At 37.5% G+C, this 144,179-nt stretch overlaps 3 protein-coding genes, 1 non-coding gene and 1 pseudogene across 8 annotated transcripts in view; 2 read left to right on the forward strand and 3 right to left on the reverse strand.

Annotated features, from left to right (window-relative positions):
• Positions 1–5,883, reverse strand: part of ATP13A4 (ATPase 13A4) — a 117,383-nt gene extending 111,500 nt beyond the window's left edge. Inside the window, exon 1 of one of the 2 annotated variants that reach the window (XM_019723162.3) lies at positions 5,568–5,883. In XM_019723162.3, coding sequence (XP_019578721.3) covers positions 5,568–5,630 — 63 coding nt within the window. In that variant the 5' untranslated portion in view covers positions 5,631–5,883. The remainder of the gene's footprint in view (positions 1–5,567) is intronic. The other variant, XM_019723170.3, reaches the window with a different exon arrangement.
• LOC109442922 (large ribosomal subunit protein eL34 pseudogene) lies at positions 939–1,294 on the reverse strand (annotated as a pseudogene).
• A 31,621-nt stretch (positions 5,884–37,504) lies between the features above and the next one.
• Positions 37,505–118,259, forward strand: OPA1 (OPA1 mitochondrial dynamin like GTPase). 4 transcript variants are annotated; one of them, XM_019723200.3, is made up of 31 exons: positions 37,509–37,727; positions 44,417–44,735; positions 45,390–45,486; positions 47,230–47,337; positions 47,847–47,900; positions 48,575–48,642; positions 57,339–57,449; positions 62,163–62,216; positions 65,033–65,137; positions 67,303–67,389; positions 68,197–68,310; positions 71,606–71,686; positions 71,814–71,888; positions 72,186–72,257; positions 72,341–72,440; positions 72,781–72,911; positions 75,522–75,594; positions 75,693–75,765; positions 76,700–76,815; positions 77,657–77,721; positions 78,523–78,599; positions 83,244–83,409; positions 85,445–85,597; positions 87,087–87,195; positions 87,703–87,782; positions 91,152–91,292; positions 93,132–93,248; positions 94,563–94,656; positions 95,156–95,266; positions 115,982–116,053; positions 118,128–118,259. In XM_019723200.3, exons 1-30 carry the CDS (start codon positions 37,696–37,698, stop codon positions 116,044–116,046), a joined length of 3,048 nt encoding a protein of 1,015 aa, XP_019578759.2. In that variant the 5' UTR covers positions 37,509–37,695; the 3' UTR covers positions 116,047–116,053; positions 118,128–118,259. The 4 variants fall into 4 exon arrangements, with proteins under 4 accessions (XP_019578765.2, XP_019578759.2, XP_019578773.2 ...); XM_019723206.3 differs by lacking the exon at positions 47,847–47,900 and having other exon boundaries at positions 37,505–37,727; XM_019723214.3 differs by lacking the exon at positions 57,339–57,449.
• Positions 67,785–67,858, forward strand: TRNAI-AAU (transfer RNA isoleucine (anticodon AAU)). The gene has a single exon. It is a non-coding gene; the product is annotated as a tRNA-Ile (tRNA).
• A 22,002-nt stretch (positions 118,260–140,261) lies between the features above and the next one.
• Positions 140,262–140,747, reverse strand: LOC148754788 (large ribosomal subunit protein eL22). Its single transcript, XM_088793703.1, has one exon. The coding sequence runs from the start codon at positions 140,723–140,725 to the stop codon at positions 140,339–140,341; it is 387 nt and encodes a 128-aa protein (XP_088649829.1). The 5' UTR covers positions 140,726–140,747; the 3' UTR covers positions 140,262–140,338.
• Positions 140,748–144,179: the final 3,432 nt, after the last annotated feature.

Consider the following 144,179-nt stretch of genomic DNA (forward strand, 5'->3'; position numbering starts at 1 on the left):
AGGAGCTAACGTTCAGAACATTGATAATGTCCAACATTGGCAAGCATGGTACAGAAAGCAAGGATTCCCAAAAGAGATTGCTCATCAGAGTATACATTAGTACAACCACAATCTTAAGGAGGGCAAATTGGCATTACGTATCAATCAACATTTTAAATGCACATCCCCTTTGAAGCAGCAATGCCATTTCTAGGACTTTATCCTAAGGAAATAATCTAGCAAATAGGTAAAAACATAGAAGGTGCCAAAAAAAATGTATACACATTTTAAGAAAGGAAAAAACTGTATTGAAACTGTATTAAAATTACTCTGATGGTAACCACTTTGAGCACCTCTTGTAACTGCCGAAGTCAAATGTGATTTGTATTCATCTTTTGTTATGGGAGCTATATATGTGTGTGTATATATATATTTTTGTTTTGTTTTGTTTTAAGGAGGGCGCAGCTCACAGTGGCCCATGCGGGGATCGAACTGGCAACCTTGGTGTTATTAGCACCACGTTCTAACCAACTGAGCTAACCGACCACCCCTGTTATGGGATATATTGAGTGTTACAATTTTGACACAGGTTTTTCCTTTCTTAAAATGTATATACATTTTTTGGTACTCTCTGTACATGTACAAAGTTGTCCATCACAACTAAAAAATTTAGAAATAAATTAACATGAAAGATTTGCTTAATATAGCACAGTTCATTCAAACACCATTCAAACATTAAAATGGTTATGTAGAGCTATAATTATCCAAAGGTAAATATGTCCATGATAGGTGTAATGGAAAGGCCAGCTTAATAAAAAAGGTATTGATGAAATGACTATTTTTTGTTAAAAAATACACATTTGTTACTATACTTGTACATTTTTTAAAGACTAGATTGTGATTGATTTTCTTTTTTTGCCTTTTAATTGTTTTTATTACACAAACAAAGCTTCATTTTTTTATTTAGCTTTCTGACTCTGTGCTTCTGCCTTCAACACTTTCACAACGATTTTCTGCTCCTCGGTAAGGAAAGCACGCTTGATCCTGTAACGGACACATTTAGCACACATGGATCCACCATAGGCCCTGCTGACGTGTTTTCCCATTTTAGACCAGCTCATCAGAACTTTATGTCTCACAGCATGAACTCTGTGAAGTCAGCCTGGGCACACACCACATGCAGATTTTGGTGCTTTCCCAACTTTCTTGGTATACAGGTAAACAAGGTTCTATTACCAGGGGTTTGGGACAGCCTCATATTGTTAGAAGCTGTATTGTAGGACAGCCTCCGATGGTATGTCAAATGCGGGCCCATCCTGAATGCCTGCAGACACTGTCCCCGGAAGAGCTGTGATTGATTTTATTTGTTTTGGCATGATGCATAGAACAAGTAAATGGAGGCTATCCAAATACAATATCCTTATTGTACTTGGATGTGTATAGGGGGTGGGAGAGGTAAGTCTTGAAGAAATAATATGTTCGGTGGTATGCTGGTAAATATTTAACAACCAGCCTTCAGGTGGGCTGGGTGGAAGTCCTGTGTGGCTTTACCAATTTCTATGGCAAATACTCCCAACATTATTCATTTAAAGCTACTAATATGATGCCACTAAATGTGGAGTTGGAACGAGATGTACAGTAGCACATCGTTACATAGTGTTTCCATGATACATACACAACAGACATAAATAATTACAAGAGTATAGATAATATTAAAATGTAGTAAAATAATTAGAAAGTAATAAGTTTTGTGCATGCATTTTGTGTAAGTCTGAAAGGAGAGTCACCAATATAATATTAATCATATCTGTGTGGAAACTTCATGAATCATAGTTACTTTATTCTTAGACTTTTGTATGTCATTTTAATATTTTTACAGTAAACATGTTACCTTTATAACCAGAAAAAATAATTCAAGGGTTTTTTTCTTATTTGTTAAAAACTAAGAAAGAAAAAAAAAATCAGGCAACATCACTTTTAATACAAGTCTCGCTGGCACAAAACACTTTTCCAAAAGGAGTCTGATTCTCTAGGGTATCACTAAGGATAGTGACTAGCAATGTTTGAATCGATTCCACCAGATAGCTTTGTTCAATCATGGTATAAGGAAATGAGCATTCAGTGTTTCTAAGGTCTTTCAAAATATAAATATGCAACACCAGAATTCAAAGGCCCTCTGATACTCTCAGTTTACAAATATGGAAACTGAGTCCTAAGACAGGTAAGTAGTTTCCCAAAGTAAGCACTGCAAAGCAGGAAAAAAGGGTGACTCAGCTCCCTTCCACTTATAAATGGTCTCCATAGCTTGTGATTAAAGTATATATTCCCCAGTTGTCATTATTTCATGAGAAGAGATACTTCCTAATTTTAGGAAGTAGCATTCATTAGATTGGCTAATTGCTGAAACCCTGACTCCTACATCTTTGTTTAGGTAATTGCAGCTCCAGAATTTTATACTTGTCGAAACACTCCCACAGAGATTAACTCTGTTCATCCTCATAAGAGCCCTGTGAGACAGGTAGGGTAAGAAGGACCCTATTTTACAGATAGGAAAACTGAGGCTAGAGCAGGCAAGTGGCTCACCCAAGGCTAATGAGAGCCAGGTGTCTGTTTTGGTCATGGTGCTGTTTGGGAGTCAGTGTCCTCTTTGTGGCATTTTTGGAGTCCTCTGGGTGAGCCCTTTTTTAAGGTTAATTTCTCCCCTTTCCTTCCTTGTCCTTTTAACAAATTCTTTCTTCCATTTTTCCTGTCTCATTTTGCGCTTAAGAATATTACTTTCAAATCACCTAGAGTTGCTCTTTGGTTTCTGTTTCTTTTATTCTAGAATGAAAGTTAGTCCCAAACATCTTTAGGCCTGGAAATATTCCTGTTCTTCTCTATTTGGCATGAAGGCTAAACCTTAGAATGCTCTTTTCTCTTGAAATTTGAAGTCATGTCTATCATCAGAGGAATGACTTCTGCAAAGGTCCAGTGTATATTATAAAGCAAGAAACTAAATACTTTGGTATGACACATTTCTAGACAATCTTGGCTTTCTAAAAGGGCTAACACTGAAGCCCAAGGAAACAGGCTTACTCAGACAATACAAATCATATATAATGGAACAGATCCTGGGGAATCTAAGATCATATGTTCTTCTAAGCTTTGCTTATTTAAGGGAGGAAGTGTGTTCTCCTGTTAAGAGTATATGGTAATGGATGGGTGCTGGACTTGATGGGGAATCACTTCATAAGTTGTATGGATGCCTGGCCACTGTGCTCTACACCTAAAACTAATATAAAATAGTATTAAATGTCAACTATAATTAAAATAGATAAATAGATATAGATATAGATAGATAGATAGTCACGGGATGTAAAGTACAGCATAGGGAATATAATCAATAGTATTGTAATAGCTATCGATGATGTCACATGGGTAGTAGACTTGTTGCGGTTAACACTTTGTGAGGGGTGTAAATGTCTAATCATTATGTTGTTTTGTACACCTGAAACTTATAATAATAATAATAATAATAATGGTAAAAAGTACAATGTTTGCAGGAAGACCTGAAAAAGGTATGAATGAGCTATGTTCAGGTCCAGAGACAAAAAAAACTACCAATTTAAACTAACCTGTGTGGTGCCTCAGATCCTGGACCTACACAACCTTACACAATCAAATTCTCAGTGCATCAGTTTCCTCATAAAGTAAAAATCCTAACACCTCAAAGAGTGTAGTGAAAACTAAATTAGCTAGTAGCCAAGAAAATATTTTGTAAACTAAAAATTACTAGGAACATGCATGGAATACATTTAAGATATCTTGATAATTTTTGAAGTTTACTGCTCTGTAAGGGGCATGGAGTAGTTAAGTTCAAAAGGGACAGTGTCTGATAAAGCAATAGGCAGGTGGCCAGGTTTCTCCAGGCGGAACAGGATGGACAGCTCAACAGAGCATACTAGTTGCTGCACCTTCACTGAGACTATTGGCCAAGTGACTCCTCTCCAGAAAACATAGTGTCCCTTTCCATATCAAAAGTTCTCTCCTAATTGGACTTTCAGCTGCATACAGAACAAAATCAACACCATGATGCATTGGGCGGTGCTATTATGAAGATGAATATTAACAAAATTCCTTCGCTAGAATGTGTAGACTGCAGAAGGGATAGCAGTTTCCCTAGAACTAAGATTGTGTATTTGCAAGTAGACTCTTAATGACTCTTGAATGACAAATTGTCGAAGAGCAAACATGAGTGCACGGGAAAAGAGTGGGTGTGTTTTGATCTCATAATTTGAGGGAGGATTAAAAAAAAAAAATTAGTGGGAAGGAGACCCTACCTTCTGGTGAAGAGTATTCAAGATAAGGATCAAATTTTCAATTTAATATACAAAGTCATGGAATATTCACTCTCTAAAGAAAACACTTTGGAAAAATAAAGAGAGTCAAAGGTCATGGTGAGGTTTGTGTAAGGTCTAAAGACAATTGTCATTTGGTGGTCAAATCTGAAAAAAGTAAGGAGATATTACGAAAACCACATAAATTTGGGTGCCTTTTATTTCCTTATAATTTCTTCAGCTTTGATAGTAGAATGGATCTACATTTAAAGGTTCAAAAAAATGTTGTTGCTATAGGAACAGGTAAGAAGATTAGACTTGAAAGACCAGTTTAGGAACAAAGAATTTAATAGTCAGGGCTGAAGCAATTAACCAAAAAAACATTTTAAATAAATGTCTTTTGGGTTTGTTATTTACATATTAATTCCAAGAAGATAAAATGCTAATATAGAATGAGAGCATCACATTTTAACATTTTAATTACACCATTATGGACCCCAAAGACTATAATTAGCAGAAAGGCTTTATTAAACAGAAGTAACACATTTCTAACTCTGTCTTGATTACATTGTAATTGAGAAATACAGCTTTAAATCTAGCAAGAGCATTAAGAATTGTCTTTGATTTTCCTACAGTTCCCCAGATGGGAACACATCTAAAATAAAAGAGACAGTAAACTACAGAAAGTTTTCTGTAACTTATCTCTACATCTAGGGAACTACAGGTGAAATTCTAGAAGTAAACAGAAATGAGTGTAGGCTGATAACTGTTAATATTTTATGCCTCCCCTGTCCGACAGTCTTTGTGAACACAGATATGTGAGAAGAGAAGGTCAAAGACGCAGCTGTACTCCTAGTTCCCATTGATGTTCCGCTCCTTCCTGTCAGGGAATACTCTGCTCCTCCCTTTAGGGTTTTCCTGAAATTATTAGAAGTTTTGAACAGAACTTGCTACGCTGGTAAGGCTCAAACATGCACCATAAAGTGGCATTGTACTTCCCTCCCTTTCTGTTTTCTTTAACAAGAAAACCTTCTTGATAAAATGAATACAATATTTTCAGTCTAGCATATTTCTGCTGTCAGAGGCTACCTTTATGGGACAGAGAGATTGCCTGGATATTACCTTTTCTCACATAATACCAGAGTCCAACTGCGGAGGAGAGAGAGAGAGAGAGAGAGAGAGAGAGAGAGAGAGAGAGAGAGAGAGAGAGAGAGCTAGAGTTAGAGGCTGGGAAACAGGAATGAGAGGAGAGGAATGTGGTTAGAATCTTACCATCTCATTTTCTTCTCCTTCATTGAGCAAAGCATGCTGGCTCTTCTCAAAGTGGTCCCCCATGAAAAAGTGATCCCGCTCCTCCTCCCTGACCTTCCCAGAGCAGACGCTTTCAGGACGAACTTGCTGAGCCTCTGCCGTCGTCAGCTGAATGAAAGAGTTAATGATCCTCCAGGTAAAAACTCCTCGAGCACACACCTTCCTTCAGTAAATGACACTGAGAAACTGAACTCCTCCCACAAGTCACCCTCAGCTGAGAGCACTTTGCCTGCTCCTTAGTACTGCCTTCTCTCAGAGCAGCTGTCCCAAAGGAGGTGGCTCCCATGCCGATCTTTTTTGTGCCCAACTTACAGGGAAAGAACTCACTGCCTGCCAGTGTCTGCCACAGCATAAGACATCTGACTACAAATCCAACGGGACAATGCAGAGTTGGCAGGACCCTTCCGAGGAACGGGGCAGACTCAAGAACTCCCAGGTCACTGCTTTATTCACAGAGGCTAAGAAATTGGGGTTGGGGTGAAGTTAACATAGCTGCAGATTTTATGCGATGAATGAAAGCCCCAACCCATCAGCTTTTAATAGTATCCTCATTCATTTTACTTACAAAGTGTACAAGTTATGACTAATCCTCTTCAAAAGGCATTTGTAATAACATTTCTTTGTGTATGCAAAAAGCATCCTACTTAATGAGTGTGTGGGAAGAAGTTTACTTTTGTGAAAGACATCTAGAGAAAGAACAAAAGTGTAATGAAACTATTTTAGGTAATATCCTTTCACTAAAATATTGGTGGTTAAACTCTTAAGGGGGGTCTAGAAATAAAATATCCAAGTGTCTGCTTGGCAACACTCATTTTTTAACTTATTCACAAATTCATTTAATAATTCATTTAATTCACAAATTCATTATTTGAGCACAGAGAATACATACGATAGAGACTCCAGAAGGTCTGACAATTAAGTTTGTGAACTTGTTGCAACATGTTGCTAACCATTTTTATTTTTTTTTATTTTTTAATTCTAAAGATTGCCTTTAATTTTCACTCCAGTACTCATAATGCCCGCTTTCTTGTTATCTTTGCAAACAGTTGTTTGAGATATAATGCTGCATTAGACCCAGTCCACAGGGTATCTTGCCCAGTTTTAATATTCCAAAGGTTTGAGGATAAGGTGTGCAGGTCAGTTCCTCTGGGATGGCAGCTGACTCCATTTTAAAGTGGTTCCATTTATACTGTTTCTCTTTTCTTTCTTTTTTTAATTAATTTCAGGTGTACAAAACAATGTAATAGTTAGATATTTATCATTTATATCCCTCACACAGTGATAACCCCCCTCCCCCATCCACTACCCCTCTGACATCACATATAGCCATTACATTTCCACTGTCTCTATTCCTAATGCTGTACTCCACTTCTTGCAACTATATATATATATGAAATTGTAGTTGACATTCATTATTGTTCAGCTTCAGCTTCAGGTGTACAGTGCAGTGATCAGGCATCTACATCATCCCTGAGGTGGTCTCCCTAACGAGACAAGTGTCCATCGGATACCCTACAAAATCTTTACAACATTATTGTAAACATTCCCCAAATTGATTTTCGTATCCCAGTGGCAATCTTGTGGTTATCGACTGTGCTTTCTAATCCCCTCACCTTCCCCTTTATCCCCACAGCCCCCTCCCATCTAGCAAGCCTCAGTTTTTCCTCTATGTCTCTGAGACTGTTTCTGATTAGTTCATTCATTTATTCTTTTCTTTAGATTCCACATATAAGTGAGATCATATGGTATTTGTCTTTCTCTGTCTGACTTATTTCTTTTAACATAATGTTCTCTAGGTCCATCCTTATTGTTGCGAATGGTAAGATTTCATTCTTTTTGGCTGCGTAATACTCCATTGTATACATATACCACAATTTCTTAATCCAGTCGTCTACTGATGGGCATTTCGGTTGTTTCCATGTCTTGGCTATTGTATATATAGTGCTGCAATAAACATAGGAGTGCATAAAGATTTTTGAATTAGAGCTTTGGATTTCTCCAGATAGATACCTAGGAGTGGAATTGGTGGGTCATAAGGTAGATCCATTTTCAGATTTTTGAGATACCTCCATACTGTTTTCCAAAGTGGCTGCACCAATCTGCAATCCCTCCAACAGTGCACAAGTGTTCACTTTTCTCCACATCCTCGCCAGCACTTGTTGTTTGTTGATTTATTAATGATAGTCATTTTGACTGGGGTGAGGTGGTATCTCATTGTGTTGTTAACCTTTTTTAATATCAGAGAGATTATTCATTATGAATTTGTACCAACTGGACAAACAGTTAACCAAGTTTACTATTTGGAGGTGCTGAAAAGACTGCATGAAAATGTTAGCCGACCAGAACTTTTGGCCAACAATTCGTGGCTCTTGCATCACGACAATGCACCAGCTCACACGGCACTGTCTGTGAGGGAGTTTTTAGCCAGCAAACAAATAACTGTATTGGAACACCCTCCCTACTCTCCTGATCTGGCCCCCAATGACTTCTTTCTTTACCTGAAGATAAAGGGAATATTGAAAGGAAGTCATTTTGAAGACATTCAGGACATGAAGGGTAATACGAGGACAGCTCTGATGGCCATTCCAGAAAAAGAGTTCCAAAATTGCTCTGGAGGGTGGACGAGGCACTGGCATCAGTGCATAGCTTCCCAAGGGGAGTACTTCGAAGGTGACCGTAGTGACATTCAGCAATGAGGTATGCAGTACTTTTTCAAGGATGAATTCGCAAACTTATTTGTCATACCATGTATATAAATCAAATCATATTTGCTACCCTCAGACTGATGTAGTAATTCAAACATGCAAACAAATATGATAGAAGGTTGTTAGTTATTATGAAAGCTAGAAAGGTTTTGTAACCACATTTTTTTGTGTATGCAAAAAAACATCGACTTAATGTGTATGTAGACTTAAGTTAACTTTTGTGAAAACATGTAGAAAAAGAACAAAGGTATAATCAAACTATTTTGTGTAGTCTCCTCTCGTTAAAATATTGGTGGTTAAACTCTTAAGGAGGTCTAGAAATAAAATATTCTTCCAACAGCCCTGTAAAATGACGAGTCCTATTTTATGTATGAGCAATCTTTGCAGCCCTACACAAAATCCCTAAACTCAGGATTTGCAGTGATTACAAATCCATGCTCCTTTCAATACGGTCATCTGCCACATAAGGACATTTCAGTCAAGACAGACCACATAGATGACAGTGGTTCCAATAAGATTATGATGGAATTGAAATTTTTCTATTGCCTACTAATGTCATAGACATCACTGCCATTGTAATGTCATAGCTCAACCGATTACTCACGTTTGTGGTGAGTCTGGTGTAAACAAACCAACTATGTTGCCAGTTGTATAAAAGTACAGCATGTGAAATTATGTACAGTACATAATACTTGATAATAACAAATGACTGGATACTGGTTTATGTATTTATTATACTATACATTTTATCATTATTTTAGAGTATAGTCTTTCTACTTAAAAAAAAGTTTTGCTGTAAAACAGTATGCCATGTTATACTGGCATCTTGTGTTTACCATGTCTCTTAATTGTAAGATTTTCTCTTGTACTTGATTTATTCTCCCCATTGTTAAGTGGCATATGACTGTATGACAGATGCAATGTGATTTTGCTTATATGTGGAAAATGAAGAACAATATAAACAAATAAAACAGAAACAAACTCATAGATACAGAAAACATTTTGATGGTTGCCAGATGGGAGGGGGTTTGATGGTGTAGGTGAAAAAAGGAGAAGGGATTGAGAAGTACAAATTGGTTGGTAAAAAGTAGTTATGGGGATGTGAAGTATAGCATAAGGAATATAGTCAATAATATTGTAGTAACTATGTATGGTGTCAGATGGGTACTAGATTTGTTAGGATGATAGATGGGAGGGGGTTGGGGGGCCAGGGTAAAAAAGGTCAAAGGATTAAGAAGTACAAATTGGTAGTTACAAAATAGTCATGGGGATGTAAAGTAAAGCATAGGGAATATAGTCAATAACATGGTAATAACTATGTATAGTGCCAGGTGGGTACTAGACTAGTCAGGGGGGTCACTTCTTAAATTATATAAATGTCTAACCACTATGCTGTACACCTGAAATTAATATAAAATAATATTGAATGTCAACTGTAATTGTAAAATTAAAAAGGGTGAGAGGGAAGGTGAAGGAATAAGAGGTCCAAATTTCCAGGTATAAAACAAGTAAGTCATGGGGATGTAATACAAAAAAGAAAGGACGAAAGGAAAGAAGGAAGGGAGGGAGGAAGGAAGGAAGGGAGGAAGGAAGGAAGGAAGGAAGGAAGGAAGGAAGGAAGGAAGGAAGGAAGGAAGGAAAGAAAGAAAGAAAGAAAGAAAGAAAGAAAGAAAGAAAGAAAGAAAGAAAGAAAGAAAGAAAGAAAGAAAGACTCAAAACCAGATGCACAGCTTAAGATGTGAGACAAAGGTCCTCCCTGTAGCTTTACGCTCTCCACCTCTCCATTTACTACTCCTTCTTCCCAGAAGACGTACGTCCTTATTCTTCACTTTCTCTTTCTTTCTCTTCATCTATTTTCCTCAAGCCTGACCCAACTAAGAATCACAGTTGAAAAATACATATGTGTCATTTTCAAATCCAAACATCATATGATGGGAGAATATTTCATTTTTGTTTCATACTGTCTCAGGCTAATGTGTCAAGTTATTAAACCAGTCACAAGCCTCAGCAATCATCCCTGAGAACTGCGAGGCACATATTCCGGTTGCAGAAATGCTGACGATGTGGAAGCACTTTGATTTGACTGAGCTACTAATCAAAACTTGCAATTTTGAAAATTTTCTTTGGGAATTAAAATTCCGTATCCTAGCACTCCCATCGCTATACAAATGGGTTAAAAATCATTTTAAATCAACTTGCATTTATGAATGAAATAAAAAATTATGTTGTCAAGTACCTCTGCTCCTGCCCATACACACATTCAACTTTTAAAATGACCGATTTCTCATTAACGCAATCTTTTCTCTAATTGAAAATTTGAGGTAATTTAGAAATGGGCTAATTTAAAATTTTGCTTTTCTACACCTTATAGAAGAAAATTAATAGAGTAAACACAATTTCAAGAGTAATTTTTACTTGAGTATTGTAATATATTTTGAATGTATAAACTATATTAACTTTTGGAGGGAATATATGCCTATGGAAACATTTCAATGCTGAGATGACTCAGGGCCACATTGTTTGGCTCAGATTGTTGCTGACCATTCTTATATATTCCTTAAAGCAGGAACTCTTCTAAAATACGTGCTCACCTAGGTCCAGGTCCTATTTGAAAGTAATAAAATTGTATTCTTATTTAAATATTTTATTATTAGGGTAGTTTATTAATTCTAATCAGTCATGGTCATAATCAGTCTGTTTTATTATAATTTTATGTTTATTTTATCTTTTAAAGTATAAATTAATTTTTTCCCTATGAAATTCCTGAAAACAAAATTTTATTTCACCAGTGTCAGTTAAAACAAAGAGAGATTGACATGCAAAGCTCCCAATGGAGGCAAACAAGAGACTGAGGCTTTATAAAGTTTAAGTAGAACTTAAAGAAATTATGCAACAGCAAAAATGTTTTTAATAGTATTTCCTTTTTCTTATAACAATTAGATGATTGTTAGATGATACAGTCAAATGAATAAAGTAAAAAGTGAATTCTCCTACTCAGAGATAGTCACTGTTATATTATGCTGGGATTTTTGGGGGGGTTTTTTTGGTCTATGCATCCATGGATAATATCGGACTCAGGTTGCATATAAAAATTTGCTTTTTGTTTTTCATCTAATATTCAATTACCTTTTTCATATTATTAAACATTCCTGAAATTTTTGATATTTCATGAATACATAATATTCCATCACATTGAATTTATTCAATTTGCAATATGCTGCACTAAATTTTTGTATGTGCATATTTTGAATATAGCCAAGATTATTCCCTTAGCAACAACTTCTAGAGATGGAATAAAGACGGTGATAATAAAAGTATCTGCCTTCTAGAGCTGATGACACGAAAATGGGATGAGTTAAAGAACTTAGAACAGTGTTTGGTACACGGCAAGCATCCAGTGAATGTTAGGTGTGATTATTGTAATATATTTTTCTTGATAAATATTAACAAATAGTCTTTCAGACTATTTGTTAATAAACATGTCACCAAGTACTTTAATAGTAATTGAAAATATTGGAACCACAACACCAGGCTTTGTGAATGGCATTTGGGGTAAGATTTGAGATCTTGGCCAAAGGGAATGAAAAAATTAGCAATAGCAATAGCCCTCCCAAAGAGTGGGCTCAAGGGGTGAGAGATACCGTGGAAAGGAATGGTGAGGCAAATGTTCCTCTCAGATCTAATGGAAGTGTGGCCAGGGCTAATGTTGGGATAATGCATGTATTTACATGTATGGGGTGTGTGTGTGTGTGTGTGTGTGTGTGTGTGTGTGTGTGTGTGTGTGATTGTGGGTATAAAGAGAAAGGGATGCAAGGCTCTTGTGATGTTTCCCTGGGGCTGGAAGCCCCAGCAGATCAGGGGTACACAGCCAGAAGGAGTTGCAGGTTATTGAGGACAGAATACAAGTTGAGCGTGTCACCAGTGCTTGAGGAAGGAAGCAGATGAGTTGCTGTCCAAATACATGGAATGTTCAGTTGTGTAGAAGGTATAAGCTGGGGACCATATGTTCTATCATAGAAGCAAAGAAAAGTCTGAAGATCCAAAATTAAGGATAATTACTGAGGTAGTTAAATCTCAGTAAGTGAAACTGGAATTTAGGGCAATAGCAAAAAAGTAGGTTAAAAGAGCAAAGGCAGGTGCAATGCCTCCAGAGACCCATGGTCTAAAATGCATCTGTGTTACCTAGGGGGGAAGGAAGCATTTGACTTGCTCCTTTCAGCAACCACACAGGTTTGTGAGTGGAGGACTCAGGCACTCTCTTCTATCTGTTACCTTACATGATGCTCGCTCATGACAGTCTCATGACCTGCTTTTCATGGAGCACTTAACTGTGCTGAGCAATACTAAGCACTTTCCCATGTCACAGGATGGTGCCAATACCATGTTTCCCCGAAAATAAGACCGAGCCAGACCAGCAGCTCTAATGCGTCTTTCGGAGTAAAAATTAATATAAGACCCAGTCTTATTTTAATATTACATAAGACTGGGTCTTATATAATATTCTATACTATACTATACTATACTATACTATACTATACTACCAGGTCTTATATTAATTTTTGCTCCAAAAGATGCATTAGAGCTGATGGTCTGGCTAGGTCTTATTCTCGGGGAAACATGGTAATATTCATTTCATGGTACAGATGAGGAAACTGAGGCTTAGAGCAGTCAAGTGGCTTGGTCAAGATCACATAGCTGGGGAGCAAGAGACAGAACGTGAATGTGTTTTCCACCTCCTATTTCCACCATTTAACAGTGGTTCGTATACAAGCTCCTAGTAGCTGCCAGACGCCAGCAGAGAATGCTGACTGGTGAAGGTGCCCTGTGCAGGGGCACTGGAAGGGAGGAGGAGAGGAAAGCTGAGGCACCTCAGAGTGGACTTCTGGATTGGAATCTGACCAGCCTATCTCTGAAAGTTCTTCCAATGCCAAGGTGATCTGGCTCTGTGTTTCTCTCATTTAAAAAAGCTGGGGTTGCCCACCTTAGACAGTGGGGCTGGCAGAGGTTGGCTCTCATTCTCTTCTCTCCAGGACCCTCTGATGACCTTTCAAAGGCCCCTGGAAACTCAGGACTCCAAAACTGCCCTCCTAGGCCTGGTACCCTTATATTAATATTAAACTATCCCTTTCAATATTCAGGACTTCACAGAAGTCAGAGTATCCCATAATAACAGCAAATGTTTGGCACATGTTGACTCTGTGCTAAGCACATTACCATACATCATCTCACCTGGCTACATATAACTCCAAGAGATTTATTAGAGGTAAAGTGATTTGTGCTAGTCATACTGGTATTAAGTGGCAAGCAGTAGTTGGAGCCCAAGCTATCGGTCATTAAGCCTCATACTCTTTTTTACTGTGTTGAAGTATAGTTGAATTACAATAAGCTGAACATACATAAAGTATCAGATGAACACCAGTGAAACCATCACCACAATCAAGAGGATTGAAGTCCTTGCTCTTAGTCACTAGGCAGACATTTCCACATGTGAATCCCAGTTCTTCCCTCAGTGTCATTAGATCAGTGTCAACCCCAGCCTGCTACATGACAAGCAGCCAGATAGTTGAAGATGACCAACCTGTGCTTCCTAAACTTCCTATTCTCAAGATAAGTTCCTTCATGAGTGCCTGCAAAGGCCTTTCATAAGACATAGCTGGATTTCTCTTATCAGCTTAGTAACCCTCCCGTAATGATTTTGCCCAGGCAATTGGATATTTGGAGAATTCTCCAATCTGCCAAAAACCATGCAGCTTTTACCACAAGGCACGCAGGCTGGAACCAAGCCTGCAGGTGGCAGCCAACAATACCCATAGCCCAGGTCGGCAGGCAGGCCAGGGTTGGGAGGCGTGGGAGTTTGCAGGGCCTGTTCTGAACGTTCTAGTCCTAAAAGGCTGGCACCCTTCAAGTAAACAATCAATTTGCATGTGTGCTTAATTTAGAAAGACTAATAAAAATATTTTGGGGTATTTTTTCAATTTTATATTTTTTTAGGGAAGAAAAAAAATCCCAAGTACTATTATCTTCAACTTCTACTACTAATTTTTCCTTTAAAAAATATTCTTATAAATTGTCTGTCACTAGGCTGGGCATGTATATATTATCTTACTTATCCTTGCAGTGATCCCATAGAATTTCAGTCTCTTCTCCCTCCCAAAATATCATTGATTGATCCACTTGAGAGTCTTCTTCCCTCTTGTCCAACATCTTACATGCTGATGAAAGAGAAAATTCACGTAAATCATCCCCAAGTGGACATTCAGAAGGATGGTAAACAGGGAGGCCCAATAGCCAGCCCAGCTTTGCCTCCCTCTCCATCTCCAGCAGGGACTATTTTTTTTTTCCTACCGGGGAGCTCAGCCCTCTTCCTGGGTCATCCCAGGCCTGTGGCAGAGGTCCTGAATCCAGCCCCTTGCTCTCCACTGGTCAACACCAAGTCTCACTCCCCGCCAGTCTGACCGGACACTGTGCCCTAATTCTGTTCATTGGACGCCTACGTCATTCCCAAGAATAAGATCCCCTGTGGGTACTACTGTTTCCAGGTTCCTGTCTGGCAGCCGGCCTCGAGCCTCAGATCCTTCCTAGGAGTAAAGACCAGCCATTCTCTTGCCAGGCTCCTACCCTGATTTGGTACACTGCTCCAGGTTCAGCATCTCTGGTTGGGCTTGGCCACCAGAGGACAGACTCTTGGAGTCAGCTTCCTGTCTGGATTTCCAACTATCACCTGCCCACTGGTCCTCACTGCTGGACTCTGCTTGCTGAAAATGTTTCCATTTCTGTCTTATGGCCTCCCTCCCTTTCCTCCCGGGCCAACTGCTCTCCTGAGCTGTAAGCAAAGATTGCCGTATGCTTCAATTGCCTGCTAGATTGGACTTCCTTTGTCAGCACCTGCAATTTCATCAGTTCCCAAGAGGAGATATTTACTTCACTAGGTGTGTCCAATGCCATGTCTCAAGCCCTCTCTATTCTGCCTAAGTAATTGAATATGCCTTACAACTGTGTGATATGGCCATAGCTTTACACAATTGCTGGGTTCTGGAAACATCCTATTTAAATCAAACTTTCCAAATGGAATCTTGTTTTAAATATTCTAGAGAGAAAATTTCAAAGAATCCTTTTCTGACCCGTTTACAAAAAGTGGGGAGCGATGTGATGCTGTGTGATGTATATTATATAAGACTTAAGTCCTCGATTTGAGTCCCACCTCTCACAGACTGTGATCTTGAAGTAATTGTTATGCAGTCTTCCTGGAACTGAAAAACAATGAGGGTAATTCAGGAATTTTTAAAGCCTAGTCTAGTTGTAATAGTTTGTAATTATTAATAGTTACACCTTAATATGTATTGTTTCCTATACTCAAATTTTCAGGTTAAAAGTTCTCAACATTAAGCACACTGGCATGGGGTTTCTGCCTGGGGATTTGCTCTTTTGTTTGTTTGTTTTTGTTTTTATAGACTGTCTTTAATGACCTGGAATTGTTATAATAGGTGACAACTAAGGTAAGCCTCACAGAAGGGGAGCTGCCTTATTTCCAGGGAGGAGCTTTTTATTTTGGAAAGAACAGAAATCAAGGAAGGCTCTTCTGAATGTGGACAAATGGGCCACCCAAGCCACCTTAAAAAAAGGTCAGAACCCACTGCCAAGCAGGGATTGTTGAAAGCAATGCTTCTGAGATGTAGAGACAACGTTAGCAAGCTCTTTTCTTTGGTAATTAATGGGGAAGCTCTGTATCTTTGTATTAGGCCCTTCAATCAAAGGGTTGCTATATGTTTTACAAACACTAATTCAATTAAATTTCACATCAGTACCTTGAGGTATTCCTCTTTGGGATACCACATCTTTGCTTACCCCAGTATCACCCACAGATTAGACATTAGGATAGATTAGAATAATTAATAATAATAGTAAAACCTTGAGTTCAGATAAAGTGTAACTCCAGATCTCAAGCATTTAACAAATATCATATTTGGGTAATGAGGATTGGAGAGAAAGCTTGAGGGAGGTTATTGCCAATGATGACGAGGCATTTATTTCAGGTTCGCCTCCATGCCAAGGGTACATTACCTTGAACAGCTCACTGTGATCCCTTTGTGACTCAGTTTCTACAGTTCTGAAGTTACTTCACAGAGACATTGCAAGGAATAATGTTTGTAATATGCTGTGAAGTTATCAGATGGAAGGTGGAAATAAGTACATGTTGAAACATTATTATGGCTCATCTTCACACCTTCCAAATGGGTTAGGCAAACGAAGCAGCAATCCTCAAAGTCCTGGCAGAAACCAGACCTGCAATTATGAGTATTTCCATTTAACAGCAGCAGACAAGCAGCAGACACGCTCGTGGGGTAAACAAAAAAGAGCTAAAATACCAAATCAGCGAAGAAATAGCAAATTATTTATTTGCTTCTCTTTTTGTGCCCATATTCTTTTCTTATTTGAATTGGAGTATTTAAAAGGAAATGAGTGCAGCGACAGAATCAGGAAATGGCTGAAGTAGCTTTTCCTCTCAGGTATTCCTTTCAATTTTGTTATTCATCTATGTATAATTCATAGTCTCACGTGCAAGTCCTCCTCTGCGCCTTTGCTTCCAGTCTCCTTTGTCAATGTCTTCCTTATCCATCTCCATTTATCTAGGCCAGCAGGGAACTCCCTCCCTGAACTCTCTCTGCCCCTTGTTTGTAATTAGCACATCTTTGAGAATTTATGTTTTGGTGTTGATCTTGCTTCCTAATAGATTTAACTCTTCCAGGAAATGTTTTATTAATCTCTATCCTTTACCTAGTACAGGTCATGCATGCTGAAGTCAGTTAAATAAATGTTAAATGAATTAATGGAATCTGTCAGCAAAATGTCAAGATTTGAATTCAGACCACATGAAATCCACACCTGCTATTCTCACCACACCGTATCACACCCTGTGAGGCACGTGGAGTACAGGATAGAAATATCAAACAGACAAAACCAAGGGAAGGAGAGACTGATTTAAAGAATAGACTTTCAACTCCTTTGGGTAGAAACCAAGAAAGGCGATCGCTGGATCATATGGTAAGATGTCTAATTTTGTAAGAAACTGTTAAACTGTCTTCCAAAGTGGCCATTTTCCCACCAGCAATGAATGAGAATTCCTGTTACTCCACATTCTTGTCTGTATTTGGTGTTGTCATTGCTCTGGATTTTGGCCATTTAAATAGGTGTGTAGTAGTAGCTCATTGTTGTTTTAATTTTCATTTCCCAATGACATAACCAAAAGAGTTGAAAACATGTCCACACATAAACCTGCACATGAATGTTTATAGCAGCTTTATTCATAATTGCCAGAACCTGGAAGCCAAGATGTCCTTATGTAGGTGAATTGATAAATAATGTGGTCCATCCAGACAATGGAATATTGTTCAGCTCTAAAAAGAAATGAGCTACCAAGGCACAAAAAGACATGGAGGGAACTTAAATGTATATCGCTGAGCAAAAGAAATTAATCTGAAAAGGCAACATACTGCATGACTCCAACTATTTGAATTCTGGAAAAAGCAAATGTATGGAAACAGTAAAAGAATTAGTGGTTACCAGGGGTTAGGAGAGAGGTAGGGATGAATTTGAGGGAGCAGAGAGAATTTTTAGGGCAGTGAAACTACTCTGTAGGATACTATAATTGTGGATACATGTCGTTATACATTTGTCAAAACTTGTAGAATGTATAACACCAAGAGTGAACCGTAATGTAAATTATGTGTCAATGTAGGTTTATAGACACAAATATACCATTCCGCTCAGGTATGTTGATAATGGGGGAGGATGTGCGTGTGCACTTTTTTTATGTTCTTTTCAAGTGTTTTATGAGACTAATTGTGCTATTCAAGTTTGGCTTAAATGTTGTTATGGCACAACCAGATTTGTTTAATGAGATAAGTTTGTGTGCAGTCTTCTCTGTAACTCAATCCATTACACGTGCATCTTAACCCCATAATGGTACACGAATTGTAAAATGTATTCAGGAAGTTTGTGTGCAGTCTTTCCTGTAACTCAATCAATTATACACTTATCTTAACCCGGTAGTGATGCGTGAATTGCAAAATGTATTCAGGAAGTTTGTGTGCAGTCTTTCCTGTAACTCAATCAATTATACACTTATCTTAACCCGGTAGTGATGCGTGAATTGCAAAATGTATTCAGGAACCCAGCCAGAAGGAAAATGCAAGTATTGTCAATTTTGAACAATAGAATGACACCCTTCTCTCTTATCTGCATGTGGGCGCTGATAAAGTTTTACCACTTAACATTGTCACTCTTCTCAACCCCTATCTGTTGAGATAAAGTTTGAAATCTTCTTGTTTTACTTTTTCTCTGCTAAATATTTAACTGACTGCCTGCTAAAGCTCTAAAATGTTAGCTTACGTTTTTTGAGGTACAATTTTTTATTCATATATACTTCACATTCATAAAGTTCACCCTTTTAAAAGTATACAATTCAGTGAGTTCTAGTATATTCACAAAGTTGTGTAGCCATAACCACGATCTAATTCCAGAACATTTTCATCTGCCTACAAAGAAATCCCATACTCCTTGTATTTTGTTCTTGTGATAAAATATTAACTTCATTTTTTATTTGTTTGGTTAAATTATGCTAGTAATTGTTGGAAATTTAAAGAATTTATACTATAAATTCTTTATTATATATTTATAATATATATAAGAATAATATATATAAGAATTTATATATATTTATACTATTTATATTATATATGTGTGTATGAGTATATCTATAGTAATTAATATTACAGTAGCTTACTATTTTTTATGTTTATCTTACTTATACTTTTCCATTTGCTCAAAATTTTATATACACACGCACTTCAGTCTTGGTCTTGGTAGGGGGTTGGGGATGTCAGAGCTGACAGTTGTACGTGACGTAAAGAAGAGCGAGTGGACAAAGTGAAGGTAAAAATAACTCTCCTTTATTTAACATATACTGTGTCCCAGGCGCTATTTCTCACATAATAGTTTTAAGAGGTATGTTATGTTATCATCGTCTTTTTTTTACATGTGAACATGTATATTACTGAGTGAAAGAAATTAATCTGTGAAGTTTATGAAAGTTACTATCCCAAGGCAGCATAACTAGTAAAGCCCAAATTTGACCCCAGCCCCTACAGCTTCCTGTTAAGTTGAATGTTTAGTTTAATTATACCAACAGCACTTGATCAGTGCTGTACAATATGCTTTCACAATTCCTCATTCAATTCTTCTGATTACCAGATGAAAAGAGCCAGCTCCCATAAGTTAAATGATCACACAGCTCAACCAGCACTAATGAACAGCAGAAATCCAGGGTTTTTTTCCAGGACAATCGTGGATGCATGTTCCTCTACACCACACTGGGACTTCTCACAGTTATCTTAGACTTCTGTTCCAACTCTCATAATAACTAACCACCTCCTATCATATTTATTTGCATATTTGAATCCCTACATCAGTCTGAGGGTAGCCAATATGGCTTGATTTATACATGTAGTCTCTGTGCTAAATAATGTGTATGGAATGAATGTATGGATATGGATAACCCAAAGTATAAAATAACTACCCAAGAGTCCACACTGATATAAACACAGGATAGAATAAATAAGTTATTCTACCACAGTCACTTGACTATTTTATCGCTAAACCTCCTTAAGCCTTTAACCACCAATATTTTAGTGAAAGACCACATGAAATAATGTTATTATACCTTTGTTTTATCTCTACATGTTTTTCACAAAAGGAAATTTAATTCCACACCATATTAAGTAGAATGCTTTTGGCATACACAAAGAAATGTGATTACAAATACCTTTTGAAGAGGGTTAGTCGTAATTTGTATTTGTAAGCAACATGAATGAGGATATTATTAAAAGGTAATTCATTGGGGCTTTTATTAACCAAATAAAATCTGCAGTCTGACGCCAGGCTCTCCAACTATCTGGGGGAACTTGTGCAAGGCCGCAAAGATTGCCCAACTATAAAATAGGACTAATCATTTTAAGGGACAGTTGGAAGAATAAAAGGTGTACAAAATGTATACATAAGTGAACATAAGCCTAAGCCCACCATTCTCCAATAGAAGAAACCGGGGCTCCTTGGCGGGGGGGGGGGGGGGGGGGGGGGGGGGGGGGGGGAGGGAGGGGGTGGAATGGCTGAGTCCAGGACCTGGGCAGCCTCTTTTTGTGCCAGAGAGTAAGAAAGTGATCCAAAAAATCAAAACAAGAAGAACAACTATGGGGGAGAGGGGAGGGTAAATCAAAAGGGCACTGCACTAAATGAAAGAGCCCCCAATGACGAAAGCTAAAACAATTAGAGTAACAAAATTTTACAATTGGATCTGGATTATAACCCAAAGGATAAAGTAACTATCCATGAGTCCACACTGATGTAAAGAAAGGATAGGGTAAATAAATGAATGGGAAAGAAGAGACAAGTATCCTATGCAAAAGAATCTAAATAATTGATGTAGTTACTGTTCCCTCAAGGAGGTTTACATGGCTCCCCACCCTTTAAGTGTGAACTATTTATAGAGACTTCTTTCCAAAGAGTACAGTATGCGAAGTGGGAAAAAAGAGTAATTTTGCAACGGAGAAACAAAAACTATCTTCAGCCAGTTGATCAGTGATAAGTAGTGTTGACAATATGTACCTTTAATATGATGAGATGAGAAGGGCACTTTACCTCTGTGGTGTTCCTCCCCAAAACTCATAACTCCAGTCTAACAATGAGAAAAACATCAGACAAATCCCAATAGAGGGACATTCTACAAAATACCTGACCAGTACTCCTCAAAATGCTCAAGGTCGTGAAAAACAACAAGGGAACTTTGAGAAACTGTCACAGGCAATAGGAGCCTAAGAAGACGTGACAACTAAATATAATGTGGTATTCTTGAACAAATAAAGAGCACTCCGTGAAAATTAAGATTGTCTGAATAAATTATAGACTTTAGTCAATAGCAATTTATCAATATTAGTTCATTAGTTGCGATTAATGTACTATGCTAATGCCAGATGTCAGCAATAGGGGAAACTTGGTTTGGGGCATATGGGAACGCTACTATTTTCACCATTTTTCTGTAAATCTAAAACAATTTTAAAATAAAATAAAAAAGTTCATTCTTTCCAGAGCAGTGTGAATACAATGTGTTTGTTACAATAATTGGGAACTGCCTATTTTATATTTATAGAATCCCCGCCTTTGTTTATCACGTTGTTAAAATGATTAAAGCCAGCTTGATGGCAACGTCAGGATTTAGATCTAGATTGATGGTATAAACTGGCCTGGGCTTTACAAAAACCAACCAACTAACCAACAAACGAACCAACCTACCTTGGTTTAGTGTGATAACTCTGCCCCCTAGTGGTCTAGTATTTAATATACATTTAGTAGCAAAAGATACCCTTCATGCGCCAGTCACTTTGGATGTTTCAAAATCTGGACAAGAGCCAAGATGCACTTGAAGCCTCTGATCTGCTGGGATCATACCCCACTTTGTTGATATACACAGAACTTTACCCTTCTGAGTGGTCTCTCAAGAAAGACACATCCATGTGAGGGAATCGGCTTGTGGGAGCGTAAACAGCATGGTGATGCAAGAGGGCTGTTTGACAATATAAATGAGAAGCCTTAAAAATATTTATACACCTTCACCCAGTAATTTCATCTTTGGAATTGTTTCCCATAAAATAATGCAAGTTACAGAAAAAGATTTAAAATGTAAAAAAAAAAAAAAATGTTTGGGGTGGCCAGTTGCTCAGTTGGTTGGAGTGCGGTGCTAATAACACCAAGGTTGTGGGTTTCAATCCCCACATGGGCCACCATGAGCTGCGACCTCTTTTAAAAAAAAAAAACAAAAAAAACAGAAAACTAAATTGAAATATACATTAACCAGAGTTAAAGCAAAATTTAAAAAAAAATGTTACAGGTAACAGTGAAAAATTAGAAACAAAGTAAATGCTTAATAATCAGGAAATTGTAGAAGGAAGGAGGAAAGGAAGGAATGGAGGAAATGAAGGGTAGGGAGGAAGGAAGGAAGAAAGGAAGAGAGGGAGAGAGGGAGGAAGGAGAAGGAAAACTATATCTATATAATGGGCTATTATGCAGTCAATACAGGCATGCCTGAGAATATTTAATGGCATGATTAAACTGTTCCTAATATAATGTTTAGTGAAACTCTATAAGCAGTGTGATCAATACTTTGGGAAATAACATAGATGACCATTTACAGTTGATTGTGAACAACATGGGTTTGAACTGTGCAGGTCCATTTATACACAGATTGTTTTTCAATCAACAATCTGAAAAACTCGTAGACAAACCACATAGCCTAAAATAGACATCACAAATTCACAGTATCAATAAATGCAATATAGTATTATAAATGTATTTTCTCTTCCTTATGATTTTCTTACTAACGTTTCTTTCTCTAGCTTATTTTATTGTCAGAATACAGTACGTAATACATATAACATACAAAATATGTGTTAATTGACTGCTTATGTTATTGGTAAGGCTTCCAGTCAACAGTAGGCTAGTAATAGTTAAGTTTTGGTGGAGCCAAACTTATACATAGATTTTTGAATGTGCACAAGATTGGCTCCGTTAACCCTTGCGTTGTTCAAGGGTCAACTGTGTACACATACACACATAGAAAATGATACATATTCCTTAAGTCACCATGTGCAGAAAATGTAATTTTTTTTTATATCTCAACTTGATTTTTGTTTTAATCTGTCATTTTGCCTAGTGGCAGGAAACGAATCCAGTCAACTATGAGGTAGCTCAGTCACCCCCAGGTATTCCCAAGTACTCTCTGTTTAAATAGTGGAGGAAGGATTTCTCCCTTCTCTCTTCCTTCCATTAGATTGGCATCTATGTTTGAAACCGGAGGCCAAACAAGTCCAGGGGCTTGTGCTGCCTGAGCCGCTCAGCCAATAGATTGACACAGGAGTTGAGTCATAGAATAAGGGTTTATTATCAGAGCACCGGTAGCCTGAGAAGGTCAGAAAAACTACCTTAACATTCTCAGACCAGCTTGGGGTTTTTAAGGGAAAATCTGGGAGTTCCTCCCGAGGCTACATGATAGTTTTGGGGGCCTGCATGGAGTCTTCCCTCTGGCCACATGATTCTCTGATGGAGTCAGGAACCCAGGAACAATGATGGGAGTAGCTTGGTAGACCATTGTGATCCATAAGCTTAAGCGTATTAACCATAAATTTCGGGTAATTTTCTAAAATAGGGAACTGGGTGTGACAGGGGACTTTCTGAGCTCAAGCTACAGGGGGTTGATCTACTGTTAAGCTATAGGTAGGTCAAGGAAAGGTGAGGCCAGAGACGCGGAGAGGCCTCTCCTATGGGGATGCCAGCTGGGCCCTGTTTCATGTTCACTGGATGTGGGTGTCACCGAGTGAGGAAAGACTTGTCTTTCCCCATCCTTTGTCCTTCACTGGCATAGCTGAAGTCATCACTTGCATTGGCATCTCTGGGCATTTGCATTTCCTCTGCTTGCCCACACCACAGGTTTTATATCAACCTTCTCTCAGTCCTTCCCCACCACCTTTGGAGCCAGTGAAACTGTAGGGCACATTCTCAAGCCTCCCGGGCCACAGGCATCGTGGGCTGCGGTCTCCAGCTAGACTTGCCCTGCCTTGCCCATTTCTTCTCCACTACCACCATGATGTGCTAACACAAGGGACTTCTCTGTTCATATCACCGCCCCCTCAGATTTCCCCAGGAATCAGGACCTCTGCTTGAGGGCCTCGCAGCTCTGGGACGTCTATCATTTCACAAGGTATGGAAGTATCTCTGAAACCCACACCAGCACCAAACCCAATCACATCAAATCTCTCCTCCCTCAGCTGTGAAACTGTTGTTAAGTCCAAGGTAGGACAATTGACTCTTACATCGTTCATTTTTCCAAAGTCTATTATTTATAAAATAAAATTTAGCTTTTGTACACAAAAGTCAGACTTTGAGACTCAGAAATCCTTTTTCTCTACGTAATGTTTCTTCTGGAAATTTCTAATCTATTTAGAAAACTTAAGTGCTGGTAGTTGTCTCATTTCTTGGTGCTCAGGACTGGCAGCTTCCACTTCTTGTCACATGGAACCTCTCTCTCGGAGTCCTGAGCCACCCCATAAAAAGTGAACTAGTCTAAATACAGCCCCCTGTGAGAAGCCCAAGCTAACCATGTGGATTCACCATTTGAAGAGAGATATGATGAAGTAGCTATTGTTTTAAGCCACTCAGTTTTGGGTAGTTGTTAAAGGTGCAATAGATAGTGAGAACAGCTTCCTCCACTTAAAAGGGGGTTAATACTACTGCAACTCTATGGGAGGAGTTGTAGTGAGAATTGCAACAAGAATAAATTTTAATTATCTTCATAATAGGTTCCAGAATTGCTATGGAGGAGCTGAGCTTTTTGTTTAGGAAAATACTTGAATACACTAATTAGGAGTGAAAGGGGATACCCTAAGGGGATGAGTTGACAGAGAAATATAAAGGTATAAGGAAACCACTTTGAATTGAAATGGAAAGGAATTTGGAGGTAGGGAAGAGCAGAGAACAGAGAAGTAAACAGAAATAAAGAGAAGTGGAGGAGGGCCTAGCAACCAGGTGCTAGAGCCCAAGTAGCAGAAATGACTGAGAGGCTTTGGAAGAACACGGGTATCTAGCAAATCTGATTTGGTTACATATCCATGATGAAAATCTCTCCATTTCTCCAGAACTTCTGTCAAATTTGCTGCTGGTATAGATACCTTTTGTGGCACATATTAAAAATTTTAGTGGAAATGAAGAAAAATATCTGAGTTCCACACGTATGGTGACTTGGTTGAGAACAGGGGCAACAGGTGCCAATTTCTACACTCAATTATTTTAGAATAGCAGTTCCTAACTGGGAGTGACATGTCCCTCTCCCATGAACATTTAGCAATGTCTGGAGACACTTTTGCTTGTCATGAGTAGGACAGGGAAGCTACTGTCATGGAGTGGGCAGAGGCCAGAGTGTTGCCAAAATTCCTTCAATGTACAAAACAGCCACCCACAATAAAAAATTATCTGGCCTAAAATGTCAATAAAGCCAAGGTTGAGAAATCCTGATTTAGGGGAAGCAAAGATCTGAGTCAGATGTGTCCTATGGGATCTAAGTCTCCAGCAGAATTTGTAGTAATCTTGGAAAAGACATTGGATTTTCTACAATCCGTGGATTATAGTTTGAATCAACCTTACCTAAATCACCAGGGCAGGATGGCTCTAGTCAACATCTAGGTTGCACATCAAATAAAAAAATGAATCAGTTAAGATTCTAATTGCAAGTTATAGAAACTAACTCTGAAGAAATTGAGCAATAGAGGAGTGTGTTAAGTAATACCGGGCAGCTCATAGAATCTCTGGAAGGGCTTGGGGGTTAGGCAGTCCACGTTTTCCTCTGTAGTTCTCACTTTACTTGTGGTGAAGTTGGCCATATGACTAGGTTCTTACCAATGGAATATGGGCAGGAGGGACCTTTGACCTTCTTGACGATTCTCATAGTGGTCACTCTGAAGTCATTTCTAGAGCAGCATGTCCCATCCTATTTCAACTAATACAATTATTAAGTGCTTACTATGTTTCAGGCACTGGTCTAAATGCTCACATATAGTAACTCAATTTCTAATGAGATATGAACACATATTATAATGTCATGGTAATGGAATGATGCAGAAACGAAAACTGAAAACAGCCATTGAACTCCAAATTTACCACACACATCCTTACAGTATTTCTTCCCACCATCCTTTGTACTTGTCTCCATCTCATCCATCCCCAGGGAAAAAATAAAGTGGCAAACTGCGGAAAGGAAACAAAGGAAGAAGGGGTTTTGATTTGTGTTTGTTTTATGTAAATACATAAATCCAATCCTATTTGTTAAGAACTTCTTGGATGCTGTGCATTCCTATTGCCTTGACTGCTGGTACGACCTGTGAATGAATCACCACTGCAGGCAGATTCATTTTGCCTTCTCTACATGCAATCACCATGGCTGCCTAGGAGGGTCTCCAGACTGGGAGATGGTGGATCTCACTCTCCTGGTAGCATTCATGAGCTAGATTAGGATTATAACAATAATGTAGGAATAACCACTAAGGACAAGATCTAGGGAGCAGAATAAAAGATTATAGTTGTTGGTCAATATTTACTTTGCTACATAAAGTAAACTGTCTGTCCTAGAAGTTCAGGGGGCAACAATCAAAATAAAGCCTGTGAAAAAATATTGTAGAAATGAATGGAAGGAGATAGTATATGTAAAGCGGTAGGATAGTGCCCTGCACACTAAATGAGTGTCCACTGGTAATAATCATCACAATAGTTATTATCATAGAAAGATCCAGAAGAAAGTCATATCCATGAATTTGTTACCTGAGTTTAGTTACTATAGGGACAAGAAAACGTGTTAGACAGTAATTTTGCATCTTTAATATAGTGAAAAGAGCTTGACTTCTAAGATACAGGCACAAAAACATAAGTAAAGGTACTATTTCAAGATTTGCAGTGCAAGAGTAAAAATTTTGAACTACTTAGAAGGCAGGAAATGGCAAAAGTGCCACTGCAGGAAATGAAATTTGTGATATGGAATGCAAATTTGAGATTTCTTCTTAGATTGCAGGAGGGATAAAATACAAATTTATAAAAGTCATTGAAAATGAGAAAATAATCAATATGAAGAATAAAAATTGTAAGTACAACTTTAAAACAACAGCTATTCCCAGGTGTAGCTGGGCTGGATAAACTCGATACTTCACACCTGTCGCCACGCAGCAGCCTAACCATTTGTCTCCTAGTACCTGCCCCCAAAGAAAGGAGAGTCTGTGAGCTGGATCCTTTCAGGGACTTTGCTAAACCTTTGGGTTTGCACCTTATGCCTCCCTGTTTGGTCCCAGAAAGATGGCTGGTCAGCCAATGACGGGTACGGCTTTCCACGTGGAAAGCAACCTAAGACAGGCAGAGCCGAGTGGGGACCAACAGGAGAACCCACGGGGTTCATAGCGGTGGGCACAGCCCCCACCTTCCTCAGGCTAAGGAGAGCCTCTGCCTCTGTGGCTGCATTCCTTCCCAAAGCCTGCAAGGGAAGTGATTCAATGATGTGCTCTCCATCTATTCATATGCATATAGGTTTTGTCCCTTGGGGAAGTTGAGACTTATGGTGCAGCTGCCTGCAGGCAAGGGTGATTGGCTAGAATCAGTTTCCTATTATGGTGTATGGAATACACAGATCTTGAGATTGACAAGCTTTATCTCCTTTACTTCCCCACCTAATTAATAAAAGCTGATGCTAGGCCCCATTTGGGGCATCCAGTCCTTGAGACTGGGGGTCCCTTGGTCTGCTTAAACTCTATTTATGACTACTGTCTTTTCTTAACCCTGCGCCACCCTCCTCGCTCCCCACAACTCTCGTCACGTGGGACGCGACACACACACACACACACACACACACACACACACACACACACACACACTCCCTTAGTATCACAGAGAGATCAGTGAACTAAATTTAAATGGAGCTGTTCAATAGGCACAATAATGCCCCCCACAAAGATGTCTGTACCCTAATCCCTGCAACCTATGAATATGACAAAGGGGAATTAAGGATGTAGATGGAATTAAGGTTAAAATAAGATGATCCTAGATCGTCTAGGTGGGTTCAATGTAATCCTAAATGGGGGAAATGTAGGCCGAAGAGTTAGTGTCAGAGTAATGCAATGTTAGAAAAACTGAACCAGCCACTGCCGGCTTTGAAGACTAAAAAGAGCCACAAATCGAGAAATGTGGAAAACCTCTAAACGCTAGAAAAGGCAAAAAAATGGATTCTTTTCGAGAACCCCCAGAAAGGTACCAGCATTGTAGACAAGGGTTTTCAGCTCAGTGTGAGCTATTTCTTACTTCTGACCTCCAGACCTGTAAGGTAATAAATTTGTTTTGTTTGAAGCCGTGATGTGTGCGGTAATTTATTACAGCAGCAACAGGAAACTAACACGGCTGGAATACATTCCACACAGCACACAGGTTATTGGCCTTTCATACTCATCTTCTGCTTCTCACTCTTGCACTAATGAGACTGCCTTCCTATCAGACGTATTTTATTTTCCTTCCTATATTATTTTTACAATAAATATGATACATTTTAAAATTTGCATAATGAAAACTTTCAAACTCTTTATAAAGGAAACAAAAATATAATGAACCCTCATGTACCTACCACCCAGTTTCCATAATTATCAGCACTTTGTCCTTCTTGTTTCATCTAATCTCCACCTACTTCAACCCTCCCACTCATTTTTTATAGATTTGTGTAATTCTGTATTTATCTGACATTTGAAATGCACAAATCTTAGCTGTACATTTTGACAAATGGATGCATCCGTGTAACTCAGACTCCTATCACATAAACATTTTCATCTTCCTAGAAAGTTCCGCAGAGTTCCTTTCCCACTGCCAACACCCATTTACCCTGCTCTAGAATATCACATAAATGGAATCAGACAGACTACTCTCTTTTGAGTTCAGCATGTCTGTTATAGACTCATTCATGGTGCTACATGTATCAGTAGCTCATTCCTGTTTGATGCTGTATTACCTGATCCATTTGCTTATCCATTTTCTAGTGAATGAACATTTGGTTTGGTTCCAGTTTGGGGCTATTGAGAATAAAGCTGGTATGAACCTTTTTGTACAAGTCTTTTTAAACACATGGTTTTATTTTTCTTGGATAAATCCCTATGAGTGGAGTTGCTGGACCAAAGTGTATGTGTAACTTTGCAAGAAATGCCAAATGTTTTTCAGTGGTTGTACCTTTTTACATTTGCCCCACACCTACCCCAGCAATGTCTGAGAGTTCTGGTTGCTCTGCACCCTCACCAAACTTGGTATTGTCAGTCTTTTTATATTATTATTATTATTGTTATTATTACCACAGAACCACCGTATCTTGATTTCATTTAGTAACACAGTGCAAGTTTTAACTCAAGGGGCTGTGAAACTTGATAAATTATATCTCTCTTAATTGTACCAAAAATAAATAACTTAAAAACAAGCATTTGAATATCAAGTTTTCTCTCCATAAAGCATTTGCCATGTGCCTGAGTCACTCGAGCCTCATGGCCATGGAAGTGATGACTTACATGACTTACCTTCCATCAGCTGGTCTGTGTCCTGGAAATCACTGCCCTTGCTTAGGGCTCCACACTTGCTGGTCTCCTGGGAGAAGGAACAGGCAGGTTCTGAGAGTCAAACACATGCTTGAGCAAGCAGCACCATACTCCATCTTACAAATGCTCACGCTGCGATGGTTGCACGATCCTTAAACAACAGTCAGCAAACTCCACAAACAAGGGTTCCTGCATCAGGCTCTCAGCTTGGCCTTGTCTGCCCCCGATCTAGGCCGACCATCAACTGGCTAATATGTGGATTGAGCAGTAAGCTTCTTAATGCTGCAGGCTCCCCTAAATTCTGCAAATTCTGCAAAGAAACTCTGTTCTCTTCCTCATCACTATTGAGAAAATCAACAGTAGAGTCATCCTCATTATCTGTTTTCCACAGGCTTTATAGTTTTTGCGGTACCAGCTGATATTTTTTTCTCAACAGGACAAGTTTCACTGATGGATTGCACTGTTTTTTGTGCTTCCAGACGCTGTCACAACAGAGCCCATAGACTGTGTCAGCCTGGAAAGCCATGCAGACCCTCCCTATCAGTCTTTTTAATTTTAACAGTTTTAGTGGAGAAATAGTCGTATCTCACTGTGGTTTTAATCCGCGTTTCCCTAATGACTAATAACATTGAGCCCTTTATGTGTTCTTTGGCTATTTATATATATCTTCCTTCGTGCAGTGTTTGTTTGAACTTTTTACTCATTTTTAATTGGGTTGTGTTAGTCCTTTGGAGCTGCTATAACAAAATACCATAGCTTATAAAGAACAAATTTATTTCTTACAGTTCTGAAGACTGGGAAATCCAAGTTCAAGGTGCCAGCATAGCCTCCTTCTGGTTAGTGAGAGCCTGCTTTCTGGTTCATACTGAATGTCTTTTCCCTGTAACCAACCTTACATAATGGAAGGGGCTGGGGAGATCTCTGGGGTCTCTTTTATAAGAGGACAAATCCCTTTCATGATGGTTCTACCTACATGACTTAAACACCTCCCAAAGGTCGCACCCCTTAATACCAAAGGGCATTAGGATTTCAATATATGCATTTTGAGAAGACACAAATGTTCAAACCATAGTAGGTTTTTTATCTTATCACTGAGATGTAAGAGTTTCCTATATATTCTGGATATGAGTTCTTTGTGAGATATATATTCTAAAAACCATTTTCTCGCAATTTGAGGTTTGCCTATTCATTTTCCAAGTGGTGTTATTTGATGGGCTGAAATATTATAGTTTGATGAAACCCAATTAATCAGTTTTTAAAATTTTTAGGCTATTACTTTCTGTGACATAAGAAATCTCTGCCTACTCCCAGGTTGCAAAGTTATTCTTCTAAAATTTCTTCCAGAAGCTGTATAGTTTTTCATTTACATTTTGGACTATGTCCCAGCTTATACACTTGTTGTGTAGGTACTAATCTTTTATGTGATATAAACTTGTACTAAATTTTATGTATATTACGTATGTGACATCTTTTCCATATTGATATCCAATTGCTCTAGCCCCAGTCATTAAAAAGACTTCTTCCTTCATTTAATCGCTTTGGCGCTTTTGTTAAAAATCTATTGAATGCACACATGGAGATCTATTTCTGAACATTGTATTCTGGTCCATTGATCTATTTGTCCTTATACAATACTGCACTGTCATGATTGTAATAGTTCTATATTAAATCTTGAGGGCAGGTAGTTATAAATGCTCCAGCTTTTTTTGTTGTTGTGGACATTCTAGGCCCTTTGCATTTCTTTATAAATTTGAAGACGTTTTGTTAACTTCTACAATAAAATGCCTGCTGGCATTATGTTGGGAATGGGTTGATTATATAAGACTAACTTGGGGAAAAGTGGTATTTTATTATTGAGTCTTCAAGTCCTTGAACGTATAACTCTCTGTTTACTTAAATCTTCTTTAATTTCTCTCAGCAATGTTTTACAGGTTTCTGTGCATAGACTTTGGACATCTGTTTTTAAAAATGTATTGCTAATTTTATATATATGTATACATGTGTATATATATAATGCTGGCATGAATGGAATTTTTTTCATTTAATTTTTTGTGGCTGCTATAACAAATGATCAAAAATTGGATGGATTAAAACAACAGAAATGTGTTGTCTTACAGTTCTGGAGGTCAGAAGTCCATAATCTGTATCACTAGGATGAAATTAAAGTGTCAGCAGGACTGCACAGCCAGTGGAAGCTCTAGGGGAGAACTTGTTCCTTGACTATTTCATCTTCTTGTGGTCACTGGAATTCCTTGGTATGTGGCTGCATCACTCCAATCTCTGCCTCCATCTTCACGTGGACTTCTTCTCTGTGGGCGCGTGTGAAATCTCGCTCTTATCAAGATACATGTCACGACATGTAGGGCCCACCCAGATAATCTAGAATAATTTCCCCATCTTAAAATCCTTAACTTGATAACATCTGTGAAGATCCTTTTTCCAAATAAGATAGCATTTATAAATTCCAAGGATTAGGACCTGATATCTACAGATGTGTTTTTGCAAGTATATAGATGCAATTTTTTAAAATCTATTAGTGTTTAATCTATTCTGAGATTCTCCATAACTCACTAATTATTTCTAGATATTTTTTTATTGATTTCATAGGGTTTTTCAATGTAAATAATCGTGTCATCTGAAAATGATATGCCTTATATTTATTTTTCTTTCATTATTGTACTGTGTATAATACTTTTAGTCTTAAAATGTAAACATTATAAAATAATGTGGATTTAATAATTATTTACAAACAATTTCAAATTCCTGCACAGTTTCACAAAGGTTAATGTGACTCAGTTTCACTTTTATAAGGATATCTCTCAGATCTGTATTATAAGCCTTACCACCCTGTGGAATTCCAGGACTTGATTTCTAAATGCCTTGTAGATTTTTCCACCTGGATAACTCATTAATACCTCAACATTCATCATCAATCCAACACAGCATTCAAATTAGCTTTTCTTTATCTCTGACAGTCAATTTACTATGGCTTGAAACCCCAGTCATGTTTGATTCTTCTACCTAATTCTGCATTTAATTTTCCATTGCTTTTAATACTCAGAAATATCCTTTCAAATTCTCATCTCTATCCCCACTGCTACACTTTAGGTCAGACCCCTCACGCTTGACTTTCTCTTATCTAGTCTTCCTGACCCCGCCCCAGTCTCTCTCTTTACAAATTCATCCTTTTCTGTTTTTCCAGAATTATCTTTCTTAAGCCCATTTGATTATGCTGTAGTTCTTCCATGTAACAGAACTATTATCCCTTACTTGGTCTTCAACATGTACTCTCTCACATTAGCTTTTGATATATGTGCCCATCTCCCTAACCAGACCCTGGATACGTGAGAGCAGGAACCGGTTTTAGTGTTTTTGTTATATCTCCAGAGCAGAATTCATAGGAAATGACTTATAAATGTTTGTTGATGAGGATTATGACTTGCTTTTCCAAAGGGTGGGGAGAATTTGATAATAATGATGGTGCAAATATGTGTGACTTAGCTAGTTTCCCTCTCCAGGAAACCACAGAGGAAGAATACAGTATCAAGGAAATTGGGCACCCACCCCCCCAAAGAACTTTGCAAAAACCTCTATTGTAAAAATTTAAATATAAAACTTAAAAAACAAATGCAAATATTTCAGTTTCTACTAACACCTCCCGTTATTGCCCTTTCTGAAGATATTTGCTTTATTGAAAACTCTGAAAAGTGTCTCTTTGAAGTAAAGGTAGTGTTTTGAGAGTTTTAATTGGTGGATTGTTCAGTTCCCAGCCGAACCGAAGAGTGTTGTTTAAAATAGTAAAAGTGTTTTATGACTTCTGGGCCAGGAAACTATTTTTAATATCTATATCTTTACATAAATAAAATACATGCTAACAAGTTCAGAGTATAAAAGGGTTTACAATAAAATTAAGTCTCCCCTTCTCTCATGTCCCACTATCCTGAGTCCTTCCTCAGACCCTCCTGAGTTTCTACTCTCAATACTCTCTGAATACTCCACTCTGACACTTCTGCTCACCAAATGTGTGAGGAGTGGGGTGGGGGGACAGATTCTCTCACACCAAGCAATTCTCATATTCTCCAGATACCAGCTGGTTGTCTTACAATTCTATCTAAGTGGAGCTAGATGCAGATCATAAGGTTAGGGGCTCAGTCCCACAAGACTGATCCCCCCACCCCATCACTTCAGTCTCCAATCACAAGTCCAGGTTGTTACCTGTATTTCTGACCGACTGGCTATAATTCAGAGGTTCCCCCTCTTTGGGTTTAATTTACTAGAGTGGCTCACAGGACTCAGGAAAGCAGTGTACTTACTAGACTACCAGTTTATTACAAAGGAGATACATAGGGTGAGGTCCAAAAGGATTCCAAGCATAGGAGCTTCTATTCCCTTAGAGTTCAGGTACACAATCCTCTCACACATGGATGCATTCGTGTTCACCATCCTGAGAGCTTTGTGAACTGAGTCCTTGTGAGTGTTTATGGAGGATTCATTACACAGCCATAATTGATTGAATAATTGGCCATTGATGATTGATTCAATCTCCTCAGAGATGGGGGTGAGGCTGAAAGATCCAATCCTCTAATTGGAGGTGATTGGCTGCCCTGGCAACTAGCCCCATTGATCAATGCATGGTCTCATCTAGTTTTCCAAAAGTTGCCTCTTTAACATCAATTCAGATGTGGTTGAAAGGGACTTGTTATGAATAACAAGACACTTCTTTCACATTTATCAATTTGGAGATACGTCAGGAGGACAAAAACACAAGTGTCATAACAAAAGATGCACCTATTACTCTAGTCATTTATGAAATATCCAGGGTTTTAGGTGCTGTGAGCCAGGAGAAGGGACTAAGACCAAATACATATTTCTTATGCTAAATCACAGTATTACAATGTACTTCACTAGGGCACATCAACTCAAAATACTTTCCTGGGTCAGGTATGTAAGATGAATAATGCACACGTGTTTGTTGTATAACACCAGCTTAAATTGTATTCTTTCAACACCATGTAATTTACTTGCATAGTTATGTTCTTTATTTCTGCAAAAAAAGAAGCCCTTTTTGTTGTTTTGTAAACACCTGACCCTCTCAGTCTTTCATTTTTCTCACTTTTAATATAAAATAAGTAGTGATTCTCTTTCCTCTTGACTTTACTAAAGAAAATAAAAGCATAAGCCTCACGATACATGGCAATTGATATACTCTTCAATGTCAGGAAGTCTTGAAGGAATGTGAACTGCTGGAGAAGACATACATACATGCCTGAAGGATAGAATCAGTACTTGGCTCCTTGTTTCAGCTGGTTTTGCATGTAATAGTGGAGGCTTGATGTTGTCAAACCTTCTGAAATTTTAAGAAAAAACAGAAATTTTTTTATGTAAAATTTCTTGGTTTTTAAATGTTGGCAACAAATCCAATTATTTTTAAACTATTGGACAAGCCAACACAAGCAAAATGAAACCAGTCTGCAGGCTGAATTTGCACCAATGGTGGCAGTTTGATTACACAATATTCTGTCCTTTTTTTACATGATACTATATATTACAGATTGTTCCTTATCAGGACAAAGAGATCTAACTCATAGGCTACTTGGCTAGTATAATTTATTTAACTAGCTCCTATCTATGGACATTCATGTTGTTAAATTAATTAAACAAGGAGGCCATTAGACTGAGATGGTTCTAATGCCTTGTCAGCCTATCGAGCAAATCGTAAGTCTGTAAATGCCTTAAGGTTAGGAAATCAAAACCTGAGCCAATCAATCACCAACAGCCAACTGGCTTTCCCAAATAAGGCAACCACTTAAGCTGTAGCTGATCAAATAATCTTGCTTTGCTTCCCTATCATCCCTATAAGTCTTCCCACAGCTCCTGTCAGTGGAGCACTCCTAACCACTTTCAATTTGGCAATGTCTGTCAAATCAACTTTTTATCAAATAAACTCTGAAAATTTTTAATTTGCCTCAGTTCATCTTTTAACCATGTTGATGTCAATCTTTTGCTATTTCATGCAGTGCAGAAACAAACATCTTCATGCATGCATCTTTGCACATAGATACATGGGAGTGATTAGGTAGGATATATTCCTAAAAGTACAATTGCAAAACAAGGGCTTTGTAAAATGTAAAGATAACCCATATATGAAATGGTTTGCTATTACTTGTTTCTCTCTCTCTCTCTCTCTGTCTCTTTTTATTTTCTAAAACAACTAGGAAGTGATAGTAATAAAGAAATTTTTGTGCAACTCTACAATCCTGGAAAGATCTAGTTTGTCATTATGGCACACAGAAACTGCCATTAAAACAGTCACCACAATAAATATAATAAAGAAAATTCCCAGGGTCCTGCATTTGGGAAGTTTGCTACCAATGGTTGGGTTTACACTTGGTGTTGTTGTGAATGGGTGGACACTAACTCAGAATTCTGATCTCACAAGGAATTGTTTTATGCTTTGTGTGTGTGTGTGTGTGGGGGTGGGGGGCTTGAAGTGAAGCAGGGGAACAGGACCCTTTGATTTTGGTCCTGACTATGCCACTAATCGACTACATTAAATTTCACAGGCCACATCTCTTTTATGGGCCCCCGTTTCCTCATAAAACATAAAATGATAAGACTGCAAGGGGAAAACAGTATTTAAAGCCATTGAACTGATTTATCTTACTTAGGGAAAGAATGAAGATAGACAAAGGAAGGAGCCCAGGAGCTCAGAGATCTGAGACCCTCCAACATTGAGAGGTTTAGGAGAGGAGGCGGAACCAGCAAAGGAGACTGGGGAGCAGCAGCTCCCGGAGAAAAGGGAGAATATAATGTCCTGAAAGCCAAGAAAGGGAAATTGACTAAAAAGGAGAGTGCTGAGCACCTACCATCATCTGAGCTGAATGCTGAGAGGTCCAGAGACCATTGACAGTATGGAATTGTTGGAGACGTTGACATGAACCATTTCAACAAATTAGTGAGATTAGAAACCAGGTGCAAGCTGGTTAAAGGGTGAGTGAACAAAATCATTTCCGACGCCTTCTAAACTGCACAAGCTTATTCCAAACCTATAGCTGTCCTAATTGATCTATGCCCCTGAAGCAGGTCCCAACTGGGACCCCAGTACTCAGAATGCCTTCCCGATGCCCTGCCCTGTTCCAGCCCCTCGTCCCAGAGAATCAGCTTGTAGATGCTTGCTAACTACAAACTCTACCGCTTAGGATTTTCCCAGGTTACTCCCCCACCATTCCCAGACAGCTGGTGCCACAAGAGATACGATGACAGAGGGGGGCATCATGAAAGGAGAACAGGCCTCCGGGACATCATGCAGCTTCTGGGAGAGGGCTCTGATCCCCCCCCCCCCATATACACCCCCCCCCCCCCCAGAATGTAAAGCGGTTTTTGGAGGTGTTAACCGGCTGCCTTCTCAGACCACCGGTTCTGTGATAATAAACGCTTATTCTATGACCCAATTCCTGTGTTGCTCTATTGGCTGAGGGGTGCAGGCAGCACCAGCCCCGACTCCTTCGGCCTCCGGTGACACCCATATTACACAGGACCTTCTGAGATTCGGAGGCACTTAACCTGTCCCTGACTCTTCCTCCCGCCGTCCGGAGATTTTTCTAAGGATAAGCAAGTGCCCTGTAAACAAAGACGCTGGGCGAAGACAGTGGGTCAAAGGAGCAACCGTTGGCTTTTATTGCTCTATTACAGTCCTCATTCTGTACTTTCTAGGCTCCGCCAATGCTCCCTCAATACGTAAATTTTTTTTAAATCGCTACCACGCAGGGACAAAGTATGGATTCGGATTCCACGCCCCTCACCCTTCTCTGTCCCTGCCCAGCTCTGGACTGGACCCCACCTCCTCAAGTCTTTAACCTGGGAACCTCGAATTCAGAATCCCAAACCGGAAACAGAGGGCGGAGCGGGTTGTCTGGGCTCCGAGCGCATGCGCTGGTCCCCCTCGGACCGTTTGTGCTGCGCTCCCAGAAAGGGCGGGGGGCTTGTTTGCCTGACGGACTGAGTACGGGTGCCGGGCGGGCCCTTGCGGAAGTCCATGCGCCATTGGAAGGGCCGCAGTGGCTTCCCTGTGTCCTTGTTGCCCAGGGCCTCTTCCTGGGTCATTCCTGGAGCAGGAGCCGGACTGGGGCTCACACCAGGGCTCCCGCGTGGTCTCCGCGCCTGCGTGACCTCCTCTCTGGAGGGATGTGGCGACTACGCCGGGCCGCCGTGGCCTGGTAAGTGCAGGCTCGACCTGGCCCCGTTATTTCTGGGGCCTCGGGAAAACGGGGTTGTCCTATTAGTACTGACAGAATGTGCAGATAGTCCTCAGTCCAGACGGAGGGCAGTTGGAGAGTTCTGGGATATTTCTGAGGACCCAGAGTGACAGGAGCCCTGACCGGGCTTATCTGAGGTGCCACCTCCAGTACTGGCTCTTGTCCCTTTTCCTTTGCAGCTCGAAGACTCTGGGCGCCTTTCAGTCTTGGCCTGTCTCTATTGTCCTTTTGTCCCTGCCCTTTTCACCCTTCTGACCTCACTGTATCTCTGTCTCTGGTTGCTTCTTGCTTTTGCCCTCGCCTTCCCGGATGTCTGGTTCTATCCCTGTGTCACCCATTCCGCGTCTCTCTTAACCCTTCTTTTCTGTCCGCGCCGGGCGTACATTATTCCTGCAGGTATTCTCGCTTTTCTCCGAGGGTGTAGGGGACTCTGCCTCTTTCCCTAGTCTCCTGAGTGAACGTGATTTGGAATCAGATCGGAGCAGTGACGCATACGATGTCAGAGATGATGATTAGAGATTACCCTCTTACTAGCAGCTTTTTTTTTTTTTTTTTTTTTTTCCCAGTGTTTAGAGAGGGAGACTTGCTTTTGGACACGTGGTGTCAAATGTGGCGCTACCTTTCTACTCACACTGTTATTGTTGCCCTGGCCTGGTTTAATCCTAAGTAGAAAATCACAGAAGTCTTTTTATTTCTATGGGTTACTATATGCATTTTAACGAGATTAAATATAACTATCTTTACACATAGTAGTATTCCAATATTCTTAGATACTTTCAGAATTATTGTTGCAGGCATTTGATAAGAAGTAATATGCATTCAGCAAGGTTGAAAAAAACTTGATTTTCCTAAATTAACTCAGCCTCTAAACACCTGTCTTGATTTTTTTTCAGAACGTTTTAAATGATGTAGATAGTTTAGTGTTTATAAAAAGAGAATCCATTTATTTCATGAAGCTTAACCTGAGACTAAGTTCAGAACTGGATGGTATACAATAGTTTTTGTCAATTAGAATAATTTAGTAAGTTATTTCTAATATCATAGAATTCTTAATTTCTGAGTAAATCCAACAGCTCTCCCTACTGAAGTAAGTTATTTATAACCTTTTAATTTCTACTCAGTATTTACTGGGGAAACATCTAATTTTCTTTGAATATGACTTTCTAGAAAATAGCATACTTTGTTGGAGCAATTAAGATATGGAGCAAAAACTTTTTTAAAAAGTTTAAAAACAAACTGATTAATAACTGATATTTGTTTATTCAGTTGGAGGTTGTTGGGCTAAATTGTTTCTAAAGTTACTATGACTCCATAGAGTTGTGGCTTAAAAATGTCTTATGTTGTAGCAGCTTAGCTACCTGCAGAAATAGAGATGTGAAAGGCCAAAGACCCAAGCTCTGGAATTTATGTTTTGCTGTAGCTCCTCTGCGTGTTATGAAGGAGTACTTTTAATTTCCTATTTGTTAGCACATGGAAACATAAACATTTCTTGACATACATGTCTAAATACATGCTAATACCCATGTAGGAAGACCAGTATTTATTTAGGTACAATAAATATTTGTGTAAAATTGTTGAAAAAAGAATTACATATTAAGGAATGGTATACAGGTTAAAAGAGATGGTAGATGACACAAATTAGATGATTTCAGGAGTGAAAAACCTTGTATTGGTTCATGTTTGATTTTCAGTTTGAATATAGAAGTCTGTTCAAAATTCTTTCAGGATTGTGAAGACATTGCTACATTTTTTTCCTAGCATCCTTTGTTACTAATACACACTCTCAGGGCAATCTGATTTTTGTGTGTTTGTAGGTATCTTCTTTTTCCCATTATGGAAGCTTTCAGGATCTTCGCTTATCTTAAAATTCTCGAGGCTTTGTCTAGGCTTAGGTCTTCCTCCTTTCCCACTTTCCACTGCCCACCCCCACTCATCTGGCCTGGCACTCAGTCTGCTTTTCTGTTACAAAGATTCTTTCTTCAGTTCTAGGAAGTTTTTCTTCTCTTATTTCTTTATTTTCTTTTATTTTTCCTGTTTTTGGTGGCTTTTTTTTTTTTTTTTTTTTTTTTTTAGACACCTGTTATATGAACATTGGTCTTCTTAGATTGATCCTGTATGTCCATGGTTTTCAAAATATGATCTGTACCCATCATCTGTTAAAGAAGTATCCATATACCACAATATGTGTATATGCACACTTTAAAAAATATATATAAAATGTACCTCTGTATTAAATTTATTTATATTATAAGTCTACCCTGACATAATCGTGAAGGATGAGATACACCTCCCCCCCTGCAAAAAAACCCCACAGTATTTGGAAGCTTTGGTACTTTCTTCTTGAATCCCAGTGGATCATTTTGTGCATCCCACGGATTGCATTCCACGCATACCCCATTTTGGATACCACCTTTCACTTAACTTTTCTCTCAGGGTTTCCACTTTTTTGTCTATAGACTAAGTTCTGCATAACTTCCTTAATTCATTTTCTGGTGTTGCTATTTTTTTCGTTTTTATTGGCCGTTACAGCTTTAATTTCCATGAACTCTTTAATGTTTCTTAAACTCTTAAAGACGTGTGTGACTCTATAAACTTTGTGTTGGTCTTCAGTTGCCATCTTGAATAACAATCTGCTTCTATTTCTACAATATCTTTAGGGAGCCTCCTGAGAATATTAATTAGAATTTCATATCTCTGCTTTTTCCAAGATTTATACCATTGTTTATCTTGGTCCTCATGTTAAGAGTTCTGGTTTCCTACAAGAGCCTGGTTATCTAATCATATTGAAATAGAAAGGACTGATAGTTGATATAGGTGCCTGGGTGCATTCCCCTGAATGAGAAGGCTAATTTAGCAAAATATGTTTTAAGTGTTTAATGTATCAGTTAGCAGCCTTCATTTTTGGGCTTTTAGAAAGTGGGCAGTCTATCTGATCTCTTTATAAATGCAAATATTGTTGGAGCTTACTCTGGGCAGAATCCCCACCCCACCACCAGCCCTGCATGCACTAGGGAGTCATAGGTCTCCCCTGCCAGGTTGCGTAGCCTGGGGGCAAGTGTTGTTAACTTTCAGCTTCATGGAAATTGGGGTAGAGGGTGACCCAAACCACCTTTACCAGGTTGGTGCTTCAGTAAGTCTCAGTTTCTTCTGTTTTCATTCTCTTACTTGTATCTAAAGAGGATCCTGTTGTGAAAAATAGTGTCTCCTTTATACGCATTGATCTTTTAGGTCATCATTGTGAATTGGAAGCTCTAGAAGTGATTCTTGAGAATGGCTTTCCAAGTACTAGGATTTTGCTTTCCATCGGTTAATCTCTTCTAAAAAGCACATTTTACATGTAGTTCCTGACCTGGACCACCAAACACTGTCGCTGTCCCTGCTCCCACCCACAGCTGTTGCTGCTGCCATTGTGGGAATAGGAATTTCAGGGGTTTGGATGTTAAAGAGGAGGTACAGCGGGTCCTTGAATAACATCATCATGTTCAACCTCGTTTCATTATAACATTGTTGAGATGCTGTAGAAACTTAACTCTTGTTTATATCAATTAGCCTGTGGTAAAATTGGTTTCATTCTTTGTACATTGTTTGGCAGAAACTATCAACGACATTAGGTGAGGACTTATTGTAATGAAAAAAAAACATCTTAGGGATATGACCGCTCAGGCCTGGACTTCGTCTATTTGGATCTATATTTGGGTGAACTCCTTTCTAGAAATGGCAAATAATTTTTTGTGAGTTAAACGGCTTCTCATTCACACATTAGTGGAGGTCAGTGCAATTAATGGTGAAATTACATTTATTGAACACTTTTTCTGTGGTCATTGCTAAGTTCTTTCACTTTAAAAAAAAATTGCTGTTTAATTCTCCCAGTAACGTGTTCGTTCAGCAGATTTATTGAGTGTCTACCCTTTGTGAGGCACTGAGCTAGGCTTTAGAAATACAGTGGTAGGCAAATCAGACAGGACCCTGGCCTTATGAAGATGGCAGTTTATGATGGAGACAAATATTAATCCAATAATTACACTATTATGTAATGTAATTTTATAAGCACTGAAGGAAAAGTATGGGGAGCCAAGACCTGTTGCAGGGAGACTTGAATAAGAGTGAAGTGTCGGGGAGAGGAGGGAATGCTTGAGGTGAAACCAGTTGTGACAGGAATTAACAAGAGTAACGGAAGTTGCAGTTACACTTCCATAGGTAGCCGAGTTTGTGCAGAGTGGGGGGTAGGGTCCTGAGGTGGGAACTTCGAGCATGCCACCGTCGAGGAACCAGATGAAGTCTGGTCTGGACGTGAGAAGGAGAGAGGTAGGGCCCAGACTGCGGGAGGCTTCATAGACCAGGAGTTTGGATTTTATTCTCAGGGCAGGGGGAGATGTTTCAAAGATACGTGGGTGCATGCCGGTGATCAGATTTACATTTCAGAAGAGTGCTCTGGTTTTACTGTGGAGAACACCTTGGTACGGACGGTTGTAGCCACCCAGGTAAGAAATGGTGGAAATGGAAGATTTGAGATCTGTGTTGAAGTAGAATTAAGAGAACTTGAGGGTGAGGGAGGTATCAAGAATGTTCCCCAAGTCTGTGGATTATGGAACTGAGTAGATGCTCATGCCGTTTTCTGAGATAAGGAGTCCTGGAGGAGGGTTGGGGTTTGGGTGGGGGGAGGAGAGACATCAGGGTTTTGGACATCTTGTAGTTGACGTACTTCTTGATATCTGAGTGGCAGTGCTGAGTAGGCAGTTGGATACCAGGATCTGGAACTTAACTGTTTGTATTAAACATGAATTTGAGAAACATGGGTATGTAGGTAGTAATTGAGGGAATGGGTGGGGATGAAATTGCCTAGGAAGGATGTGTACAGTGAGAAGTGGATTTAGATCTAAGCCTTAAGGAACTCCCGACAGTTAGAAGGTAGCTGGGGAGGAGGCCACTGAAAGGGCAGTGAGGTAAGAGTAAAAACCTAGAGCCAGCCAGGGAAGAGTGAGTTCCAACAGTGAAGAGGTGTCCGTGTTGTCACATATTGCGGAGAGATTAAAATGAGAATGGAAAAACCAAATGCCCATTGGAAAGCTTTCTGCACACTGAGTAAGCTATTTCACTGCAGTGATACAAATGGAAATCGGGTTGGTCTGGCTTTTAATGGAGTAGCTAGAGAAGGGAAGTGGGTCTTTTTTCCCCTCTCTCCTTTAAGATGAGAGATTTGACTTGTGATTCCTGAAAAGGCGGGAGAAAACGGAATTCCAAATAGAGGGATTCGCCCTTAATGGGAGGAGGAACACTTGCTGTAATCTTACAGGGCTTGTGGGGAGCAGGGGGAGCGAGAAGCATAGGTATAGGTACAGGAAGTAAACAGCATGCTTTCTTCTGATGGCCTCCACTTCCTCCGTGAAGTAGGGGGCAGGGTCGTCTGCTGAGAGTTGGAGCGAGAAGAGGGAGATGTGAGAGGTTAGAGAGGAGAGTGGAAAATGTCTGAAATAGTCCTAGCAGAGAGGAGAAGAAGTAAGTGATAAGTGAAGTAAGATTGTCAGGCAATCTCAAGGGCCTAGCTGAGATACCTGTCCGTGCAGTAGGTGCGATTTTCTTCAGTAGTGCTTCATTCCCCCGGTATAGGCAGGGAAAAAAGCAATAGTAAGGTTCATCCAGGGTTTATATTTTGCCAGTTAAGCGAAACAAAAAGTCAGAGGGCAGGGGAGTCTAGACTATTGCAAAAGAGTTATTGAAACTATGAACTAGGGAATTTAAGGTGAGTAAGTGGATCAATAGCTAAGATGGGAACTAATAGGTAAGAAGATAGAAGTATCAGTGACTTGGCTGTCCTTCTAGGGTCGAAGATGGTTGTAGTGAAGGGGAATTATGGTCTGAGAATAAGATAATTGAATTAGTGATTGCTGACTATAACTCTGATATAGCTATTATTTAATTTTAACAGACTGAAAAACTGAGGCTTTGGTAAATTCATCATTTGCCTTTGATTACCCAAATAGTAAGCAGTGAAGCTGTGATTGGAACCAAAGTTTATCTGACTCAAAAGACTTAAGTAGATGTAGGAATAGAGTTGAAAGAAGTTTGAGCTAAATGTTATGGAACCATGAACTATTCCCAAAATTGATTAACCTCTAGAGTTTTTAGTATCAGTAAGTGGCAAGTGGTAACTTTAGTTGTCCCAAGTAGAATCTCATGGTTGTTATTTAATCTTCTTTTCCCTCCTCCCATGTCTAGTCTGTCATTCTACTATCTACCTTTCCCTTTCCTTTCTCACTGCTGCCACCTCACTTTAGTTTCTTCTCTCATATCTGGGCAACTGAAATAAGAGAACAAGCTCTGGAGTCCTACTGCCTCAGTTTGAATCCCACCTTTACTCTTTACATCACTGTGCACTTAGGCAAGTTACTTATATTAGTGTGCTCCCTTTTCCTCGTTTGAAAATGGGGATAATTCATGATAGGATTATTAGGATTCATTGAGGTAGCACATGCTGCAACAGTGCCCAGCTCATAGCAAGTTGTTAGAAAATGTGAGCTATTTTATGACGTAGTAAGGTTGGCCACCTGTGCACGCATATGTGTGTTTTCCCTTTAGTGCATTGCTCTTGTATTATTTCCTTTGTGTTGTTACCCTGTGTGATCTTTCTGCCATACCCATTTTTCTTTCAGTGAGGTCTGCCATTCCTTAGTGAAACATAGCTCTGGAATAAAAGGAAGCTTACCACTACAGAAACTGCATCTGGTTTCACGAAGTATTTATCATTCACGTCATCCTACCTTAAAGCTTCAAAGAGCCCAGTTCCGGACCTCATTTCAGCAGTTCTCCTCCCTAACTAACCTTCCTTCACATAAATTGAAACTTTCCCCAATTAAGTATGGCTACCAGCCCCGCAGGAATTTTTGGCCAGCAAGAGTAGCTGCAAGACTCTTAAAACTTCGGTATCTCGTCCTGGGATCTGCTGTTGGGGGTGGCTATACAGCCAAAAAGGTGAGTTTAACTTTCCTACTTCCTTTCCAATTATTCAGCATGACTATTTTAAGTTTTATAGCATACATAAGTTTTCTTTAGTGCAGTAAAATATAATTGGATGTTTAAACATTTATTGTATGTCTCTACTATGTGCTAGGTTGCTTTAGTGGTGTGACTAGTAGTAAGAAAATGCCTTTGAAGCTTAATTATAATTATAGGAGATACATACAGCCTAGTGGAAGGACCCCTGGGAGTGAGAACACCTTGGTTTGATTTTTCAGCTTTGCCTTTTAGGAACACAGATAGGAAAGTGAAGTGGCCTGTTCATTCAGCCACTTCTTGGCTGTGACCAGAGGCAAGGTGTCCTGACTCCTGGTCTGTCTGTCTTCTGTTCCACAGTGTTGTTTAAAGCCAAAGCATGAAACTTGCTTGAAATAGGAATATGTTTTGAATTTTTACATTTTCCATAGTCAGTAAAGGGACATTTAAATTTTTATATGCTTGCCTACTAATGTGTTTTTAGAAGAGTTGGGACTGCTTTGTTTCTAAAAGTTTTGAATATTTCACTCTTAGTAGATGAGTATGTTTTAACTAAATAAATTAAAATAATTTTCCTTATATTTTTTACATGGCATTCAGAGCATTTGATTGGCATGTTTTCTTATCTTTTAGACTTTTGATCAATGGAAAGACATGATACCGGACCTTAGTGACTATAAATGGATTGTGCCTGACTTTGTGTGGGAGATTGATGAATACATTGACTTAGGTTTGTATCATCAGCATTAAAATAACTGCTTTTTGGTCCTATCTTCAGGAAAGAGAACTAATTGTATTGAGATAGTTTCCTAACTCATGAGTTTAATGTGTAGCAGTTTTATTTTAATGATAAAAAATAGAATATCAAAGAAAAACTATAAAACAAAAAGTATCCACTAGTCCATCACTTTCACATAGCTGCCACTCTCCTTATGGAGCATTTTCTTTTAATTGTACCTATTCTGTGTATGTTGTTAATATTTTAGTTCCCTTTTTAAAACTGTATAATCATAGTGAACACAGACTGTGGTATCTTATCTTTCGCTTCCTAACATATGTTGGCAGTGTTTTCCAGACCGCCAAGCAGCCTTCCCAAACATCATGTTCGATGCTGTATGTCACCCAGAACAGATGCACCATGACCCACCTACTTAGCTCTTTTTGATTGGATACCGTGGTTACCTCTGTTTTTTGTAACCAGGTTCCTTAAAAGTCTGCTAGTGTCCAGAGTAATTTCTTCCTATTATCAGCCACTGTCCCCCTTTTTCTAATAATAGGTAATTGAGAAAATAGTGTATTTGATAACTATGATTGCCAGTAAGTCATGGTGATCGTTTCAAAAAATTTTTTTAGATGAAATTGTTTTCCTCGGTCTCCTTTTATAGACGAATTTCTTAGGTGAATATGGGGGTAGAATTAATCTCTACACGCACTTATTCATAGCACTTTCTTAAAACTGTACTGTGTTGACATAGGTGTTTGTAGAAAAAGCATTCTTTCAAATTATTTTTCTAGTATTTGTAAGTAGAGCTTTTTAAACTTGCTACATTTGTCAGTACCATGGCGCAGTGGCTGAGAGCCTGGATTCTGAACCAAGACTGCCTAGGCTTAAACTCTGACTCGCCTGCTTCTTTGCTGTGTTTTGGGTGCAGTTCCATAACCTCTGTGCCCCAGTTCCTCATCTGTAAAATGGGTTTGATGATGGCTGTGCTGTAGGGTTGCTCTGAAAATTAAGCAAGTGAATGCTTTTGTAGTACTTAAAATAATAGCTGACACGTGTTTTTATTTTGAGACTATGTGTTTTGGTCTTCAGAGAAAAATGAGAAAAGCCTTTTCTAATTCAGAAGACTGTAAAATTGTACCAGACTTGGGCAAAATTTTTGAGTGTTTTTAAACAAAAATAAATGCTTTGACTATTTTATAAATAAAGCTAGCTAAAATAAAATAAAAGCTTGCCTTGGGCTCCTAGATAGTTATTTTCCAATTGGTAACAGGTGTGAATCTTCTTAGGGACTATGAAAGGAGGGCAAAAAGTAATGGAATTCTGTTCTAGAACTTGAACTGGGATGTGATCACTTTTTTGAGTTAGGCCAGGTGCTGTAAGAGATTTTTTTTTTTTGGTTTGATTCTTTGCCTCTTTGCTGTGACTTTCTCCACAAAAGTACTTCTGATTTCAATCCAGTGTTAACATTGTTAACACAGTGCTTCTGTCTCAAGGTATTTAACTTGTAAATCAGAGGTCTCCATCTAAGCCATATGTTTGATGAGTCTTTTTTTAAATTTCATGGCTTGTAGAATATCATCAGAATAATATATTTTTTTCAGATGTATGTAGTAGTTATAGTGTAATAGGGCAAAAATGGAAAAAGATTTTAATTTAAATTTATGTATGATGATTATTTAAATTTTATTTATGTTTTAATAGTCAAATTTTTATTTTGAGAATTTTTTTTCTTTTTCTTGTCTTCTTCAGAGAAAATTAGAAAAGCCCTTCCTGATTCAGAGGACCTTGCAAAGTTGGCACCCGACTTTGACAAAATTGTTGAAAGCCTCAGCTTATTGAAGGACTTTTTCACCACAGGTAAGAAAGGACCTGTGCTTGAGCTCATTTAAAATGTCAGGAGCGACAGAGGAAAAATAATTAGATGTATTCATTTGTTTATCCCCATCTTTTAAATGAAAACTTTTAGTACAAATGAAAAATGGCATTTTGAAAAAAAAACAAAAAAAAAAAACAAAGTTTTGTTGTGTAATGATTTTAATTTTTGTTTAGCCCAACAGAATGAAAGTTTGCAAGAACTTAAACAAGCTAGGCTTTAGTTGGTGAGGGAAAAAATATCACTTGTTCTTGACAGGTAGATGAGACTTCCTATGTGTTTGCTTTTCATAATTGGTTTGAGCCAATTTAATGAATTTAAAACATGTTTAATTATGATAGACCATAATGAGTAGAATTTACTTAGGTTAATCCTGGTGTATTTGCCCAATCACTGCCTTATCAAGATAAACATCTAAGATCTGAGACATCTTTCTTTGCTCATTCCTGTTAAGTTTTACATTTCTATTTCCCCTTTTGCTGATTTTTCACAGGTCACAAATTGGTTAGTGAAGTCATAGGAGCTTCTGACCTGCTTCTCTTGTTAGGTGTGTAAACAGACATTTTTGCTGACCTTAACATGCCTTTTAAATGCTTCTAATATAATAAATAAAATTGCAGACCAAATTTATAATGCTGCTTATGCTGAATTTTAAAACCCCAGAATTACATTGGGCAAATTCATTCTCCTTTAGGTGGAAATAATAAAACAATTATTTTGTGGTAAAACTAAAATTCCTAAATATGTATCTGTATTATTAAATTAAAGATATTAAAAAGAAAATTTGCTTTACCAGAATATTCTCTTGAAATTGATCTGATTGTTTTTGATAATTGAAATGAAAAGTAATTTTAGTTTGTCTCATCTGTCCTGTCATAGTTGACATTTTAAATTTATTTTTTCACTAAATGTAGTCTGTAATGCAGTGGTATATGGCTGAACTATAAGTACTCTCATGTAAAATCATTCTTATCAAAAATTGTCTTACTTCTTTATTGTAATTTTCAGTGATTTAAAAAAAAATAGTTAAATATGTACTATAATTTTAAAAAGTTTTGCATAGGTTACCAATGTGTTTTTTAAAATAAGAATAGTTTTCAAAAAAAGTGATACTTGCTCTAAAAATCCATTTACCTTTTAATCTACTAAACATAATTTAGAATTTAGTTTAGATTATTGACATCACTGGAGAATTTAAAGGACTGAATATTTATCTTTAAGGTTCATCTGGAGAAACCACATTTAGAGCAACAGATCATGGACCTGAAAGTGACAAGCATTTTAGAAAGGTAAGTGTAAAGCAGAATTCTTCACATGGATAGTCTTAAAAGATTTAAAAGTTTTTACCTACATGGAAGATTAAAAAATGGGAACATCTGAGGAGCAAGTATAAAACACTTAAGTAGAGTATTGTTACTAATATTGGTACAAAATGCAAGGTACTAATATATAGCAGTTTTGGAAATATAACTGGAAAAACCCATTTCCTTCAGATATGTCTTGTGAAACGTTAGATTCAAGGATTTGTCCCCAACAAAGTATTTTGTTGTTATTAGGTTGGTGCAAAAGTAATTGTGGTTTTTGCAATTATTTCTAACCTTTTAAACTGCAATTACTTTTGCACCAACCTAATCAATGTTTATGGTAAAAGCTGATATAAATGAAACAAGCAGGCTTCTTTTTTTCCTTGGGATTTCTCATACCTTAATGCACTCATGTGTATTGTGAAGCTCCAGGAGAAGTCAAGTTGTACAGGGTTTTCAAGATTTATTTAACAACAGAACCCTTTTTCATGAAATATCTTTTAGGGACCAATGTTTCATGCATACACTTAGGGGGAAATATTTAGGAAATAAAGAGTTATTAGGGGATAAATTAATTCTGTTACATTGATAGTTAACAAAATTATGGGGTTATTTAGGGTTTGTCGGTTTCAACACATGCGTTAACAAAATCCATATGAAAGTTTTAGGAGAATTGCTTAAGTAGAATAACACACCTATACATTGCTCTACGTTTATATTCATACGTTAACCTGATATTTTCTTAGTCTACTCTTTTCATCTTTTGGAATTGGTAAGATAACTGATTTCTTGAAAATTAATGAAAATAATATCTAGATAGATATCTGGAAAAAATACTCTACGAACATTTTAAAATTAAATATGGAATATGGAGCTTTTGTACTTACGGTAATTATGGTTTTAATACATTGCAAGGAAATCATTTTAAGTTTATTTGGGAAGCAGGAAGAAAATAATTCCTATGTGTAGGTTTATGTCTTTCTCCCTGTCCTTCAACTTTGAACTTTTTACATGATATTCCAAGTTTTAGTTATCAAAAGATTTTTTTTCCTATTGCCTTTTAACTTGATCTTTTGGAGATCAAGTATTTCAAAGTGTGTGTGTGTGTGTGTGTGTGTGTGTGTTTGCCTTTTAACTTGATTTTTTTTTTTGATACCTTTTCCATTGGCTTTATTATAACCAAGGGACACCCTTAATTATTGATGCTACTGGAGAGAAAAATTTGAATAGAAATTTGCCAATGATGCACAGCTTATTTTTGATCCAAGGCCTTGGCCCTCAACGCAGGTAGACTCACTGTATAGGGAAGAGCTAATCTAACTGGGGAGAAGAAACCTGTTACACATATGGTAATGTGTTTTCGAGTGACAAGATTTCTTGTTGCCTGGACTAGTTAGGGAAGGTCTGCATCTCTGCTTTTCTCTGATATGGCCTAGGATTGCTTTGGTGAATGAAAAACCTATTTCAGGGCCTGACTCAGATAATGACCTTAAAATACTACTAGGGTGATAAATGAATAATGAATAAATGATCAGGAGCTCTACAATATAGAAGAAGTAAGAGAATGGATCTCTGGGAATGTAATTATATTTACAAATTTGATTTTATATAATAGACATGAAAGCAAATGTATTGCTTTATTTTATAATCTATCCCTTTGCTTGTTTGAGCATAAATGCCCTTGTAGACTGTTTTCTTTTAATATTTTCTTTATTTTTTGTGATTATCTTTTCCATTAAAAACCTCACTAATTATTATTTCTAACTATTTGTTGTAAATACTAAAACTAGAGTAGTAATTAAGCTGCTTTCCTTACAGGCTAAATCAAATTGTAGCAAATGCTAGTATAAAAATTCATTATACAGAAAAAATATTTCCAGCCTTGACTAATGGTTTTAATTATATTAATATGCAGCATTATGTTTTCAAGGCTTGACTATTATCTGTGATACTTGAGGATGATGAACCATTCAGAAAAGATGTAGAAAAACTGATTTTAAGAGACCTGTCTACAAATTGATGGTTTAATGTAAGCCTGGAAAGAGAGACCTTAGCTTAGCCGTAGTCTTTTTGAAATTACTCTAAAACATCACGTTTGAAATTTTGGGCAATGATCAGAGGTGGTAGAATGGCATCCAGAGCTTAGCTGATAACTTTCTTGATTGTTTCAATCTGGTATTTCAGAGCCCGAGATTTAAAATGGTAGTCAGAGTTTGAAGCAGTTGTGCCTTAGCTTAGTGGTTGTCTGGTTTGTACCTAGGTTTCTAGCTAGACTCTAGAAATGTAAAAGTAAATGTGAACCAGATTTTTTAAAAAAAAATAGTAATAAATTAAAAACATTGCAACTAGAACTAAAAAAAAGATTTGTGCTTTCTAATAGGAGAACACATCTGGAGAAGTGCTGGCAAGTAGAGGAACAGTTAGGACCTTTCAAAGTCAACTGAAGTGAAAGTGACGGGGAGTTGAGGGAACACAGATGTCAGATTATTTGACTTGAGTCAGAATGAACAACATGATGAAGTTATTACGTATGGTTCCCAGTCTGGGGTCACTAGACGTTTAGGTGTTCTGGAAAGTTGTAATGGAGATCTTCAAAAAGTCTACAAAAAGCTTATCTTTCTACATATGATGTATGGGCTAACTAAATATCAAGTTTCTTTGATTTTGCCTGGCTTTGTATCCATTCAGTTTGTGGACAGTAATTTGTTACATTGATCAGAACTTCTAATATGTATCTTTAATAAATGAAAAAATGGAAAAATACTGAAACCACTTTTTAATAAATGCTTTTGTTAAAAATTTTAAAACTTGTATCCACTGGAGAAAAATATTAGAAAGAGCCCTTGGTGTGAACTGAACAATACTTTTGAGATCTTTGGAACTACCTGAAGACATTGGGAATTGGAGTGGTGAGCATATGTTAGTAAATTAATGGACTCATCTGATTTGTAAATTAATATATTTCCGTATATCAATCATAATATATATAGGTGACAAGACTACTTAGTGTATCTCCTTTTTTAATTTCAGTACGATTGTTGTATTTTAGTGAAAATTATTTTGCCAATGAGACATTTTATTTGTGCTTTTGTTGTATCATGTTTCTGATTGGTCATAAACATATCACAGAAATAAGGAATATAGTCATTCTGAAGGTTATAAGCACATAATTTATGGAAAATATTAAAGGACCTTTTAAAGTCTAAATCACAAAAAGTGGTATTACTATTTTAAAAACCGGGGGTGCCAAAAACGTATACACATTTTAAGAGACATTAAGATTTTGGTCAGCATTGCTCAAGCAGTAGTTCTTTGTAATCAGAAGTGTCTGGACACCGATGGTAACCACTTTGAGCACCTCTTATAATTGCATGAATCAAACGTGATTTGTATTCATCTTTCGTTATTGGTATATATTAATACAGTTTTTCCCTTTCTTAAAATGTGTATATATTTTTTGGGCACCCTCTGTATAATTATTAAGCATTACTGCTCTTCCTTTCCGCATGTTAATTATTCTTATTTGTGTGACTTACGTTACACCTCTCTGCTGAAATGGCTCTCTTTCTCCTCTGCTTAATTTCCACTCATCCTCTAAGCCCAGCTCAGTTGTCACCCTCATTAAGGCTTCTATAACTATTCTAATTCCATTAATTATACTCTTAACATTTAAAATACTTTCCATATGAAACATTATTTACTTTGGCTTACATTCTTACTATTTCATGAGATATTTCTACCACAGATTCTCTGTTTTCAGAGCACCTACAATAGTGCTGAGCTCTAAGCAAAATTAGTTCATTGATTTAACCCAGTAGAAAAGAGACTAATTTAAAGTAAATAAGTCTGATTAATGCCAACAAGAATGGGCCCAAAGATTTTATAGTATGTCTTTTGCTCTGATTATCTGTGAATTTCTCTTGGCCTTCGCTACTTGGTAACTATTGAGAAGAACAAGAGTGTGAAGGTAGTACATACACATGGTATTCAGAATTACAATGAAGCAGTGTTGCTTAAGTACTATTTATATGTCTGGAATTCTTCATGTAACAAGTAATGTAATAACAGTGGCAAAATGAAATCCTAACAACCAGAACAGTCAAGTAACCACAGATTCAGGAAACTTAAGTTGCCTAAGCAGCTAGCTAGCAAATTATACTTGGTTAGATTCTTAGCCAGGAAGCCAAATGACTTGTGTTGGAGTGTAGTAGATGGGAAGCAGAGGGAGCAGAGAAAGGAAAGCAGGGAAGAGCTGCATGAGGAAAAGTGGAATGGCAAAACAGGCAACTCTATTTCCTTCATGGTAAGCACACTGCACTGTTATGTCATTTAAAAACCCTTAAATAGGTAGATACTGTGTATATGCATATACCACGTTATAGGAAATTTAGAACAAAGGTGATTTGGTAGAAATTGTGATTATTGATAATACTCTTGGTAATAAACAGATTTATCTCTTAAAATTATTATTTATAGAAATTGTCTAAGTAGTAAAATAGGATATGGTATTTCTGAATTGGAGCAAGTTAAATAATCCAAGTGGAAAGACATATTTTCTTCTGATAACCAATAATATTTTCAGTTTGCTATAAATATCATGAGCAGAGTTATTATGTATTACTGGGAAAGAAAAAAATAGTTATTTTTAGTTACTCAATCAGCAGAATTATTCAAACTGAAAAGTAGTTTAGTGACTAGAAATCTTCTTTAAATGGAAGGAGAAAGATGTCTTCACTTTCATAAATTTTTTCTTCTGGACCCAAATTACTTATAAAACTAGTATAGCAGGAGTTGGCAAACTTTTCCTTAAAGGACCAGATAGTAAATATTTTAGGTTTGCAGGCCCTAAGATCTCTGGACTACTCAGCCAGCCCACCATAGTTAGCTACTCCTTCTCCCAAGGGTAATTTAAATATGCCTTCCAAGGTATTGTAATACTACCATTTGCTTCTTTTAAATGTAGATTGAACCTGAAGGGTCAAAGGTACTTTGAAAATAGTGAAACAGGATGGCATCAGGTATAGACTTCGTAGTTACACTGGCTGCATTCAGATCCTGCCTTTTCTACTTTCAGAACTATGTGACCTTGGACAAGTTCCTTAGCTTTCTGAGTTGCTGGTTTCCTCTTCTACAAAGGGAGAAACCCTACCTGATAGGACTATATAAAGCCCTTTAGCACAAGATCTGGCACATAATAAAACTACATAAATATTGGCTATCGGGATGATGATGACTGTGATCATTATTATCTTACCATTTGAATTAATGCATGAGTTAACAGCATATTAACATCATTCCACGAGTATCCTCTCCTCAGTTTCTATGGAATATGTTCTAGGGATTGGGAAAATGGGAGAGTGGATTATAGGGTTGATGTTTAGCTTATCTACAGAATAAACATTTTTTAGGAAACCCGATTTGGGTTTTATGCTAGAAATTTTGTGTAAATTGTGTGTAAAAGGTAAAAGTAGGGTGTAATTTGATTCATTCAAGCAACAGACACGTCAAACTGTTGCTAGGTGCTAACTCTTAACACACCTAATATGTCAGGCATTGTTCTAGGTGCTAGGTATCAAAATAAACAGGATATGGGCCCTGCTCTGCTATAAATTTTTAAAATACTGTTAAAAAATATATTTTAAATGTAATCACATATAAATGACTTATAATTTCAAGATTATTTAATTTTTTTTCTGCCAAACTCAATTTTTAGGTTTTCACAGCATTTTCAGTGGATATTTTGGTTTTTGGAGGTATCACTGATTTTCTTGATCTTACATTATGATTTTTTTTAAAAACCAAAAACACTACATAAAATAGGAGACAGAGCTGCAGTGGCATACTGACAATAGCTAGGAGATATTTGGAGAGTGTATTATCTGTAGTTGTTTATAATAACTATTGTTATTTACATCAATTATACTTCGTATGTAATATATGTCATTTAAAAATATGTGCTATTTCTTGAGAGAAAAATGTTTGAACTTGGAAAAATATTTATTTAAAAATACGTATTTTGTGCATTTAGGAGTGTATCTTGCACAGTAGGTACACACATTTCTTCCTTTTCTTTATTCCACGGGGCGTTAACTTAGAAGCTATAAAGCACATCACTTGGTATTTAGGCTGAGATTTGATGCCTAAAATTGGATAAGGGTAGCATCCTTTAGTCATACAATATAGTGTAAGTAGCTTTTTCTATGTCTAATTTTTGTTTTCTCCTACTTTTTCAGGAGGTAACAGTTAATTTCAACTATCTCCACATAACAATGCTTCAGTAACAGACTTGGAAAGAAAGTGAGGTGTCACTAGAAAGAGAGTGTTTTCTTATAATGTGATAGATTAAATTAGAGTATTTACCATACAATTTGTATATAGATGTAAGCAATGGACGGGGGAGGGGTGTTTAAGGAATGAATAAAAAAAGAATCATGTTTGTGATAGGCCAGCACAGTTAAGAGATGTGGACTATTTTCTCACTGCTTTGGCATTTTATAAATTAGAATACTGGCTGGTATGTTAATTAAAGCACAGGTACTCCACTGTCTAAGCAAATATGGGAATTCCCTTTTTTAAAAGGGAATTGTTTTGAGAAATCTAAACACTTGGATGATTAGAAGTGACTATGGTAAGTCACTAAATGAATAAAAATAAATTGGATCTTTCTGCTTGATGAAAAACAATGATATAAAAAATGAAACAGATGACAAAAAATTATGGGAATGATAAGGGTAGTGCATTGGCATTGTCTTTCTTTGATAAACTTATTAATGGCAAAGTATTTATTTGAAAGCTATATCTTTAAAGGTAAGGTTTTTATAAATATGTTTTGTACTGTTGAATTTGGAAACAAATGTTTAAATTCAGTTATGTTACTTGCCACTTTGATGTTCCCTTGTCATGCAGAAATATCAACTAGTTTTCATCCTTTGACTTGTAGTAAGTCATTAAATTTCATTATTGTTGGTGATGATTGTAGCCTCATGTATTAAAGCTAAGAATTAAACAAAATAAAAATCCCCAAAATTATATGCTAATACTTTCCCTAAGTTTAAAATGCTTTTTTCTGTTTGTATTTACTTTTTTTAAAAAACTGTTTTTATTTATATAAGTCTTTGGGTTATATGAAGTAATCTAAGTTATTAAGCCTCTGGGTGAGTGTAATAATTAAAATTTGAATGTAATGATAACCAGTATTTTATTTTAAGAGACTTTCTAATTATACAAAATAAAATATTTTTAGCACTTATTTTAAAAAGCTCTGAACCTATGTGAAACTCCTAATTGAGATTATTTTAATGAGCATTGGTTTTCTAGCTATTTTTATTTTTATTACTTAGTAAATATTGAGCCTGTTTTCTCCCAGAATACTATTCTTGTGCAAATTAAGTAGTGACCCTATTCATTGGAACTTAACCTTGTTAGGGTTTCTCATTGAGAAAACATTAGGCTTGTGACATTGTCAATTCTTAGTTGTCTTTTCTTTCACATTTCTCAAGCTCAGTTATCTAATAGGGCAGCAATTAAAAATACTGTACAAAAATGACATGTATTTTCGTATCATGCCACACGTGAATACATTGTGATAAGAACTGCACCAGATCAACATTTCATGATTATTAAATGGAACAAATTTTAAACAGAAATGGTGATGATTTTGTGCATAGGTCCAAACTGGGTTTTGTTTCATTTTTAATTTTCATAATATTATTTCCATATCTTAATTATGTTCATAGTGCTTAACTTTTCATAGTGCTTTTGTTTTAGTAACTGATAATATTCTTGGTTATAGTCTCAGAGGCTATTTTTATTTAATGTCAAAACAGCTCGGAAAAAGTGAAAACTCAGTCAAACTACTTATTTGATGTTGTATAACGTTGAAACTACCTAAAACATTATTTTTTAAATTTGCAAAAAGAAAAAAAAAAAACCAAAACTTTAGTCAAATAAGTTTGTGTGCATAGACATGTAGAATATTTGGATTAATGTAAAACCTTAATTAACTTGATTATCAAAAACGCAAATTAATAGTTTTGAGGGACTAATATTTAATTGATGACATCAGATATCAAGGAAAAATATTTACTTAAAAATAATAAATAAGTAAATAAGCCATATGTATCCTCCATTCAATCCTATGAGAATTATGGTTGAGAATTAAAAGATTTAGGTCTATAAAGTCAATACTGTTCAAAAATTCCATTTTGGTTTTTTCCCCCATATGTATTCATATCAAGTCTGGAGCATACATTAGTTCATATTGGCAATTCAAAAGTAAGGGTTGAAGTATTCATTTTCTTGAGTTTCCTGTTGCTAGGAAATGTAGTTGACTACAGCGTCACCTTCCTTGAGCACGTCAGTTAATCTAGGTTTTACTATATGTTGATATTATATATTGGTTCATTTTATTTAGCGAACAGTCACTGCATTTTCCTTTTCACTTTTTAAACTATGCTGTTTATAACTCCTGAGACATCTGATTTTACTGAGGGGAAAAATGGAAATGTGGTACAGAGCTCAGTTATTTAGTGGCTCTAAAAGGGTACATCAGTGTTTCCATTTTTTGTTATAAGCTGTCCATTCCTTCCTAACTTACATCTGTTCCTTTCTTGTGCCCTTTGGTTTTTAACATTGTTCTCCTCCCCAATTTTCCTCTTCTCCTCATTGTAAATTCATGGCAGGGTCTGCTTGGTGAGCTCATTCTCTTACAACAGCAAATTCAGGAGCATGAAGAGGAAGCACGCAGAGCTGCTGGCCAATATAGCACGAGCTATGCCCAACAGAAGCGCAAGGTGATGGATGCTTTAAGGGGGCTACTCATGTATTCACATTAATCAGCCATTTCTACCAACATCATGTCGCCCTAATTCATTCATGGACTCCAGTTAGGAGGAATTGTTTTTCACAAAGTAAAAATGTGAAAGATATGTAGTACAAATGTGTAGCTTTTCTGGAATGGGTAAACATACCCAGAATACATATTTTCTGAAAATTAGATTATCAGTGAGGGTCCATGGATTTGTATTTGGAGAAGAATTATGAATGGTGGTTTACTAGGCCCAGTTACTTGGTCATCCTAAGTTTGTAGCCAACTTGTCTATTTACTTGTTCTCCAAGTTTTCATGTCTACAATGAAAAGGATTACTGTGGATGACAATGTTACATTATTTAAAGAATGAAATATATTTGTTTTAACTAAAATGGATCAGCAGGGAACAGTCTTTTGGCATAGTTATTCTTATATACTTTGATCAATTCATTACACAAAGTTTGTCCACATTCCTTAATAAAGTCAACGCAAATAAATTTTTAATATGGACCACAGAAAAATAGAACTTTGGAAATTTGCTGTAATTGTGGTCATTAAACAACAGATTCTAATAAAAGCATTAATCTGTACAAATACGTGGTTATAGGTACAATCAAGAAGTCCTTAAAAAATATGCTTTTGGCTGTTAGATGTTGTCACAGTAGATGGGTCCCAAGGTTAATGCTCTAAGGGGACTTTTGAGTCAAAATGAATGAAATGAGTTTACGGTTATACTCTGAAATCTTGAAATCAGCTAATTATGTATCACATATTAGAAAAGTTTTGAGGTTATGTACAAATCTTACTTAGGAAAAAGATTCATTCATACATATGATTAGCTTCTATACGTCCTGGTATTGGAATCAACCAATATTATAGGTAACGATTTAGTGCAAGAACTCTGCTGACTAACCTTATCTCATTTGGTGGTGGTTAATACTTGAGAGAGAGTACTTATCACAGTTCCATTTATTTTTTTAGTGTCACTTCCTGGCTTTTCTCAATTCCATGGCTGTGGAATCAACTATTACATACTGTTTAGCTTTCAGTGAATGAATAACATAGGTAAATATAGAAAAGATTTTCCTGTGTGGTTCAATTAAAGTACATGTGTTACCAAGGAAAGACTTATTTTAAATGGTGTTTTAGCATTCTCTGTTATGTATACTGTTGAGAGTACCATTTAAATATTCTAACAAATTGGATGCTTAGACTGAGCCATCCTTTCCTTAGCTTTGTTACAGAAAGAAGGGGAAGTTGCTATTACATTCTGGTACAATATTTAGAAATATGAATGTAGCTCTAGTTAAAAGTTGTTCTTAAATGTTCATAAAGGTAAAATAATTTGAAATGAGTCCTATAGATCTGCCATTTAAGATTTTAAGATACGGTTTAAGATATTTTGAATTTGGTGATTTAAGGGATATTAGAAGAGAATACTGTTCATTTTTTACATTGCCAAATGTTAATGTTCATTTGAGACCACTCTCCTGGCCCTTTCAGGCATAGAGATATTCCTATTTCTAATATTTGTTGGATTATCCACATAACTCTTTCGTGCCTCCCATTTTCCCATTTGTAAAATAGTGACTGACAGGACTGTACCTCTGTCTGTTTTATTAAGGCATATTTAGTAGAGCACCAAACAGGACTTATTCCTGCCCACTTTGGAATTACCTTATGTGAAAGTAAATGGGACTTTAAAAACCATATGTACTCTTGTATAACGACATCATTCCCTTTACTATCCTGAAAGAGTTTCCTTACTGTATCTTCCCTGCTTTTCCCCCTGTAGTTAGTACACAGATGACTTTTTAGCCCTTCACAGTCATAATGATCAAAATCCTAATTCGTGGGATTTTTATTTGATGTTTCCAGGCATTTGATGTTTACTTGAGGTACAAAACCACAGCTACTTTTTGTTGCTTTTTAATCATTTTTCTCCCTTCTTGAAAATATAAGTAGGTCTTCACTTTTTGTATCTTACTAATAGTAGCTAATAAAATTCCCTGTATCTTCTGAGCCAAGGAGTTCATGCAGTGACAAAACTGCCATTGGTACCTTTGCCTCCTGTGACTATGTTCACACACATATACATTTTTGAGTCTTTGTATATGTATTTTGGTATTTCAGAATGGCCACAATGGTTTAGTAAGAAAATTTAAAATCAGATTTGGTTTTTGTGAGGAGCTAGTAAAGGTTTTTCTCTTTCAGCTTTAGCTTGTTTCTGCGGAGGATTCCGCTCTTTCTCCATCAGTTTCACAGCCCTGGAATTGTAGAAAAGCTCTGGTTTCGAGACCATTGATACCCATTTCTGTCAGGGTGAGTTTTTAATTAATTTCATAATGCAAACTGAATATACTAAACAATAAAACAAGAACTTATTTTTGTCATAAGTAGCTGAATTTTACCAGTAAAGTGCATCAACATAAAATATACCCAAATTGCTAGTTAAGACCTAGAGTAAGTGATAGATTAAAAATAGCATGTTCTAGTGTCTTAAGAAAATGTGTACAAGGAGCTTCTCATTAATCTGTAACATTTATTTTGTAAACCGAAAGGTTTTCATCTTTTTCCTAGAAGATATTAGGTGTACTTCTTGACTCCACCACCACTTGTTTTGTAATATAACTTTAATTTTGATGTTCCATTAAACTAAGCAGATAGAAGGTAAAACTGCATGAGTAATTCCTAACAATCGTGCCAGAAGGGCAAATGAGACCTCTAAATACTCCTAAAAATCTGAATTTATAAAAATCTTAACAGTCATGATTACTAAATACTTACATTAGCATAAAGATTGTTTTTTATAATATTTTAACAAACATATCATTTTAACCTTTTGTATACCGAATTACTGAGTTAACCTTTTAAGTCCTTGGCTTATAATAAACATTCTAACTTTTGTGTAATTGTATTAGTTTCTTAGTTATTGCCCAAGACGTAGAGTAATGTTGAATTTTCTACTGTCATTTAGGATCTATTCCATGAAATCATTAAATATTCACATTCAAACTAAAACAGTTTAAACTGATACTTTTTATGCATTTCATACTAATTTAGCTGCAATTGGATGAATATTTAATGGAACAAAGTAAATCAACATACCTTTTTAAGAATTGGGAATTTAATCTGCATTACAAAATTTTTATGACCACATTTGTTGCAGTATAATGGCATGCCATATGATCAAGATGTGGAAATATTTATTTCTTCTTTGGCCTTCAAGGTTTTGTTCTTTGGGTTGTGGGCTCCTCTCCAACTTGTTTCCTCACATTTGAGGAGGCTATTAATAATTCTTGTCCATTTTACACAAATAGTCAAATAAAACAAGCTTCTATCCACAAGTCTCTATTTGCTATACAGGAATGAGAAAATAACAATACAATTTGTTTTATATTACCTTTTTTTCTAATTACTGAATCATATTTGGAGATTTTTAGTCTTAAGCTTTTAAGGAAAAAGTAGTATGTACCTATCATTGCTAGCAAGCATTGTCATTTTTATTTAAAAGACGTGTTTGGGGAAAATTTTGAGAAACTATTTGGAAATAAAAATTAAAATCTCAACTTTTTATTGCATGGATGAGAACTATTAATGTCTACTTCAATAAAGAAATAATTTCAAATTTTTTCATAAATTTTTGTTACCATGGTATCTTGATTGCTTAAATAGCCAGTGAATGAAAATGAACAAGGATTTACATGAATTTTAACTTGATTTTTGTCTCCTATGAAATAAATTCATATTTACAAATTTTGATGATCAGAAATTAGACAACTATTTTGAAAGACTCAGGATGACAACTTCCGCACGTCACCAAGGAGTCAAAGCACAGTTATGTGGATTTGTCATAAATGACATCATTTTAATTATAATTGATCATTGTGTTTTATATTTAGAATTGTATTGTAACTACTTTAAAGCCTGCTATACAATAAAGTTCTTTGTTGTTTTTTTTTAATGTTTTATCTTAGAGCTGTTAGCATTAATAACGGTTTGAAGTAGTTGCCACAATACCTATGGATTTTGTCCTACTTCTGTTTCATGTCAAATTAATCATAGTTGCTTTACTCAACTTCACTGCTACTGATGTATCGCTTTATTATGGGTTGGCAGATCTTGCACTGGAACTGAATTTAAAAATAATCATCTGGCTCCCCTTAGAGCTCTGAAAATGCAAGTTCTTTGCATTTATTAAATACTTCCCTACTTATAGAATAGAAATGGATAATATTTGCTTAAAATATACACTGACCAATGGACTTCTCTAGTGGCTGTAAATGATCACATGTATCTGATCCTGAAACACATTTCTGCAAGGATATCAATGCTTTATTTCTCCAAACATCCAAGTGCCTAGCCTTGAGCACAAAACAACCTATGAAGAATATAGTAACCAAGTGTGTTGTCTTATTTTTCTAACAAGACATTCCTAAGAAATGACTAGAATGGCAATAGGAAAATGATTGCTTTTTAAAGGTTTTACTTAATATAAAATTTGATGAATTGTTTTTATTGATGAATACAGGTGCTTTTTCCTTAAATAATCATTTGATTTAAAATTTGTTTTGATTAAATATGCATATAAAGCCAGTAGTTTTTACTCTTAAAAATACTTTTTTTAAAAAGTTAGTGTACATTCTATATAAACCTAATTGTACTCAAATAAAATTAATTTTTTTTTAACATTTAGGTGTCAGACAAAGAGAAAATTGACCAACTTCAAGAAGAACTTCTGCATACTCAGGTAATTCTCATGAGTAAAAAGAACCAGTGACTTTTTCTTATACTCTAAACAAGTTCGGTCATGTGGAAATTTATTTTTTTAACAAAGCAAAATTTGGAATGGTTTAATGATAGAACTTTATTAACAGTAGACACAAAAAAATGCAAAAGTTAATTGAGAAGGAATAAAGAAGGAACTTGATCATTGTGTTAATTTATGTGTATAAACCTACTTTTGAGTGAATTTTGTGCTTATAATTTTAAAGAAAAACAACTATGGGAAAAAAGTGGGGGAAAGTGGCTTGTCCTTATATAAATCTGTGCTTACATTCTTGTATTTATAGGCTAATTAATTAAAGTAACAGTTAAAGAAATGAGTTGAGTCTACCACGGTTCTGTGAGCCCTCGGGTGCTTTTTCCTTTGCTTCACTAAAGCCCAAAACCAATCAGATAATAACTTTGCTAAAGGTATTTCTGGCACTACTTTGCTTATAGTTGATTATAAAATTATTATTATTTTAAAGACTTGTTCTGTGCAGTGTAATGAGTAGATAACATTCTAGTGCAAAATTGCCCATCACCCATTCCATCGTTAGTTATTCTATGTATATAACAATGATAAGCAATAATTAAGTTGTTTTTAAAGTTAAAAAGACTTCTTATTTTCTCTCTTTTTAGGGGAAAGAAAATACAACATGGGGCAATCTAGCTGAAATTAAACAGTTAGTGTACTTTAAGCCAAAGATTTTAATATCTATGCATTGGTTCTCATACCTGACTACATGTTGTTGTGCTCTGGGCATCACCATATATGTTTTTTATGGCTTCCCAGGCAATTCCAACCTGCAGCCAGAAGTTAAGAATCATTGGTCACAAAGTGTGATCTATGGAACAGTAGCATCAGCATCCTTTGGGAATTTGTTAGAAATGCAGATTATTAGCCCCATCCCAGACCCAGTGAATCAGAAACTCCGGGAGTGGAACCCAGTGACCTTTGTTTTTAAAAGTCCTCAAGTGATTCTCATCCATCCTTGAGTTTGAGAATTACTGGTCTAGAGCTTTAGAAGACTGCCCAGTAGCACATCTCTGCAAGATGGCTGCAGATTGGCACCTGTACCAAAGAATTGTTACATCCCCAGAATTTCTGTAGAACCCATAATTGACTCCATACTTACAAAGAAATGAGCCAGTGGGAATCCTGCCACCTTTATAATATCCATTTATATCAACCGTTCAACTTGTGCAGTTATAGTCGTGAGTCACAGGGCATTGACACAAACACTGTCTGGAGAATGTAAGGTGTAATGAAACATGGGGTTATCTATATCAGTTATACCCAATAGAAGTGTAATGCATGCCATATGTGTAATTTAAAATTTTTACTTAAAAGGAACATTTAGAAGTGATTTTAATAATATATTTTATTTAACCCAGCAGACCCTAAGTAGTATCATTTAAACATGTAATTAGTATAGAAAATATTAGTGAAGGATATATTTATTTATTTACTTACTTACTTACTGAATCATAGAAATCTAGTGAGTATTTTACAGTTAACAGCACATCACAATTCAAACTACGTAGCCACATTTTAAGTGCTCAATAGCTACGTGTGGTTAGTGGCTACCATATTGGGCACAAAGATCGAATTAGATGCTGCCAGAATTTTGTTATATATATTATTACTACATATAAGTGAACAAGGTCTGTAAAAAAAAAAGAGTTTATAGTGGAATCTAACCTATAGTTCTACCTGTCTCATACTATGTAGTTCAACTGCATGTTTTTCTGTAATTAGGCTTAAGTTGCACATTCTCTGAGGATAGAAACGTAATTTCCTGTTATTTACTATGTTCTTAGGAGGTTACAACAAGCAAAAAATTTTTCTCAGAAATATTTTCCATTATAAAAGGCATGATATCATAAGTTGGACATCAACATTTGGCTGGTTGTAGGATGGAGTAATTCTTAATAGTTTGCCAAACATTGTTAAATTTTGGAGAAGAAATAATAGTATACAAACTGAGAAGACCAATTAGAAAAGTATCACATTTATTGGAGAAAAGTGTATATAGCCAAGCATATACTTTGGCAAAATAACTTATCTAAACATATTAGTCGTCTTTAAATCTGTTTTTATATCAATATTTAAAAAAAAATTAACGTAATCACTGGCCACAGAAACTTACCAAAACTTTGAAGAGTTTGAGCCCTTGACTCAGACTATATTCAAAACTCTGTGACCTTGGATAGGCTACCAAGTGTCCCTAATCTCAGGTTCCTAATCCATATAACCTTTTCCTCTTGTGAAGGCTTAAGGAAGTTAGTGCAGGTGAAATGCTCACTAAAGGGCCTGCCACATAATGCATGCTTAGATACTGTTAACTATTAATATTTTATATAATTTCAATTAAAACATAAAATAGCATGGGGAATGGGAAGAATTCAAATTTTTGTCAACTGTCCCTATAATGAAGACTTAAAATTTTGATATAATAGGAAATATTGCATCAGAGTATACTTAAGAACTTGCTTCTTTAAATTCTTAACGTTGTTCGTATTTTTAAATAATTTAATTTCTTCTTTGTAAATAGCAAATAATTTTCCAAATAAAATGCCAGATGATAATAGAAAACTGTTACGAATTTCACTGTTTGTATGCGATAATATTCATAACTTAGTCTCGCAACATTTTCATAGGAGCTTTTTTAAATGAAATAATTCATTTTAAATAGTCAGGAGATATGACTTCAGAATTGTGGAAGCTTTTAATTTAGACATAATGTTATTTTTTAACCCATCTTTTTCTTATATAGTTATGGTATTATTTTGTTGCAGTTAAAGTACCAGAGAATCTTGGAACGGTTAGAAAAGGAAAACAAAGAATTGAGAAAAATAGTGTTGCAGAAAGATGACAAAGGCATCCATCATAGAAAGCTTAAGGTATTTTAAGTTTATCTTAATGTGTTAGTTCTCAAAACTTTGCCACTTCACATTGTACATTCATCAATACTAGTGTTTAAGGAACCATAAAGTGTGTTGTCATCCTTTTCTTTCTCACCTGATGTCCTTCAGGAGTAGGAAGGTTCTCTTGCTATATTAGGACATTTCACAAATTGTAATCTCCAGGCATTTGTTTTATACTGTGCCCATAAAATCTTCTTACTTTTAACAGTCATTTCTTGTGAATCAATTTACGTTTCTGAAATACCCTAGTTTGTCTTTAGGCTTATTTAATTTCTACAGCTATAAACTCAGAATTGTGAGTTGATGGACATTTATATATGACTTATAATCATTGCCTTACTTGTATTTCCAGTGAATGAGTAGGCTGCTTTCTTCAGTTTTCAAAGAGTTATTTAACATTTTCTTCTGGAAGATTCCTTAAGCGTTTTAAAGAATTTTTGAAAAAGCATATGCTGGTACTTTTATCATCAACATACTGGTAACCAGCATTACCAATAAATTAAATCTTATTATTGCCCACTAAAGCAATCTATATGTGCTAAATTAAATTGAAGTAATTCTTTTAACTTACATCTCATATAAGTAAACAGAATTTGTGTGGATAGCAAAACTGCAGTAATTCAGGGCACATACATTTTGTAGCAGTGGTCCAAAGATATGTAATTACAGTTTAATCAGCATGTATTAGTAATTCTAACTCTAAATCAGGACCGCAAAGACAGATGAATAGCGTGGCTTTATTTACAACTTACACTTGGTAATTGAGAAAAGTCATGTCCAAGTGTTAATATATTTTGAGAGTTTATCTTAGAAATAGTATTTTTCTGTCATAAAATGAAATGGTAATGAAAATTTTAAAGAAGTTTTCATTTATTAGGTGGATAGGGTAGCAGTTGTTTTCCATTTATTTCTAGGTGTTAAGAGGTGAGAGAAACTATAGGCCCTTATTTTGTTCCTACTTTAGCATTAAAGCTTACCTTTAATTATTAAATGCTTAATAGCAGCCTTTTTTCCCTCTGGCTCGTTTATTTGTTCATTTACTCATCAAATACTTACTGGAACCTTGTTATTTGTCAGGCACCATCTTTGGTCCCAGTTCTACATAAAGAGAGAAACAGTACAGAAAGTTTATTCCTGGTGCTCTCACATTTTTGTCTGCCTAGCTGCTAAAGTACACTTAATCATTCCTACTGATTTAACAGTCTTTTTAGTGATTCTTTCTCTGCTCTAATCCTTTCTTTAGTCTCTCTCTCTCTCTCTTTTTTCTATCTCTGACACACACACACCAAACTTGGTAGAGGATGATTTCCTTGCAGTTGGGCCCCTGACCCTTTATTTGGCCTTTATGGTGTTAATGGTACTCCTTTGTTGGGCATTTAATATTAACTGTTCAATATTAAATAATAACTTCCCTCTTTTACTATTTAATTAAAAGGTTAGGAAATCCTGAATTAATGTACTTTAATAATTAGTGTATCTCTAAATAAGGTAATTTGGATAAGAAAAAATAGAATTTGATTCTATACTATTATACTATCAATATGTATTTACATAATTAGAAAAATGATATAATGATTATGGGAAAACATTTTGGATTTATCAGCTTTTTTCTCTTGAAATCTGGGTTTTTAAAATATTTTCACTGTTTAATTTTTTTTAATTAAAATTTATTGGGATGACAATTGTTAGTAAAGTTACATAGATTTCAGGTGTACAATTCTGTAATACATTATCTATATCTCACATTGTGTGTTCACTGCCCAGAGTCAGTTCTCTTTCCATCACCATGTATTAGACCCCGTTAACCCTCTTCTAAAGAAAGCCCTAGATCCCTGAACTGCTGTCTATGTCTATGAGTTTTTGTTCCTTCATTTGTTTGTCTTGTTCTTTTGTTGTTTCAGTTTATATACCACATATCAGTGAAATCGTATGGTTCTCTACTTTTTCTGTCTGACTTATTTTGCTTAGCATCATACTCTCAAGATCCATCCATGTTGTCACAGATGGTACTATTTCATCTTTTCTTAATGAAGAATAGTATTCCATTGTGTATATATACCACAACTTCTTTATCCATTCATCTATCGAAGGACATTTTGGTTGTTTCCATGTCTTGGCTATTTTTTTTTTTAATTTTATAGAAATCTTTGATTGACATGTATTCTGAAGTTCTTGATGTTCTATCTGATTATGATGCCAGTTACAATACACAAGATCATCTGCCAAGGGTAAGTAAAAAATTAATACAGAATGAACTTGCCCATTAACAAAAAACACTTCAGGTTTTAAAATAGTGGGGTGTGTGTGTGTGTGTGTGTGTGTGTGTGCATGTATATACACACACACAATGCATATGTTTGCATATATACACACATAGACATAACAGTAGACATATTTTTTTACCTATATAATATTATTTATGTATTCTAGATGATGCCTTCATCATTGAATGTTGTTTGACTACTTTGATCCATTGATTTACTTATGTGTAATAAAGGAAGGCTGTCAGATATCTGGCAGTATATATTCATATTATCCATGATATTAAAGTACCTGAACAGTGGCTTTCATTTTGCACATGAGTGAAATTTAACCTCATAGAATTAAAAACTATACATAGCGCGGCCAGTTAGCTCAGTTGGTTAGAGCATGGTGCTAATAACACCAAGGTTGCGGGTTCGATCCCCGCATGGGCCACTGTGAACTGTGCCCGCCTTAAAAAAATCACACAAAAAAAAACAGTGAAAGAGTAAACTAGCTGTGGAAAAGATTTTTGGAACATAAATGATCTTGTTTTAGGAATAGTAAGTTAGCACAATTTTGTAGTAATAATTTAGCTATCAATAATGGATCCAACTCATGTTTTGCTATTTATATTTTCAGTGTGCATGCATGTATCAACTGTCACTTTTTTCATGGGTGATATTTTTAAATCATTTAATTAGATATTTTGGGACTAAAAAAATCTCAGCAACATTCTAAATATATTTGACTTTAAGAATAATATGAATAAATGTTATTTGTTTTGTGTTAAGGTTGTTGTGGTTGGAGATCAGAGTGCTGGAAAAACTAGTGTGTTGGAAATGATTGCTCAAGCACGAATATTCCCACGAGGATCTGGGGAGATGATGACACGTTCTCCAGTTAAGGTAGGAAAACAGACCATCTGAATGAAGTTCCTTAGGAAAGTAACCGCTTCAGTGAGCTTTGTTTATTGTGTTGAAATAAAGAATTTTAACTAAAGAAAGAACTTACATATAACATTTTGAATTATTCCTATTACAGAAGTTAGTAGGAGGCACAGTCAGGAGAGCAGTGTGGCAGGAGCTAGGTGTGGGGAGAGTGATGAGAGAGGAGGGCAGAGGTGAGGTGCAGTGGGAGGCCCAACTATACTAAGCCGTTACTAGGCCTTTGGAGTTTATTCTGAGTAAGGTAAGTGAAAGGCTGAGTAAGAGAATGAGAATTTCTGGTGTGGATATCTAGTCCAAGAGTGTTCCATGCAGAGAGTAAGCGAGTGCAAAGCTCCTGAGGTAGTTAGGTGGCTGTCATGTTCAAGATCAGCGAGGCTAGAGCGAAGAGGAATAGATGATGGGGTCAATGGGATAATGGAGGCCAGGGAGAAGCAGGTCATTAAGGCCCTGTGGGTCATCGTGCAAGCTTTGGCTTTTATTTTGAATAAAATGAGGAGCCACTGCAGGGTTTTGAGCAGAGTAACAGCATTACGTTAAGGGCCCTCTCTGGCTGGTGTGTTGAAAATAGACATAGGCAAGGTGGGTAGACCAGGGAGACCAGGTGGGAAGCTGTCGGAGTATCCAAGTGATACTTGGACCAGGAAAGTAGCAGTGAAGGTGATAAGAAGTGGTTGGGTCTATTATGAAAGAATCAACAGAGTTTCTTGACATTTGATGTGGAGAGAGAGAAAGCCAGTTGTCAGAGTGACTATGAGGGTTTTGGCGTAAATAAATTAAAGCTTTTAATTGGCATGGTGAAGTCTGGATTAGAATGCATTCGCTTTGGGGAAGAAAATCAGGAGTTTTGGACTTGCTGAGGGGTGTTAACACATAAGAAGTTGCATATGCAAGTTGGAGAGCGGTATGAGCTAGAGACTTAAATTTAGGAGACATAATCAGTTATCTAAAGGTAGTAATTAAAGCCATGAAATTACTGGATAAGATCACCGAGGGAGTGAGAAGAGGTAGAGAAGACAGAATGAAGGATTGTGTCCTGGGCGCTCCCAACATTAAGAGATTGAGGGAGGAGGAAACAAGGAAGGAGCCTGTGAAGGAGCAGCCAGTGTGATAGGAGGGAAACCAAACAGTGCAGTGGGTGTGCTGGAGGTCGGGGAAAGAAAATACGCAGGAGAAGGGAGTGGTCGGCGACGTTGATGCTGCTGAGAATTGATCATTGAATTTACAGTGGAGGCAAGTAAGTGGGCTAGGTGGACGTTTCCTTCTGATTGCTTCAGTGACATAAGCTAGACGATCAGCTCTTGATTAAAGAGAGGGGCAAAGGTATTGAACACGGAGGTAAGAGGGAAGTGTGAAGTCTTTTGTAGGCGAGTGGTGACTCCAGGATTGAGTTGATGGGAAGTCGAGAGATACTAGGATTGCTGACTTGTACTGAAATCCCCATTAAGGTCTGTGGACACGAATTTAAGGGGACACTGTATGGTTGTGTTTTTTTTGGTTTTGTTTTTGTTTTTTCAGTTCAGCTGGTGGGTATAGATATAGAATAATTGGGAAAATGGAAAATTGAAATCAAGAATGAAGGCCAGAATAGTGGTAGAAAATGAGACAATGAGGCTAATGATACAATCTTCCAGGAATGAAGTCTGTATATTACTGCAAACAAGCAATCTGGTGTGATTCATACAGAGTGCACTGTTTGGGGTCTGGCTATGAATTCAACTGTGTTGTGTCAAGCTAGGTAATTTTTTATTGCTCTGGAGTATTGTTTGAATGAACCACATTTTATAGATCCATTTTATTATACTATTGATGTGTATTTGGGATGCTTCCAATTTAGGAAGAAAACAAATGAACTAACTACACCTATCGTGCGCTATAATCAACCATAGGAGCATTATGAACCTGCCTTTTACATTGTTAACCAGCACCGTAATTGTAGTGGCTGTGGATGATGCTATGTTTTAGGAAGGACTGCACTTTCTTCTAGCAGGCTGGTAGATTTCCTTGAGACTGACAGGGCTGGTCTCTTTCTGGTTTGCCATTACTGCGCTACCATTTATCAGGATGTCTCCTCATTGGTGGACTCTGAACTCCCCTGAAGAGAGATTGCCAAAACCATGACTGAGCATGTTAGCCTCTTCAGTAGCTTCTTTCTGCTTTGTCTCTTAATGTGCAAATGCCTTAAAGGGAAATTGAGTGCAGAATATAGGGCTCGGAATTTGGAGATTTGTTTCTGCTCTGTATTTTTCTCTGGGACCGTGGCACCTAAAGTCATGGCTGCTTGATAACCCTGAATTCTGATTTTGTCTCCTCTACCCAGTGAAACTGCTGCAGGTTTTAAGCTTTTCTCTCAGGCCACCTTGTGCCACAAATTAGCAAATGCCCTGAGAGAAAATAGCTGCTGGAATATCCCTTTAAAATCCTTTGGGTCTTGGATTCAGTCCATATTGCTCTCCTGATGCCTTCCAACAGCTGGCTTTTGTATGTTCTCTAGCCTGTTTAGCTAATCTCAGCAGAAGGAATTGTATTTTGAAAATGAATCTGATCATTATAGAGAAGCTTGAAAAGTTACAATTTGGAGACTGTGATGTTTAGAAGTTCTCGTGAAACCACTGACTGTTAATATGTAAGTTGTTAGAGAATTTCTTACTCAAGGGTCACTCCTTGGAGGAAGGCTGCCTTAGCTCCCTTGTAGTTAGTTGGTACCACTCCCTTCTGTGCTGCACTGTCCTGTTAGCTCTGTGTGTATTTCTCCCAGTATATAGTGAGGTCTAAACCAGGGACCGTCAATTCTTCATGTTTTCCCACCTACAACACTTGCCACAGCTCTCCATAAATAGATGTTGAATAAATGAATTGTGCTTTCCTTAAATTTATCTTTAAAGTTAAAATGCAAGATTTTCTTTTAGTTTTGCAGTTTTAGATGGCTGGTTTTGTTCATGCTTAGTCCTCTGTATGACATTAACTGTGAAACAAGAAGGGGCAGCAGCATTTTAGGTCACAAAAGATGTAAAGGAGCCAGCAGTCTTGCTGGGCAATCACAATACATGCAACCGATATGTGCACAGTACAAATGAAGAATTCTGTGGTCTCGGCGCGGCCTTGTTGACAGGTTCTGGGGATACTCCTGACGTGTAGTATGAAGGGACGGCTGTATTTATGCAATGCAGTGGCCCTGACTAGACCATGTCAGTGCTGTGGGAATGAATGTGAATTGTAAATTCATGATTATATCTCAGTTTTCTGTCACTTTCAGGTGACTCTGAGTGAAGGTCCTCACCACGTGGCCTTATTTAAAGACAGTTCTCGGGAGTTTGATCTTACCAAAGAGGAAGACGTAAGTAGAATTCATACGAAGTTTGTGTGTGTAACTTCATAACCTGTGTAAGCTTGTAAAAGACAATTTAAATGGAATATTTGTTAACTGAAGATTTCCTTAGGATTTTGTTGTTTTCCGTTCATAGCTTGCAGCATTAAGACATGAAATAGAACTCCGAATGAGGAAAAATGTGAAAGAAGGATGTACTGTTAGCCCGGAGGTAAGTGTTGCAACTCATTTCAGTAATGTTTTATGGGAATCCAATGTTTATGATTTAGAATAAATCATGATACTGGTGTTGATGTTTATGCAGCTACTCTAAGGTAACATAGATTTTTTTGTTGTTGTTAACATTCCAAATAATGTATCATTTTGTGGGTAATTTTGTAGAATATTACTTTTAGGATGGGGGAAAAGAATAACTTTTTCTGAGCACTATATCTGAGTGAATGAGATATAGAATTTTCAGAAACAAACTTCCCCCAAAATTAGTTTGTTTTGTTTTTCCCCTGAACAGACCATATCCTTAAATGTGAAAGGCCCTGGGATACAGAGGATGGTGCTTGTTGACTTACCAGGTGTGATTAATGTAAGTATATACAAAATGTGTATTTATCTTGTGCCCACTGTGGAAAACATTTATACTGACATTTAAAACCTTTTTTCTTTAAGACCGTGACATCAGGCATGGCTCCTGACACAAAGGAAACTATTTTCAGTATCAGCAAAGCTTATATGCAGAATCCTAATGCCATCATCCTCTGTATTCAAGGTAAATCTTATCAATAGACTTTAATTACATTGATATGCTTCCCTCTCTAGCAATCCAAGCTTTGCTCAAAATATGCACATTACATAAACATACAAGATAAATATGTTTCGCCCTGTCTTATTCATTTTATTACTAAGTAAAATTGAAGTTGGCAATATTTTGATAAATGTCACTGTAGGCATCATAGAAATTTTTATTGGCTAGAATTTCTTTTTGTGACTAAGAAGTATGCGTATTAAGCAAGTTTTCCTTATTATAAGATAGACACAAGGGTGTAGCTTGTGAAAGTTTTAAAACCCACTTCGCAATCATTACAGTGTCATTTTTCCCTGATTTTCAGATGGATCGGTAGATGCTGAACGCAGCATTGTTACAGACTTGGTCAGTCAAATGGATCCTCATGGAAGAAGGACCATATTTGTTTTGACCAAAGTAGACCTGGCAGAGAAAAATGTGGCAAGTCCAAGCAGGGTGAGAGCAACTTCTTTATTGTGAGAGAACAAATTCTTTATAGAAGCTCCAGCTATGACAGGGACTGGTTGTAAAAAAAATAAAAAATCCTATGGAATACTTTATCAGAGAGCAATGGTAGGATATTTTCTTGGTTCTCACTGGAAACAAAGTATTGGAAAGTTATAGTAAATTACTTAAGTGCGATTTTAAGGTATAAATAAAATTCCATAATTAGAGTTACTTTGTTTTAGAAATACTTAAACTGCTAATATTGCATATTCTAATTTAATTTAAATAATTTTGTATGCTGACACAGTCTTTAATCTCATTTGTGGTGTTTCTTTTGTTTTATTTGTTTTTTAGTTGATGTTCATAAGTTAGTGTAAAACTAGTGACAGTATAGATCCCTTTTGGACCTTAATGTGTGCCAACTGTTTTTTTTGCAGATAAACATTACTATTCCTAACTGATCAAAGACTATATTGCAGATGTTTATAATAGAGGAGACATTTGATTGGAAGTCAGACCTTAGCATTCTTACCCGTGCTCCCCAACCAACTGGGTGTGTCCTTGGGGAAATCTTGCTACTTTTCTGCATCCAGTCAGTACACAATCCAGCTTATTATCTAGTTGATCTCTAGGGTCATTTTCATTTTTGAAATTCTGTGACCTCGATTTCTGTACATGTGTTTGTTCGTTGTCCTTTCTCTGCCCCTCATGTAATAGGGAAATAGATTTATTTCAAGGTAACGTTATGTATCTATTAGGGTTCAAGTCTTGACTTAAGACATGCTCTCTACTTAATTGTAAAGGCATTAGGTAGTGGTTAAGAGTGCAGAATCTGTAGCCAGGTTGCTTGGTTTCAAATCCTGGCTCTGCTGTATGCTAGCTATGTAAATTGGGTTAGTTACTTAACTTTTCTAGTGTGTTAGGCTTCCTTGTCTGTTGTAAATGAAGGTATTAATGATACTGTCTTATGAGTTGTGAAGGTTTAAAGAGTTAAATATTCTTTCGAAAGTGATTGAAGTAGTATTCGTCACTATGATAACATCTACATGGTGGCTGTCATCTATTGTTATTATTATTATTATTATAATTATTCCCCATGGGAAAAATAAGTACCCATCCCTCGTGCTACTGCTTAGAATTTCTCTCCCTCCCACCTGAAACTTTCTGGGACTGTGTGCCTCTGTCAGGCGTTTCCAACACAGACTACTCCTAGGGTTACTGGATGTCTACAGGGACTCAAGGACTCAAGCACATAGTCACACTTACGCCTAAGATTTATTAACAGTCGTGAGATACAAACCAAAATCAGAAAGGGACAAGGTGCAAGAGATGACATCTGGAGGGAAAAACCAGGTTCAAGTTTCTAAGAGTCCTTTCTGGTACAGTCACAAAAGACACACTTTATCCTTCCAGCAATAAGTTGCTCATTAGAGACTTAGCACCTAAGATTTTTATTGGGGCTGGTCATGTAGGCACCTCAGGTACCCAAATTCCAGATGCCCATATGAAAGCAGATGTTCACTGTAAACGACATTGCTTGCACAATAAGCTATTGTTATTTAGGGGCAGTTTTATATCAGTGTAGGGAATTGTTTACCAGTTAACTTCCCAGATTGCAGCAGAGGAGAAGCAGGCCTTTCTAAGGACAGCAGCCTTAGGCCTGCTGTGTTAACTGTTTTAACTCCGTAACCTGTGCTTTACCTTATTACATGGGTAAGGTCCGCTGTGGCAGTTTTTGTCCTGATTCTGAGAAGGGGACAAGTGAGGTAGAAGCAGATTTCTGTGCCTCCTTACCATCTCTTTTCATTCCTTTCATTTCTTTCTCCTCTTCTCGAGGATAGGAAGTTGGTATTTCTTTTGAAATGCAATTGAAGCTTACATCAGTCCATTTTTATACCAGAGATTCCGCATTAGCTTAGGGATGTGACTTGTCTTAGAGGAGAGGTTCTTAACATCACTAAGTATTCATCTGAATGCGCTTCTCGGAGTAGGAACGCATTTACATTATGTGTGAGTGATAGATCTCTGTGCAAAAGTGTATTTTTCTGGGGACAAAGTCTATAATTTTTATTATATTTAGAAAAGAATTTTTTGACCCTAAAAGACTTGAGAATCAATGGATCCAAATATTTTTTTAAAAAGTAAGAAAGACAGTCCAACTTGGGTAGAATTTAAATATTGATGAAGAGTATGGGGAAATAATTATAGCAGCTACCATTTGTCGAGTCTGCTGCGTGCCTGGCACTGTGTTAAGTATCATATCATCTCTTATAATCTTCTCAACCATTTTGAAAAAGTTAAGTAGTGTACTTAAGACCACATAGGTAGTAAGTGGCAGAGTACAAATTCAAATAAAGGCCTGACTCTCAAACACTACATATCATTCCAAGTTTTCATTTTGATACTTACGTTTTAATAATACATTTTTTAATATACTAAAATTAAATGTATTTTTTCCTCAAATAGCAATTGAAATACATTTTTGCACTTTTGTTCAGATTTATATATTTAGATGAACATATACTACATTATTAAATTTACTCTCTAAATAATATATTATGCTTTTAAAAATTATGTAAACCTACATCTCACATTTATTTTTCTCACTTTTAAAAATAGATTCAGCAGATAATTGAAGGAAAACTCTTCCCAATGAAAGCTCTAGGTTATTTTGCTGTTGTAACAGGAAAAGGTATGCGACGATGGATTATTATAATTGAAGGTTTTCTTGTTTTCAAATAATAAATATTTATTTTCTTAGTGAGAACTTCACCATCATTTCTTCCCTAGGAAACAGCTCTGAAAGCATTGAAGCAATAAGAGAATATGAAGAAGAATTTTTTCAGAATTCAAAGCTCCTGAAGTAGGTATCTTATTTAAGTATTTAAAGATTTTATAGTGAGGGAGTAGCTTAAACTTTTCACCTGAAAGTATGTTTATAGCTGTTAGTTTAACATCGAATTTCCAGAATTTTTTCCAAATGGTGATCTTTATCTAATAAGCAAGTCCTCCAGCGACTGACAGAATTGGGAGCCATTTGTCCCATGGTACAATACACGCTGGTATAGTAAACTGCCCCTTGGGATGTGGGCAGTGAAAGACAACATGGACACCTCTGAAGTTGTTTCATTTGTAAAGTGATTTTTAAAAATCAGCACTGACAGTTTTAAATATGTGTACACGTTTCTCTTAGTGGTATTGGGGAAAGTTGGAGTGGGGCTGGGGATAGCAAAGGGGTGTCTCTGTCTAGACATTGACAAAAAATTAACAGAAAATAAGGTACTAACAGAAAAACAAGAAGGAGGAGCTAAAGGGCAACTGAATTATACCAAACTTGATCTGTAGAGAGCCTCTTGAAATGGAAAAGTATGTTTGCCTCTATATTAGTATAATAAATCAGGACAGTTCTTATAAACCCCGTCTTGAGTATTATCCAGTGGGCTAGGAACCAACAAGCATCTAGAGCTGTGCTGCCCAATCCAGTCGTCACCAGCTGCATGAGGTTATTTACATTTAAAGCAGGTAACACCAAATAAAATTAAAACTTCAGTTCCCCATTCACAATAGCCACACATTTCAAGGGCTCGATAGCCCCATGTGGCTAGTAGTAGCTGCCGTTATGGATAGCTCAGATACAGAATTTGTTTCATCATAGGAAATTTTCTTGGACAGCACTGGTATAAAATGTATAAGTGACTATTCTCATTACGTTGTCATAACATGCACATTCTCCGACTTGGTGATAGTGTGGTCCGTTTGCCATGTTAGTATACTTTAGCTCTTGTTACTTTTTATAGAACAAGCATGCTAAAGGCACACCAAGTGACTACCAGAAATTTAAGTCTTGCTGTGTCAGACTGCTTTTGGAAAATGGTACGAGAGTCAGTTGAACAACAGGCTGATAGTTTCAAAGGTAAGTTAGATTTTTAAAATAAGGCAACAAATTGAGACATTTTATTAGCTGGCATCTTAGACATCCGTCAGATTCTTTACTCTTGTCTTTGACAGTTGGTTTTTAGTTCACTTCCTATTAGATAGTATGTGGAAACTGGGGAAAAAACACAAATTGTTGTACAAGAACAGGCTTTTTCCTCTCAGAGGAAGCATTGCTGGAAGCACACTGCAGAGTTTAAACAGATTAGAAAGTTTGCAGTAGTGTTGGGGAGAAAGAGCTTAGAAAAAAGTGAACTCAGAGTTCCCCTTTTGTTGGGGAAAGAGATGTGTTGGGAAGCACAGCAGCCTGAGCCTCTGCTACATTGTACTAGTTCCTGAATCCCATACTTTCCTCCTCTGTGGCTTTGCTTTGATGAGACATACCTTCCTTCCCTTTCCCCACTTGGAAATACTACTTATTTATCCCATTTAGTCCCTCAGCAACCTTGTAAGTGTTATTATCATTCCCATTTTGCAGAAAAGGCACAAACTTACTTACCTAAGTAATGCACCAGTGTCATACAGGGGTAGGCCCAGAATTTGAGTCTTGGTGATATGAATCCAGAGTCCATGCTGTTAGCTAACTGTACTAAAGTGCTTCAGCTGTGTGTTTTGTGGATTGAAAATGGAGAAACTAGAGTCAAGGAGATTAGTTTGGAAAACTGTTGCAATAATGAGATTCTGAGATGTTGAGAGCCCAGAGTACTCAGGAGCCATAGGTGCACACTCAGAAATTCAGTTAATGCAGAAGATATACAAGATAGCCTTTAGCCACTGCAAAGTAAGAATCCTCAAGCTGGAACATCTTTCTTCTTTCTCAGCAACACGTTTTAACCTTGAAACTGAGTGGAAGAATAACTTTCCTCGCCTACGAGAACTTGACCGGGTAATATTTGTGTTCTTCATGTATTTTGTATATATTTAATTTAATATTGTGCTCTAACAAAATTAATTTTGATGAGCAAAATCTGGTAAGCTAAATTGCTTTGATTTTGAACGTGATTACTAATTTAGAGTTGCAAAAATACATTTCTAGGAACAGTTACCTTTTCTACAATAATTTAAATTATTTCTTTCATAATATTAAAAAATAATTAGGGATCACAGATGTCAAAACAAGTGTTTAAAAGTATTTTCCCAGAAGACGAAGAATCTTATTTAAAGGTCTTACAGAATTAATGTATTTATGTAATGTAAACTTTTAAATATTATATATCAACTTTTTTACTGTTTCAACATGTACTGTGGAAAAATACACTCTAGTGGGAGTGTATTATTAAAATTATTTAATAACAATTTTAAATACTGGTTTTCCTTGATTTTAAAATGCCATCAGTTGTAAAACACAGCATCAGTTTTACTAATACACTAAATTAATATGTATTGATACTTTCACATAACATTTGTATGTGAAAATTTATCTGAACAAATTTTATGTGAAAAACTACATTCAGAATTAAGTGAATAAGGTAGACATTGTGTCAGTTTCTTTGTCCTTGTCTGGATATTGGCGTTCCTGAAACAGAGACCAGAAGAGAAGAGCATTATTTGCTGGTCATGCATGCTTCAAACCTAAGCTCATCCTACTGGCCCCTTAGAGACCTTCCCTTTAGTTATCCCTGAAAATCATGACGGGCAAATTGACTGTCTTATGAAAATCTTACTGATGTGTATCTATATTGCCTAGAATGAACTATTTGAAAAAGCTAAAAATGAAATCCTCGATGAAGTTATCAGTCTGAGCCAGGTTACACCAAAACATTGGTGAGTATTTGACCTTTTCTCAAAGACTTTACTATATGAATTATAATGAAGTACTAAACTTTAGGTTGACAGAGCAGTGATTTATTGTAGCCTTGGCTCATCACGCAAAACACTTAGTGAAATAGGCAAGAACATAAAAGTAACTACTATTCTAGTCTAACCAATTAAATATTTAAGTAGAATAAATTATGTGTTTATTAAGTATGTTTTAGAAGAGATACTCTGAAAGATAGGTTTCTCCATGCTCTTTCTAAATTTTGAGTTGTCTTAGGTTTTTCTTTACCTTTAATGTTTTGTGCAAATCACATTTCAAATAGAATCATACTTGAGATTTGTTTAAATAGTGAGTAAATGTATCCTTTTGAAAATACTCATGCAACTCTTTCAAGGCAAACTCACCTCCAATGTATGTTGTATGTAAATTTGGGCACAGTCAGATTTGTTGGCATGAAGCACTGTAACCCAGGTAGGTTCTGTGTTCCTCAAGTAAGCTATGTATAAATAGCCGTGAGATTTTCACATTCATATTTTAATTCACAAATTCCTTGTGTGTATATTATCTTTCTAATGTAGTGTGTAGTATTTTGAAGAAATGTATCACTCTTGGAGCAAAACTATCCTTACTGCCATTCATTATAAGTAGTTTCCGTGCCCATGCTGTTTAATTAGTTGAAGATGATCAAAACCGAGCCTAGACAGTAGTGCCCAGTCCTTAAACCTGAATCCAGTATTACTAGTTTCCCCATCTGGGTGCCCTTTCTTCCTCAGCAGTGAACCCTTTTCTCGTTAAGTAGTCAAAATTGGCCTATTTTTAATCTCCCCTTATCAAAAAATGGAATCTGATTTTATCTATACTTATTGATTGATGAATCATACATATATACAACACAACTTTATTATTATTTGTATTTTAAGCCAGTTCTATGGTTTTCTTTAAGCCAATTAGCTTTTGAAGTTGTAGGAGATAGCGGTGTGCGTGTGTGCGTGCGTGTGTGTGTGCGTGCATGTGTGCGTGCGTGCACGTATATACACACATACATAGAATGAATATAATACTCCTTGCCTTACTAGGTTGTATGAGGATAATGTACATAAAAAGTGATTTGGAAACTATAGTAACTAATAATGCTACTTGTGGGAGAAAAGGATGGTGCCTCTGTAAGCTTCTGGCATCATCAAATGGAATGGTTAGTTTTGTTTGGACAGAGCAAGTCTAAAATCAAAGTATACCGACACTAAAGCGAGCCTTGAAGATAAATAGAACTTATTTAACACACAAGTGGCTGAAAGGAATTGTGAAGGGACAAGAAACCTGTATGGCCAGATTGCCTGTTGAGAAGGCAAGGGAGAAAACTAGGACATCTGGCTGCTAGAGATTTATTCTGGGAGCTGCTGGATCAGATGATTTTGTATATTTTCATCACCCTTTTTTTTCCAGACTCTATAGCTTAACAAACATAGATCAACATAGCAGGTCCCAGTCTTTAACTATTCATGCCAGATTGAATTCAACTGTACTCAGTACCCAAAACATTTTATTTTTGTGACATAGTTGTCTTAGGTAGTATCTTTTTGCTGCGTAATGCCTTACGTAATATTTTAGAATACGTACCTAAGATGCTATAATTAAGTCACAGGACTATTTGGTCTAGATATGGGATCTGGAAGCAGTATAGTAAGCATTTTATATCCTAACGTTATAGTTTGTTATTTAGTTATAGACATTCTATACTTTATATTTTAAGAAAGTTATTGGGGGTTTAGATTTGATATACGAGTATGCTGTATTATAATAAGCTCTCAACATTTTCACACAATGTACTTGGTCATCAGGAATCGATTACCGACATTAGTAGCAGGAGATATTGGTATATCATTAACATCAAGTGACCATCATTGTAGGTATATATTTTTACATATGTTATTTAAAGGATAGCTGGCTTTATTTATAAAAATACACTTTTTAAAAAATGGTACCATGGTATACATACAATTTTTGGTTAAAAGTATTGTTTATTTTGTTGAGGTTAAAAGAATGAAAGGAAAATGGGAACGCACAATTGAGTTTCCTAACTCAGAACTGAGTAATCAAAAAGGATTTCTGATATCATAATCTGAGATTTAAAGGGTGGAAAGGTCTTACGTAAGGACAGTGACAGGAATATTGTGGAAGTCAGTAAGTGAGAGCAAGGAAGGTGACCCAGGTAGCTGAAGGCGGTCACATCTGGCTTTAGCATACATACGTAGAAGGAGGCATGAGGTGGGAGATAAAACAGTAGATGCAAGCAAGATATAGATTATTGAGGGCCTTACAAGTCATGTTCAGAAGCTTGGAATTTATCCATGAGCACTGGAGGCCATTGAAGAGGTTTAGGTCAGATTTGTGTTTTAGAAAGATCTCTGTGGTTGAGAAAATGGAATATAGATGGCGGAAACTGAGCAGGAAGACAGTTGGCTGTTGCAATAAGCTAGACAACAGATGATAGTGGTTTGAACTTCAATGGTGGTTGTGCAGATGGAGAAAAAGATACTTTTGAGATATTTAAGAGGTTGCCTAGGAGATAGAATTGACCCAATTTAATGATTGGATGTATGTAGGCAATGGAGAAGAGGAGTCAAACAGTGAGTACATTTGTATCTAATAATTACATTGCTGGGAATCTATGTAAATGAAGACATATTTGACCAAGATGAAAACGTAAGAATCTTTACCACAGTTTTATTTATATGTATAAAAAAATTGAAAACTTATGTTTCCTATTTGGAATTACATAATATTTACTTTATCCATAGAATGGATTACTGTGCAGCCATTGAAAAATATAGGATATTCACATGGAAAACTGTACGATACAATTTTAAGTTTAAAAAAAGTATTTATAAAACAATATTTGTAATGACCCACTTGTATAAATATACATGCACACAAATATGTATACAGGCATTAATTTTTTTTAATGGTAACTTAAGGGTGTCTGGGATACAGATTTTTGGCCCAAAGACTGTTAGGAAGAGAACAGACCATGTCTGTTCTAAAGCAGGAGCAGCAAAAAGCCCTAGTGGGCAGAAGCTGAATCCCGGTCTTTTGTTAATTTTTCAGAAATTTTCTTGAGTTTGTGTTTAAAATTGTATGTGAACAGCAGGCCCTGACAAATTTGTTTTCTTCACTTTGCTCCTAAAATTCTCCCATTATCTGTCATTAGCACCATGACTAAATTGACTTTGTCCTTTGGTCCTCAGTAGTGTAACCTCTTCTCACATTCTTTCTTTTGTTTTCTGGTTGTAACTGAAAAAATACCTGAAAGTTAGCAAGGAAAACCAGCAGCTAAGCTCATTGGCCCAGTAGACTTAATTTTATACAAAATGTTGACGAGTATGAGTAATTTTGCATAGGAGGGAGTGTTCACTCTCCTCACCAAGAGAATGCGACTTGGCTTTTGGACAGCAGGGATGTCTGCCCCCCGAGTTCCGTGGCTGCATCCTAGAGAGTAGAGGTTGCTCTTAAGACACACCACTTGATAAGCAGAATGTTTTTGTGTATTGTCATATTGTATTACAATACAGATTAGTTTGGGAGAAGCCCAATAAGTATTTTATTGAGATTTCAATTTTTTTCCCTTGATTAAAATAGTTTTCTTATTTAGAAATCTGTGTTCATGTAAGATGTCTTTTAAGGCAGAATTTTCAACTTTTGCATCTTTTATATTATTACCTTAATCATAAAGCGCTGAAAAGTTTTACCTAGCACTATCCCATAATGTCTCTGTGCTCTGTGCTGTGATCTGATAAATTGTTAAAATTATACCAAGAAGTTTTCAGTCTTGGACTCCGTTTTCAGTCAACACATACAAAGTATATATGAATATTAGGCAAATAAGCCAATGAAAAGATGCTTAGAATTATTAGTCATTAGGGAAATGCAAATTAAAACCATAGTGAGATACCACTATAAATCTATTAGAATGACTAAAATTAAAAGGACTAACTATACTAGGTATTGGCAGGAAGCTGAGATTCTATAACTCTCATACTCTGCTGGTGGGAATGTAAAATGGTCCAACCATTTTGGAAAACAGTTTGACAATCTTTTAAAAAGTTAAATATGTAATCACCATATGATCAACCATTCCACTTGTAGATATTTGCCCAAGAGAAACAAAAGCATAAGTCCATACCAAGACTTGTACATGAATGCTCATAGCAGCTTTATTTGTAGTGGACAAAAACTGGAAACAACCCAAATGACCATTAGCAAGTGAATAAATAAACAGATTTCATGTAATGGAGTACTACTCAGCAATAAAAGGAAGTGATATATTGGTCTACCCACCATCAGTAAATCTCAAAATAATTATGCTATGTGAAAGAAGACAGACAAAATAAGAGTAAATGCTATATGGTTGCATTTATATAAAATTCTGGAAAATATAAACTAATTTGTGGTGACAAAATAGATCCAGTGGTTACAGCTTTTGGGGATGATGGGTAAGTTCTATATCTTGATTGTGGTAATGCACAGGTGTGGACATACGTCAAAACTTTAAATATGTACAATTTCTTGTAAGTTAATGATACTTTAATAAAACTGTTTTTAAAAAACTTAATATCTAAATTTGGTGTTCTTGAAACTTTTTTTAATTTCAGGGAGGAAATCCTTCAGCAATCTTTGTGGGAAAGAGTATCAACTCATGTGATTGAAAACATCTATCTTCCAGCTGCACAGACCATGAATTCAGGGACTTTTAATACTACAGTGGATATCAAGCTTAAACAGTGGACTGATAAGCAGCTTCCTAATAAAGCAGTAGAGGTTAGGATATAATTTAATTAAATGGGTAAGAAGCATTATCGGAAGAGAGTAGGACCTGTGAATTTTAGGTTTCATTCCCATGCCAGCCACTATCTTTCTTTTTGGTCCCTATAGTCCATTTATCCTTTATTTCTTATTTTGTATTGGGATTAACCTTAATGCTGCTACCAGTTACTACCGTTAAAAAAATTTACTCATTGGTATGGTGTTGGTCTGAGGGTGTTGGTTTTTCTTCCAAATGCTAGCCACAGATAACATTTAACAAAGCCAGCAACATTTGCTCGAATGTGAAATATTTTTAACTTCTTCTATGGATAGAGATTCTATAAGAAAAATGTTTAATAGATGAAACATTTCGTTCGTTATTTTCGGCAAGGCTCAATTATACTTAATCATTTCCTTAGGATCCTGCCAAAAGGTGAGACTGGTATCATGAGTATAAGAAGGTACCTTAAAGCATGCATTTCTGTTACTCATGTATCTTGGCTCTACCACTTAGCAGCTGTGTCATCCTTGGACTAGTTCCTTAAACTTTGTGTTTTCTCATCTGTAAAATAGGGACGATAACATCGCCTACCTCATAGACTGTTATAAAGAGTAAATGAGTTAATATATGTAAAATACTTAGACAATACTTGGCCCTGGTAACTGCTCAGTAAATGCCAGCTGCTGTGATGATGATGGCGACCGTCGTCCAAATTGATCTGCCATGCATATTACTCTGAAGACTGATTGTTCTAGCTAAGAGTCAGTGTGTCCTGTGCTTCTGTGTGAGGTTGCTCATAAAATTAGAATCAGTATTAAAAATAATTTTTCATACCTGCCTTAGAAACAAAATGTCAGTTTCTGGTTATTCAGGTGTACTTCACCCCTTTCCTGTCCTGCTCCACTGGACCTTCTTCACCTTTGCTCTCAATTCCCTTAAGCCTTCTTTTCCAAGAACTCTGACAGCCACTCTACCTAAGCTGCATGTGCATGTTCATGACCCCTGGTCAGTTCTCCATACATTTACTCCTAAGATAATTAGAGAGCTACTGCCACTACTCCACCAGCTCTCCTTCCTTCTGGCCCTAACAGTTTTCAGGGCCCTGTCTCCTAATAGGATATTTTCATATCCTACGGTTCAAGCAGTAGAAGTGATCATAAAACCAGTAATGGTACTGTCTCCTGCCACTGTCCCCTTCACACATAGGTGTGGTAGAAAGATGTGGACCTGCTGAAGGTGAGGAAACACCGATTATAACACCTCTCTGTGTGTTCTTGGACAGTCACCTTTCTTGATGCCAAATGTCTTCATCTTTAAAATGAAGAAGGCTAAATATAAAATACAACATTAACTAGCCCACTTTATCTTAAGTAGATCTAGTTCTTAATTACTTTGGACACTGCTCTTCCTTTCACTGTTCTGGTAATTAGGAGTTTGCTGTAATACAAGGCTGAATAATACTCAGCTATGTTTGAAAGTTATTGATGCATTGTTTCATATATTTGCATACATGTAAAGATGTGAAGGAAACTAAATCATTAAGAAATTTTAAACCTTTACCATGTGGAAGAAGCAGGCAAGCTCAGGTGTTGTACAAAATGAAATAAGTAAGTCAATTAAGTGGTGGCTGCCCAGAGTGCATACCCTACCTAAATGGGGCAGCTCTTGTTCAGCTCAGCAGGTACTGCTGTGTACGAATGTGGGTACATTATTGCCAGATATTTCAAGAGAGGCAGGAAGTGTAGATTTGTGTGTGAAGTCTCTTAATTTTTAAATACCGGTTACTAATTTCTAAAAATTTAAAACTGTGTATGTCTAGCAAAGTATGTCAGGAGGTCAAATCTACCCTACCAGCTACCACTGTAAGATCTCCAGGCCAGAGTTTGTATTTGCCGACGTTTCTGTTTTCAAATGTAGTTTTGTATGTATTTTCTGATAAGCTGATTTATCACATCTATTTGATTTTAAGGCATGTGTTTATTTTTCATGTTGTACATTAAGTAAAAGTATACAGTATAAATACAACATTTTTCTTTAAAATAATTCTAGGTTGCTTGGGAGACCCTACAAGAAGAATTTTCACGCTTCATGACAGAACCAAAAGGAAAAGAGCATGATGACATATTTGATAAACTTAAAGAGGCTGTTAAGGAAGAAAGTATTAAACGCCACAAGTGGAATGATTTTGCGGAGGACAGCTTGGTATGTTGTTTGTATATTAGGGTGTTGGCCTCATCTATTGATATAGTTTCTCAAACTGATGCTCTTTTATAGGAGACTATTTTGATATGACTAGTTAAATTAGATTCTGAATTTAAAATAATGAAAGAAAGAAATGGGTTTACAATCTGTAATTGACCCTTTGACATTTCTCTGCTCTTCTGTAATTGTCCTCGCTGTTTCTTTTTTGGCTATCATTTCAGAAGAAAGTCAAATTTCTCCGTAAACAAGTTCTGTAAACTTCAACGAATTGTCATCCACTAGCCTAAACTGATAGAGGATAGCTGCTTCTCATTTTACCGTCTGTGGTAATGAAAGGAATTAGATGCGTTGGTTTTCAGTGGCTTTGAGTTATAAAATGTTAGACACCTAAATCATAATGCTGACTACCGTGTGTTGAATGCTTACAAGGTGCCAGAAACTCTGCTGTGTGTTTTGTAAGCGTTCTTTTATTTAGGTCTCAAACAGTCCTATTGTTGTTGGCAAAGCTGGGATACACACGTCTAATTAAGAAGCCTGGCTCCTGACCTCCACCACCTGATAACTCTTGTTAGGTAGAACATTCTCATCACCATAATCAAGCCTTATTAAGCACCTGCTCTGCTCAGACAGTTATGAGAGGCACAGTTGAAGGATAAGAGGAAGCAGTTTTCTGGGAAAATGCATATCTGACTGTCGGCTGGCCGTAATTGTAATTTTTTTGAAAGGAATATTTGTCCTCATATTTGAAAACCATATTTATTCTTGTTAGATACCTTATTAAGACTTTCTGAGAGTGTGTCGTGCGGGAGACCCTGCTTGCTGCGCCATTTGTTGCGCGCGGAGGCCTTCTCGCTGCGCCATCTTTCAGGCGGGGCGGCCTGCAGGGTCTCCGCGCACGACAAATTGCGCAGGGAGCAGGGTCTCCCACACGACAGAGTGGTATCATTTTCATTCATTCATTCAATAATTGTAAAACTTGGAAACTAATTTTCTTAGAATAAATAACTGACATTTACTTAATGATTGTTGAGACCTTTTACAGTTCCCTCCATTACATTTTTCTTTGCTGTTACTAGTGAGATAATGGTTATTATTTTTTTTCTATTGTCTTTATTGAAAATGCTGACACATAGGTCATATGGCAAAAAGGACAGGTAGAGATGATCTAAATCATTAACTCCTGAATACTAGGGTTCTAGATGTTGGATTTTATATAGTTAAATGTGTAATATCCCCCCACTCATGATCTTAGAGGTGATCAGCTCATTTAATTTGGGCTAGTAGAAAATATCCAGTTTGCTTTTTAGACGGAAAACTGACAAACAGGCAGATAATAGGACCTCCTGCATTTATGTGGAAGGGACACACTTTTATGTTGTTTTAGATATATCTGTTATTTTGTATATTTGCTAAGCTGTCAATTTAAATAAAATTAGTAAATGATAAGACACAAATCAAATTAGCTGTTTTTCTTTCTTTGTTATTTCAGAGGGTTATTCAACACAATGCTTTAGAAGACCGGTCCATATCTGATAAACAGCAGTGGGATGCAGCTATTTATTTTATGGAAGAGGCTCTTCAGGCTCGTCTCAAAGATAGTAAGTAGGGACACGAGTTATTGAGTTTTGAGCATGCCCCGTGATGAAGGAATCATTCAATTTCAGTGGACACTTGTAAAAAAAAGAAAAAAATTAATATTTCAGGGTCGTTGTCATTAATACTGTAGTTGAATATTTCATCTGTAGGATTTTTCAGTCAACTGCTTAGTAACTATCAAAAATATTAAATAAATTGGACACGTTTATATGTACTTATAATCTAAAAAACTGTAACTCAGACTATTTTAGTGCTTGCTATTATACTTATTAGAACTTTATAAGCAATTATACTTTTTATAGATTCTAAACATATAGTGTAATTAAATTCTTATATGTGCACTATATCAATCATATAGTTATATTATTTTTTTTTACTTCAACTAGCTTTGTATTGATATATCACTTTGAAATAGTTAAGAGAGCAAGACTATTATTAGTTATAACTTATGTACTTGGTAAGTGATAAAATTCATGTTGAATTAATAAAAATTAAAAAAATTTTTTTAGCTGAAAATGCAATTGAAAATATGGTGGGTCCAGATTGGAAAAAACGGTGGTTATACTGGAAGAATCGGACCCAAGAACAGGTAAAAATAAATCTCTGATCTTATGATGTGTAATTTTGTCCATTTTTATTCAAGCATTAAAATATAACCATTGCAATCTTCTAGACCAATCTCAGTAATTTCAAATGTTTATGTCAACTTTTCTAAAATGTAATGAATCTTTAGAATAAATAGTAAACTATGAATGAAGTTTTTTTTTAAGTGAAGTAGCTATGTTATTAAAAGAAAGAGGAAATGAAACACGCCCCCTTTATGGTTGATTACTTTGTTCATTTCAATTCCCTTATTTGAGGTAAAATGAAGATTAAAGTTATGAAAAGAAGAAAAAGAATGACAAGGGTTTCAGAGGACATAAAATGAGTATGATTAGAATAAAAGATACAATTTTTTAAAACATTCTGTTATATTACCTCTGGATTTTTCTGTTGTCTACTTCAAATGGTTTTATTCCTTTATAATTTTTGCTTCTGTGTTTACAAAATAAGTATAAAAGTTCAGACAAGGAGCAGAATTGTAGAATTCATTTATTTACATTTAATGAGCCCTTCAGAAGAACAAATGGTAAAGGCAAGTATAAGTAACTTTGCAAGTGATTAAGAGGGAAAATGTATAAATCATTCAAGTCCCCATGCCTCACTCTTTTTATTCTTTCCTTATTGTTATGGCTTTTTTTCCCATCTAGCATTTAGTCTTACACCACTATCTCATTCTTCATTCTTTAAATAAAAAGGATATAAATAGAATATAGAACTAGAATACATAAATAAAGGAACTAGTGAATGAGAAAAAGAGGTGGTGTCCAATCCACTTCCTTTTCTTGTTCCTGAATCCATGTGATTAGAGAAAGGAGACAAAGATATGGAAATATTGAGAGAGGAGATAAAGAGAATGAAAAGTTACCAGATCACATATTACACCGTTTTTTAATTTATTTTTTGTTTTCATTTTAAATACAGAGCAAGTTATACATATATCTGTATAACTACACACACACACACACACACTCACTATATTTAGCACCCTATCTTTTTCTAGTTTCATAAGCTATCAGATGTGTGTCCCAATTTGTCTTAAAATAGTGAAGGGACAGTCATCCTCTTTTTTCTGATACGATTTTTTTATGGAAAAAGGAGTCATTAAGATACTGAAGAGAAGCTGCAGAAGTAGACAGTTAGTGGTTGGATTATTCCTGTGTTCAGGGTTATCTCTGCTCCACAGATGGGCTGAGTGGAAGAGGTCTGTCAGAAAAGAACTAGAGGAACCATCAGAGTTTCTGACTTTGAGACAGGAAGAGGCATTGATTGGAAAAAAACGGTGTAAGACAAATAAACTCCAAAGAAAAATGATGCCTGATCTTCAAGGCCTAGTGAAATTAGGCTTAAAGTCCCCAGAACAATTAATGATGACAAAACTTGTCTCAGCAATTTCATGGTAAATGGGCTTTGGCCAAGCACTGTCAGAAATGATTCCTGGTTGTAAGTTTTCTCAGGAACTTGAACTCATAGGAGATCCCTTCAAGAGAAGCAGAGGAATTTTTAAGATCAATGCAAGTATCTGCAGCCTAGAAGAGGAAATGGGAGCTCTTCTGAAAAGAGCCTTCTCTCAGGGTGTCAGGGCAGCATTCATAAGGCCCAGGCTGACTTTAGTAGAACAGAGGCTGTAATTTAGAGTGTGGAGGGGAGGGACATCAGAATCGCCTGGGGACATGTTTGTATATGTATGTTTGTTTTCTTTTTCAAAACAAAGGCTCCTGTCAGACTCACTGAATCGAGTTCAAATCAAGTTCTCCTTCTCTAACCTTTCTAACCCTCTTACTCCCAGTTGAAAATCACTGTTCCAGACCTAGAGGTTACAGTGAGAACCAGATCCTAGAAGAGGTTGAGAATATCTCCAGGTCTTATTGCAAGTTTAGGGTAACTGTAACAATTCCTTCTGTCTTTTTTTTTTAATACTTTTTTTTTATTAGTTTCAGGTGCACAAGACAAAGCAAAACTTAGACGTTTATCATTTATATCCCTCACACTGTGTGAACCCCCCTCCCCCCATCCACTATCCCTCTGTACATTCCCCAAATTAATTTTCAAACCCCCATGACCATCTTGTGGTTACCAACTATTTTTCAAAACCTCTCACCTTCTGTCTTTTTGAGTGACCGGATTTAACAGGAAAATAAACTTAAGATTGTCCTGTGTTAAAGATGAGAAATCCATGCTCTGAAAACTTTTGTGCTTTTGTGGTGTGACTTTTTCCTTAGTTTTCTAGGAAAAATCCATCCCTCCGAAACATTCTCACCTTGTCTGAGATGAAGTAATGCAGATCTTGGTTAGAATATTTGGGAGAGAAGTGTTGTCCTAAAGACCAAGTGAGGTGGGGACAGGTGGACAGGTGGAAGTGAAAGCAGGACAGGAGAGTTTGGAGAATATCATATTTAGAGATTTCCTTCCTACCTAAGACCAAATAGCAGATGTTTAAGGAAACAGTGAAATTTCTCTCTATTAAGTAATATTTCTTCTAAAATGTCATGTTTTTGGGTATTATTAACTCATAGTTTCATTTACAAGCCAATTATTTGTGTTTAAGTGTTATTCTTGTATAAATACTCAGATTCTGTAGCTTGGTACAGTTTGAGTTAAGTGCTGTGGTAGCAATTTGTTTACAGTAAGTAGTGAGTTTGTCCTAATACCATGCAATTTCGAAAGAAGGATTGAAAAATGAAAAGATACACTTAATTTGACACTGTATAAGAATCTTATTTTCAAACTTATCACTAGTATGTATATGTTTTCCTCGTTTGGTGAAAAGATTATGAACAACTATAGAGAAGAGACTGGAAGTGAGTTTAAGAAGGATAGGTACCTCACAGAAGCAGTCTAAAAAGCACGATTTTTAATGAAGAGACAAAAAAAATAAAACTATGAATTTTGTATTTATTTTATCAGAAAAGAAACATGTCAACAGGTGCAAGTCCTTACAGTCATCTAGTCCTTAGATGTGAGGCACTTATAGAACATCATCTCTTCCCATGTATTCAGGGTACTTTTTCCTAGACTAAAATCATACGCTAAAGTCAAGAAGTAAGTACATAGTAAGGTGCCTGATACTATAACTTCGGCAGTAAAATATTTTAGCAAAAGTGAAATAAAACAAATAGAGCTAATTCTTTCTTTCCTCCTTTCTTTTTTCCCCCTTTTCATAATTCAGGTTGTTCTGCATTCATAACCAGTTGCACTGTATTTATAAGCCAAGGCACTATGTTCTTTCTTGTTTGTTGTGATTGAACTTGTATCACCTACTGTGCAATAGCAATATATTTGTAAAAATTGGGACTCTGTTTTTATAAGTATGCCAAACAAATCATGAACTAAACATCATCTTTTAAACATTTTAAAGTGTGTTCTCAATGAAACCAAGAATGAATTGGAGAAGATGTTGAAATGTAATGAGGAGCACCCAGCTTATCTTGCAAGTGATGAGATAACCACGGTCCGAAAGAACCTTGAATCCCGAGGAGTAGCAGTAGATCCAAGCTTGGTAATAAATATTCCAAAAAGCATGAACTTGCTTCCTTAACCTTTGTTTCTTGTAGTAAAATCTTACTACTTCTAACATGTTACTTAGATATTTAAGTGCTTGATGTGACTTTGATCACGTGTACTTTTGCTGACAGTAAAAACTCATTTTGATGGTGTAAAGAGTAGAAATCTTACTCATTGCTTTTTAAGTGTAATGCTTTAATTTGTACATGAGGAAAATGAAACGTAGAAAAGTGAAGTACCTGGACAAGTTCAGCAGTTAGTTCTGGCAAAAGGGGATGAACCCACCCTGCCTAGATCTCTACCACGTTACACAGTTTCAGGTTGCAAAGTGGAATTTCTGTTTAAATGTGACTTATTTTTATATGTTTTTTCAATCAAATGTACCTTAATCAGGTACAAGTGGATTTAGAAAAATGTGAAAGTTAACTTTTTATTAAATTGGATAAGACCTTTGGGTTCTATCACTTTTTCCTCGCTTATAATAAATATGAAGATAAAAATAATTACAATTTAGACTACCATTTTGCTTACCTTCATGATGCTTATTTGGGGAAAATTTGAAAAAACAAAAACAAGAAAAATCCCACAAACTCTCTTTCTGGGCCTGTGTTTCCTCATTAGGGATCAAAACCTCATTTTAATATTAGCTTAATTTAGCTTAAATGAAACCCAATGAGAAAAGTAATTCTAGTGGGGAAAACAATCATATAAGAAATTTCAGAGCCACATGTAAATTATTTTAAAGATTATCTGCTATTTATATTTCTGCGTTTGAGAAATGAGTATACTTATTCTAAATTTCACCAGAGGTCAGAACAAGAAAGGAAAACTGGTGAAACTCAAAGCAGTTAAAGCTGTTATACATCTAGCATTATTTATAAGTTGAAAATGAAATTAAGACTAGTGATTACAGGAAATTATTAGTTAAGTGTAGATTTAATTTATCCACATTGGTCATAGTTCTCATTAACAAGTTGTATTCAGTTTGATACTTTTAAACTTGATGTGACCATTAAGTGTTGACACTTTGGTTAATACAATAGGAGGGATTTGGCCAATATTTTAGGATACGAATGGCTGCATATCTTTATTATTTTCTATGAGCAAGAAAGTCTCAGGTTTTTTCCGAGAGACACTTTATTCGGAGCATTTTGTGAAGCTATAAAATAGATAGCAAAGTACTATTGTAAGAATTGTGGGTGAACTAGATGTCAGGAGATGGGAATCCTAATACAGTTCCATTCCATTAACTAGTAAATATTACCTTTAATCTCTCTGAGGCCACTTTTCTCATCTGTCAAATGGTGTTGATGATACCTGTTCTACCTACTTAATATTGTTATTGTTACGCTCAAAAAAAGACAGTGGTGTGAAAAAATTTTGAACACTATATAGTAATAATGTGGTGGAGGTTCTATTGCTGTGGTAACTGAAATTTACTAATCAGAAAGGAAATAATGTTGGGTTGATGGACAGGGCCTAATACCAGCATCCAAGGCTCACAACCTCTTTTTGCCTTGGGCTCTTTACTTCTAACTAGGGAAAGTTAACCCCTACCCTGTCTACTCTACAAGATGATTATTTGCATATAATAACAATGCTTGTTAAAAACACTGCAAATTTTGAAGTACAAAACTTGTAAGTAGTAGTAAATCTAATCTTTGTGTTGAAAAACATTTTAATGGATAAAAAGGTTGGTAGAATAACAACATTGACATTGGTTTTAATTAACTTTTTTAGAAATGAGCTTTACAGTGTCTTTTCAGAATGTATTTTATCAACCCAAAGAGTACATAGTAACTCTTTTGTCTTTGTTTTCTTTTTTTCATTTAAGATTAAGGACACGTGGCACCAAGTTTATAGAAGACATTTCTTAAAAACCGCTCTAAACCATTGTAACCTTTGTCGAAGAGGCTTTTATTACTACCAAAGGCATTTTGTAGATTCTGAGGTAAGGTTTCCAAAAACAAGGAGAAATATTTTTCAGTGATACCTGTTTAGATGCTTAAAAGTAATTTTTAGCTTTAGCATTAATTTTAACTCCTTTGTTCTTGGGAAAGCGTATGTATGAATTATAAAGAATAACCTAACCCCTATCTTTCAAAGATATTTACCACTTTGGTAGTATTTGCATCTTACATGCACATCATCCCACTTCCTATGAGATTTTGTGTACCTATAGATACTAACCCTCTTTTTAAGTTGTTTTTTTAGGAATTAATATTTTTATGTTAGAAAATAATACATTCCCATTGTGGAAAGTAAATTCAATAAATAAATGTGTGTGTGTTTGCGCGCGCACACAAAAGAAAATAGTCACTTATAATCCCTGACCTAGAAGTAATTTTAATTAACATTTTTATGTATTTCTGTTCATTTCTTTCTATACACAGTTGTGTGTGTAAACTTCACTATCCATTTGCATAGTGGAAATCATACTGCAACACAATTTTTTATTGTGCTGTTTTCCTATATTGTAATTTTCTTTATATCACTAAAATCTTGTTTTAAATAATTCTTTTGAAGAACTGTAAAGTTCTTGGGACAGTTGTCAATAGTTTAATATCCCATTTTACAAAATAGCCTCTAGGTGGCAGCAGACTGATGTATTTTGAGCATTTTCTTACAAGTAGAATTTTTTTTTAATGTATCCTTCTGAAAGAACACTATTAATCTATAATCTTGAGACCCCCCTTAAATGCTTTTCTTTTGATTTTCAGCAGCTTAAATAAATGTACCTAAATAAAAAGTTGCAAGTTTTTTGCATAATTTTAGTTGTTGAGAAGACCCCTACAGCTTCTTTTTAAAAAATACCATTAATTTATTTTCATATACAGCTGAATTTCAGAAATTTCTTCAGTACACACTCAAAGAAAAGAGGTTAGCCTAAGGACATATTTAATATAACATGGTTGTTAGTTGAAACTAAATACAAATTAAGGGTTTATATGCTATAGATTTCTACTTGTATATTATAAGGTAATGAAATGCTCTACTTCCCAAGTTTATTTGCTTTGTCATTGGAATCAAAGCAAAGCTATATAGATGTGGGAGAAATAGAATCCAAATCATGCAGAATTTGATGGTTCCTATGCAGAAAAGATTCAGTAACTTATATCTACAATAGGAATATATGTGTTAGGTAAATCTGCGTATGTTTACTTAAAGTTTAAGATATAGATACTCACTCTAGTAGTTGTCTGTGCTTATGATCCAATTTATGTTTAACTCTGCACCTGGTAATCTTAGTCACCTACTATTTCAGCTGGAATGCAATGACGTCGTCCTATTCTGGCGAATACAGCGCATGCTGGCTATCACAGCGAATACTTTACGACAGCAGCTCACAAACACTGAAGGTAAGCCATAGAGGAACCACCTTCTAATTTTGGCATCTAAAATAATAGGAAGTACATCCATTTTTAATATGATGCCAAAATACTTCCTCTAAAATAGATTTATTTCGAAAACCAGAAATTATTATTTGCCTTTAAAATACTAATGAAAATAAATCATAATTGAAAAAGATGGGAGATAAAATATATCAGAAATCTCCCTTCATTACCCAAAAACTCTGTTGGAGAAGAACTCCTATATATCAGGGTTTTTTTGAGAAATCTGTACTTTTGTTAAAATGTTAGGGCTTGAGAATATGACTTTCTCTGAGAATATGTAGTAGTTTTTATGTTGTTAAAAGTACTGTGTAACAGTAGAGATTCTCCTTATAACTGAGAAATCTAAACTTAATAGCTCTAATGTGATGGGAAAAATAAGAAATTACTCTATATATATTGTTAATTTTATCATCGTGCATTCATAAGAACAGAACTCCTCAGGTTTTTTATTTACTTTTAACAGTCAGACGATTAGAGAAAAATGTGAAAGAAGTATTAGAAGATTTTGCTGAAGATGGCGAGAAGAAGGTTAAATTGCTTACTGGCAAACGCGTTCAGCTGGCTGAAGACCTCAGTAAGTAGTGGTTCTTCCTGCCTTTCACCTTACTGCCTTTTCATCTTCTCCTCATTCACTTATTTGTTCACCCATTTAACCTCAAACTTATGGAAAAGTATATACAAATAATTCTTTTCCTTCAACTATTTGAGTGAAAGTTGCTGACTTGAAGCCCCATCACTTCCAAGTACTTTAATGTGTTTCTTAGGAACAAGGAATTTCTCCTAGCAACCATAATGCACCCATCAAAATCAGGATGTTAACACTGATACATTATTACATCTGATTTCAGACCCCATTCAAGTGTCCCCTGTTGTCCTAATGTTGTCCTTCCATGTAACAAGATGTTCCATGCTCATCTTGTATTACGCTTTCCCTGATCCAGTTTGCTTTTTTTGGAGAATGGTATTTAGAAATCAAGAGCTGGGAACTAGATTGTTAATGGAATATCGCTGTTCCCAGACCCTCTTAGTGGATAGAGCTAAGGAGTAAATGTTTTGTGTGTGTGTGTGTGTGTGCGCACATATGTAGGAACACACACATTTGCATCTTTATTCCTGATCATGTGTATGTGTCTACATTGAAAACCATAAGTTGATGCCTATACTTTCCATTTTAATCCAGTAATACAGGGCTTATTCTAGTTTTCTCCTTTTCTATGTTTGTAACTCCTTTTTCTGACAATGAGAGAAACCTGGCTTCAAATATCCTAATGTATTTACTTATTTTGATTAGTCCTCCTATATGTAACCAAACTTGTCTCTGTCCCCCATTGCACAAACATTCTTTCACCCAGCTGCGGCTCTCATTACCAACTCCAGGCCACCACCACAGTGCCTCAGCCTGTGTTCCTGACCTTTTTGCCTCATCTGTGCTCTGACAATCTGTCACGTTGCCCTTCTTCATTAAGTCCTTTGGACAGAGCTCGTGCTCTGACCCTTTGTGCCAGACAACCCCCTTTGCCCTTCTCATCCTTCCCTCCCTCTGCCTCCTACACAAGAACTCCCTCCTCTCCTGAGGCCAGACCATGCGCTTTTGTGGAGAGACCCACAAAAGCGGGCACACCTACTTGTGCCCCAACACCTGCACCGGACTGCACTCCTGCAGATACTCTCCCCACTGCTGGACCAGACCATCGCCGTCCCCATCTGATCACCCTCTCAAACCTGGTCAGGCTGTCGTACCTACACTAGGCAATATGGCTTTTCTTGCCTCACCTCTCTGCACCTCCCGACCCAGCTTGGCCTTACTAATCCCTTTGTGACTTTGGGGCATAGTTGGTTCTTTCCTGATGCTGGTAGGTTCCTAGCTTTAAGATATTTTGATTGCATATTAAGATTTACTTAGATCCTTGAGAACCCAAGGAAATCAGTGAAAGATTAGTATTATAAAATAAAAATAAAAATACCAGGGCTTGGTGCTTCTGTTTGAGCGTACCTTGTTATGAGTTCTCCTTATTTCAGCTTCGTGAAACAAGGTATTTTTCCTTTCAATATACACTTAAGTTTATTGTCCAGTCAGTTTTGTGATATTTCTGATAGCAAAAAGAAAGCAGATGCTCAGCAGGAAGAACTTCTTCAAATTTGAAAACCATTTCTAAGCTGAATATATATCACTATAAGACAGTCACTAGAGAATTTAGAGAAAGTAGGCCGTTTTCCTGTTTTATACCCTGTGCCTAAGCAACGTGCTGTCCTCTGTTGCTTCTCATCTCATTCTCTCTTCATTTCTCTCTAGTTACCTGAGCTCTTCATTTCTTTCTGTTTTTCCTTTTCTTCTGTTCTTTAAATAATCTTTTTTTTGAAACATATCCCATTTTAACTTTTACTTCCATTTTCTGTTGCTTTTGTTTTAGTCTTTTTCATGTCACTTTGTCAACATAATTCACTTTGTATTAACTTACAGAAGATCTATGTTTAACTCAGAACTGCTCTTTAGTAGCTGTGTTATCTTAGGCAAGGTAGATACCTTTGCTTCTTTGTTTGTAAAAACAACCACTCTAATACTTATTGCATAGGGTTGTTAGGAGAATTAGTTCACAAACATTTGGAAGGCCCTACTTCGTCATTTTATGCTAAATTAGTACTGTTACAGGAAGAGGTATGTCAGTGTCACAGTGTATACAAATATATTTCTTTTGTATCCCTCAGGATATAGTTATCAGACAGTGCAGTACTTCAGTGTATTTTACCAGCATATACCTTTTTTTTCTTTGTAAGTATTTCTTTTTAATTGGGGAAGGGGTACAGGACTTTATTGGGGAACAGTGTGTACTTCAAGGACTTTTTCCAAGTCAAGTTGTTGTCCTTTCGATCTTAGTTGTGGAGGGTGCAGCTCAGCTCCAGGTCCAGTTGCCGTTTCTAGTTGCAGGGGGCACAGCCCACCATCCTTTGGGGGAGTCGAACTGGCAACCTTGTGGTTGAGAGGACATGCTCCAACCAACTGAGCCATCCGGGAGCTCAGCAGCAGATCAGCTCAAGGTGCTGTGTTCAATCTTAGTTGCAGGGGGTGCTGCCCACTATCCGTTACGGACTCGAGGAATTGAACTGGCAACCTTGTGGTTGAGAGCCCACTGGCCCATGTGGGAATCGAACCGGCAGCCTTCGGAGTTAGGAGCATGGAGCTCTAACCGCCTGAGCCACCGGGCCGGCCCAGCATATACCTTTTTAAGTGATTAAAAAATGATGTGTCTTTTCTCATGTTTCATAATAGACTTATGCGCAATCCCATCACTTTGCGTTCCCAATTTGATTTTTTAAAGAACGTGTATTACTAACACAAGTTTGTGCTCTGTCAGGCCGGTCTCCTACTGGTTTTCCGGAGAAAGTACTCATATGGCTCCCTTGAAGTGATTTACTACTTTTATACATATAAAATTATGGTTGTGTTAATGTACCAAATAATGTACTTGGAAGCAAATGTTTCACCAGTGACTCAGCTTCATCAGTCACTAAGGGAGATGAGCCATGACTTTGTCCATTAGTTAAAAAAAATCTTGAGGGCCGGCCCGGTGGCTCAGGCGGTTAGAGCTCCATGCTCCTTACTCCGAAGGCTGCCGGTTCGATTCCCACATGGTCCAGTGGGCTCTCAACCACAAGGTTGCCAGTTCAATTCCTCTAGTCCCGCAAGGGATGGTGGGCAGCACCCCCTGCAACTAAGATTGAACATGGCACCTTGAGCTGAGCTGCCGCTGAGCTCCCGGATGGCTCAGTTGGTTGGAGCGCGTCCTCTCAACCACAAGGTTGCCGGTTCGACTCCTGCAAGGGATGGTGGGTGGGCTGCGCCCCCTGCAACTAGCAACGGCAACTGGACCTGGAGCTGAGCTGTGCCCTCCACAACTAAGACTGAAAGGACAACAACTTCACTTGGAAAAAAGGCCTGGAAGTACACACTGTTCCCCAATAAAGTCCTGTTCCCCTTCCCCAATAAAATCTTTTTTAAAAAAATAAAATCTTGAGAGTATCTCTTCTTACTGTTTCTCTTCAGTCTAACACTTGGGAATACGTCATGGATACTTTCAGCCAGAAAACTTTCAAAGTTTAACAGTTACTACTGTATTACACAGATCAAAGTGGCTAGAATTGTGTATTCAATTAGGATGTAGTGTGTTAGTTAATGGAATTTAGAAAAGGGAAGCAGTCAACAGAGTTTTACTACAATTTTAAAATAGTACAGGGTAGAGTTGTAGAGATTGGTAAAGTTTCACGCATCATATCTGTTGCTAATCTTAAATTTGCCTGATTTTAAATCACTTCACCACTTTACTTTGGAGGTTCACCAACTGATTGTCCTTTAGCATTCTCTCATATTCTGGAGACGATATCCCATGTTCACTAGTGAAACGAAACCATAAAGCTAGAGTTAGCCAGGTCAAAGAAATGAGAGAAGAGCCCAGCCCTTGTTGTCTCGGGAAGCTCATGGGAAAAGGAGTCACATAGGAACCAGAACTCTTCAGAGACATGGCGAATCCCATAGCTGGAGCAGGGAAAGGCCAGGATGAACCTGAGGCATATTAAGAAGTAGAAAGTCTGGAAGTACTTGAAGGATGATGGGGACATGTCAGCAGAATACAGAGCCAACTTGAAGAGGTTCCAGCTGGCCCAAACTAGGACAATTTGGGTCTCAAAATAATGACAATTATAAATTGTAACCCATTGAATAAAGCAAATCCATAAATTGATAATTATATAAATAAATGAATAAAATCAGTGATGGAGAATGGGATGTTTGTATAATCACAAAATATCTCCACACAACATAATTAAAAAGGGGAACACCTTACAGTGGAGAAGCACATTAATCAAGCAGTCAAAGTAACAGTCACGTCAGACCTGTGTGCAACCTTATAGGATGCAGCGAGAACCCAGCGTCACCTGTAGGAAAGGTGTGTCACTTAAGTCCACTCATAAAGATACAGCAGACAGACCCAAGTTAAGGCCCAGTCGACAAAATAACTAACCTGTAATCTTCAAATGTATCAAGATCATGAAAGACAAGAAAAGACTAAGAAACTGTTCAGGTTGAAGGAGACTAAAGAACATGGGGGTAAAATTGCAACATGTGATTCTGAACTGGATCTTTTTGTTCTAAAGGACATTAATGGCACAATTGGTGAAACTTGAATGGGATCTGAGGGTTATGTGGTACATCACTGTTAACTTTAAAGCTTTAATTGTTAAATTGGGATTATTAGGATAATATCATTATTTGTAGATAATAGACTACTTGGGGCTTATGGGGCATAATGACAGTAAATGATTCAGGAAAAATATGTTCCTGTAGTGTTCTTACAACTTTGCTCTAAGTCCAAGATTATTTTTACACAAAAGGGTGAAAAAAAGGTTTAATTTTGTTTTCATAACTGATAATGGGTCAGGGTCATAATGAAAATAATTTGGAGAAAACAAGACTTTTGAAAACATGACATCTAAAGATGTCGAAAGGCTGAGTTACTTCATGGACAATTTAATAAGATACGTAGCTCATCTTTTCACCTTAATTTCTTACTTGCAGTATCAGTGTCGCACTTAGTACCTGCTCAGCATTTAAATATGCTCACTATGACTTTGGTGAAATTATTTTGATTTTGTAGTGAATTTTATCTCAAAGGATTCTTATAGATATTTAAATACAGTGTTAACTTAGATAAAATCTATTTGGATTCCCAGCATAATTTTTAATAATGTTTCTGATCTATTTATTCAAACAGACTGCAATTTTAGAATGTTTTCTTTTTAGAGGGAAAAATTGGTATATTATAGCTAAAGTAAAAGTTTTTCTTTCTGTTATGATCTGTTTTATGATTTGTAAAATCTGCTTTATGATTGTCATCATATAAGACAAGTAATAGTGTTAACATCTCACAGACTTCTTAAAGAATGTGTTCTCCATTCCCCCAAAGCTGAGTATTTGGGCACTGGTAACAGTTGCTGGTAGTGTTGCTAAACTGGAACTCCTTTATTGTTTGTTCTGTGAATATTATATCAGTTGTTAACTGGGTTATTATGAGTTTTTGGACCTTAAATCAATTGCTTACGATCCAAAGCTTAGGTTTCTTCTTCTTTTTTTTTTTTTTTAAGATTTTATTGGAGAAGGGGAACAGGACTTTATTGGGGAACAGTGTGTACTTCCAGGACTTTTTTCCAAGTCAAGTTGTTGTCCTTTCAATCTTAGTTATGGAAGGTGCCGTTCAGCTTCAAATTGTTGTCCTTTCAGTCTTAGCTGTGGAGGGCCCAGCTCAGTTCCAAGTCCAGTTGCCGTTGCTAGTTGCAGGGGTCACAGCCCACCGTCCCCTGCGGGAGTCGAACTGGCAACCTTGTGGTTGAAAGCCCACTGGCCCATGTGATAATCAAACCGGCAGCCTTCGGAGTTAGGAGCATGGAGCTCTAACCGCCTGAGCCACCGGGCCGGCCCCCCTTAGGTTTCTTTTTAAACTCTTGTTCACTAAACCCGAGTTATACTTTCCATTCTCTGTGTGCATAATCAAAGAGTCACTGATACCCAGGAAGTAAAGGGGCAATTGCCAATTACTTAGATCTCTCTAATATCTATAGTCTTTCTCTCCTTATTTTACAATAAATTCCCTTTCAGTTTTGTATCAGAACTTGAGACTGTTTATTAATGTATATTTGAATACTTTTCCTGTGCCAGATATAGGTTATGTGCTTTATTACATGCACTCTCATAGGTACATTTTTTTCATTTTATAGATAAAGAAATGAAGGCTGAGAAACACATAGATAGTAAGGTAAAGTCAAGATTTGAGACCAGGTCTTTTAACTACCACACTACTTCCATTTGAGCAAAAAACCTGAAGCCATTGGAAAATATAAATACATAAACTGGTCCTTTATATTTAGAAGCCTCCATAGTTAACAATGTCCTTTATGGAATAGGTCCGAAAGAATACGTATTCGTGATGATCACCATCATCCTAGGTACTTCCTACACTATAAAACGCTTTATAATTTAAACTGTCAGATGATAGGAAAACTGATAGAATTAGAACATCTGGGTAAGAGAATGCTAAAGTGTAGACGGAGCCACTAAACAGATTGAAGGAAGTTAGTTTTCTTTATGACTTGTAACCATGTCTCGAAGTATACTCTGTCAAATTCCACCATAGTTAAGTAGTATCTGAGTTACCCAAAATTCAGACACAAGTTTTCAATGTGATGTGTTCCTGCTTAGAGACTTAAGTACCAGCTATAGCAGATACAGAATCTTTAATTGAGTGATTAAGGCTTTTTGTTGAGTGTTGAAATGTTTTCTAGTAAGCGTCAATGTATTTTTTCATATTTCTTATGCTTTATTTGAATGGAAGATGTGCTTCAGTCAAACCTGAATACTTGATATTTACATTTTCACGCACCAGTGAAATTGAAAACAATGGTAAACTCCTTTACTTGGGCCGCCATTGCACATGCCCATTTTAATGACATAGTTTGATGTCCTTAGTGTTAAAAACAGTGTGGCTTAAAGAGGCTGGTAAATTAGAATTTTCCAATATCCGCGGCTTTCTTCTCCTGCAGTTAATTTGCCCTGCTGCCTCCCTACGCGAGGTGGCAACATCTGGCCTTTTTACTAGAGCGGGGGGGATTAGAGAGTAGGAATCCCAGCAGCGTGCGCGGCCTCTTGCCTCTGTTGACTGTTCTTTATTGTTTGATGCCTGAGCATCTCCCAGACAGCAAGCAATTGTTTCTTGAAACTTAAAGTTTGTTTCTCTTGGGATTATACAATGCTGGTGGGGCTCGTCTTTGTGTCTCTTCACTTTCCCAGTATCCTCTTACCCTCCATCCTATGCTTTCTCTTGATAATTAGAAGAGAGCAAAGATACAAGCTTTGTAACCTAGTGTGCAGGAGATTGAGTTTGTTTGACTCTCAAAACTTAGAGACTATGGATGGAAATTTAGTTTTTGCTCTGAGCTATGTATTCAGTAACAGAAACCGTTTTTATAATTAAAACTTTGTTCTTCCTAATTAATGTACTAGTGCATTTTTGAAATAATGCTGATAAAAAGGAGCAGCAGCAGAATGATTCATTCAGTACTGCCATTTTAAAAGCTAAGATCAGAAGAGAATATGCCATAGCTGATTAAATCTAAAAGGACCCTTTCAGTAGCTCTAAAACATAATTCTAATTTATAGGATGGTTAAGAAATATCTTCATGCCACATTAAAACTTGAATATAAAGTACGCAGAACATATTTAGATGGAATCCTTAGACAGAAAGATTTTGTTGTTCTTCATTTAGAAAAGAAAAACGTCAAGACATTCTCAAATTTAATTTCTATTGGTTACTCTATATTCCTAAACTTACCCGATACCTGCCATATGCTTAAGGGCAATTTTGAATAAAAGTGGTGGCCATGAAGTAATGTAAGACTGAAAATAATCCTAGAAAGATTATTACACTCAGAATCCAGAACATAAAATTACAGAAAAGAGAAGTAGGGTTCTATCGTGCATATTTTGACAAGTCTCCATAGGTGATTCTTGCCATGTATACCGCCACCACCCACCCTCCTGGTCCCGAACCAGCACCTTAGAGAGTCCTGTTCATAACAGTATAGTTTGTCATTGTATTAATTGCCATAAACTTGACATACCTTCTTTTAGTAGGGCCTGATAAACCATGTGAGTGTTAATAATTTGGTAAGGTATTGTAACTATATGTATAATAGCATGTTCATTTTGTTTCTGTAGATATAACCAAAACAAATGAATTTTGAAGGGATTTAAAGGAGGAGAGGATGGCACTGAGTTGTAGAATTCTAGGTACCTAGGTCCAGACAAGATTTAAAAAAAAACATACCCACAATCACAGAATAGAGTAAGGCACCTGGAGAGAAAGCCGGAACTTTAAGGATCTCAATCCCTGTAGCATGATTTATGTCTAAATGATGTCACTGTGTTTCTTTCAACAAGAATTACAAGACCTCAATACTGCTTTTCTCATCTCTTCTAGCTTCTAGCACATTTCTAAGCGGTCATTTCCCTTTGTGTCTTTTTTCTTATATCTCTCACTGTGTCTTCTTCTATTAATAGATCATTATCACTCGGTCCTCAACTGGTGTTTTTCCTCTGTCCTACTTATTTACCTCCCTTCAGTGATTGAAAACCTTACTGAGGTACTACCAGTGTGGTTTAATGGAGCAGAAGGCAGGCTTCCCACTATAGGCAACCGTAGATCAACCAGGATAACCAATTAAGGAAAACAATGCATGTCTATTATGATTGTTCTGCCAAAGTGATCTGGTTTATAAATTCACCATACCTTGTATGTTATATTGTATGTGTTCACTGACTGTTTGATCGTGACCTTTTTAATACAGACTCCTCATTAGCTTCCTTCTCTTAACTTACAAGAGGGAGAAGGACGCTCCTCTGCTCCTACAGAACCTTGCTTCCACACCACTGTCATCCCATAGAGTGCCATCATTTCTCCCGAGAGCAGCTGGCATTTGCTGCCTCCCGCCTGTGCCACCCACTCTCTCGCTGACATCTTGTGCTCTGCTCCGGCTTTCATCCTGAGCAAAATCACTTTCTGGTCACCAATGATTTCCAAATTGCCAATTTACCAAAACACTTTCATAATTTTTCATGTTTATTAGGAATTTTTAAGTCGATTGGAATATTTTCATTCTCTTTGACATTCATGTACTTTTTGGAATAGTTAGTAGAAATGAGTATATCTGGAAAATGGAAAGTTTGGAATGTTTCTCTTCTTCACTACAGAGTAAGAAATAAGGTAACTTCCTTATTTATTGTAAAATAAAATATAATAAACAAAATAAGTAATTGGTAAAATTGTCCAATTAAAGCATCTGAAGAATATAGTGAAGGGTTATTTTTACCTTGAATCTTCATAGATGAAGTAGACTCTGCCTTGTATTGTGTGAGAGAGAAAGAAGGGGTGGGGGGGGAAGAGAGAGAGAGAATAAAATAATCCTCAGGGAGAGTCTTCTGTGTTAGAGGAGTAGTTATTTACATGCAGAATTCCACATCATGAGTCTGAGTGGTGTGCTTTCCAGGTTATTGATGAGAAAATCCAGGCTCAAAATGGGGCTTTAAGAGTCAAGCACATTTTTCATGGCCTAAATCTATTTTTTAAAGGCAACATTGAAGAATATTGATTAATTGGTACAAGATTAAAAGAATATTTACTTCTCTGCAATCGTATACAAGCTACTCAATGCCTTAATAATACGTACATTGGTTTTGCTTGTTTTGAACTCAGCTTAAAAATAGGAATGAAGATAAGAAAGGTCTCTTTGGTAATTTATGAATTGAATTTTTCATTTATCATTTTAAAGGAGGTTATATTTATGTGTTGTGATATGTGTGTATTCTTATGTATAAAAAGGCCAGTGCACATAATTAAAGCTAGAAATTAGGCTGGTTTTTGTTTCCCTTGCTAATAATGCTTACCACTTCCTCAGTGACTGAGTTCAGAATGAAATAACATCTTTGAATTTGGGATTAAACTTTGATTTGGTTTGTTTTTTAATTGTTTTATGTATTCTCTCCATTTATGAGTTGGAAAAAATAGCATCTGGTCATTGAAAACTAAATCTAATCATGAATAATCCATTGGCCTGTGAAACAACATATTTAAAAAAATAAAATTAAGCAAGACATGAATAATTTGTTGTTGTTGAAGGACGGATTGCTGCACACTAAACTGGTGACTTCTGTGGAGCAGGGTTCTCAGGGTAGTTGGAGAGGGGATTGAGGGGAAAAGGAATTGTAATTTTTTTTTCTATTTTATACATTTCTAAACTTTCTTTTCCCAAATGAGCATAATTCAAAATTACCTTAGAAATTTCATATTCTGAATTATCATAGGCATAGAAATGATGAGGCCTATTCATGATGTGATCAATCTTAAAAGTGAAAGAATATTTTCCTAAATGACCTCTTGGTGATTATGACACCAAGTGACATTTTATGGGACACAGTACTTGCTCATCGTGTGCCCTTCTTAGTAGTTAGGATTCACTTTGATTTCTTCTCATTTATAGTAACTGCCCATCATGGAGCTGAATGAATTAAAATTTTTCTTGAACTAGTAAAGGTTTCAAGCTTGTGCAACCTGTTTAAGTTAATAGATTTTCTCTGTTTTAGTGTTACCTGCATATGGAAATAGTCCATTTTAATTTCTCTTAGAACAGCTGTTTCATCCATTCTTTACTTAGTTTTAGTATTTTGAGTTAAAGAAGGAAGTGTGCTATTTTTTCACTCCAGTGAGATCTTTTTTTCTGGGCCAAGGAATTCAAGTCTTTTTAGTCTCTTCTTTTATTGCCATCACTTCGTACTGTGAGTTATATGTACAAACTGTACCTGTCTTCAAATATACTACCAGAATTTTAGGTGTTTTTGTTTTAATCCTTTTTATTATCTCAGAACTAGTACATATGCATTGTGGAAAATTAGAAAATATAGATGGCAAAGTTTGTTAAACAATTGCTACTACCCAGGGATAACTACTGTAACATTGTATTCTAACAAAAGTTTTAATGTGGTCTTAGGGGCATAATTTCTGTCATTTTTGGAGCACATTTTCATGAAGATATCTGAGGTTGGCTTTCTCTTATACCCCAAATCTTCAGTTCATTGTCATTGCTTGTATTTCTGGTTTCTCATATATCAGAGTAGGCTAAATTTTTCTTCCTTCGTATAAACTTATTTCAAAAAAATAAAAAGTTCACCGAGAGGAAAATCAGCATTAGTAAAAATAACACCTATGGTACCAGTTACTTTAAATAGGTCAGGTATTTCAGTGGCTATATTATAACAAAGCTTGTACTGAAAATCAGTCGGCTTTGAAAGTTAATCCCCACCTGTATTCAGGGCACTGGCACTTCCGATGTGTGCTTGCTTGTGCCTTTATTATGTCTCTCCTTGAAAGATGTTTAAGTCTTTCCCATCTTAAAACTGTTGGATTGATTCTTCCATGCACTCTAGCTACTTTTGATCTTGATTCTTTTTTTAAACAGGAAAAACCTTTGAATGTTTGCCTGCTTCCTTCACTTTTAACCATCCACCCGATTCTTAACTTTGTAATCTTTTATTCTCCCTTCTACTGAAATTGTTTTTTCTAAAACAATCAAGAGAAAGCAGAGCTGGGTGAGCATTCAGGACTAGAAAGCGTTCTCATGTAACTGCGTCCTTTGGTGCTTTGGAATCAAATCCTGCTTGGAACTCTGTATCTGTCACTTAACATTTGTGTAGAGCTTTACACTTTACAAAATGTGTTATGTTTGTCCATGTTTGGGCCTTGTCAAGGCGTCGGAGGCTTGTAAGGTATTATCTCCATTGTTCAGGTGGGGAAATTGATGTTCATTGATGGCAATGATTTAGCAAGTTACCTAAATATTTATGGCAAAGCTGGGGCCAACACACATGTTAGAGATAGTATCATTTTAAATATATGTTTTGGGATTTTGTTCATCTTTAGTCTTTTGAGTTTGTGCTTGTGGGTGACTATAGATAACCAAGTTCATATAATTTGGCTTCATTTTTTATATTATTTTCAATTGGTTAATTTTAGAACCTGCTCTCCTAGTTAAACTAATCATTAAGTATTTAGAACAGTGAATTTGTCTCCTCAAGACATATGTAATACTTTCATTCTTCAAAAAAGATAACCAGGTTTATAAATCTATGTATGCATTCTTATTGCTATTTCAATTTTTTTTCTTTTTTATAGAAAAAAGAAATTGTGACTTAAAATTTAGAGGTGGTTTTCTAAATTAATGAGTATGTGAAATTAATTGTGAAGTTATTTTCATTTCTTTGAGCCTTATTGTGAAGGCTTATGAAGCCAGAATCAGTAATGATACCTCCTTACAGTGTAGTTATGAGAAATCACAACTGAAAACTTACGAAGTCAACCTCACGAAACATGTTCATTCTTCATGTGAGAAGTTTATTAATACTTTGTCCTAATGCAGCATCTTACTTAAGAGATATAATTGTATTTCACTTTTGCTTTTCATCTCACTTAATTCATAATTTTATTAAAGCCTGTAATTTTCTAATTCCATATTTTTTCATAAACTTTTAGTTTGGTTCATAAATCAGAATTACATTCTCTGTTCTTGTATTATTTTCTTTTACTTTTAAAATTACATTAATGAGCTGACTGTTTAAGAATCATTCTCATGATTCATTCATCTGTTACGCCTCCTTTTTAAAGCTTCAGTACTGAAGGTCTTTTGACAAACCAATATTTATAACAGTTTGACAGCGGGATGAGGAACAGCGTTTGTCTTTGTAACAGCTTGAAGAAAGACCCTTTCCAGGACCCGGTCATGCAGTTACAATCTTGACCTCTTTCTTATGCTGGGAACATACATACAGCAGCACCTCCCATGTGTTTTCTTGTCCCATTGACTGTCCATTCACTTCCCATCTGTTTTGCAGTCTTAAAGGAACAGAAGGGGCCCTCTTCTTATAAATCTGTCTTTGCAAGTGATAAATGATGTCCTGTCTCTTTAAGGGCTGCCTGGGTGGTTTTCCTTTCTTAAAATGTTTCAACTTTCCTCCTAACAAAATTCAGAGTAAAATATACTTTTAAGAATAAGAGGAAATAGAAAAGGGAAAAAAATGTTGGATTATTTTAAAACCTTAATTGATTGGGGCTGATTATTTTACTGGTCATTAGGCTAAAGCTTTCCCAATTAATGACCCAAATCATATTTTTAAAATTGTATTGATAGTTAAGTTTTTCAACAGGGACAAAAGGAATGTATTCATTTTGAGATAGTGTATTTATTTAAACGTGTTTTTTTTTGGGGGGGGGGGAGAAAATAAAGCAATGTATTATTAATGAGTTAGCATATAAAATAGCTTTTAAAGATTTATTTTCACCATAATTTGAGTTGATAGATGTAACTAATATGGAGCAGTTTATGTACTGGATACAGAATAAAATAATTCATAGTAGATAATTACAATCTTATGGTAGAGTCTAACTTTCCCATTTAAAAAGATGATCATGAATCCCATAAAAATTTATGGTTTTTTTCTTCTATTGCTGAACATAAATACTTTAAGTATAGATATTTATCATTATGAGCACACACATTTTCTAAGATTTGAGCAGAAATTTCTTTTTCTCCTATACAGAAATATTCATAGAAGTTTAAATATGACAAATATTGCCACCCAAAATATTCTTAAATTACTGATAAAAAAACATTACCAGTATAAAAAGACTACTTTTAGAATATTATAGTATATTTTATGAATCAGCTGCCTAGTGGTATATCTTCTACAAATTAGATTGTTAGTATTAATTCCCTGCCTTATCCCAAAAAGGATTTGTGGCAGCTTACAAAAACCTATCCTGTGCAAAAGGTAAAAATACTTTAATGGAAAACTTAAGTGGAAGAAAAGAGAAAATCCAGGCAAGTGAAATAATGTGAAACTTGAGATAAGATTGGTACCCCCTCAAAATACATCCTCGAGGGTTCCATATACTTTGTTCTAAGTAAGCTGCAAATTTAGCCCTGAGCTTCCTAGTGGCTGTTGCAAAATGGAAAGCAAAGTTGATTACATGATTTATGGTAGCTATCAGACAACAATACAGCAGTTACTTTGATAAGCATAGGTATTCCTGGTACACACACCTGAGAGATTTCATCAGTCCTAATAAAAGGAACACTGAGTTATATGATATAGTGAATCAAATGGCTGCATATAATCATGAAATTCATGGGACTCTTTAATGTTCTCAATGTAGGCCAGTAACATAAGTAATGCTGGGCAAAGTCAAAATGCTGCAGTCCAAATACACAGCTACTTGGTTTGGATTGGCTTGTCTAAAGATGAAATATATAGTATCTAAGAAATAGATGAATTATATACCTCCCATCCAATCTTCCATAAATATTATTCCGTCTTGCAGCTGAGCCTTTCAGTAAGCATCAGGTAGCAGAAAGCCCAAGGTTTTACACTCATTGGCATTGAAAAGCACCTGGAATGTTGCTACTCTTTATTAGTTAAGAGCAGATCCACAGGAACTAATAATTAGCTGAGCTGAAATTAGGGTTGCCATCAACTTATGAAAGTTGAATGGCCCAACCAATGTAAAGGCCTGAGTATAAAGCTCTCTGTTCATCCATTCTGAAATCTTTTGGAGCATAGACTTCAGAATATCAAGAAAGGATTGTAAGACGTTTTGATTGTATTATCCGAAAGGAGTTTACAATTAAGTGTTAAGAAGAAAAAGAAAAAAAGGAAAGCTGAATTTATCCACAAGTCACTTTGAGCTATTTATATATCCAGCAGACATAAATTATAATTTACTTCACAAAATTTCTTATGGCAGCTTTCTTTCTAAATCATATTGTTTTGGGTCTGAAAATAGCAAATTTTTTCAATAATCATCTTTAATGTTTAAATTAAGTACTGATTAAGTCAGCTCACTCAATGACTAAATGAACAGTGAATATACGTTTGAGGGCATATATTACATAGCAAGTGCTGTGCTAGGCTGATGGTTTTAGATGACAGACTTTTCGTAAGTATATAATTCACATAAGCAGTCCCACGTTGATTCCTGGGAAAAGCAGTATAAAACTAATCTTTCTAAAATGATTATGTAGCCCTGTGAGAATAATATTGTCATCTGTGATTGCATTTTTTACCAAGAGTGCTAATATGGAATTTAAAAAGATACTAAGTAACAAAAGACAATAAACAAATTTAAAAAGATACAATTAAACATGACCAGCTAGAACAGTACATTTCAGTTCTAAGTTTTAAAGTAATATGGGCTTTGGATTCTTCTGGACAAATTCCTTCATTGTACAAATAAAGAAACCATGACTGACTTATATGTAGTCATAAAGTTAAAGGCTAAGCTGGAACTAGAAACAGTTTTTCTGATCACAGTATTGCATGTACCTTTTGATACATTATGTTTTGTCTTTATAAAAATCATATAAAATAACTACCCTATTGATTATTTGGGGGTGTTAAACCAGGAATTTCTAACTTTTTTTCATCACCCTTTCATTATTGTGTATGCTGGGAAAGTCTATGCTTTAGAAGATTTGTCTACAATATATTCTTTTTAATTAGAAATACAGAATTACGGTTACATCCTAATGAGCCTAAATAAATGATTGTTATTAGAATAGATGTAATTCTAGCCCAAACAAAGATTTCCATTTGAACTGTTGAAACAATGAAAATAACCCAGAGAACTCTGTTACCACTTTCACAGACCCCCTAGAAGTCTGGGACCTCACCCAGCTTTGAAATTACCACGCCCGTCTCAAACCGCTTTCCAGAAGATAGGAAATGATGCCTCCTTCTGTAATAAGCAGTATTCTGTTTGTCTTCATTAATGAGCCTCTTTAAAAAATAATCATACATATTTGTAGGGAAAAAACTACAAGGCCAAGAGTAAGAAGATAAGTATTAGATTTAGTTATATACCTTTGACTGTTTCTCTTTAGTTCTCCCTTTCATTGCCTGTAAAAGGCACACATTTTTTCTTAAGCTAAATCTAAGATTTTGAGTGTAGTTTGAGAATCTTGAATCCGGTCTCTTACCTGTTTTTGTTTTCTTTCCTTATTTTTCTGTATCCTAGATGATTACTTTAAATACTGAATGTCTAAAGAGCACTTATAGTATAGTTGTCTAATAAAAAACAAGCCTGTTCAGGAACAACAATATTATAATACATAATAAGAAGTGTTCCTTTAATGTTCAGTCCTTCAGTGAAGAGCTTTTAACAGCAGAATCTCACCTGCAAGGTGTCCTCAAGCTTGGTACAAAGTGTGTGTGCAGCATGTTGTAAAACAGTTCCATTAAGGAACATTGGGATCTTTGGATGTGTGCTTTGCTTCAAGTGCACTGCATCAGTAAGTTTGCAGCTTGTTTCTTCATGCTTTCTTTAAAAACATCAAAAGTTGTAAAAGGTTTATTTCAGTGCATGTGGTAGTGTTTTGTGTGTGATTCTTTGTTCTTGTTCTAAACTGTTATTAACCACTGAAGTGAACCTTCTCCCCGGTTTGGCCTTTTGGTATTCACAGTGTATTCAAAACCTAATTACAGATTAGTCTATATTTGAGACTTTTAGAGCGAGTATCAGACGACTCAAAAAGAATTTGAGAGTAGCAGTATCATTTCATGTGGAGATAAAGAGACCCAAAACATGAATGGGTGTCAAATCATCTGAAGAAAAGAAAAAAGAGAAGGAACTTCATTCACTGAGCCTGATGGTTTATGAGTTGGGGATTATGGGAATATTCATGACTCAATCAAGAAGCACAATGAATTGATGTTTGAAGCAGTTCATCTTTTAAGTAAACATTGGGTAAATGGAAAGTAGACCTAGTATTCACTACATGGAGAATTGGCTATTTCAGTGTAACAGAAACTAGCAGTTTGTTAATCCCTTCCTGAGTTGGTTTAATTTATCAAGTAAATCACAAATTTTATAAGAATTCTCTATAAATATTTAATGCAAATATTTAATAGAAAAGCGAGTTTGCTTTATAATTAGTCGTGGTAACCTGTACACATATTTCTGTGGCAAAGTAATCTCTAATGGTGAAATAGTTAAATACAATAAAATTGGGGGATTTGAAAACACTGTAATACTAGAACATTAATTTGGAAGGATCAGAGAGTAGAAAGTTTTAGTTGCTGACATTCACCTTTGATTTTCATGGATAAGTCAATTTTGTCTGCAGCCGGATACCGTAGTTAGTATACAAGACAGTGCTGAAAATTTACATCAGAATTTAAAATGGATGCATTCAAATATGGGAAATAATGCTGCTTATATTTGTCATATAGCTTTTTTGCACACCCTGAAATTGGTTTCCTTTCTAAAGCCGTGTGTGTGTGTGTGTGTGTGTGTGTGTGTGTGTGTGTGTGTGTGTGTGGAGTCAGCATATTTTAGCCTCCTTAATAAGGTGCAATCATTAAGTTGAAGTTTATTTCTCCGCTGGTCCTGTGTTTTGAGACCTGAGGATTCTGTTTCATGTTGCTTATGTGGCTCAGGTGCCCCACCAGCTGGCCTTGATCTCCATGGTCCCTGCGGACCCTGCCTCCAGTCCCCAGGCTGGCTCCAACTCTCGTGGTCCTGACTTCTGCCCTTTTGGTCACTAGAATACCATCCAGGAAGCCTGTCAAGTGTTTGTTTTTGTTTTTGTTTTCTTGATAGCCTGCAGCCCTTATTTTCTATGCTATGTTTTTGGGAACTTCATTTGTCATTTGTCAAGCACTGAACATGTATATGACGGAGTGAGACATGGTTGTAGGCACTGAAGGTGCTGCGCTTTTCCTTGTTCTCAGGGGCTTCTGCGTGTAGATCCAGTCTGCTTGCAAGGGAATAATATTCATGAGAGGACGGTAATGTGTTGTGCGTTGTTTAGTCATCCCTGAGCACAGAAGTAGTTAGGAGGTGTCGGGTAACTATTCCACTCCTCAGTTTTTACCAAAATATGTCTTATTTCACATAAAAAGTAAAACTTACAACAAGTACACTTGAAATAGTAGCATTTGTTTTGTGACTGTTTAGAGTCTGCATATGGCAGCAGATCTAGTGTGTGTTTCTGATTCAGAGGAATGTGGACGAGGCCACTCTCCAGGCTTCATGTCCTCTTCTGTGGCAGTGACACCTGCAAATTTGTATGAGGACCACATGAAATGTGGGACTGGAAATCACTCAAAACATAGTAGATACACTAAACTTAGAATGAGGTAGAGAGTAAGCAAGGAATTCTCCTCGAAGGCAGGATATACCATCTGTGTCCACTTGTCACTCCTTTTAAGTACATTGTAGAAGGGAAGGAATGAACAAAGAAATGAATTTTTTTATGTGGAGCTGGAAGAATACGTTTATCACAATTTTTTTATTTTAAACATTTACCTCCATCCTCTCCTTTCTTCCGCTTTCTCCCCATTACTTTCTGGACCCTAACTTAACTGCTCTTTGGGTCATCCTTGAGCTCTCAGGGCGTGGTGGTACAGTTATCCTGATATTCTAATTTTAAAATATTTGTGAAAACAGCTTTTTAAGGGAAATTTGGAAATTTTTTCATTCTGTGGTTTTCATATAAAAGTTAAATACTTTTATTTTCATTTAGGAAAAACATGGCTTATGTCTAATTTTGGAAGAATTTGCATTTGATTTAGACCTGCCTCAGACTGGCTCCCAGTCTCTGTCTACAGAAATAGATCTGCTCTGAACGGTCTCCTGTGAGTGATGCTACTGTACGGCCCGCTCACAGATAGTCGGTCCCCTGAGGATGGAGGTCATTGACAGGGCGAAAGGATGGGGGGGCGCTGCTGCAGCTGCCTGATTGTGCTCAGGTGGTGGAGCAAATAGAAACAGGTTTATCTCTTCATACAGTACAGCTTCCCCAAGTAGAAACAGTTCTCAGTGAATGTTCAGAGGAGCTGCTGAGGCTCTTGACACATGTGTTAGATTTCCTGTGTTGTGCTATTTAATCTGGGTGACTTTTTTAAAGACCCCCCCCTCCATACATTTCCAAAATTCATGAGACAATTTACAGAACTCTTTTTTTTCTCCTGTCCTCCCCTCTTTTAAAAAATTCAACTGATGAACTGTACTATGTGGCGCTCCCTAATTATTCATCAAAGAAAATAGGCAAAGCTGTTTCTAAGCAACTAGATAAATTAATTTAAAAAATAAGAATGTGACCTCATTTTGAGAAAGAAAGTTTTCTGGTGAAAAAACGTATACAGACTAACCAAAAATACAGACTATACTTCTAAGAGATGGGTTGGTATTATTTTTTTCTAGTTTGTCTAGTTTAATTTTATATATAAGGATAGTAATGCTGCCTTTGTGAAAATTTTCTCAGTGAATAGTTTGATTAAAACAATAGGGTTTGTTTTCTCATAGATTTTGTGTTAGTCTCAAAATACTAAGAATAACTGTTAAATTACTGTTTAAAAAGAGTAGGAAGACATTATGTTCTTTGTATGCAACCATGATAGGTTTGTTGAATTTCTGTAATGCTAATAAGAAATCACAAAAAAGACAGTTCTTCCTTTCATTGGGTACTCATCACAAGTGCGTCTCACTGGTAAAATGGAATACTTATATCTTTAATTGCAAATTATTTATTTTTAAATGTACAAGATATAAATGTTGAATATTAATGTAGCTTACATGATTTTTTTTATGTAGCTATAAAGTAGAATGCTTTGCAGTTTTCCCTCTAGATCACTAGCTTTATACCAGTCACTTCAATTTAATTGTTAACTAATAAATTGTGGGAACTAATAAATTGTGTTAAAAGGACAAAAATATTTGTTACTATGCTTACCATAACCTGTATTTTTAAATAATAGGTGCATGATTAAGTTAGCAATAAAGTAGAATAAATCACGACTTTTCCATTTTTAATACTAATAGATTGAAATGTATTGTGAATAGTTTGCATTTGTGAAGGAAACCTTTACATTTCAGAGGGAAACTACAGATTTTATTTGGAAGTCTATAAACATGAAAACCCAAAATCAGATAAAATAGTGTAAATCTATCTTTACTGGCTCTGTTGTTTTTAAACATTCCATTCTTTATTCACAGTTATGAAAGTACATTTTTGTATGTATTTTAAAGCATTATTGCCCTATTCACGTTTGTTGCAAATATTTCCTACAATTTTTTTTGTCTCTTAATTTTGGGACATTTTGACATACAAGGTTTACATTTTAATGTGGTCATATTGATTGATCTTTTCCTTTGTAACTCTTCCCATTACTTTATACCTAGAAAGTCATTTCTAGGTTGTGCTAGTCTAAGGCCAGTTTAAATACTCACCTGTATTCTCTTTTAATTTTTAAAAATGGTTTTATTATTTTATACTTTCTTCTGTTCCAGATATTGCTAACTGTGAGTCCATGGTGGGGTTCCAGAGAATCTGAGAGCTCCTTAAAAATCTATACACAATTGTATATATATTTATACATGCATTTTTCTGTTTAAGATTCCCTAACTTTTATTGGAATCTCAAGCATCTGTCATAAATCCCATCTTCTTCCCCTTTCCAAAAAAAAAAAAAAAAAATGTTAAGAGCTAATACAACAATCCATTTGAACTTTATTTGGATATAAGGTGGTCTGTGATGCTAAACTAATTTTTTCCCTTGAATAAAGTAATTATTTCCTATGATTTGTGATGCCTTTGAAAAATAAATTTGTTTTTAATTTATTATCTCTTTTTATCTTTACAGAGAAAGTTAGAGAAATTCAAGAAAAACTTGATGCTTTTATTGAAGCTCTACATCAGGAGAAGTAAATTATAAGTGAGTAAAAGTCCTCTTTCTGCATTGCTACTGATTAAATGCAAAATTTATATTTTAAACTTATTTTAATAGTTTATCATTGTACTTGACTATATCCTGCTTGCTCCGTAATAATAATTTTAATGGCAGGAATCTCTGAAACTAGATTCTAAATTCTATGTATAATGTTCCTTTGAATAACTTGATTGCCTTCTGTCTGGCTGAACAAAAAATATCCTCTAGAACTCATTTTGAATAGAACAGAGGGGACCAAACTAAGATATTTCATAATATGCAGGTGGGTCATAAATTTTCTGCATGCAAAGAATTGAACTGTAGCTCTCATTATTTTATTCCTCATTGTTCATATTAGATGGATAATTATGTATATGATAACTCGCAAAGCTTTCTGTTTGGTTTGACTAAAAATTTTATTAATTGTTCTTATTCTCTAATGTGTAAAAACATTTGGATAAACCTTTTTCCTGTTTAAAGTAACTTAGATAGGCTTAGAATTTAGTACTCTTCTGAATGTGTGGATTCTCTTGTCTAATTCTGTAGTCCGGCATTATAAGCGTATTCCCAATAAAATATTGTATATGGAAGGACTTCGTAGCATAGTCAATTGTTAATTATTGCTGAAGAATTATAATTAATAGGTCTTTTGCCTTTATTGAAGAAGTTGAGAAAGGAAAAATGCTGTGATTAAAACATTATCATGTGTCTAAAATATTTAATCACTTTATTTGTGAGCCTTTCCTTATTGGCAGCCTGCAGCTCAGAACTAGAAGGAATAGAAATGTGAAAGATTCCCTCCGTAGATGAAGTCAGTTCAGAAAAGGCCCTTGAACCAAACTACCTACTTTCCTCTACTGTAGGGGCAATATATTTGGGGAAGCAGGGTTCAGTCCAACAGCACACCAGCAATGAATAAGAGAGGAAGGAGTTAGAAAGCTCTAGAGTACTGCTTTGTTACTTCGTTTTGTTTGTCTCTTTCGTAACTTAAGACAGATGTACAGCTGTATACAAAAATAGAAACTAAATATCAAACATCTTTAACACCAGCCAAAAAGAATTCATTGTTTTTAGATATCTATGGTTGTAAATGTTTTATACAACTTCTGTGTTTTAAAACCATAAAGTGTTAGGATATCTTCCTCGTCATAATTACTGTCAATAGTTAATGTTAGATAAACGTTTCGAGAGCCTCTGGATTGGAGATTCTCCTCTTCAGCACCAGAATTCACTTGACATTTTTGTTTACAAATGTGGTTTTATTGGGTGGGGAAGTTATGAATGTCACAGAAACCCTATTAAAAATATAAGCTACATTTCTGTTTCATAAAATGAGGAAGCCCAAAGCCAGCCAGTGTTGTACATAGTAGTTAGTGTCATTTCCCTAAGCAGGTCACTGTTGCATCTCGATTTACCATTGCTGCTGGGAACAAGCCTTTTCCTCCTACCAGAGTGTCTGTCCCGAGTGCAGGCCAGGGCAGTGGGAAGAGCCAGGTGGTGATGGTTTTGTGTACAGGGAAACCATCCCAACTTTCTCTGTCCCTTACTCCTCTGTAGTCTCTAAGCCCTTTCCCATCCCTTGGGATTTATGACTGTGAACTGTTACAGATATCTGTGAATGGGACAGATGACCTGTTTTCATGTATCTTGCAAATCCATTTAAAAGAATAAATTTGGCAAAATGGTAGCCTTGCTTCATTCTGACCATTTTATAAAAGTTACCAAGCTTCTTAAGAAATAGTTTTGCATTGATAGTTTTAACATGTGGAGTTCCTCAACCTGATAGTTTTAAGTAACTAATTCTGATACTTGCTGAAAATGTTGATATCCAACACAGACATACACAGATTCCTTCTACTGATCAATTTTAATACACTATGTGATTATTTTTTCTCTAAGAAATGAATTTAAGTCTTTTTTGATTCATATATATCATGTTTGATAAAATTGTTACATTATGTAGGTGATGTTTTAAATTTAATAAAACTAGCCAAGTTAGGCAGTTAAGCTTCTATATTTTTATGAACATATAGTAATTTCTCCACAGACCTAAATTTATCAAATGTGTTTATTTTTACAGAATTTTACTCATAATATCATCACTTCTGTACACACCTGAAGAAAGAAAAATCCAAAGTCTTTTGTCCTGCCTTTTTTTCCTTCTGCTGTTCAACCTTTCTAAACATAAAATAAAGTCATGGGATAAAAATAATGTATGTGTGTTAGAGGCACTTTAACCACCAGCTGCCTTTTGAATGGAAGAACAATTGGAAAGGCACTAACATTCTATTTTATTGTATTGAAGTGACAAATTGGGATAATGTAAGTGGTATGACCATTAGGTTCAGTCCTCGAAGATAAGAAACTTGCTCTTCTGCTTGTTGTCTCACTTGTGGTGACACTAATTTAGCTAATTCATTAGCTGATGTTACTCCATGTCAGTTTCTTTTCCAGAAAAAAAGTGCTAGGTGATTTGAAATAAAACTTAACAGCAATTTTAAAAAGCTATCAACTGTATCTAAAATAATGGTAATCTGCTAAATTGCTGTCTGTATCTGTAATGTTCTCTATCCAGAAACTCTTTGACCCTGAGAATTCAGTTTATACTCATCATGTGAAAGAAAACTTATTAACAAAAGAACCCCTCAAATAGGGTAATTTCATTTACAACAATTCCCAGTACATTCATTGAGAGAGATTTCAACCCTTCATTGACAGCTTAGAGCTGCCTTAGAAGCTAAGTCACTGGTAGCTTACCTATTTGATTCAGTTGATGGTTTTGTACTCTCTGTATCCATTTGAATATCATTCATTTTGAATGTTGTATACTTAAGGTAGGCTTTCTGTTAACAGTGTTTTTTGGTTTTTTTTACCTGTTGACAGAGCTCTTGGGTTGTGACAGAGGAGAGGGAAGATTGAGAATAATCAATTGACTGATTGCATTTAGACTATTGTCAAACATTTCAACTAGGCATCAGAAAAAGGCTTTCTTTCATAAGACTGTGTTTTAAATAGCAATTATTTCAACAGTTAGAATGATGTTGCCCATACCCCTCTTAGCTGAATGTAAAGAAAAATGTAAAGTTTAATTTATTGCAGTTCAATTACAGTGATACCCTCACAGTATTTTCATGTTTTATGTAATTTTTTTTATTGGCTAAAGAACTTTAAAACAAAGAAATATGCCATTTTTGATTTTAAATATCTTTCTCATTTAACTCTACTGTTTGCTACCATTTCATTAAGCCTTTATTATTCTCACAGAAATGCTCATTGTGTGATAGTTTTTATTTTACAGTGTACTTAATTTTACAATTTTCTTGGAATTATGTTTTGGTAACAATTCCCTTGCCACTCTGCATTTTTAAATATTAATATCAATATATTCTTCATTGTGATCTCTCGAGACCTGACACTTAATATGCAAGGTTGAAGGATATCACAAAATATTTTAGAAATTGAGAATTCAGTAAATATTTGTTTTATACTGTTTGATAAGAAAAGCAGATCCAGTTTTCAGCAGCTAGTAGCAACATACACGGTTATTTGGTAAGTAAGTAATCAAGAACATTTCTCGTCTTAGAAGTCGGGATAGTGGGTGAGCAGAAAGGGGGTGGAGCAGCCCAGTGTTCCCCACACATTAGGCGATGACCTCCCTGGTTAGCTCCCTCTAACCAGTGCTGCTGGTAGGTAGTTGAACCCCTTCATGGAAGCAGGCTTCATGCAATTGTTAAGGCTTTTGTAGTTGTAAATCACAACCGCTTTACAACTATAAACCTATTTATAAATCAGAAAAGATATAGGACCATATTTATTTATTTCTGTGAGCTCCAGATAGGAAAAAATGCCCTCAGCTGTATTTCTAAAGATTTCTCCCAAGCGAAAGGCTGATGCTAAATCAGTACTTTTATCACATCCCTTTGTATAAATTTAAGAAAGGGGGTAGGGTGTCTTTATTTCTTTGAGATCAGTATTTGTAATTTAAATATATAAATAGATGATAAAAAATAATACTATTAAGTCCCATAAAAATACAGAAATTCCCCCATCCTCCTCAGTAATATGACATCTCTCATGGATAATATATATATTTTTTCTTTTTTTTCCACTGATCTCATACTAAGCATGCCTTTTTTTCTTTAAAAGCTAGTATTTATTAAATGCAGATATTATTAAAAGAAAAAATAAAATTCAGATTCTCAGCAGTAAACCCTGTGTGTTGTGTCTGTAGTTCAAAAATTATAAATGATTCAGATTGAAACACATCATTTCAGAAATCCAGTAGAGAGAGTTAAATTCTAACTAGACTAGGACTCATTTGTTTTTCAGGTCAGGATTTGCACCAAAAGGAAAAAAAAAAAGTGAACAAAGCTCTGTAGGGAACTGAACAACTGTAAATTATATCTAAAATTCACTCTGGCAGGGATCAGTTGAAACAATCAGTATATGTAGGCATTGCACAGTGGGAAGCAACTTATTGCTCCTTCGTGGTTGAACCAACGCAGCTATGCTTACAGGTGGAGCCATCAGCCTTTTTCAGTATCTTAATTATATTCTCTCCTCTTTGTATTACCCCCCTTTTCCAGGTGTTATGCCTTCCCACAAATAATTTAGCCTCTAAATGCAAATGAATGGAGTAAAAATGGGTCGGGAACATTGCAGAGAGTAGTGTTTCCCAACCTTACAATTTGGAAGTTTTACATATGGTAAGATTCAGAATGTAGGTTTAAAAGATCAATTTCTTAGTTAATAATTATATATTTATTTTAGATTTATGTATCTGTAAAAAGAAATATGGTATTTTGGTTTTCCGATAACAGGGATCAAAGTAATGCTTTTTATCTCAATTCTCTAAACTGGTATATGCTATAGTTTCAGGTCCTTCAGCAGTATGGATATGTGCTTACAAATATGCTTACTTTTTGAATAATCATGGCTATGTTTAAGTATTTAAAACAACTTTGTTTCTACTTGTGCACTGTGAGTGAACTTTGTATTATTTTTAAAAACCTTCACATTACATGATATTACAATTTATATTTTGCCTGTTTGTTGATCTAAGGTCATGTGTGTAGCTGAGTAATTAAAGATATTATATAAGAGAGCATCTTTTAAGTTTTCTCTGTTTTAAAGAGGGAGAGAGAGAGAGAGAGACCTCTGCATCTACGGTCCTGATTTGACTGCACAGTATAACCAAATTTATGGCCTAACAAGCCTCTGAATGTGGCTCTTCTCTGAATGCTTTAATTCCACAAGCCTCACAGTTGTAATCATGTAATCATGCTTCTTTTTCGTGTCTTGATACTTGTCAAACCATTATGGTATTTCCTTTGGTAAAATATATTTAAAATGCTTTTTAATTGTATTTTGCAACCATGGCCATCATATTCGTTAATGATGCCAACCTGTTCAGTCATATACATGAGGCTTACTAAAAAGTCATAACTAAGTCTTAAAACTCAAAGCAACCTTACAGATCACTTAATTCTATCTACTGCCTGCTGATGAACTCCTAGTTCTCATTTTTTATTCCTCAGAGAACTTTGCTTATAAATGATGCTTATTACATATTTGTTGATCATTTGATGTGTAAAATGAGGCAGAATGTAGGTGTGCCTTCTCCAGGATTTGTATTAGTTGGCTAAAGTCTAAACTGGGAAAAGATTCCGAGTCATGATTGCGTCAGTAAGTTGTACACAGTAGCTGACATATGGTGTATTTCTGATAAGTAAATGTCAAGAGACAAGTCTTTGAATTCCTTCAGAAGGTTTATAGGGAATAACATGTTTCAATCTTATTACCATTTATTTTCATTTATCAGTCGTAACAGACCAATTCTAGTGTGAGGCCCAAAAATGTAGTTGTATTTTAAATTAAGTTTCCATCCTTTGTGCAGTTCAAGTTCAAAATCTTCTTATATATAAAAAGTTCGAAAAATTCACTTCCTGAAAATTTAATAGAGTAATTTATCTGATTTCTTCTCATATTTCCAATTGAAGAATTAACATCTCTATCAAAGTGAAACTACCAGGTGCTTGTAAGTAATACAGATGTATTGTTTAATTATATTACAAAATGTATTCTAAAATAATCAAGCATACCCAATTTGTGATAACTAAGACAGTCATATTTTCAGCGCAGATTAGACTAAGTTGATATATGTAGAAAACTGAAGAGTAAAGTACTACAAAATTGTCAAAGATGAAAAAGCAGGACAGTATCAGGAAAGTTTAAATGTGAGTGGCATTTAGACTGAAGAAGACAATTTTATTGAGTAAGAGTAAGAAAAACATGTATGACACTGAGTTAAATCTGTATCTTGAAGTGACATTGTTGAGTTACCAGCTAGAAAATTGAGTGTGTGTGTATGATTGCTCTGAACGAGCTATTGAGTTATGTTCACATTCTGTAGAACCACTGGTAAGGTTCATTTGGGGTCAAGTCCCCATGAGGAAGCAGCTGCAACTTTTTAATGTTTTTAAATCATTTCTTCATTATTTGGGGTAAAGAATTCTTGTTTTGTTTTGTTTTGTTTTTAACTGATTAACCCAGGTGTATCCTGGTTCCTAGCTAAGTATTTGAGAAAATTCAAGAAGTCATTTTTTAAAAAAAAAAAACTGTAGGCCAATGGCCCCAGTGAAGGCCCCGTCACCATGCCGTGACACTGCCAGCACGTCCCACAGAGTCATGTCGTAATGGCTGCTAAGAATAAGGCTTACACTCCTTAATGTTCAAAGTAGAATGTCCATTCTGCTGCTCACTCTTGGAGTGACTAAATCACATAGCGAAAACATAGAAAGTAGAATTTTATCCACTTATCAGAAAATACGGTCATGGTTTATATGATGTGGCACTGTTCAAAAGCTTGTGAGACCTTGTGAGAAAGTATGTAGGGGATAGGTTAACTTCATCTAAACTTGCTAAAATTTATTTGAGAATTAGGCCAAATCATCAGAAGAAAGCAGTACTGCCTGGACTGCTTGCCTTTCTATTATCATGCCCTTGGCTTTCACAGACAAATACTATATGTTGCACCTATTGGAAGAAAATACACAGTATTGCAGAAGTAAAACCCAATGACATGTTTCTGTTATCACTTAAGTTCATTAAAGAAAGGATTACTAGATAATTCAGTGCCAGCAAAGTTTCCTGCTCCAGACAAATGTATATGACGCTTTCTTTCTGTCAAAGAGAACTCCAAACCTTACCTGTTTCTTTGCTTCAGCTGCCAGGAATAATTTACCTTTTAACTTGAGGGATGAACCTATCTGTTTTTCTGCTCCCTTAGTTTGTTTCATTTTGGTTTTTAATTTCTCCATACATCTTAACAGATGTAGTCATGCATCATAAACAAAATATAGTGCTTACTATTTCTCTGTTAAGAAATCTTTTTGTCTAGAGGGCTTAAGTTGAAAGTGCTTACACTTGCAGTCAATGATGCTATACCATTGTGTGCCAAATGTATATCATTTTTGTCTACAAACAGTTTATAATATACATATTGTAAAAACCGGAAGTCACCTAATCTATGCACAGCACGCACCCAGTGACAATAGTGAACCTGGCCACCATGAGCCACATTAACCGGGGGAGGAGGTGCCTGATGTGTGTTGGGAGAAAAGGTAACAGCTAGGTGCCTCAGTGTGCCGCCATTCCAGGGATGTAACACACCTCACTAAGGGTCCATAATAAAGGCCCCAGCAGGACTCAAAATAGTGCACTATTACTGGCCATTAGCATTTTGAGATCCATCTGGTAACAGCCCCCCGCCCCCCCAGCTGTTTTAATGGCCAGGATCCTATCTTGCCAAAGATTGATCCCATGAAACTTTTTTGCGTTTTCTTTTAAATTTTGAAATTGAGAAAAGAACTTGAATCTAGAGCAAAGGAACCAGCACGTCTTGTGTTTTGAATCCATTATCACAGGCAGTGTGATTTCTATTTTATAGATAAGGAAATAGCTCAACAAAGTTTTACGTAACTTGCTCAAGGTCATTCTAGTAAGTAGCGAAGTCTAGATTTGAAAACAAGTCTGGTTACAAGCCTAGGCACTTTTCCAAAATATGCGTTCTCTCAAAAATACTTTTACGAAAATTAATTTATTTATGAAAATAGGAGTACTTTAGGCCACTGATACACTCAGAAAATGCAAAATGGGCTAACTATAGAGATGGCCCAGGATGGTTTCTTTTAACTATATGAGGCTGTTGTTGCATCACTAGAATGGAAATATCAACAGAGATGTGTGGTTCCCTGTGGGGCCCCGGAGATCAAGGCGATACTGAGATTCAGAAGGCTCTAATTTCCTATGTACCCCAAACCTCAAGTCTTAGGAGTAAAAATGAGGACTTTTCCCATCTTACCCACACAGGTTCTCTAAATGTTTTTGCATTAACCCAGCTATTAAGATACAGAATTATTTTTACCCCAGTGTTTTATACCTTGATTATTCTATTTTCCCTAATTTTGGCTGCTTTTTTGTTTCTCATAAATTTAATACTTGAAAGAAGAGTTAGTAGCAGAAGCTTTTACAATTTCCACTGAATTTATCTTCAGGAATATCACATACATTCTTCATTAAATTTTCTTGCACGAAGAGTTCCTAGTTTCCCAAGACAATTGGAATGGAAATAGAAACTTTCCAGCCAACATTCTCATGAGTTTATCTTTTCATGTTTCAGACCATCCTAACGTGAATGCGTAATTGAATGTCCCTGCCCTTTGCTGCCTTAGCATGAGCACAAAGCCACTCCCATTTTCATACATTCAGATTTCTCTTTTTAAATGTCCGAGACATTGATGTTCTTGCTAATTATACTAATTGCTATAGTCATCGCTGAATGGACTGTGAGATTGTAGTTCCACTCACATCCAAAGTAACTGTGTTTTGTCCCCTAAGGGTGGACCAGGCGTTTGGATCTCCTCCTCTCCAGGCGCCCCCGCGGGTGGGGTTCGCCAGCTGCGTCCCCTCTGATTGGCTGGGCTTTTGATGTGCAGATACTACAAGTTGGTCACCAACTTGTGTACAATGGGCCTGTTCTGGTTCATGTGAAAATCAACATCCTTTTTTGTGTTCCCGGGTGACAGGATGCTACAATACTATTAGCATTTGCAAAGAGTGTGCTCTGGCCTAGGGTGTAACCACAGATCGTGTGCTGCTCAGTTTGTGTTTCTCTATTATGTGAGAGACACAAAGAAGCTGAAGGCAGGCAAAGGCCTGTCAAATCCTGTAATGGAGCGCTCGACCCCCAACTCCTCTCGGCCTCCTTGCACCACTTGTTCCGGGCCCCACCCCTTCCTCTGAATGGGCTCTGAGGTAGGTAAATGAATTCAGAGGCCTGGTGGGCGGAGGATTCCTTTCTGACCTCATTCCTGTACCATTTGTTTGTCGGCTTGTAGGGGGAGAGGAGGACATTCTGGAATCCTTTGTGTCAAATCATTTTCTTGCAGGTTGGGGAGTTAATGGTAACTTTGTCTGAATCCAGCCGAGCAGAAAGCCTCCACGGATGAGGCGTGGCGTGCTCAGCCTCCTTCAGCTACACGATGAGAATGTGGAAATAGGGAAATTTCTAGAGCAGATGGTTGTGCGGTGCATCTGCGTGTCCATCGTCTGGTAGTGAAATGCTTAAGTCGGTCCGCGGACAGAAGATCGAGTAATGCCTCCTTGAAAAAGTAGTTTCCTCTTTCTGAACTACCTTGGCTTTTATAGTGATGCCTCTCGTCTGGGTCTTTTCTGCAGCCGGTCCTATGTATTCTGAACTATTTGTAAAGCCTTCTACTACCTGGCTAACTATACGGTACAGCGTGATTTGTAGAGGAGTTACACAATTTTTACCCTCGGATTTACTCTGTTTATCTAGAAAGCGAATTATAGTTGTAGAACAACAATCACTCTTGTTTTACAGAAAAAGAAAAGAGGCCCAAACAGAAGAAGCAATTTGTTCATTGAGTGGTAGCGCTAGAACTCCCAAGTCCTGTGCAAGTGCTGTTTCTGTTCCATCAAGACTGAAATCAGCGTTCACAAATTCAATGCCTCCAAAACCAGGCATTTTAAAAAAAAGGTGGGGGGGAACTGAGTGTTCCCCTCTTTTTAAATTTTTGAGATGGTAAACAGTGTATGAGTCAGACAGAAACATCTACAACCAGCATGCTGCCCCCACCTACCCATCAGTCACCATTTTAAACCTCCGGTTTAAGCTGCAGCTTTCTGTTCACCTCTGGTCTCAATGAGTTTGAGAGACCATACTACTGAGGACTTTTGAAAATACCATGATTTCTGGTCATTCCTAGAGATGCATAGATTGTTAGCTCTATTCAGATGCATAGAGCTTTGGCTTCATTTATGTCAACTGTATCCCAGGAATTTAAATGTATTACTTACTCTTACAAGCGCCTAAGGGGGCATCAGCACCATTTTACCAGCAGGTCAACTCTGGCTCAGAAAGGTCGCCCGAAGTTCCAAGGCTGGTTAGTTGGCAAAGTCTTTCTGGGACCCCTTGTAGGTTTGGCTGCAGAGCCTACAAAAAAGAGATGGTATTGAATGTGCTGGCAGTGTGCTAAGAACCCCCTTCCCTGATACAGTCATGTCAGATGGCTGTTCCTTTTCATGTTGTGACCTGCTTGGCAAAAAAGTGTGTAGATTCATAAAGAGATAACTGCACCACTTCCAGGCATAATGGATAAGTCGGTGCTAAGAGAAAATCTTGCATATACTTATATAAAAGTCTTTTGTTGTAAACGTCAAACTTTTTCGAGTTCCAAAAGTCACACTAGTGAACTTCAGCAGGAGAAATGGCACTTGTCGTGCCGATTTTACACATTTTAAGTGAATTCTGAGTACTCAGAGCATATTCTGTTTTTAAGGTTTACTGAGGAAGAAGTAGCCCAGAATCTTAGTAATTATTTCTATTCGTTGCACAACTTGAATAAAATCATCTCACTGACTAGAGTGTGCTTTGTCATACAGGAGAGTCAGTTGTCTACCGTGTGTGTGTGTGTGTGTGTGTGTGTGTGTGTGTGTGTGTGTGTGTGTTTATTCTGGACTTGTAACAAAGAGTTCATCTTTGGCTCCAGGAAACAATCCTACTTGGAGAAATTCTCCCAGAAAGAAGGTTGCTTCTGAGAACGGAAAGGCAGTGACATGTGCACACGCAGAGTTCACACCTGTGTGTCGTATCTTTAGGAGGGCTAAAGCACAGCACAGGGCCATTAAGGAAAAGAGATGCACTGCTAAGCGTGCTCTACCGCCCACATGGTAAGTGACCTTTTAGAGCCACTTCCCTCTCCAACCAGATGTGTGACAAGGCAGTGAACTGAGTGGTCCCAAAGGTTTCTTCCAGCCCAGATAGCCTATGAGTTTCTGCCATTGATTAAACTTGGCATCTAAAGATGTTTTCCCGAAACCTATGGAAATGCCTCTTGGCCCAGCTAAGTCAGACAAGACGTTTTCCAGGTTACATTATCTTTTAAGTGGAGAGCATTCTAATACTGCCTCCAAGCCAGGTACAGAGCGTTTCTCTCTTGAATCCTAAATAGTGATAGCTAACATTTATTGAGCGCTTATTATGTGCCAGACAGTGTTGTAAGCACTTAACCTACATGAACGTTAATTTCCACAGTGCTGAGAGATAGGTACTGCTTTTTTCCCATTTCACAGATTTTTTAAAAAGGAGCCCCTGATTTGTTGAGGTTGTCCGAGTTTGCTTCGCTTACAAGTGGTAAAGCCGGGATTTCCACCCTGGAAATCGAGTTGCTGGCCTGTGCACTTGACCACCGTACTATCCTATAAGCTATTTCTCAGCTATGAAAGGCCCCTCTTGCTCAGTCGGAAGCACGCAGAAGTTACCATTGGCAAAAGCTGTCAGAGAAGTAAGACAGGTTGTGAGTTCAGAAGACAGGCATTTGGGAGCTGTCACTAAGAGTTGCTGGTTCCCTGGGAATGTTTGCAAACAGAAGCGGCTTTCTGGCCCGTTGGCACACCTCACCGCTCCCAAGTCCTTGGGCACCTGGCAGCCCTGTCCTGGGATCCCCCTGACTGCCAGGGAGGCAGCTCACATCCAGCAGCTCCTCCTGCAAGAGGGGAAAGGACATGAGCTTGGGTTACTCTGCCTTGGAACAGGGAAGAGCAACGAGACTGAAAACAAAGTCGGCTGTGAAAGAGACTGTTGGTCGACTGCCTGAGAGGGCACAGCGTGAGCTGTGTGAATTTGACTTATGCTCCTGGCCAGGCAGAAAAGGGATGGGTTTCTTACTTGCTAAGTGCCCTGCTACCAGGCCATGTGTCTCCTACCACATGCATAGATAAGGAAATTTGGATTTTTGGCATTTTAGAGTATTCACTATGTGGCTTGCATTAGCTACTTTTACATTTTTCTCATTTGAATGGGTTTTCCTTCATTCTCATTTTATAGAGTCACTTTAACTTATTGTGTTCTGGGTCCTCTGGATATAGTTATCTGGAAATAGAGCAAGTGAACGTTTAAAATGTCCTTGAATCCCAGGATCTAGAAATGAATCTGTACTGTAAACCCGACCTATCTGTAAACTATGCACTAGTTTTCCTTTCTTCACAGCCAAGCTACTGGAAAGAGAAGTCATCCCCCAGTCATCTCTCAGCTAACTCCAAGCTGGCATTTTCTTTTACTAGTTGGGCCCCGCTCCACCACAACCCTGCTGCCACCACCACTGTCACTGGGCCAACTGCCTGTCACTAAGGCCAACAGTGACCCCTCAGGCTGCTAATTCACCCAAATACTTTTATACTTAGTTTGCTTTATCCCTGAAGGCCATTTAATACTCTCTCTCTCTCTCTCTCTCTCTCTCTCTCTCTCTCTCTCTCATCTCTATCTCTCATCTCTCTGTAAACTCTCATTCCTTTGCCTTCTGTACTTCTGTGTCACCCTTTCTCCTGATCTTGCTTCTAACAACAAAATGGCTGCAGGTTGCCTGCAAACCTTCCTAAACGTTGCCCTTTCCTGGAACTCTCCCTCAGCACGCTCCTTTTCCCAATCACACATTCTCCCTGGCTGGCCAACTCCCTGCTATACCTGCTGTGGCTCTCAGTTCTCTAGCTCCATCCCGTTTCTCTCTCCATGCTCCAAACGCTTATCTCCAACTATCTACTTGCGTGTCTCAGACACTTTGTACTCAACATGTCAAAATGCAACCAACCCTTTCTCCACTAAACTTGTCCCTCCTCCAGATTTCACTATGTTGGTGACAGACACTCTGATAGTTACACAAGACAGACACATAGGAGTTTCCCTGATACAAGCACCAAACCCACTCACCAATTTCTGTCGTTTTTAGCTTAATGTCTTTTGTACCCATCATACTGTCTCTGCACACATCAGCTGGTCCCCATGTCTCTCCTCCACGATCACCACAGGCCTTCATATTCACCTGTCTCCCATGCATCCTCCACACGCTTGCCAAAGTGAGGTATCAGAAATGTGATTACTTGATTAAAACTGTCTCCAGATAGCTTTTCAAAATGAAGTTCAAAGTCTTTAGCACGTAGTTCGTCATGATGTGGGATCTGCCCGTTTCTCTAATAACAATTCTAACTATCCCTTCGTCCTACATCCATATCCAGAGCCACAGACCCTTTCTAATGAGATGAATGACAATATTAATGAATGATTTGTGTGTGTGTGTGTTTGTGTGTGTGTGTGTGTGTGTGTGTGTGTGTGTGTGTTAAAAAGAAATGTGTCAGTTGAAAGGTCTGTATCCCCAAGGAAACCAGTATTTTCTAAATGGCTGATGAAGGATGGGACTGAATCAAGCATGGGGAAAGATTCTTTCCGAGTGGAAGTAGCACAATGGACTTTACATTGCAGGGTATGAGATGTTCACTGATACGGTGTCAGATTTCACATTGTAACTAACCTTCGTCAAGTATTGCTGTAGTGTCAATGAAGATTCACAATTACCTGTAAAGCCTATTAAATTCTCCTACTCTTTCTAATTACATTACTGTGTGAGGACAGATTTTCTTCATATACATCAACCAAAACAACATATATTGCAATCAGTTCAATGCAGAAGCAGATGTAAGAATCCACTTATCTTCTGTCAAGCCAGACAGTAAGGAGAGTTGCAAAAGCTATTCTTGTTGTGACATTTTTTGTTTTTCAAAAGAAATAATTTGTGTTAACATGAAATTTTTTAGAGTAATATTCTAAATATTTTTTAATTTCAATTTCTAATATATAAATATCAACTATTATATCAAATATTAAACATCAATAAACATAACCCACATAAAGAAAAGCTCTTTGGGGTACTCAATAATAATTTTTAAGAGATTAAAACTTTGAAAATGACTGCTTTGTACTATGAGGCTTAGCTATAGGATCAGACCCTTTGTTTAAAATATTTGAAGCAATGCCCTCCCCATGAGAATTACCTCTTAGTTTCTTTGCCGGAATTCAGGATATATTTTCAGTCAATGGCAAGTGCTAGAAGGCAGTCTAGCAAATGTCAGTGATAGTTGGCGTGTGAGTTGTGTGTTCAAATCTGCTGCACCACGCCACAAAAATTAGTCTCCCGAAGGTTACCAGGACATCCGTGTTATTCCATCCCTTGGACAGTCTTCAGGCCACATCTCACTTGACCCATCACTGCATTTTGCACTGTTGACCACCCCATCTTTGAAATACTTGTGTCTCTTTGCTTCCACTACAGCACACGCTCTGATTTCCTCCGACCTTTCTGGCTGTTTTATGTCTCCTGTGCTGGATCTTCCTCCTCTACTCAACCGTTAAATGTTAGAATTTCTCAGAGCTCTTTCCTGGCTCTATTCTCATCTGCATATTCTCTCCCTAGATTTCATCCGCTCCTATAGTTTCAATAATGATTTAATTGCCAGTGATTCCTAAGGCCTATTCAAAATTATCACTTTCGTTTTTCAGAAGTCCCTCAGAGCTAGAGTCATTACCATCTTCCCCGACTTGGACTCACTCCATTCAGCCCTGTCTCACGAAATGGTAATGCCACTTACCTGATTGCTCAAACCCAAAACTAGGAGTCATTCTTGCCTCTTTCCCCTCTTAAAGTCCATATCAAGTCATCGACTGAGGCCTATCAGTCAGACCCATGAGCATCTGCAAATCCATTTACACCCCTTGGTCCCCACTGTCACCGTCCTGGCCCTCAACATGATCTCTTATTGCCTCCCTCACTTTCATCTGGCTTACCTCCATCCTACAGCCCAATGATTTTTTGTAAATCACACATGATTGCTATTCTCCTGCTTAAAACCCTTCCATTGACTAGCACCATCCTTATGATAAAGTCCAAAATCACCAACTAGGCTTTTGAGGGTCCTGTGAGCTCTGCTCCTGCCTTCTTTCAGCCTCCTTTCTCCTTGTGTCCAGTCACAGGAGCTTTTCAGGTTTTTAAATCCACACTACGCTACCCTAGGCTTTTGCACATTCTCTTCTCAACCCTCAGTCCCCAAGTTGCCTGACTAGCAGCCATTTATCCTCAGAGCTCAGCTTAATTATTACCTCCTTTGAGAGCTCTTCCCTGACCTACTCAGACTGATGTAGTTCTTGATATGCCCCCGTGATACCCTAAACTTTGCCTTCCTAGTACATGTCACATTTCTAGTTACTAATTTTCCCTTATTTACACAGCAGATGTTGGCAGAGGAGAGTCGCCATCTGCTTTTCCCTCAACACAGTGCCTGGCACAATAAATATTTAATGAATGAATGAACGAATGAATAAATGAATATATCTGAATGTTGGAACTGTGAAGGATTTAAAGACTCAAACTCTGTTAGAAAATACAGCAAAAACAAATCCCTGAAGGAGAACACAGCAAAGCTAGCTTGTTGTAGCAATGATCTCAGAACAAAAGTTCCCATGATTTCTAGCATGGGTTTCTTCCCAAGATGCTATGTTGGTAGAGACCTTGGGCCCTGCAAACAGACAGAGCTGGGTTAAAATCCTGGCATTGCTACTTGCTAAGTGTGTGGTGTCAGACAAATTCTCCTCTAAGCCTTGCTTTCCTCGTCTCATTCAAAAACGTGTGTGTGTGTGTGTGTGTGTGTGTGTGTGTGTGTGTAGTCTACTTAATAGAATTTTTAAAGTTAAAATAAGAATACATTTGAAACACTTTCGAAGTATCTAGCACATGGTGAATGTTCAAAACTATTAGTTATTATACCATGTTGGTTTAAATTAAGATCCATCCATTGCTGTTTCTAAACCAAGGACAGAAAAATATCGATGGAATCCTGCCCTTTCCTGCAACCTCCACTCACTCACACTGACACCTAAATGGGGTTCTCCAGACGTGTTTTCTCGCCACTTTCTGTGGAGCACAGGGTCCCCCTGACCCGGAAGCCCCTGTTTCCCAGGTTTGGGCTCGGTAAAGCCACGGGGCTGCCCAGGCGCAGCTCTGCTCTGAGGACTCACCACCTGCCCACGATGTCCCGGAGCTGAGCACGGCGGGGCTTGGCCTCCAGGAGCCATCAGGACGGCTCACAGCCCAACTCCTGCATCTGTGTGTATTCAGGCAGGCCCCTCGAGGCTGCACTTACGGACTCAGAAGAAGAAAGCTCGGGCTACCATAAGGGTCTGTATTTCTCTTGGGAATTTGCAGAGAATTTAGTTGTGAACCATTTTACACAGCTTGGTGAAACTCATATCAGGGATGACATTTTTAACGCAGCTCACAGTGTTTTGGTTTGTTTGAGGAGCCATCCTTGATAGAGGGTCTCAGCCTCAGTATTAGGGATCACTGGACTTCCCGCGAGTGACTGGTTTGCTCCAACCTCTTCTGACCATTTTTCTCCCTTTTATTTGGCTGCTGAAAAGCCCAAAATGAAATTCTGAGCTTATCCTGGCTCTCGTAGGGGAACTTATATTTACATGTCTATGATATTAAACTTTGCTCTGTCTTGAGTTCATTTTGTCTCCCCCGCCCCCCACCACGTATCTTTGATTTCTTCATCTTAGTGTTTGTGGGTATATCCAAAAGCGAACTCCAGTGCTTTCGCCAAATGAGATATCGTATAAAGACAGAAGTGCATGCAACTCCCAGTGGTGCAGTAGATTTGTACTCCGTGTGCGGAAACCAACCCTTTCTAAGCGGCAGGTTGCGTGTCTGCAACTTCTTTGTTGTTACTTCCTTTATTTCCTCTATAAAATAGGGACATGTATTAGCAATGGGAAGCAGCATAGCAATGCCTTATGAAAATCGGGTTCTCCACCCAACCCACACCCAGAGTGGAGAAGTCAGCCTGGATCCAGAGACTGGAGCAGGAAGGCAGCCAGGAGGCCAGCCGGTGGGTAGGAGGGGGTGGCAAGCCCCTGGGCCGGCAGAGGAATCTGCTGCTCTCATGAAAGGGCCCTTCTTTCCAGGGGATTATAAGAATATTCATGACTCTTGAGACCAGCAGGTGAGGCTCAGCCCTCCCTACTCATCCTTTGGGCAAATAGTCCAGAAAGCTGAGGGTGCCTGGATGAGAAAGAAACAGTAGGAGCTGGGAGCTTTCCCTGCTTCCCTTGGCCCCCAAGCCCCTTTATTTTCAGAGGAGGACAGGGTGGGGGGCACTTGTCCTGAGGTGAAGCAAGGACTGTGTCTTTCATTTCTAAAGAGCGGGCAGCGAGGCTGAGGCAGAAGTCCCGTGACATGACTTGAGACACAAAATGGTATCTTAGCATCGAAGACCCCCTTTGACAACAAGAAGAAAAGCCCTTTTCTTCCCAGCCCGGATTAGGCGAGGAGGGAATTCTCCGGAACATGTGTGCATTGTTTTGTGGAGGGCAGCCCGGCTGGCCTGGGGCTCGCCTCTCAAAGTCAGCCCAAGGAAACTTGTCCCTGTGTAATTAAAAGGGAAGGGAAACAGCAGGGAGTCTTGTTCCGCCGCTGCCCACCAAAGTGGGGATCCAGAGGGGGGATGGTGTGGCCCAGGAAATTGGCTAAATTAATGGTTATTGGAGGGTTCGCTGAATGTATGGGCCCTGGAGGCAGAGGGAGAGAGGGCAGGGCACCGAGTCTCATCAGAGCTCTTCTGATAAAATAGGAAAAAGAAACACTCAGAGAGCAGAGATGTCTAAGCTCCTTGCCACCCGAGTGGACAGCAAGGCTGCCCTGGGGACAGGGCACCTGCAGAGAGGGGTCAGCCCCTCATGGAGAGCAGAGCCCAAGGCCCTCGTTTGTCCAGCTGACGCAGACTGGCCCCTCGCTCGCTCCTGCTGACAGTAAGGCCTGGAGCCAGGAGGTCACAGGTCATGGCCGGGCTCTGAGGCCTGGAGCTCACAATGGGGGAGAAGGGCTTCCCCTGGCAACACTGAGTTTCTGGAAAGTCGTCTCTTGTGTTGGTCGGTGGGAAAGTGTCTCCCTCGGAAATTATTGGGAGAAGTAAAACCCGGAACTGGCGGTAAACGTGTTTCGCATTTATAGGGTTTAACCCAGTTCTGAAAAAGAAAACGTCCTCATGAAGTACACCTTTGCAGTTGTCCTTTCCTGAAATCTTCAGGTCAAGAACGTGAACTTGGTGCTTCCTTTTTCCCAGCTCCCTTCTCTGCAAGTCCCGCACGTTGCATTTACAGGGGACTTCGGGCAACCTTAATTAGCAGTCTGGAAATTCCTGTCTCCTCTCCCACAGCCTCTCCCAGGGTATCTGGGGAAGATGATAATGAGAATAACGTTTTCTAAGATCCCACGTTTTCTGCCTAAGGCCACAGTGGAGGGGAAGGCAGGCCTAGGCCTGGGCATCCTGCTTTCTGTGCTAAGTGATGAATCTAGGTCAATATCGCGAAGTAGACGTGGCTCCTCTAGCTCTGCAAATATTGGACCAAAGACGTGAGTGCGGCGATGCTGTTGACAATTACGAGATGGTGGCATTGTCGCCTTTGTCACCATGAAGTGCAGCTCAGTGGAGCCTGGCCTAACACGCTGTGTACACAGAGGAGGCCGTGTGCTTGGAGGCCCGTGTGTTTGCTCTGCCAATACGCTCGGGCGGCCAGCCCTCCAAGCTCCCCCCTCCCAGGGGCACAGCTGGGGGTGTTAGACACACACTGCCCTCATGTGCGTACCCCGAGGGGCTGCTGGACGCAGTGTCTAAGCCGCGTGCTTCCTTTCTTCTCTCTTTGTGGTTCATTTTTTTAAAAAACGTATTTTTATTGCCGTGTCATGTCCACATACCGTCTGTGCAGCTTGATGAATTTTCACCAGCTGTCTTACCAGCATCCCACAAGCCCACCTGGACTCACTCCCCGGGATCACCTCCTGCCAGGGTGACTTCTAGCTGGACTTCTGACATAGATGAAAGCCTCATGATATTGAGACTTTCTGCTGGCATGTGCAGCCAATGTGCTGTGTTTGTCCAGCAGGGCATGGTGCCAGTGCAGCCGGCACTTCCTGTGCTCAGAGCTGCCCTAACCTGGGCAAGCCCCTGCCCTGCTCTGGCATCGGGCGGACTCTGTTAAAGGACGGAGCTGGTCTCATGTCTCATAGGGCCCTGCCAGGGCCAGAGCTCAGTCTCTGGCTCCACTACACTGTCTTGAGCACCAGGAGGCGGATGGGCCGACCCCAGGACCTTCTTGAGCTGGTGTTGATGCACAGGCTTGGGTGTATGTGCTAAGAAGGTGACGGCCGCTCTTCCCACCATGCTTCACTGTGCTTCCTCCTTACATGCCACCATCCAGACACATCAGAAGACAGGTCAGTTCAGGATTCTCTCCACACCACCAGGATACACCTCATTTGTTCCAGTCCTGAGCTTGGTCCATTCTATCTGAAAACCATCCCAGGCAGATTGAGAGAGGGACGCTCTAAATACACTCTGCTCTGTTTAATCCCACTCTTTTTTGCATTTCTAAAGTCCCTTCTGTGTGTGGGGGGGTGCGAGTAGGGGGAGGGGGCAATGGGAGGGAATGTAAAATGGCTGACAGAAAGCATGCCAGAGATGGGATTCTAACATCTCACTAACAGGTTGGGAAACTGAGGCCCAAAGGGGGAGAGGAGTTGCTTGAGACTATGTGGAGAGTGTCTGGGGGCAGGCTCCCTCCAGTTTGTCACACACCCAGTCCTAGAAGGCTTGTGGGGACAGAGTCCCAGAGAGCAGTTTCCAGGCTCTCGGCCTCACGTGGAAAGGTGCTGGCTCGGGTAGTAGATGGCCATCAGCTGTGACTAGTTGGCCATCAGCTGTAACCTGTTAGCCATTAGCTACTGATATAACTGCCGTGGCTACGTTGATTGGTTGGTTGGTTGGTTGGTTGGTTGGTTGGTTGGTTGGTTGGTTGGTTGGCAGAGAAGTGGGTGGAGGATTGCGGATCGTGTCACTCCTGCTTCCTGTGTCTCCAACCCCGCCGCCAGCGAGACTATAGTGGTATGACTCCCCCATCTATGGCTCCGTGGGTGTTCCTTTTTGGCCTCACCATATCCTGCGTTCTTGTGCAGGGAGCGGGAGCTGAGACCCTGCATGACACATGGCGTAGCGAGCAGGGTATGATGGTTGCTCCTTTTCAGCCTCCATGTCTCCTGCATTCACCTGCCGGGAGCAGGAGCTGAGTCCCTGCATCACACACACACACACACACACACACACACACACACACACACACCAGCAAAAACAATTGTTTCCATCCATGAGAATTCATTTCACCTACTTCTCCTCTGCATTTTCCATCAAACTTTGGACCCTGCCCCCACCCCAGCTTTTACAGAATCTGCTCGTTCCTGGGTCTTAATGACACTGTGCTCTACTACTGTGCCCTCATTTTACAAATGAAGACCTGGCCTGCATTTTGAAGTGCGTTGCCCAGTATTACATCTTTGGCCAAGGAGCTGGCCTAGAGAAGCCAAGTTCTGGAGACACTTCATGTACCCCCTGCTGCCCAGCCAGGTCAGGCTCAGTGCCTCTGGGTTTCCTACACACCTGAATCCAGAGCCTGGATTCCAGCACTGGATCCACACATGAGAGGGATCCACAATTGCCACAATGTCAGGAGACGTCACTGACTAGAGGCAGAGGGGCTTGGCAGAGACCCCGTAGCCCACGGACCTCCACCTGGGGACTCAGATGCCTTACGGCCCCACAATCTTGGAAACTGTATAACTTCCCTTGTCTCAAGACCTCCGTTTCACTACCCTCGAAGACGCTGCCAGCAACACCACAGACCTTGTCACTGGACGCCCAGAGGCTGGTGGCTGGGGACAGGAGCAGAAGTGGGGTAGGGTAGCGGAGGGGCGCAGTGTCTGCGCACATGTGCATGAATTTTGGAAGCCCTGCAGACAAGGCATACGTGGCAGGAGGAGTTCGCTCCAGGCACAGGGTTCAATGTCATTCTTTTCTGACTCCTGGTCTGGTCCTGGGCTGGGCCCTGTTCGCAGAGACAGAGGGGGACAAAACATGCACCCTCGGCTCAAGAGGCTCACACAGTGTAGTAGGATCGAACATAAGGAAGAGTAACAATCCTGGATCACAGGAAAAAAGTAATCAGAGAAGAAGCCCTCTGAAAGGGGCATAGAATTCTGTGGGAAGATGGGGCAAAGAGAGCCCATGCAGCCTAGGTGGTCTTTGTGGAGGAGGTGACATGTGAGCTGCATTGAAGGACATCCTTCAAAACGTGAACTGTCATATCTCACCTCACCTTTGGAGTAATAAGCCCTTATTTGTGGTAATGGTTAAGAAAATGTACAGTGACAATGCACCTAGCATGGTGTGTGGCACTTAACAGGTGGTCGCTAAGTGTCATGCAGGGAGCTAAGTAGCAGAAGCTGGCCTGGTGTGAAGACCAAGATGTGTCTTTATTAAGGAAAAGGAAGAAGGCTGGGGGGTGAGATTGAAGAGTTGACTTTGGGTTAAATGGTGATGCGCTAAGGAAGTGGCGTTTTTATCTTGAAAGTGATGGGGAGTCATGGAGGGATTTTGAGCAAGAAAGAGACCAGAATTGCTTTTTCAAAAGATCATTTTGACTATAGAATGGAGAAGAGAGTGGATTCGGAGATGAGGAGCTGGGGGTTAGACTAAAACTGGAGGCTGGGTGACCATTTATGGGTCTTTTACCACAGTCCAGGTGTGAAATGACAAGGTCTCAGGCCAACTGTGGCAGTAGGAAGAAGCTGAGGGGACCCACATGGGGGTTGACATTTCTCTGTGGCTGGGCATACTCTCCCTCAGTGTTGGTTTGGGGTTGGGTTTGGGGTGGGGAGTTGGTGTGTTCTTCATTTGAGTGGTTCCCAGAGAAAGCCATCAGGAAGGAAGCCCTGGGGGTGAGCAAGGGCAGCAGACGGGCCAGGAGCTAAGCAGTGGCTGCTCCTGGCTGCATTCTGCTTCTGGCCTTGGCCTCGCTCTTTAGACAAAGTCCTTCTCAGCTGCACCTTGCAAGGTTGAGATAGACTCAAGCTTCGGAAGCCTGGTTTTAGGATATTTGAATGCCTTTCACTGAGCACCCATGACTTGCCAGCATGGGGTATCCTTGAATATTTCTCACAATCACCCTCTGAAGTAGGTTTTATTGTGCCCATTTTCAGATGAGAAAACTAAGGCTCAGAGAGGTCAAGTCAAATCGATGTCCTAAATCGATTCTGAACAAATAATTTACCTTTCATGGTCATTTTGACTTTGGGGAAGAGCCAGAAGTCGCCAGATTCAGTGAATAAGGTGGATGAGGACACACCGTAATGTTTTTATTTGATAGAAATTGCCATATACTAGAAGCAGTGTGTGACATGGAGCCTTTTTGTTGTGATCAAAAACTACAGTGACTGCTGCTGCCGAGTGCCATGCAATGGAAAGGCAGGGATCTTCAATACGGGAAGCAGCACATCGAACCTTAGTAACAGTGTGTGACAAATTTCAGCTTGTTTGGTGCAGTCAGTCGGATGTGAGCTACGGTTGAGAAAAGGTGTGTTTTAAACTGTGCCATAAATCATCCTCCATCATGACAATGCTCCATGTCATACATTGCTTCTGGTACAGCAGTTTCTGTCAAATAAAAACATTACGGTGTGTCCTCACCCACCTTATTCACCGGATCTGGGACCGTGTGATTTTTGGCTCCTCCCCAAAGTCAAAATGATTCAGGAAATCAAGGCAGCCACGACAGTGCAACTAAAGACACTCATGAAAGAGGACTTCCAGAACTGCTTCAGAAAGAGGCAAGAATGATGGGATAAGTGTGCTTGAAGCGAGAGGGAGTATTTTAAGGGGGATTAATGGTAACATGTCTTTTACTGTACTAAGTTGTTTTTAAACATTCATCATATTTTTTTATCACATCTCGTACATGGTGGAAATTGAACAGGAGTTCAGGTCTCTTGATTCCCTGCTCAGTGCTCTTTCCAGAACACAACACTGCCAGTGTTCATCAAGATGGAGAAGCAAAATTCTACAAAATCTTATAAAAAGAGATGTAGGGTTTTTAAAAACAGCATTTATTGCTTTTTAAAAAATAATTACAAATATTATATATAAATTTAATCTATTTACATTGAAAGTAATTGTTGATAGATATGTAATTAATTGCCATTTTATTATTCATATTTTTTATCTTTCCTCCTCCTCCTCCTCTTTCTTTTTCTTCTTCCTCCTCCTCCTCCTCCTCCTCCTCCTTCTCATCCTTCTTGAAGTTCCTTTAACATTTCTTGTAATACTGGTTCGGTAGTGATGAGTTCCTTTAGCTTTTTCTTGCTTGGGAAGCTCTTTATCTGTCCTTCAATTTTAAATAATAGCCTTGGTGTGTAGAGCAGTCTTTGTTGTATGTCTTTGCTTTTCATCACTTTGAATATTTTCTGCCAATCCCCTCTGGCCTGCGAAGTTTCTATTGAGAAAGAAGCTGACAGTCTTATGGGAGCTCCCTTGCAGGTAATTACCTGCTTTTTTCTTGCTGCTTTTAGAATTCTCGCTTTGTCTTTAACCTTTGACATTTTAATTATTATGTGTCTTGGTGTGGGCCTTATTTGGGACTCTCTGCATTTCCTGGACTCATATGTCTATTTCCTTCACCAAGTTAGAGAAGTTTTCCATCATTATTTCTTCAAATAGGTTTTTAATTCCTTGCTCTCTCTTCTCCTTCTGGCACCCCTATGATGCGAATGTGGGCACACTTGATGTTGTTCCAGAGGCCCCTTAAACTATCCTCACTCTTTTGGATTCTTTTATTCTTGTTGCTGTTTTGATTGGGTGCTTTCTGCTACCTTATCTTCCAAATAAATCACTGATTCGATTCTCTGTTTCATCTAATCTACTTTTTTTTTTTTTTTTTTTTTTTTTTTTTGGTTCCTAAGTTTTATTCAAGAACTCATACAAAACATTCCAGAGTAAGGAGTTTTAATCCTCATCTTCCTCCTCTTCTTCGTCCTGGTTAATCTGGAAGTAACGCAATTCGTAACTTTCTTTGCTGTTAGCAACTACGCGCAACCAATCACGTAGATTGTTCTTCTTCAAATACTTTTTGGTGAGATATTTCAAATACCTTTTGGAAAAAGGCACCTCAGAAGTGACCGTGATCTTGCTCTTGCTCCTTTCAATGGTCACAACCCCTCCACCGAGATTCCCAGCTTTTCCATTCACTTTGATTCGCTCCTGAAGAAACTGCTCAAAATTGGCAGCATCCATGATTCCATCTTCTACTGGATGGGTGCAGTCAAGGGTAAACTTCAGAACCTGCTTCTTTTTTTTGCCTCCCTTAGCCACAAGCTTTTTCACAGGAGCCATGGCGGCAGCAGAGACAGAAAGCTCATCTAATCTACTTTTGATTCCCTCTGATGTATTCTTTATTTTACTTATTGTATTCTTCATATCTGACTTGTTCTTTTTTATGTTTCCTATCTCCATTTTTATTTTTCTTATCTCTTTGTTGAATTTCTCACTGAGATCATTGAGCATCCTTATAACCAGTGTTTTGAACTCTGCATCTGGCAGAATGTTTGTTTCCATTTTATTTAGTTCTTTTTCAGGGGCTTTGTTCTGTGCTTTTATTTGGGACATATTTCTTTGTCTCCCCATTTTGGCTGCCTCCCTGTGTTAGTTTCTATTTATTAGGTAGAGCTGCTATGTCTCCCGGACTTAGTAGAGTGGCCTTATGTAGTAAGTATCCTGGGGGGCCCAGTGGTGCAGTCTGCCTTATCACCTCACCTGGGCGCTCCAAGTATGTCCCTAATGAGCCCTTCTGTTGTAGTTGAGTCTTTGTGGCTGTTTGCATGTTAATGGGAGGAACTGACCCTCAGGCTGATTGTGAGGACTGGCCATGACTACAGTAGAGGAGCAGGGATTGACCCTTCAGAGCACAATTTGCTTTAGCAGAGCTCTGGTTCCTGCCCTGTCTGCCCTTTTGGTGTGTCTTTTGTGGAGGTGGTTGGGTGGTGCTCTGGTGTAGTCTAAAGCTGGCCGCCAGGTGTGTTGGTTCTGGTGCTTTTTGGGAGGGGCTTTATTGCAGACCCAGGTCCGCCACTGCCCGTGACGTGCCCTGGCCACTTGATATGAGCTACAAAGTGATCTGCAGGTGGTCTTGGAGGTGCCTGGTTTTGGGAGTGCCTGATTTAGGGGGAGGCCAAGTTGTGAACCAAGGCCATCTGTCTCTAGTGCCAGGCTTGGGACTGCTCAGCAAGTAGTATCGGGCACACCAAGGCAAAACGTTGCTTGTTTGGGGTTTGTGAACCTTCGAGAGGTTTTAGGAAAGTCCTCAACATGAGCCAAGACAGGCCATTTGTATGGGAAAAATCACTGGAAGTGGCTTTGGTGGGCCCGCAAATTGGGTGGGGTAGGGTCTCAGGGAATCACCAGGGCATGGCAAATGGTGTTAGCCAGGTTGATGGCAACTCAAATATGGTGGCTTCCTGCATCTGCACTCTGGGTGAGGGAAAGGCTCAACAAAGGAACAATGGGTCCTACCAGCACTTCTGTCTGGGAAAATGCTCACCCTTCTGCCCTCGCTCAGAAGCCAGACAATTCAGTACCTCCCTATATGTACCTGGTGCCCAGCAATGGAGCTCAGAGTGAGAGAGTCTGTCAGCAAGTAAGTCCATGCATGAGCCCTTTAGAAAGAACGCCTGGGAGTCCAACCACTGTTTGTCTCACTCAGCTACAATCTCTGCTGGTTTTCATAGCCAGAAGTTGTGAGGACCTCTCTTTCTGGCACTGGAAACCTGGGCTGTGGAGCCTGGTGAGAGGCCGGGACCCCTCGCTCCTCGGGGGACATCTGCAGCTGATATCCCTCCCAATTTTTAACCACCACATGTGAGTTTGGGACCAGCCTGGTCAACATCTCTACCCCTCCTACCAGTGTTGATGTGGCTTCTTCTGTATATCCTTAGTTATAGGACTTTTGTTCAACTAGAATTCAGGTGATTATCAATGATGATTGTTCTGTAGTTTAGTTGTAATTTTGATATGATCAGGAAAGGAGGCAAGTACAGCATTTGTTTTCAATCTTAAGAATTCGAACAACCCAATTAAAAATATGGGCAATAGATTTAAATAGACATTTCACCAAAGAAGATACAGTGCGGCAAATAACCACAGGAAAAGACAAGGTATCACTATACAGCTATTAGAATGGCTAAAATTAAAGACTGACCCTACCACATGTCAACAATGATCTTGAGCAACTGGAATCTTCATATACTGTTAGTGAAAATGCAAAATGGTACAACCACTTTGGAAAACAGTTTGTAGTTTCTTAAAAAGTTAAATGTATAGCCTACCATGGGATCTAGCTTTTCCATTCCTTGGTGTCTACCCAAAAGAAATGAAAGCATGTGTCTATACAAAGATTTGTACACAGATGTTCATAGCAACTTTATTTCTAACAGCTAGAAACTGGACATAACCCAATTGTCCACCAATGGAGAAGTGGATAAACAAACACTGGTATATCTATACAATGGAATATTACTCAGCAAACAAAAGGAACAGAATAGTGATATATGCAATAACATGGATAAATCTTAAAATAATTATGCTGAGTGAAAAAAACATATCTTTTTTTTGAAAGAGTACATACTGTATGATTCTAGGAATCATGCATTCTAGAAATTACAAACTAATATATAGTGATAGCACATCTGTTGTTGATTGGGGACAGGACGAAGTTACTACAAACGGCACAAGAGAACTTTTGGACTGATGAATGTGCTCACTGTCTTGGTTTTGGTGATAAATTTGAATATGCTGAAACTTATCCAATGTACACTTCATACATGTTCAATATGTAAAGAAAAAATAATATAGGCTTCTCTGTTACACAGACACGGATGCAAATCCCACATTTAAATCTTAACTCACCAGTTACAGAGGATGGGACCTTAGGCAAGTCACTTAACCTCTGAATCTCAGCAGTCATATGTAAAATGTGGATGATAGTAATTCTACCTTCTTTATAAGACTGTTAAGAACATAGAATAAAATTATAACACAATGCCTGGGACATTAATAAATGTCTTAATAAATATTAATTAACATTAAAGTGCTTCCCACAGCACCTGGCTCCATAAAGTTTCACCATGTCTCCACCCTTACCTTCCTCAGCTTCTGAGTGAGACAGTTCAGCTGGGACTAGATCTCCCCTCTTGTCCCCAAGTGGATGTGGCTGGTGCCACCAAGCAAGTCCTGGAATCAGCCTTCCCTCAAGGTTGTGGCTTAGCCTAAGAGGAGCCTGGCACAGTGGGGTCCCAAACCCTTCCTTTCTCCAAGGCCCTTATGGAAATTTCCATGTCCACAAGTTCTGGACAGCCCTGTAGTTTGTGGGCCTCATTGCTCCCTCCAGGGTGAAGCAAGCACTTTGGAGGAGGGTGGCCCTATTGTCCAGGGGATTCTTTGGCCACAAAGGCCCTGCTGAAGTCTCCACATCCCTGGAACAAAACTGAGACTAGAACTTTCATGAAAGAACAAGGCCTGCTCTGTGTGGCTGCAGCCACTGAAACTTAAGCAGTGGTGGCTTAGACCACAACCCCACCACTAACTTATTCTGGCAACAAAGACGTCCCCCTTTCAGTTAACCTTTCACTTCCTCTGAGTTCCTTGACAAAGGGCTGCAGAGTGTGGGGCTGGGTTGCAGAGTGTAGAATGGGAGGTGTGGTCAGGATGGGGGTGGTGGCGGGGATTAGTGAGCAGGTTTCAGATGCGGTGGAAATAAAGAGAGTTTGTTCAGCTTCTCATGGAAGGTTTGCTG

Source organism: Rhinolophus sinicus, chromosome 17, assembly GCF_057876585.1.
Source record: "Rhinolophus sinicus isolate RSI-liver-muscle chromosome 17, RSI-T2T, whole genome shotgun sequence".
Lineage (NCBI taxonomy): Eukaryota > Metazoa > Chordata > Mammalia > Chiroptera > Rhinolophidae > Rhinolophus > Rhinolophus sinicus.

Bases quoted from the DNA above. Each gene is read 5' to 3' on its own strand.
- LOC148754788 (XM_088793703.1), bottom strand. From the start codon at position 140,725: ATGGCTCCTGTGAAAAAGCTTGTGGCTAAGGGAGGCAAAAAAAAGAAG.
- OPA1 (XM_019723200.3), top strand. From the start codon at position 37,696: ATGTGGCGACTACGCCGGGCCGCCGTGGCCTG. The intron at 47,338-47,846 runs GTAAGAAAGGAC...GATTTTTCACAG, and splicing joins GAAGGACTTTTTCACCACAG to GTCACAAATTGGTTAGTGAA. The intron at 71,687-71,813 runs GTAAGTAGAATT...TTCCGTTCATAG, and splicing joins ATCTTACCAAAGAGGAAGAC to CTTGCAGCATTAAGACATGA.